At 50.7% G+C, this 143,577-nt stretch overlaps 4 protein-coding genes across 5 annotated transcripts in view; 2 read left to right on the forward strand and 2 right to left on the reverse strand.

The window, feature by feature from the left end:
- Positions 1-12,406, forward strand: part of LOC132836856 (calsenilin-like) — a 17,412-nt gene extending 5,006 nt beyond the window's left edge. For both annotated transcript variants that reach the window (XM_060856396.1, XM_060856397.1), the window contains 7 exons: positions 3,926-4,050; positions 6,203-6,272; positions 7,640-7,710; positions 8,528-8,635; positions 9,777-9,881; positions 11,601-11,663; positions 12,359-12,406. In XM_060856396.1, coding sequence (XP_060712379.1) covers positions 3,926-4,050; positions 6,203-6,272; positions 7,640-7,710; positions 8,528-8,635; positions 9,777-9,881; positions 11,601-11,663; positions 12,359-12,406 — 590 coding nt within the window. The remainder of the gene's footprint in view (positions 1-3,925; positions 4,051-6,202; positions 6,273-7,639; positions 7,711-8,527; positions 8,636-9,776; positions 9,882-11,600; positions 11,664-12,358) is intronic.
- Positions 12,407-17,874: 5,468 nt separating this feature from the next.
- sb:cb288 (uncharacterized) lies at positions 17,875-33,051 on the forward strand. Its single transcript, XM_060856632.1, has 5 exons — positions 17,875-18,050; positions 27,972-28,020; positions 28,769-28,858; positions 31,088-31,172; positions 32,718-33,051. The coding sequence occupies exons 1-5, from the start codon at positions 17,985-17,987 to the stop codon at positions 32,803-32,805; spliced, it is 378 nt and encodes a 125-aa protein (XP_060712615.1). The 5' UTR covers positions 17,875-17,984; the 3' UTR covers positions 32,806-33,051.
- Positions 33,052-48,732: 15,681 nt separating this feature from the next.
- LOC132837055 (rab11 family-interacting protein 1-like) lies at positions 48,733-83,331 on the reverse strand. The gene is made up of 7 exons (XM_060856730.1): positions 83,258-83,331; positions 80,338-80,713; positions 65,098-65,528; positions 62,459-63,125; positions 59,768-61,417; positions 55,756-55,915; positions 48,733-52,669 (listed from the first exon to the last, which is right to left on the reverse strand). Exons 2-7 carry the CDS (start codon positions 80,685-80,687, stop codon positions 52,451-52,453), a joined length of 3,477 nt encoding a protein of 1,158 aa, XP_060712713.1. The 5' UTR covers positions 80,688-80,713; positions 83,258-83,331; the 3' UTR covers positions 48,733-52,450.
- A 22,168-nt stretch (positions 83,332-105,499) lies between these two features.
- On the reverse strand, positions 105,500-111,836 carry LOC132836898 (prolactin-releasing peptide receptor-like). The gene is made up of 2 exons (XM_060856465.1): positions 111,412-111,836; positions 105,500-106,133 (listed from the first exon to the last, which is right to left on the reverse strand). Exons 1-2 carry the CDS (start codon positions 111,834-111,836, stop codon positions 105,500-105,502), a joined length of 1,059 nt encoding a protein of 352 aa, XP_060712448.1.
- Between the last annotated feature and the right edge of the window lie 31,741 nt (positions 111,837-143,577).

The following is a 143,577-nucleotide window of genomic DNA, read 5'->3' on the forward strand; positions in this document are numbered from 1 at the left end:
CTCTGTCTCTCTCTCTCTCTATCTCTATTTCTATCTCTCTCCCTCCTGTCTCTCTCTCTCTCTCTTTCTATCTCTGTCTCTCTATCTCTCCCTCCCTCTCTCTATCTCTATTTCTCTCTCTCCCTCTCTCTCCTGTCTCTCTCTCTCTCTCTCTCTTTCTATCTCTCTGTCTCTCTATCTCTCCCTCCCTCTCTCTATCTCTATTTCTCTCTCTCCCTCCCTCTCTCTCTCTCTCTCTCTCTCTCTCTCTCTCTCTCTCTATATGCTGTCAGGCTCTTAACCCCATCACACTCTTCCTGATCTGTCCTGAGCAGGGTCAGAGACTGGGAATCCTGAGGTGAGGAACCCTGCCCCTCCTGACCCCCCCCCAAATCCCGTCCCACCATCGGTAAGTCAGGCATGCGGGATGGAATTTTGGGGGTAGGTGGGGGCTGCTCCAACAACACTCAAGAAGCTCGATGCCATCAGGGGCAAAAAAGCTGCCCACTGTGACTGGCATAGATGCCCCGCCCCAGCAGTGTTCTGCAGAAATTCACCAAAAATCCTCCGACAGCACCTTCTGCACTCAGAGGAGTGAATTCCTTTTGCAATCCAATCCTGCGAGTGAGTGCCGACGAGAGATCTGTATCAGTTATTATTTCCCATGAGGATCTCCCTTCTGATTTTAAAACCTCACTCGACTGGTTATATCAACGCTGAAGAAAAACGGGGATTCTGCTCTCTCTCAATCTCTCTCATTCTCACTCTCATTCCCACTCTCACTCTCACTCTCCCTCTCACTCTAATTCCCACTCCCACACTCTCTCTCACTCTCTCTCACACTCTCCCTCTCACTCTCGCTCCCTCTCTCTCTCTCTCACACTGTCTCTCACTCTCATTCCCACTCTCATTCCCACTCTCACTCCCACTCTCTCAATCTCTCTCTCTCAATCTCCCTCAATCTCTGTCACTCCCACTCTCACTCTCTCTCTCACTCTCTCACACTCTATCTCTCACCCTCACTCCCACTCTCTCTCTCTCATTCTCACTCTCTCTCTCACTCTCATTCCCACTCTCACTCTCACTCTCACTCCCACTCTCACTCCCACTCTCACTCCCACTCTCACTCCCACTCTCTCACTCCCACTCTCTCACTCCCACTCTCTCACTCCCACTCTCTCACTCCCACTCTCTCACTTCCACTCTCTCACTCTCACTCTCTCTCTCACTCTCATTCCCACTCTCACTCCCACTCTCTCAATCTCTCTCTCAATCTCTCTCACTCTCTCTCTCTCACTCTCTCACACTCTATCTCTCACTCTATCTCTCACTCTCTCACTCCCACTCTCTCACTCCCACTCTCTCACTCTCTCTCTCTCTCACTCTCTCTCACTCTCATTCCCACTCTCATTCCCACTCTCTCAATCTCTCACTCTCTCTCTCTTCCTCTCACTCTCACTCTCTCACACACTGTCTCACACTCTGTCTCTCACACACTCTCTCACACTCTCACTCCCACTCCCATTCTCTCTCCCACTCCCACTCCCACTCTCTCTCTCTCACTCTCAATCCCACACTCTCACTCTCACTCTCACTCTCTCTCACTCTCTCTCTCACTCTCTCTCTCACTCTCTCACTCTCTCTCTCACACTCTCACTTACACACTCACTCTCTCTCTCACTCTCTCTCACTCTCTCTCACTCTCTCTCTCACACTCTCTCACACTCTCTCACACTCTCTCACTCTCTCACACTCTCACTCACTCTCACTCTCTCACTCTCTTTCTCACTGTCACTCTCTCACACTCTCTCACAATCTCTCTCCCTCTCTCCCTCTCTCTCTCTCTCACTCGCTCTCACACTCTCACTCTTTCTCACTCTCACTCCCACTCTCTCTCTCACTCTCACTCTCTCTCTCACACTCTCACACACACTCTCACACTCTCTCGCACACTCTCTCTCTCACTCTATCTCTCACTCTCACTCTCTCACTCCCACTCTCTCACTCACTCTCCTTCTCTCTCACTCTCGCCCCCTCTCTCCACTAAAACTGCCTGACATGCTGTGTTTTGATTTCCCCTTGTCCTGTCCCCCTTTTCCAGAGGTTTGTGTGGAGATTCCTGGTCCTGTCAGTCCAGGAGATCAAGCCACAGTGCTCCCCATGGAAAGGGATAACATCTCCAGCAAGGGATTGGGCTCACCACAGATCCAAGGAAAAGTACAGAGTGCTGGAGAAACTCAGTCAGGTCTGGAGAAAGAGAGAGAGAGAGAGACGCACTGGAGAGAGAGAGAGAGAGAGAGAGAGAGAGAGAGACAGGAGAGAGGGGGAGAGACAGACAGACTGACAGACATGAGAGAGAGAGAGGGAGATGCACTGGAAAGAGAGGGATAGGAGGGGGGGAGAGAGAGGCAGGAGAGAGAGAGAGAAAGAGACAGGACAGAGGGAGGGAGGGAGAGAGAGAGAAGAGAGAGAGAGAGAGAGGTCGACCAATTCTGCAATTGCCCATCAGTTTGCAGACGACACCAAAATTGGAGGTGTAGTGGACAGCGAAGAGGGTTACCTCAGATTCCAACAGGATCTGGACCAGATGGGCCAATGGGCTGAGAAGTGGCAGATGGAGTTTAATTCAGATAAATGCGAGGCGCTGCATTTTGGGAAAGCAAATCTTAGCAGGACTTATACACTTAATGGTAAGGTCCTAGGGAGTGTTGCTGAACAAAGAGACCTTGGAGTGCAGGTTCATAGCTCCTTGAAAGTGGAGTCGCAGGTAGATAGGATAGTGAAGAAGGCGTTTGGTATGCTTTCCTTTATTGGTCAGAGTATTGAGTACAGGGGTTGGGAGGTCATGTTGCGGCTGTACAGGACATTGGTTAGGCCGCTGTTGGAATACTGCGTGCAATTCTGGTCTCCTTCCTATCGGAAAGATGTTGTGAAACTTGAAAGGGTTCAGAAAAGATTTACAAGGCTGTTGCCAGGGTTGGAGGATTTGAGCTGCAGGGAGAGGCTGAACAGGCTGGGGCTGTTTTCCCTGGAGCTTCGGAGGCTGAGGGGTGACCTTATAGAGGTTTACAAAATCATGAGGGACATGGATAGGATAAATAGACAAGGTCTTTTCCCTGGGTTGGGGGAGTCCAGAACTAGAGGGTATAGGTTAAGGGTGAGAGGGGAAAGATATAAAAGAGACCTAAGGGGCCACTTTTTCACACAGAGGATGGTACGTGTAAGGAACGAGCTGCCAGAGGAAGTGGTGGAGGCTGGTACAATTGCAACATTTAAAAGGCATCTGGATGGGTATATGAATAGGAAGGGTTTGGAGGGATATGGGCCGGGTGCTGGCAGGTGGGACTAGATTGGGTTGGGATATCTGGGTCGGCATGGACGGGTTGGACCGAAGGGTCTGTTTCCGTGCTGTACATCTCTATGACTCTAAATGGGATCTCTGGGTCAGCATGGAGGAGTTGGACCAAATGGTTTCTGTGCTGTACATCTCTTCGACTGTAAATGAGACCAGTTCAATTTAGGTATATCTGGTTGGGGTGGAGGAGTTGATGCCATGCTGTGTGACTGGAAATGATGGGATTGTGGGCAGAAGAGTGGGCAGAGAGGTGGAAGATGAGGTTTGGCACAAATCCCACACACTTGAGAGGGAGGGACATGAGGAGACAAAATATCATGAAGCACATCTCTCTCTCTCTCTCTCTCTCTCTCTCTCTCTCTCTCCTCGGTCCCTTACTACGCACTTGGAATTTCTCCAGCACTTTCAGTCAGGTGGGAAAAGAGCTGGGATGAGCTGGAACGTCGCCCTAATTGGAATTGGGAAGGAGTGGGGAGCGGTGGTCCCGGATTGAACCGCTGGCTGGTTGGGGGTGGCTGGGGGGGGCGAAAGCAGCGACCCGGGGCGTGTGGGCGTTGGCAGAGCGAGACTCACCCCTCTGTCCCCCCACAGACAGCACCGAACTGGACGATGAGCTCTCCTCAGGGAGACACCAGCCGGAAGGACTCGCCGCGCTCCAGGCCCAGACCAGGTTCTCCAAGAAGGAACTCCAGTTTCTCTACCGGGGATTCAAGAATGTACGAGAGATGGCCGTAGGATCGATCTGAGCTGTGTGTGTGTGTGTGTAAGATAGGGTCCCCGGGGGACGGGCAGGGAAGGCGTTATAATGAGAGAAGGTCCATCGATGCGAGGTGCGGCATTTTGGGAAAGCAAATCTTAGCGGGACTTATCCACTTAACGGTCAGGTCCTAGCTGAACAAAGAGACCTTGGAGTGCAGGGTCATAGCTCCTTGAAAGTGGAGTCGCAGGTAGATAGGATAGTGAAGGCAGCGTTCGGTATGCTTTTCTTTTATTGGTCAGAGTATTGAGTACAGGAGTTCAGAGGTCATGTTATGGCTATACAGGGCATTGGTTAGGCCACTTAGAGTCATACACGAGGGAAAAAAACCTTATCTATTTACCCTCTGCATGCCACCTCGTGATTTTATAAATCTCTACGGGAATATTGCGTGCAATTCTGGTCTCCTTCCTATCGGAAAGATGTTGCGAAACCTGAAAAGGTTCAGAAAAGATTTACAAGGATGTTGCCAGGGTTGGAGGATCTGAGCTACAGGGAGAGGCTGAACAGGCTGGGGCTGTTTTCCCTGGAGCGTCGGAGGCTGAGGGGTGACCTTATAGAGGTTTATAAAATTATGAGGGGGCATGGATAGGGTAAATAGGCAAAGTCTTTTCTCTGGGGTGGGGGAGTCCAGAACTAGAGGGACATAGGTTTGGGGTGAGAGGGGAAAGATATAAAAGGGACCTAAGGGGCCACTTTTTCACACAGAGGGTGGTATGGGTGTGGAATGAGCTGCCAGAGGATGTGGTGGAGGCTGGTACAATTGCAACATTTAAGAGGCATTTGGACGGGTATGAATAGGAAGGGTTTGGAGGGATATGGGCCAGGTGCTGGCAGGTGGGACTAGATTGGGTTGGGATATCTGGGTCGGCATGGACGAGTTGGATCGAAGGGTCTGTTTCCGTGCTGTACATCTCTATGACTCTATAATGACAGAGATTAGGAACAAATTTGAGAGGGTCATTCAACATTCTCCCCACCACTCTAGCAGAGAGCAATCATTTTTGATCACTGGCACTGTATTGCCTGTCCCTAATTGCCCCCAAGAGAGGGCACCTTAAGAGTTAACCGCACATGGGTGTTATGACATGGGGAAAACCTCATCTGCTTAATTTAAACTAGCAACACAGAAAAGATTTATCCCGTGTGGAAAATTCAAGAGGCCTAAAAACTTGCTGAGGTAAAAAGTAACAATTTTTTTTCTGAAAGTATAACAGAGAATAACTAACTAACAGCAATTTACAACTCCTTCCTCCAACCTATCTTTTAGTTTCCCTTCTATAAAACTAGTCCGATAAATCCCACCCCCCCCAAGTAAAATTTATGAAAAATGCAAATTTCAAAACCGAGCAGCTGTCAAATATCCCCTTTGTATCATCCTCTGTTGTTTTTTTTCTTCTTAGGCATTTCTGTTTCTCAGGTGATTGACTGATAAAGGTACCTTTTAAGAGAACCATGTTTCGGGCAGTGTGTACATGCTGGTGGCTTGGCAGTTCTCCCTCAACTGTTCACCCTTTCCCAGTCTTGTACCTCTAAAGCATCGGAGTGTGCGATTGGTTTTTAATGTTGTTAATATACTAAATTCAACCTTGATTGGTACCTTCTGGGGTATAATTTAAACTGATTGGCCGAATTTGAATTTGTTTTTGTCTCTGGGCAACCAGCTACACTAGTTGCTGGACCAGAAGGTTCAATTGGATCTTGCTCAGAACTCTTGGTGAGGTCAGGTGGTTCTGCTAGCTTTTGACTCTCTTGAAGGTACCATCCACCCACATCTTCATTACATGGGTCTGGAGTCACATGTAGGCCAGACTGGAACCAGCTGGATGTTTTGTGTCAATGGCCGTCATTGGACACTTCTTTCCAGAGTTTTAAATAAAATTTCAGCCCCAAATGCAAGATTCAAACCCCGAGAACACAATCTGGGTTTCTGGATTAACACTACCGGGCCTGCCGTCAGAGGCCGGTGCAGATAGATTGTGGTTTTCTTTTGGTGGTTGAGGGTTCGAGGCGAGAGTCTGGTTTGCTGGCAGGGTGCTCACATCACCTCACACCGCAGCTGCGTTTCCGGAAGGTTCCGCGAATCTAACCCCGACTTCTGCCCCCTGCAGGAGTGTCCCAGCGGGATGGTGGACGAGGAAACCTTCAAGACCATTTACTCCCAGTTCTTTCCGCAGGGAGGTAAGAGGTCACACCGACGGTGGTAGCAACATGGCCGACTGGTCTGCCCGTCCCTGGGCCCCATCGCTCAGCCGGCTCTCCGGCCTGTTCTCGGGGAAAGGCTTTATGTCACAGCAGCCAATCCCATCTGCTTTGGTCCTCTTAACGTTTCCAGGATAGGGCCCGATCTCCAGCCTTCCCCCCCCACCCCCACCATCATTCAGTCCCCTTCTACACTCTCTCTCTGGGGTATTCCCATCTCTCCTGTCGTTTGCCGCCCCCACCACACTCCAGCTGGGGGCGCTAACAAGCGGGTCAACGTCACCTCCCTGCTCTTGTACTCTCATCATGGACCCTCCTGCATTGCTTTCTGAAGAGCTGTCCCTCTCTGTCCTCTGCTCCTGGAGAAAAGGCAACCCCCCCCCCTATTTTATGCTATCTCTCTGCACCACACGTCATCTTCAGTCATCTCAGCTCCAGGACATCTCCGCAGGAATCCCCCGGGGTAGGGTCCTCGGCCCAACCATCTTCAGCTGCTTTCTCAATGACCTTCCCTCCGTCCCAAGGTCAGGAATGGGGACGGTCGCTGATGATTGCACGGTGTTCAGCACCATTCGCGACTGCTCAGGTACGGAGGCATTCCGTGCTCAAAACCGACAAGGTCTGGGCAATATCCAGGCTTGGGCTGACCAGTGACAATCACGTTCATGCCACGCAGATGCCAGGTTATGACCATCTCCAACAAGAGAGAATCTAACCATCGCCCGCTTGACGTTCAATGGCGTTACCATCACTGAATCCCACCCCCACTATCAACATCCTGGGGGTTACCACCTCCAACAAGAGAGAATCTAACCATCGCCCCCTTGACTTTCAATGGTGTTACCATCACTGAATCCCCGTCCCACCCGACTATCAACATCCTGGGAGTTACCATTGACCAGAAACTGAACTGGACCAGCCCCTCCCCTCCTGACTCCCCCCAAAGCCTGTCCCCACCATCGACAAGGCCCAAGTCAGGAGGGTGTGTGAGGGAATACTCCCCACTTGCCCTGGATGGGGGGCAGCTCCAACAACACTCGAGAATCATCCAGGGACAAAGCAGCCCCTGCTCGATTGTCCCCACCCCTCAAACCCCCCACTTCCTCCACCCCCCCGACGCTCAGTAGCAGCAGTGGGTACCATCTACAAGACGCACTGCAGCAACTCCCCCAGGCTCCTCAGACAGCACCTTCCAAACCCCATGGCCACTTCCATCGGGAAGGACAAGGGGCAGCAGGTACATGGGAACACCACCCCTCCCCTGCAAGATCCCCTCCGAGCCCCTCACCGTCCGTGACTCGGGTAATCTTTGGCGGGAAGGTAATGGTTTCTATTCTTTGCCATAGATGCTACAATGTACGCGCACTTCCTGTTCAACGCCTTCGATTCTGACAGACACGGGGCGATCCGTTTCGAGGTGAGGAGCTAGGGTGGGGTTGTGGGGGTGGGGGAGGGGTGGGGAAGGAGGGCCAACACCCACAAACCTTTGCGCCCATCTCTAGCGGGCTCAGTCCCTCTCCAGGACTTGTCTAATCCAATCCCATGCCTTGGAACCTCAATGCTCTATCAACGAACCCAATCCGACTGATCCCTGATGGATGGGGAGAGAGAGAGAGAGAGAGAGAGAGAGAGACCAGATTGGGGTGAGGATATCATTCGCCAGGAAGAATTGGGAAGGGTGGGGGGGGTCTCATTGGAATTCCAACAGGGAGCAGACAGGGTAAAGGATGTTCCCCTTCACCCGAGGTTGGGGGGGGAGAGTCCAGAACTGGGAGGGGGGCAGGGGTCACGGTGAAAGGATCGGACTGAGATGAGGAGAAATGTCTTCACCCAGAGAGTGGGAAGTCGGAGGGTGGGAAGGAGCCTGTGGAATTCTCCGCGGCTGAAACCTCGGATGGTTTCGAGCAGAAGGGCGGAAAAGCGGAGCTGGGAGCCGGAGTTGGACGCCGATGTTCAACCCCCGATGGACGGAAAATCGACATTTCTAAGTCCTCGTGTTCGGCTTGCACCCCACCCCGAACCCAGTCCCCTCCGCCATTTTCTCAGTCGGCCATCTTTCTCTCTCTCTCTCTCTCTCTCCTCGGCGAATGGGAACTGGGCGAGGTGGTGCAGGGGGAGAGTCAGAGAAGAATCCGGAATGACGCGCTGACGGGAACTTCGAGCGTGCGTGTTTTTTTTGGGATTTCCCTCCCCCACCTCTCCTCCCTCTGCTCATGCGGTGCTCTCCTCCTCAGGACTTCGTGGTGGGGCTATCGGTGCTGTTGCGGGGCTCCATTCATGAGAAACTCAACTGGGCGTTCAACCTGTACGACATCAACAAAGATGGCTACATCACCAAGGAGGTATCCTTGAGCAGTGAAGAGCTCCTCTCAGCCGTCAGGCTTCTGAGCGAAACTAGGCCCGGGTCGGGAGCTCCGCACTTGTGGCGGGGACGTTCCGCAAATAAACAGTTCCACGCGAGAAAAGACCAGTTTCCCGGCCCGATTCCAGATTGGGACGGCAGGAACTGAGCAAAGAGACCTTGGAGGGCAGGCTCATAGTTCCTTGAGAGTGGAGTCACAGGGAGATAGGATAGTGAAGAAGGCGTTCGGTATGGGCAGAGTATTGATGTCAGGTTGCAGCTATACAGGAGACTGGTTTCGGGGAATACCGTCTTCAGTTCTGGTCTCCCTGCTGTGGGAAGGATATTGTGAAAGGTACCAGAAAAGATTGACAAGGATGTTGCCGGGGTTGGAGGGTTTGAGCTGTAGGGAGAAGTTGAACAGGTTGGGGCTGTTTTCCTTGGAGCTGGTTATAGAGGCTTATAAAACCATGAGGGGGCATGGATAGGATAAATAGATACAGTCTTTCCCCTGGGGTGGGGGGGAGTCCAGAACTAGAGGAGCATAGGTTTAGGGTGAGAGGGGAAAGATATAAAAGAGACCTAAGGGGCAACTTTTTCACACAGAGGGTGGTGCGTGTATGGAATGAGTTGCCAGAGGAAGTGGTGGAGGCTGGTACAATGACAGCATTTAAAAGGCATTTGGATGGGTATATGAATAGGAAGGGTTTGGAGGGATAAGGGTCAACTAGAGTTGGACATAGTTCTTAGGACTAGCGTCATGTTTCAAAAGGGTGAGATGGTCTAATTGAAACATTTAAGATACTGAGGGGAGGGAGGGGGTCTGTGACAAGCTGGGAAGATTAACGGTGTTCCCCCCTCCCCCACCCCATCGAGGTAAGAATTCGGGAGCACAATTTCACATAGGGTCTGCGCACTGATCTTGGTGATGGGTGCTCGATCGCTGGCTAATGTCCGACGGGTAACCCGCATGGATAGCCAATCCAGCAGGTTCTCGGGCACTGGGATGACTGCGAGCCGTGGTAGTTAAGCGAGTAAAACCGAGTTAACCGATATTCTAAACAGACTGTGTGTGAATTCCAATGCTTTGCGACATGCCAACTCCGGGGATGACGTCACTAGAATAACAGTTCTCCCGACAGGATATGCTGGCGATCGTTCGGTCCATCTACGACATGATGGGAAGGTACACGTACCCCATTCTCCACCAAGACGTACCCATGGAACATGTAGAAAGGTTCTTTCAGGTATCAGAGGTTTGGAAAAACTTGCCCCGCTGTTTATTAGGGCCACACTCCGTTGAGAAGTGCTAAAGGGTTTTATAGATTCGTTCAGGAGATAGTGGGTGTCGCTGGCTTGGCCCCAGCATTTACTGCTCCCTGTTCCCGCCTAATCACTCCCTTGTGAAGGTGGGCGGGCGAGCGGCCATCTTGAACCGCTGCAGTCCCGTGTGGTGTAGGGACCGCCCCCACACACACACAGCACCCTCAGAGAGGGGGTCCCAGGATTCTGACCCTGAAGGAACAGCCGATATATTTCCGACGGTGAGGGGCTCGGAGGGGAACTTGCCAGGGGGTGGTGGTGTTCCCATGTATCTGCTGCCCCTGATGGAAGTGGCCGTGGGGTTTGGAAGGTGCTGTCTGAGGAGCCTGGGGGAGTTGCTGCAGTGCGTCTTGTAGATGGTACCCACTGCTGCTACTGAGCGTCAGGGGGGATGGGGAAGTGGGGGGTTTGTGGGTGTGGGGACAATCGAGCGGGGACTCCTCTGTCCCTGGATGGTGTCGAGCTTCTCGAGTGTTGTTGGAGCTGCCCCCCATCCAGGGCAAGTGGGGAGTATTCCCTCACACACCCTCCTGACTTGGGCCTTGTCGATGGTGGGGACAGGCTTTGGGGGGAGTCAGGAGGGGAGTTACTCACTGCAGGATTCCCAGCCTCTGAGCTGCTCTTGTAGCCGCTGTGTTTATATGGGGCTGGTCCAGTTCAGTTTCTGGTCAATGGTAACCCCCAGGATGTTGATAGTGGGAGGGATTCAGTGATGGTAACACCATTGAATGTCAAGGGGGTGATGGTTAGATTCTCTCTCGCTGGAGACGGTACCCCCCCAAGATGTTGATAGTGTCTGTGCATGTGTGAGTGTGTGTGTGCCTGAGTGTGGATGTGAGAAAATGAGTATGTGTCTGTGAGTGTGTGTGATTGTGTGTGTGTGTGTGTGTGTGTGTGTGTGTATGTGTGTGAGAGAGAGTGTGAATGTGTGTGTCTGTGAATGCGATTGTGTGTGAGAGTGAGAGTATACGTGTGTGTGGGGGGGTGGGGGAACAGTGTGAGTGTGTATATGTGTATGTCTGTGAGTGTGTGTGAGTGTGAGAGTGTGTGGGGGGGTGGGGGAATGGTGTGAGCGTGTGTGTGTGAGTGAGTGTGTGTGAGGGGGAGTGTGAATGTGTGTGAAAGTGTGAGACTGCATGTGTGTGGGGGGTGAGGGAATGGCGTGAGTGTGTGTGTGTATGTGTATGTCTGAGTGTGTGAATTTGTGTGAGTGAGTGTGTATGAGTGTGAGAGTGTATGTGTGAGGGGTGGGGGAACGGTGTGAGTGTGTGTGTGTGAGTGTATGTGAAGGAGAGAGTGTGTGTGTGTGTGAGAGAGAGTGTATGTGTGTGGGGGGTGGGGAACGGTGTGAGTGTCTGTGTGTATGAGTGAGTGTGTATGAGGGAGAGTGTGTGTGTGTGTGTGTGTGTGTGTGAAAGTATGATGAAGTGGGAAACATTGCTCAGTAATAATTCTGAGAACCTGTTCAGTGGTCGCACTCTGGCACCATTCTGGGTAGACTCCCTCTGCTGGTACATGAGCACGTTGCATTCTGAAGGGAACAAGACGCTGTGGGCTTTTCCGAAATGCTGCATGCCATGTGGAGACTGACTGTCACTTCCCTCCTCTTCCCCCCGCTCCCCTCCCCCCACCCCCACCCCCAGAAGATGGACGAGAATCAAGACGGCATTGTGACAATTGACGAATTCCTGCGGAACTGCATGAAGGTTGGTGACATTTCCCACTCGGGATGAGGCCATTCTGTCCGCGTTTTGCTTCCGGTAATCCTGAGGTGGTGCTGGAGGAGGCCATTCAGCCCTCTGCATCCGTGCTCACTCCTTTAAAGCCTCCAGCAAATCCCCAACTGCCCATTCCTGCAAAGGCCAACGTTTGTTGCCCTCAGTTGCGAACGTTTATCCAAGTGCGGTTTTCCAATGATCGCTCAATGGTTCCCTGATATCCCACCCTCCCTGCTCGAAGGTTGGCATGGCCTCCTCGCCCAGCCCACTAGACCCCTTCCCGATTTGGGAACACATCGGCCCGATCTTGCTCTCGCCGAGAAGGAGAGAGACGCGGGATTCCCGGATCCCTAACACCTTCCCTCCCTCTGCCGTCTGCCTGCCCACTTCCGTCGTGCCCACTGGGGGTGAATTCCTCTCGCTCGTTAGTCAACCCTGGCACCGCCATCCACTGAGCCTGCGCCAACCTTTCAGTTTAGATTTGTTAGGTCTGGTGTGTGACTTGTTGTGATGCCCCCTTGGGGGGAAGGTCAACAAAAGTGCCAATTAAAATTGGCACAAAGGCTTGTGGGGGGGGGCAACACTCAAGAGGGTGGGCGCTGAAGGCAGACGGATGTGCCAACCTCTCCCCCGCCAGTTCCCAGTACTCCGTGCTGTTAACCCATCTGCCTTTTGCCTTTCAGGACGAGAACATTATGCACTCGATGCAGCTCTTTGAGAACGTCATCTAGCGCACAGTCCGATCCCACGCCGGAGAGGGAGGAAGCTGGTGGTGGTGGTGGGGGGGGGGGGGGCGGGGGGAGGCGGCGGAGACTGAACGCAGGATTCGATCGCTCTGCCACCTCTCCCTGCGACCAAAAAATGCCAAATTCACCGGGTTGATCCTGACCAAGGGAAGGTCCGAGATGGCAGGACCGGGGCAATCCTAGGGTTTTCCTCATGGACTGGCAACGCTTGACCCATTCCGGAACGAGGGTACACGGGCCAATCAGCAGCACTGATTTGGGGGGCCAAAATAAGGGGAGGGCCAGGGAAGATGGGATGTATGCGTGTGTGAGAGAAGGTCCCTGGTAAAACAATTGACAGTTAACTGCCACCACCCGGACCTTCATCTTTTAGCCTGATTAAAGTCTCCCCTCTCTCAACGTGGACGTCTGACCTCCCCACCCCGGTACCCTGCACTCTCCCCTCCCCCACCAACCAGCATTGGGATCGTGAAATGATGCCTCCTCTCCGGCTAAACATAGGGATTGGACTCAGCTCCGTTATTAAACATTGTGAACTCCCTCTGAAGTTTGCTGGCAGCAAAACATTCGCAGGCTTTTCTGAGTTCGGACGCCTTCCAAACCTCGGACTCACTCGGTTTCGGCGACCGTGTGTGAGGCCTGGAAATTCAGGAGGGGAAAGCGATGAAGATTTCCGTGTTTCTGGGGATTGACGGGAGCGGTCAAAAATGAATAGCTCCCCTCTCTCCTCCTGTTCTGAGACAGTCGCCGCTGGATTGTAATGGCTTTTCAAACAAATTCACTCTGGAACTCAATGTTCCTCAAGCAGCGGCTCCCCCTCCCGCTACACGCTCCTAGAGGATTCACTGTTAGGGGACGGGACGAGGTAAGACAGACCCAGTATTTTACAGGAGAGAGAGAGACACACACACACATTGCTCAGTGCTGACTACGCCAGCAGGGTCAGATCCTGATATCTATTTGACATGGGGGTTTTACTCTGTACCTAACCCCGTGCTGTCCCTGTCCTGGGAGTGTTTGATGGGGGGACAGTGTAGAGGGAGCTTTACTCTGCATCTAACCCCGTCCTGGGAGTGTTTGATGGGGGGACAGTGTCGAGGGAGCTTTACTCTATATCTAACCCCGTGCTGTCCCTATCCTGGGGAGTGTTTGATGGGGGGACAGTGTAGAGAGAGCTTTACTCTGTATCTAACCCCGTGCAGTCCCTGTCCTGGGAATGTTTGATGGGGGGACAGCGTAGAGGGGGCTTTACTCTGCATCTAACCCCGTCCTGTCCCTGTCCTGGGAGTGTTTGATGGGGGGACAGTGTAGAGGGAGCTTTACTCTATATCTAACCCTGTGCTGTCCCTGTCTTGGGTGTGTTTGATGGGGGACAGTGTAGAGAGAGCTTTACTCTGTATCTAACCCCGTGCTGTCCCTGTCCTGGGAGTGTTTGATGGGGGGACAGTGTAGAGGGAGCTTTACTCTGTATCTAAGCCCGTGCTGTTCCTGTCCTGGGAGTGTTTGATGGGGGACAGTGTAGAGAGAGCTTTACTCTGTATCTAACCCTGTGATGTCCCTGTCCTGGGTAGTGTTTGATGGGGGATAGTGTAGAGAGAGCTTTACTCTGTTTCTAACCCCGTGCTGTCCCTGTCCTGGGAGTGTTTGATGGGGGAACAGTGTAGAGAGAGCTTTATTTTTAGTTTCAGAGTGTAGAAGGAGCCCTACATGTGTTGGAATCTGTCTCTCTCTGCCTCAACAACCCTCACTGTCAACTCTCTGTGTCTGATGATAAAAAAACAAACAGAACAGTATTCCCGGTGCCTGTGTGGGATTCCTGTATTTGGGATCATCCCAAGATGTATCCATCAGTTAGCCTGACGCTGAGGAATCCAGTTTCATTCACTGGCCCTTTGCATTTTTCCCGAGAAGTCGGTTCTGAAAGCAACTTCCACGGATTGCGGACAGCTTTCCCCCCTCCCCGGATCTAAGTCAGCATGTGATCAGAAAGGAACTGGCTCTCCCGGGTTTCTGTGTGAATGAATAAACTCAAGTGTCATTAAGAACACTGCGCCTGCTCAGATGGTTACGTTCGCTGTCGAACTTAGCAGGAGAATCGGCGCTGGTCGTTGAACAGCCAACTTCACGAGTGTTTGCTTCTCCAGATCTCTCGTTCTGAATCTTTTTGGCAGCATCACAACTCCTGTCGTCAAGATGTGAGAGATAGACCTGTTCCCTTGTCTCTGATTTACTGACCAGCTCAGACTTAGAGTCATGAGTTGTTATCACCTGCAGTGCAGGGGTGTCGAGGAGATGATTGTTCGTCTGTGCACATAGACACCCACATACACATACCCACACACTCTCTCTCTCTCACACACACACACACACACACACATACACACACACATACTCTCTCACACACACATACACACACACATACACACACATACTCTCACACATAGACACACACACATACGCTTACACACAGACACACACATACTCTCACACACAAACACACATACTCTCACACACATACACACACACACACATACACTTACTTGTGCCTTCAGTCCCACTGGGGCCCTCCAGTAGAGCTGAAAGTGACTTTGAGGATTGCAGTGCAGGTGTGTTGAGGGGATGATTGTTCGACTGTGCACATAGACACCCACATACACATACCCACACACTCTCTCTCTCTCACACACACACACACACACACACACACACTCACACACACATACACACACATACTCTCATACACACACATACACACACACATACTCTCTCACACACACATACACACACACACACATACACACACATACTCTCACACATAGACACACACACATACGCTTACACACAGACACACACATACTCTCACACACAAACACACATACTCTCACACACATACACACACACACACACATACACTTACTTGTGCCTTCAGTCCCACTGGGGCCCTCCAGTAGAGCTGAAAGTGACTTTGAGGATTGCAGTGCAGGTGTGTTGAGGGGATGATTGTTCAACTGTGCACACACACAGCTACAGAGACAGACACACACACACACACATGCAATACCCCAGGGTGTGGTCTCCCCTGTCCATTCCTGCTCCTGCATTCCAATCCTCTCACCATGGAGGGCCCAACACCCCATTGGACCCCCTCACCCCCCTGCTGCTCCGAATGCCTCACTGGGTTACAAATCCACCATGACTCCCCGTGATAACTTCCCAAAAGCACCTCGACCTCATCCACTCCATGAAACAGAAAGCTGTGTCCCTTCGAATCTGCTGTTGATAATCACTGTGCGGCAAAGTTTATTTTCTTTGGAAATAAAAAGAGGATGTTGTGAAATACTCAGCTGCTCTGGGACTGTTTTGGGGCCCGCGGGGGGAGTGTGAGGAGTGAGGGAGCGAAACGACTCTCTGACAAAACTCCGGGACATGGCAGGTGTTATGCAAATGCAAAGGCTGGAGGAAAGGGAAGGAGGAAGAGCGAACGAGCATTGTAAGCTGGAAGGAGAGATTCATACAGAAACCAGGAGTTACTGTGGGCCATTCGGCCCATCAACACAGGGTGGAAGGAGAGATTCATATAGACACCAGGAGTTACGGTAGGCCATTCGGCCCATCGAACACAGGGTGGAAGGAGAGATTCATATAGAAACCAGGAGTTACGGTAGGCCATTCGGCCCATCAAACACAGGGTGGAAGGAGAGATTCATATAGAAACCAGGAGTTACTGTAGGCCATTCGGCCCATCAAACATAGGGTGGAAGGAGAGATTCATATAGAAACCAGGAGTTACTGTGGGCCATTCAGCCCATCAAACACAGGGTGGAAGAAGAGGTTCATATAGAAACCAGGAGTTACTGTAGGCCATTCGGCCCATCGAACACAGGGTGGAAGGAGAGATTCATATTGATACCAGGAGATACTGTGGGCCATTCGGCCCATCGAACACAGGGTGGAAGGAGAGATTCACATAGAAACCAGGAGTTACTGTGGGCCATTCGGCCCATCGAACACAGGGTGGAAGGAGAGATTCATATAGAAACCAGGAGTTACTGTGGGCCATTCGGCCCATCAAACACAGGGTGGAAGGAGAGATTCATATAGAAACCAGGAGTTACTGTAGGCCATTCGGAAGCTCTCTGCCCTGGTAAGAGGGGAGAGAGAGATGGAAATACACCTCACCTTCTTGAAAAGACACAAGGCTACAGTATCCCACCCTCTTCAGGCTCGGGGGTGGGTGGGGCTCATACCGGTGAAGGACCACACAACACCAGGTTACGGTCCGACAGGTTTATTTGGAAGCACTAGCTTTCGAAGCGACGCTCCGTCATCAGGGAACAAGTGGGACAGGATTATCAGACTTATATCCGCGAGGAATCACCCAAAACCAGATGATGGTCCCGAGGAAGGAACAGCACTCCGAAAGCTGGGACTTTTTTTAAAAATTTCAAAAATATACTTTATTCATAAAATTATTTGGATCTCCATACAATTGTTCATGCCAACATCACGCTGCTTTACATATAGATATCGAAATTTATTTTTCCTACGTACAAGTCTGTACATTGACTATCCAGCCCTTTTGCTGAGGGGTCACTGAAACCCAAATGACTACATGGGCCCCCTGTTCTTCTTAGGCGGGCAGACGTTACATGGCGGTCTTTCCCCACCGTGCCCGGGCGGCAGCTGCCCCCAAGCTTCAGCGCGTCCCTCAGCACGTCGTCCTAGACCTTGGAATGTGCCAGTCTGCAACACTCAGTCGGGGTCGACTCCTTCAGCTGGATGGTCAACAGGTCTCGGACCGCCCAGAGAGCACCCGTCACCGGCTTGATGGTCCTCCAGGCCCAGTTGACGTTCGTCTCGGTGTGCGTCCCGGAGGAACAGGCCGTAGGGCACGGCGCCGCTCGGGACGAACCCCGACAAACGCCCACTGCGTTCCTCTCCAGACTTCCTCTGCACATTTCCAGAAGGAGGTGTGTGACCGTCTCGTTTCCCCCCCCCCCGCCTCACCTCGAGGGCAGCGTGCGGCGCGGCTGAGCTGAGAATCCGGGCGTGCATAGAAGATCTCCCTTCTCACCACCAGCCAAGCCGCCTACCCGAAACTGGTAGCCCCCCGGACCCCCAGAGTGACTTTGTAACCCTCCCCTCCACATCATCCCAAATCTCAATGGGCGACACATGGGGGAAAGGGGGCTAGGAGATGGGCTGAAGGGTCACACACTGTGAGCTTGTGTGGGGTGGGGGTGGAGGGTGTCCCCCCCCTCCCCTGAGCTCATGAGGCTTTTGCAAAAGAAACATCTTATTAGAAATAAAACCAACTCCTGCATCCACCAACTCAATGGATGGAGATGGAGAGGGATGGAGGTGGATTCCTCCGCCCCCGTGCTGCGCCCCTCGGGAGGGAGCGGCCACTCCTCCTCGTCCCGCGGAGCGGCGTCTCCCGGCGCGGCAGGGAGCTAGTCCCCTCCCTTGAACTGCAAAGTCAGGTTGAGGAGGAGGGCAAAGTTTGTGGGGGGGGGAAAGGGATTGTCAAGCCCCGGGTTGCATTGCATTGCATTGCATTGCAATGAAGCGGTCTGCAGGCAGCCTGAGCCCAGACAGGGGCATTTTCCCTGTGAACAGCAACATGCAGGTAAGTTGCTGAATTTGTGCCACATTTCATTGACCTGTGCTGAGTTGTGTTGAGCAGAGAGTCCTGGTTGGACAGAGTTCGGGTGTTCCTGAATTGTCAGAGCTCAACTTGCAACTTGCATCCTCCCCTGAAGTCAAGACTTTGTCCCTCTGAAAGATAGATTGAGTTCAATGAGCTTGGCTGTTCTTGTTAATTTTCTAGAATAAACCTGGCCTCACAAAACCTGTTTTGGTTCTGTGATTGCCAGAAACTAAATTGCTGTTGCTGTTTGGTTGTATTTTAATCAGTTAGTGAGATTAGTCTGTTGACCCATTTTTAAAAAAAACTGCCCTGAGACTGCTTGGGGGTGAGGGGGGGTGTTGAGGCAAATAATTGGATCTAGTCTCCTTCCTATCGTAAAGATGTTGTGAAACTTGAAAGGGTTGAGGAAAGATTGACAAAGACGTTGCCAGGGTTGGAGGGTTTGAGCTACAGGGAGAGGCTGAACAGGCTGGGGCTGTTTTCCCTGGAGTGTCGGAGGCTGAGGGGGTGACCTTATAGAGGTTTACAAAGTTATGAGGGGTAAATGGAATAAAATTTTTTCGATGAGATTACTTACGGTGTGGAAACAGGCCCTTCGGCCCAACAAGTCCACACCGACCCTCCGAAGAGTAACCCACCCAGACCCATTCCCCTACATTTACCCCTTCACCTAACACTATGGGGTAATTTAGCATGGCCAATCCACCCTAACCTGCACATCCCTGAGCACTATGGGTAATTTAGCACGACCAATCCACCCTGACCTGCACATTTTTGGACTGTGGGAGGAAACCGGAGCACCTGGAGGAAATCCACGCAGACACTGGGAAGAATGTGCAAACTCCACACAGACAGTTGCCTGGGGTGGGCAGTTGAACCCGGGTCTCTGGCACTGTGAGGCAGCAGTGCTAACCACCGTGCCAATTGAAATCCTTTCCCTGGGGTGGGGGAGTCCAGAACTAGAGAGGCATAGGTTTAGGGTGAGAGGGGAAAGATATAAAAGAGACCGCAGGGGCAACTTTTTCACACAGAGGGTGGTACGTGTGTGGAATGAGCTGCCAGAGGAAGTGGTGGAGGCTGGTACAATTGCAACATTTAAAAGGCATTTGGATGGGTATATGAATAGGAAGGGTTTGGAGGGATATGGGTTGGGTGCTGGCAGGTGGGACAGGATTAGGTTGGGATATCTGGTCGGCATGGACCGAAGGGTCTGTTTTCGTGCTGTCCATCTCTATGAGGACTCTAATTCAGATGTAATTCAGAGGGGACAGGTTCATGAGAGAATAGGAAATGGAAACATTCAAGCTGGGCGGAGCTTGTAGGCTTGATGTGGTTCCATAGATGTAAGGATTTATTCATGCCGGGGGGAGACAGGTCAGGGAAAGTCCACTCTGACCGGTACATTATTTGACAAGGCTAGGTTGGGAGTGTACCCACTGAGATTTAGAAGAACCGGTGGTGATGGGATTGGGGAGGCTTGACCAAGGCCAATGATGGGGTAGCTCAGTGGTTAGCACTGCTGCCTCACAACGCCAGGGGCCTGGGTTCGATTCCAGCCTCGGGCAGGTCTGTGTGTGTGTGTGTGTGGAGTTTGTACGTCCTCCCGGCGGGTTACCTCCGGGTGCTCTGGTCTCCTCCCACAGCGCGCAACGATGTGCCGGTTTGGGTGGGAATCACAAGGATAGGGGTAAGTCTGGGAGGGATGCTGTTCGGAGGGTCAGTGTGGACTTGATGGACCGAATGGCCTGCTTCTACAGTGTTGGGATTGCATGATGTTTCCCCCTCATGGGATAGTCTACAATTAAAATGGGGGTGGTGCCACATTTCAGGGGAAAGAATGTGTGCCATTTTGGATAAACAGAATTCACACCACACCAGGTTAGAGTCCAACAGGTTTATTTGGAAGCACTAGCTTTCGGAGCGCTGCCCCTTCATCAAGTGCCTGCAGGATCATAAGACACAGAATTTATAGCAAAAGATCGCAGTGTCAGGCAACTGAAACGATAGATTGAACAAACCTAGCTTGCTGTGAAATCTTTCATCTTTCAGAATGGATTGCAGGTTTCAGTTCATTTAACCTCTTTCAAGTCACATTCTCGAGAGAACTTGCGGTTTGATTTAAAAACAAAGTGACATCTTAGCTCAGACAATGCGTTAAAGGTGTGAGGTTAGAGTCTGTCTGTATCCCAGTCTTGAGGCAGACTCGTTCCACTTCCAAAGACGGGATTTATCAAAATGTTCCACGGACTGGTTGCTTGTGCTTTTTTGAACAAAATAAAATGTAGAGTTGAATTACAAACGCAAATTCAGCCCCTAGATTCATGTGTGTGTCCATGTGTGTGTGAGGAGGAGAAAGAGAGTGTGGGTGTTTGTGTCTGAGAGAGAGAGTGTGTGGATGAGATCGTGTCTGCATTAGTGTGAGTATGCAAAAGTGTGTGTGTGTGTGCGCGCTCGCACGAGAGAGAGAACGTGTACAGGGGCAGTGGGGGTCACCTGTAGTGTGACATGACCCCAAGGTCCCGTTTGAGGCCATCTCCATGGTTACCAAACTTGACCATCAGCCTCTGCTCGGCCACTCTACGTTGTTGCCTGTCACGAAGTCCGCCTTGGAGGGTGGTCACCCGGACATCCGAGACTGCGGAAGCATTCCCCCGACCGGGAGGGAAACACTACTGTTTGGCGATTATTTTTCCAAACGCACACGACCTTGCAGGCACTCAGTGGTGGGCAGTCAGTCCGTGGAACGTTTTGATAAGTCCCGTCTTTGGAAGGGGAACCAGTCTGCCTCAAGACTGGGATACAGACAGACTCTAACCTCACACCTTTAACGCATTGTCTGAGCTGAGATGTCACTTTTTGTTTTAAATCAAACCGCAAGTTCTCTCGAGAATGTGACTTGAACGAGGTTAAATGAACCGAAACCTGCAACCCATTCTGAAAGATGAAAGATTTCACAGCAAGCTAGGTTTGTTCAATCTATCGTTTCAGTTGCCTGACACTGCGATCTTTTGCTATAAATTCTGTGTCTTATGATCCTGCAGGCACCTGATGAAGGGGCAGCGCTCCGAAAGCTAGTGCTTCCAAATAAACCTGTTGGACTCTAACCTGGTGTTGCGTGATTTTTAACTTTGTCCGCCCCAGTCCAACACTGGCATCTCCAAATCATATTTTTGGACTAAGACCATTTTGTTCTCTGAGAGGCTTTTTTGGTTCATGGGAAGTTTTGAGCTGGGGCCATGGAGTATTTTTAAGGTGGGATGGATTCTGATTGACAAGGTATTGGGAGGGGAAGGGATTAGACAGACTTAAGGCTGTTATCAGATCAGCTGTGATCTTAGTGAATGACTGGTGTTAGACTAGAGGGGCCAAATGGCCTGCTCTTGTGCCTACTTAAGATTAACGCTCTTCTGTGTGGACAGGGCGGTTAAGTAGGCATTTAGCATGCTTTCCTTCATCGCTCAGACCTTTTGAGTTGGGGTGTCACGTTGGGGTTGTACAGGACATAGGTGAGGCCTTGTCTGGTGCGCTGTGTCCAGTTCTGGTCTCCTTGTTATAGGAAGGATATTATTAAACTGGAGGGGGCTCAGAAATGATGTTGCTGGGACTGGAGGGTAGGAGTTATAGTCCATGCTCACTAACATTTCTCTGTGTTTCCCCCGGAACATGAGCAGCTCTCTAACCTCCCCCCCCCCCCCCCCCCCCTCCACTTTCACTCAGGAATCTGTAAACCAGTCGCTTTCTGCTGTAAACACATCAGGTTGGCAGGGGGCGACGGTAAAAAGAACAATTCTCCCAATCTCTCCACTAAAACCCTTGTGTTTAACCATGCAGTGTCGATCCCCAGCCTGGACTTTGCAGGGAGTCCAACGCTGCTCCCGAATCTTTCACCGTCTCCTGGGTCCCACCGAGGTCACTGCCAATTCCCCCATCGTTCCTACTCAGGCCTGAACAGTCACCTCCAGCTCTGCTTTCCTGCATCGCCTTCCCCTCCCCAAAATACCCAGCCTGTCACAACCACGGAGTCAGACAGCAGGGAAACAGACCCTTCGGCCCCACCGGCCCGTGCTGACCCTAATCCCAAACTAAACTGGTGCCACCTGCCTGCTCCTGACCCACATCCCTCTGAATCTTTCCTGTTCATTCACTTATCTTTTCAACCTTGTCCCCTCCCCCATCCTCAGGGAGTTCGGCCCACCCTGTGTGGAAAACAAGTTGCCCCTCGTGTCTTTTTTTTAAATCTCTCTTCTCTCACCTTAAAAATCTCGTCTTGAAACCCCTCTCCCCCAATCCAAGGGAAGCGATACCTGCCATTAACCCTATCTTTGCCCCTCGTGGTTTTATAAACTTCTACCACGTCACCTCTCAACCTCCTACCCTCCAGAGTGAAAAGTCCCAGACTCTCCCTCTGACGCGAACCCTCCATTCCCAACAACATCCAGGTAAATCCCTTCTGAACCCCCCCTCCCCAGTTTAATAATATCCTTCTGATAACCAGAAGGGGACGCAGTCCTTTGGAAGGGGACTCATCCCCCAAGGTCCTGTACAACCTCAACATGGCGTCCCAACTCGAAGGTCTGAGCGGTGAAGGCAAGCCGTGCCGAACCACCCTGTCTAGGCATAACGCGAAGGTGAAACAATGAGGTCAAAGATGGGGGTGAGTGAGCTAGCAGAGGCACCGCTGACTGAATGGCCTCCTGCCTTGCTGTGACTCTTGCCTGGCCCCTCTGGAAGAACTCCAGGCCTTCCCTCTTATCTTCCTTGGTGTGAATTCCCTTCCCTTGGTCAAATCGGTTAACAATCGATGCCCGAGGGTCAGAAACCTTCCAGGGCGCTCCGGTCTCTGCTGCCGTCCGGTGCCCAGGGAGGGTCCGGAAGGTCAGGAGCAGAAGGAGGCCATTTTGGCTCCTAGTCCACCATCGGCCTAAGCGAGGAGCGTCCTCCACCTTGTCTCCCTGACATTGTTCACATTCCTTCACCTCTTCCCCACCTCATTCCATTCCCATCCCCCTCCGCCCTGCCATCGCATACCGAGAAGGGTCACGGTAGAGTCGACCTTAAGGCCAGTCGTGTCTGGTTTAATTTTCTGGGGCCTGTGGTGTAGGCCTCTCTGATTCGCTGAGGAGCTCTGGCAAGGCCAACACCCATCGTACCTTTGGGGGAATCAGGAAGAGTGCCCCCTTCCCAGAGTTTACGACACCCCACACCACCTCCTCCCCCACTTTCCCGGTAAGGCCATTGGGTCCATCACAGCCGTACTGGCCGAGAGAGAGCCTCTCGGTGCCGTATTCCTGTCCCCCTCAGCGAGTCCCCTCCAGGCAAAGTCGGACTCCACACGGCACGGGGAATGGGCGCTGTCTGGTCCTGGCAGCTGGCATCCGGGTTAGGGGGAGAGGTGGGGGCTCCAGGGGGTGAGGTGGCCTGCTAGCTCAGGGGGTTAGGATGGTCACACAGGGCTGAATGGCCTCCTTCAACCCGACAGGAGGTCTCTGACTCTGTGAACCAGTACTGTGTCTATATCTGTCTCTGTGTGTGAGACTGTGTGTGAGTGTGTCTCTGTGTTAGACTGTGGGTCTCTGTTTGTGTGCATCTGTGTCTGTTTTTATGTGTGGGCGTCTCTTTGTCTGTGTGTCTGTGTGTGTGAGAGAGAGACTGTGTGTCTGTTTGTCTGTGTGATTCTGTCTGTGTGTGAGTCTCTGTGCGTCTCTGTGTCTGTGTGTGTGTGAGAGAGAGACTGTGTCTGTGTGTGAGAGACTGTGTCTGTGTGTGTGTCTCTCTGTGTCTGTGTGTGTGTGTCTGTGTGTGCACGTGTCTCTGTGTGTGTACGTCTGTGTGTGTGTGTGTGTGTGTGTGTGTGTGTGCGCGTCTCGGTTTTTGTGTCTGTGTGTGCGTGCATGCTCATCTTTGCGTGTGTCTATGTGTGTCTGTGTGTGTGAGTGTCTGTGTGTGTGACTTTCTTGTGTCTGTGTGTGTGTGCCTCTCTGTGTCTGTGTGTGTGTGAGTCTCTGTGTCTGTGTGTGTGTGAGTCTCTGTGTCTGTGTGTGTGTGTGTCTGTGTCTGTGTGTATGTGAGTCTCTGTGTCTGTGTGTGTGTGTGTCTGTGTCTGTGTCTCTGTGTGCGCGCGTCTCTGTGTCTGTGTATGAATCTCTGTCTCTGTGTCTGTGCGTCTGTGTGTGCGTCTCTGTGTCTGTGTCTGTGCCTCTCTGTGTCTGTGTGTCTGTGTAAACTTTACCCTGCTGCGGGTTCACTGACCCTGTCCATATTGATCTGTCTATCTATCGGGAGTGGGAGGGGAGGGGAGGGGGGAGTGGGAGTCAGGGGGCTGGGTGCTTGTTCAATGTTGCCCGAGGGAGCGGTGAGGCTAACATTCAGTCTCCCTCACAAACAAGGAAACCTGGTGTCCCATGGCCACTCCCTGTTTTTGGAGTCCACTAAAACTAGCCCCCTGGATTCAGAAACAGCAAACTGCATTGACATAGCGCCTTTTAGCACCCCGCCCTCCCCCAACCCCTCCAAAGAACCATTGGTGCAAAGGTGTCCCAGTGGAAGGGCCCGAAGATAAGACGGAGGTGCAGGATGAGGCCATTCGGCCCGTCGAGTCCGTTCCGCCATTTGGGAATAGAGTCAGGCCGCCCGGACACAAACCCTTCCAGTCCATTCTGAGGATATTCCTGAACGACACGGGCCCCACCCACCCGCGTTTGGCCCACATCCCCGCGTTTGTTTGGAAAATCGGCTCACAGCGTGACGTTCCTCCTCCCCACTGTCACCAGTGAGGTGCGGGAGATCCCTAACGAGAAACTGGGATAGACCGGGAGATTCCCCTCCCAAGTTCGCCCTAGTGCCAAAGGGAATACCTCCTCCTCTCTCCTGCCTGGAAACCCCAGGACCCCTAGTCTGAGCTGTCCCCCCTCCCTCAGTGACTGGGTCCCCTCCTCCCTGACCACAGTCAGTCAGGATGGACATCGCCCACCTCCCCCACCATAACCCTGAAAACGGGGACACCACCAAACTGGGTGCTCAGCCCCTCCCTGCACTCGCGGCTGGGTGGCGAAAATCCGGCCGGACTCCAGCTCCACCCTCACTGACAACACCACGGGCCGTGTGTCCGATCGGGAATGACAATCACATGGAATCCAGCCCACACATTCTCAGCCAGTTTCCCTCTCCCTGGCATCCCCCAATCCATCCTTTTGTCACTCACACTCTCACACACTCACACTCAGTCTCACACACTCACTCTCACACACACACACTCACACACACACACACACTCTCACACACTCACTCTCACACACTCACTCTCACACACACACACACACACATTCTCACACACACACACACACTCACACTCACACTCACACTCACACTCACACTCTCTCACTCACACACACACACTCTCTCACTAACACACACTCTCTCACACACTCTCTCACACACTCACACACACATTCTCTCACACACTCACACACACTCACACACTCTCACACACTCTCACACACTCTCACACACTCGCACTCACTCGCACTCACTCTCTCTAACACTTGCGCTCTCGCACTCTCGCACTCACACTCTTGCGCACACACACACTCTCACACTCACACACTCTTGCACTCACTCTCCCTCACGCTCACTCTCCCTCACGCACACATTCCCTCACGCACACACTCCCTCACGTACAAACTCACTCACACACGCACTCTCTCGCATTCTCTCACACTCTCACACTCTCACTCTCTCTCACACTTACACGCTCTCTCGCACTCACACACTCTCACACGCACTCTCACACTCTCGCACTCACACGCGCCCTCTTGCGCTCTCTCATGCTCTCACACTCACACACTCTCTCACACACACACACACTCTCTCTCACACACACACACTCTCGCATTCACACACTCTCGCATTCACACTCCCTCGCACTCACACACTCTCTCGCACTCTCACACTCACATTCCCTCACACACACACTCTCACACACACTCTTGCACTCGCACTCACACACTCTCTCGCACTCACACACACTCTCGCTCTCACACTCTCACACTCTCTCACACTCACATTCCCTCACACTCACACACACACTCTTGCACTCGCACTCATACACTCTCTCGCACTCTCACCTCTCACACACTCACGCTCTCTCTCACACACACACTCTCACACATGCACTCTCGCACTCTCACTCTCTCTCTCTCTCATTGACACTCTCTCTCATTGACACTCTCTCTCACTGACACTCTCACACTGACACTGTCTCACATTCACACTCTCTCACACTCACACTCACTCTTACACTCACACACACTCTCACACACACTCTCACACACACTCTCACACACACTCACACTCTCACACTCACACTCTCTCACACACACTCTCTCACACTCTCTCTCTCACACACACACACACACACTCTCTCTCTCACGCTCTCTCTCTCACACGCTCTCTCTCTCTCACGCTCTCTCTCTCACGCTCTCTCTCTCTCTCTCTCTCACGCTCTCTCTCTCACACACACACTCTCTCTCACACGCTCTCTCTCTCTCACACTCTCTCTCTCTCTCACACACACACTCGCTCTCTCACGCACTCTCTCTCTCTCACGCACTCTCTCTCTCACGCACTCTCTCTCTCACGCACTCTCTCTCACACACACTCTCTCTCTCTCACACACACTCATACACACTCTCTCTCAGACACACTCACACACATTCTCTCGCACATATACATTCGCACACACACACACACACACACACACACACACACATACACACTCTCTCGCACTCACCCTCTCTCGCACACACTCTCACATACACCCTATCTCATTCTCGCACACACACTCACTCGCACTCACACACACACACACGCTCTCTCTCTCGCGCACACTCTCTCTCGCGCACACTCTCTCTCGCGCGCACTCTCTCTCGCGCACACGCTCTCTCGCACACACATCTGTCACACACACACTCTCTCACACACTCGCTATCACTCTCTTGCCCTCGCACACACACTCTCGCACTCGCGCACACTCTCTCGCACTCGCGCACACTCTCTCGCACTCGCGCACTCTCTCTCGCGCGCACTGTCTCGCACACACACACTCTGTCTCACACACACACACACTCTGTCTCTCACACACACACACTCTGTCTCACACACACACACACTCTGTCTCACACACACACACACTCTGTCTCACACACACACACTGTCTTACACACACACACACTCTGTCTCACTCTCTGTGTCACTCTCTCTCTCATATATCCATCGAGCAATCACTTACTCCCGACCTGAGCACATATGCCACTTCTTCCTAACCCCGATCAGTTCTGATGAAGGGTCACTGGCTTAATCCTGCTTTCTCTCCACAGACGCTGCTGAGTTTCTCCTGCCAGTTCTGTCTCAGATCTGCCATCCTTCATTTTATTTGTAGGATCTTGTAGATGGTATATATTGCTGCTATTGAGCGTCGGGGGTGGTGGAGGGAGTGGGGTGTTTGTGGGTGTGGGGACAATCGAGCGGGGGCTGCTTTGTCCCTGGATGGTGTCGAGCTTCTCGAGTGTTGTTGGAGCTGCTCCCCCATCCAGGGCAAGTGGGGAGTATTCCCTCACACACCCTCCTGACTTGGGCCTTGTCGATGGTGGGGACAGGCTTTGGGGGGAGTCAGGAGGGGAGTTACTCGCTGCAGGATTCCCAGCCTCTGAGCTGCTCTTGTAGCCGCTGTGTTGAGATGGGGCTGGTCCAGTTCAGTTTCTGGTCAATGGTAAGCCCACGCGACTGGAAGGACATGAATATTACTCGGACCGTTGTGAGAGTGAGAGTTCAGGCTGATGGAGATGGGTGTTATGAATGTATCTGAAGTCTTTCCAATGTTGTATTTTGATCTGCCTTCCTTAGAATGTCACAGTGCTGACAGAATTGTCCAGGATGGGCGATGACCGCGACAGTAAGTATCCAACTGGGGAAACCTCCATCGAAAACAGCCCCATTTCCCCCCCTGACCTTACCGCCTCTCCCGAGGGGTCACAGCGTCAGAGGGAGGCAATTCAGCCCACCTGCAGAGGGGATAGCAGCCTTCCCAACTTGCTCGTCCGGGAGAATGCGGTCTGGAGTCTCCTGCCTTGCAGAGTGACATTGTAGATCAGGGCGAGGGAGGTGGCTCTAGGATGCTGCTTGTTGTTGTGGGCGGGGGGGGGAGGGGGTGCAGGGAGTGTGAATCTGTACGGTTCCCATCACTCCTTTTAAACAGTCCCTTGCCCAGCAACGGTCTCTGGTGCAGTGTCCCACAACTCTCCGAGATGCCCTTCCTTACTACAATCCTTGAATGGCTTCCTAGACTGTGACCCCTAGCTCAGGACTTCCCCTTCCCTCCCACAACATCGGGGAACGATGTCCAGTCCTGTCAGGATTTTACATGTTTCGGTGAGATCCACGCTCCTCACTGTAAACCCCAGCGAGGAGAAGCCCAGTCGATCCGGTCTGTCCTCCTGTGTCAGTGGCGTTACCCCTCAGGAGCTAGAATGTCCTTCCACTCGAAGTGTGGTCTTAGCGTGGGTCTGGATGAAGCAGGTCCGTTTGACCTGAGTGCGAGTGTGAGGCGTCGACCCCCGTGATCGGGGAATCTGTCTCTACCGAAATAATCCCATTCCTCACTGGATACACAATCTCACCTCCTGCTCTCCCGTCTCTTTGAGTGGTGACCCTCCCGGAAGACCACAGGCTGCCTCCGATCCAGCGTTCCGCCAACGAATCGTCACCGGCGAGACAAGGCGGGGTGGCTCCAGGTGAGAAATTTGTCACTGTGACCTTGCCTTGACCTAAGAAAAAACCCCGCAGTGAGGCATCCATTGTCGGGCGTGTGACCGTACTGAAGAAAAAAACCTAGGAATCTTGGTTCTGAAAGAGCTGGCAACACCCAGCCAGGCTGCATCTATTGTTTCAACTTTTGCTAAAAGACCCCCCCCCCCCCCCGCCGAGCTGCTTACTCTATGGGAGTTCCATCCTGGCTTTGAAAAGAGTTTAAGACCCGGCTGCCTAGTGAACTCCCATAAAGTAAGCAGCTCGGGGGGGGTTCTTTTAACAAAAGTTGAAACAATAGATGCAGCCTGGCTAGGTGTTGCCAGCTCTCTCAGAACCAAGATTTCTAGTTTTTTTCTTCTTCAGTTTTTAAGTTCAGATTTAAGCAATTGCTGTTGGAGTCTTAAGTGGCCAGAAGTTATCTTTTTTCCATCTCTGAGCTACAACTGGGATTCCTCTCTGCTGTTATTAGAAAAATCTATTTCTCTGAATTTGCCTCGAGGTTTGTGGACGTGATGTTGCTGTACTGGAACAGTTAATTCGTAATAGTTCCTGTTTGCATAAGGTTTCCAATTGAGTTAAATTTTCTAAGTTCAGCTTTCTTTTGTTGTGTTTTAACTGCAACGTTTAAAGACGTTGTTCTGAACGTCAAGTCGTGTGACCAGTCACTGTCGCATCTGGGTCTGCCCTCAAAATGAGTCAAGGCCTAGACTGGGGTGGCACAGTGGTTGGCACTGCTGCCTCACAGCGCCAGGTTCGATTCCCACTTCGGGCAACTGTCTGTGTGTGTGGAGTTTGCACGTTCTCTCCCTTGTGTCTGCGTGGGGGTGCTGCGGTTTCCTCCCACAATCCAAAGATGTGCAGGTTAGCGCGAATTGGCCGTGCTAAATTGTCTGTAGTTGCTCGGTGCATTAGTCGGGGGGGGTGGGTTACTCTTGGGAGGGTCGGTGTAGACTTGTTCGGCCTGTTTCCAAACTGTAGGGAATCGAATCTCAATTATTTTGAGGAGGGGGTTCAGATGTGGACCATAACAAACGCTCCACAATTCTGTGCCAGCCCTTTTGGAAGAGTTGTCTGTGATGTGGAGACGCTGGGGTTGGACCAAGTTAAAACTCACACAACACCAGGTTATAGTCCAACAGGTTTATTTGGAAGCCCGAACTGCTCCTTCATCAGGTACGTGTGGAGCAGGATCATAAGACACAGAATTTACAGCAGAAGATCGCAACATCACGCAACTGAAATGATAGATCGAACAAACCGAGGTTGCTCTTAAACCTTTTAGAAGGGGTTACAAGTTTCCGTTCATGAGTATTTCAATCCCGGAACTTCTTTTAAGTCACATTCTCGAGACACCTGAAGGTCTTGTTTAAAAAAACAAATAAGGTGACATCTCAGCTCAGACGTGAATGCATTAAAGGTGTGAGGCTGTCTGTATCCCAGTCTTGAGTCAGACTGGAATTTACAAACTATTGACTGTCTGCACTTTTGAGCGAAATAGAATGTCTCTGCAAATACAATTTCACACCCATATATATGTTTGTGCGCATTCATGAGAGAGTGAGTGTGTGTGTGTGTGTGTGTGTGTGTGTACATGAGAGAGTGTGTGTTTGCGTGTGTGTAGGGTTGGTCAAGCCTGTGTGTGTGTGTGTGCAAGAGATGTGGTGTGCTTGGGTGTGACTGTGGGTGGTATATATGAGAGAGAGTGTGTGTGTATGAGGGTCTGCGTGAGTGTGTGAGTATGTAAGAGTGTGTGTGAGAGTGTAGAGTGGGGTCACCTGCAGTCTGACATGAACGCCAAGTCCTGGTTGTATCCAGTTAGTCCCAGTACCCCACTCTGAGACCAACAGTTGTATGTCCTTTGAATACCTACCAACTCCACCTTGCGGGTGAGAATTGCACCTGTTTCTGTCTCTATCAGAGTTGAATCCCAGTTGTTTTGCCAGTCCCCTTTCTCATGTGCGTACAGATTGTATTCAATGCAGCAATTTGTCCCCCGATCACTGCACAGTGGTCATGCGTGGCCAGTTCTCAGGAGAGAATTTCCCATTGGTGCTGTAAGCTCTGTGAGGAGGGAAGTGAGGGTGGAGAGGTATTGAGATAGTGAGGGAGGATCAGGCTGTGCAAGGGTTTGAAGATCAGAATAGGACACCTCCGGTCGAGATGTCACTCGCGTGTTGATCGGTCTGAGGTTTTTTTTCGCCAATTCCTTCCAGGTTTTGCAGCTGCAGCGATCTTCATCAGCTTTCTCCTGGTGCTGTACGCTGTTCTGTGGAAATGCATGAGCTGCAAAGTGAGGAGGTGAGCAAATCAGTGTGTGCACACACATGCAGGCAAACTTGCACACACACTCTCACACACACACTTGCACACGTGCACATGCTCACTCACACTCACTCACACTCACCCACTCACCCACTCACACTCACTCTCTCTCACACTCACTCTCACTCACTCACTCACACACATGCACATGGACACACACTTGCACACATGCACATGCTGTCTCACTCTCTCTCACACTCACTCACTCTCACACTCTCACACACACACACACTCTCACTCACTCTCACTCTCACTCACTCACTCTCACTCACTCACTCTCACTCACTCACTCACTCACTCTCACTCTCACTCTCACTCATTTACTCTCTCTCACTCTCACACACATGCACATGGACACACACTTGCACACATGCACATGCTGTCTCACTCACTCTCCCTCTCACTCCCTCTCACACACTCACTCTCTCACTCTCTCTCCCTCTCACACACTCACTCTCTCTCACTCTCTCTCACTCTCTCTCACTCTCTCTCACTCACTCTCTCTTTCTCTCTGACAGACACACACATAGTAATAGAGATGTACAGCATGGAAACAGACCCTTCGGTCCAACACATCCATGCTGACCCAGATATCCCAACCCAATCTAGTCCCACCTGCCAGCACCCGGCCCATATCCCTCCAAACCCTTCCTATTCATATACCCATCCAAATGCCTCTTAAATGTTGTAATTGTACCAGCCTCCACCACTCCCTCTGGCAGCTCATTCCATACCCGTACCACCCTCTGTGTGAAAGCGTTGCCCCTTAGGTCTCTTTTATATCTTTCCCCTCTCACCCTAAACCTATGCCCCTCTAGTTCTGGACTCCCCGACCCCAGGGAAAAGACTTTGCCTATTTACCCTATCCATGCCCCCTCATGATTTTGTAAACCTCTATAAGGTCACCCCTCAGCCTCCAGGGAAAACAGCCCCAGCCTGTTCAGCCTGTCCCTGTAGCTCAAACCCTCCAACCCTGGCAACACTCTTGCTCACTGCTACATACTCACGTGCGTACACTCTCTCACACTGACACACTCACAGGTGTGAACACTCTCATGCACAGGGACACACATTCTCTCGTGTTATACTCTTCACGAGACACCTTCTGCATGATGAGGTTTGAGTTTTTCAGAAGAAACGGAGTCTGACTCAACGACATCTCCGTCCAACGTTCCAGCTGGTGACTATGTGCACAGCTCAATCCCAAAAGCAGCAACAAACTGAGGTTGGTTTATTGTCTGCTTCTTGACATGACATTGGGAATCCACCCCAAGGGGAAACAGGACCCCCGCACTCCCCCCTCCCCCTGCAATGGCCTAGAATGGAATTCAAACCCGTGACCTTGTGGTCTCAGACCTGCGGCCAACAATGTGAATCCGCCTGTTCCTGTCACTCTGCATCCTGCCTGTACAGTGACCACATGCCACTACTTCCAGAAGCCAATTGTGTTGATGTCTTTTTTTTTGAAGGAGGACTGTTACTCAAGGTCTCTCTCCTCTTCTTCCCCCCCCACCCTCCTAGCAGAGGCAAGGACAATGGAAGATCGAGGCAGAAAGATGACCACTTGGAAGTGGATTCCTGCTGTGACACAGGGTTCAGAGCACCTTAATTAAGCAGCGTCTCTCTCTCTCTCTCTTGTGGACTGTGAGGTGGCAGGGGGTGACCCGGGAGCGAGCGAGAACAAAGAGTGTTTGCATGGCCACAGACACCGCAAGTGGGAGCACAGTTACGTACCAGCTGCCTCTGCTCAGAGTACACCCTGACTGTGTTTACTGGTTCAGTCTAACGCCAGTGTCCTCCGCGAGCAGGATGTGGCTTTCTGTGCTCAATAAAATGGAGGATGGGAACGGCAAAAGTGCGGTGTGTTTCTCTTTGGGTGCCATCTCTCCCCGGTAGACCGGGACGACACTCAATGGAATTTAGCAGAATGGGGAGGAGTGGGGGATAGATCTTACAGAAACACAATAAATGGTATTGGGCGTAGAGTTAGGGAGGTTGTTTCCATTGTGTGGGGGGGCATTGCCTGAAAATAAGGTTAAGGACTAAGTCGAGGAGAGACGTCTTGACTCAAAGGCTTGTGAATAATTGGAATTCTCTGTCCCCAGTTGACGTGGGCTTGTCAAGTGTTGGCAGGGGGGAGGTTGATGGTTCAGGAATTAAGGGGTATTGGTGAGCAGAGGGGTTAGTGGAGTCGAGTCCACCAGAAAGTCAGTCAGCCAAGGGAACGCACACCACACACGACCACTGGCAAAACCGTGAGGATACGGTTCCGTGACTGGTGAACTGTACTGAGCGTGCTAATCGGTGGTCAACGATTCTCTCCGAGGCAAAAGAATCCCCCAGGAATTGTGGGAGGCCGGAGCTTGCTTCGGCTTTCGCCATGGCGACACGTGAGCCAATCGAAACCGATCTGCCCTTTCCTTCCATTCTCACGGCTGTGTGAGATTTGGCATTCTTGTGTGTGTGTCCAGGTGAGGCCACATTTCAGCGAGTTTCCTTTTCTTCGTCAATAAACGTGGCGTCACGTTTTTTTTTCGCAAAAGGTTTGCTTTTGGTGGAGAAGGAAGGTGTCAAGGTTGGCTAAACCAGCTGTGGGTTGGACTGGCGTTGGGGCAAGGGTGGTTTTCTATCTCCTGCCCACTATCGGCCTGGCATCTCTCCATCGAGCAGTGGGAGCACTGGGTGGGCAAGGTGCCTGAAGGAGCGGTGTGGCCAAATGAGCTGGCTTCGTTGGCACAGTGAAGCAGGGGCACTGCCTGAGATGATGGGGGGGGGGGGCGGGGGTGGCATTGCCGTGTCTGATGGGAGTTTCAGGCAAGAGTTAGATGTGGAAGTGAGGGGGTTGCAAGTCTGATTATTTTTCCGAACGGAGGGAAATGACGAAGAGGTGGGAATGAAAAGAGCACAGATATTCTTCACTGGATATCCTCCAGGATGTGACAGGAGCAGCAGGCGGGACTTGAAACCCCCTAGCCTCCTAGGAAGGTACGTTACCACCATGCCATAAGAAAGCGATTTGCTCCGAAGCGGGGTTAAAAAAAATCATTTGGCTGAGGGATTCAGGGAATTCTAGCCTTTTCGTTTCCAACACTTGGGGATTATAGAAATGGTAACACGGGATTTGGTTGTGGTTGGGGGAAAATGGCCTTCAGTTCTGCTGGCTGCAGAACTCTACAGAGATCACCAAAGTAATACCAGATCTTTCTCTCTCTCCTCCCTTTTTCCAAATAAGAAACACTTCGGCCCACTCTGATCCGTACGGACTGTGGTGCTCACTCAGCTCGTTCCAATTCCCTACATTTGGTCCATTATCCCGCTAAACCCTTCCCATCCACGTACCTATCCAAGTGTTTTTTTAAAATGTTGTACCTGCCCTCACCACTTTCTCAGGCAGCCCAGCCCATATCCACACCACTCTCTGCGAGAGGAACCTCTTCCTCAGGCCCTTTGTAAATCTCTCCCCCCTCAGCTTAAACCTGTACCCCTCTAGTTTTCAATTCCACGTCCCTGGGGGAAAAGCCGACCTGCATTTATCCTGTCTATGCCCCTCGTGATTTTATACACCTCCAAGGTCGTCCCCTCATTCTCCGAAGTTCCAAGGAAATGAAGTTCTGTACCGGCCAACCGCTCCCTGGAACTCAGGCCTAGTCATCCCGGCAACAGCCTCGTAAAGTATCTTTGCACCCTTTCCAGTCTAACTAGGCCTCTGCTTAACCCTGTAAACACTGTTGTTCTGTCCTCCCTGATCAGAGGGACAATCCCTCCTCCCTTCCTTTACTTTGGTCACGCCTGGAGCTTCTGCATCTTGGAACACTGCGCAGCCCAGTCCTGCCCCTTCTCCCAGCCCTGTTTCTGTTCTGGCTGGAACATTCCCGGTCCCCGGAGCTGATCCACGCTCTGAGTTCATCTGCCTTTCCAGTCAGGCCTTGGTGTTTGAAATAAATGCACTTCCAACCGTTTCTGTCCTTTTCCCTGTGGCCCTGACCACCCTGAACAGTTAACGTGCTCTCGATGGGCTAACGTATTTTCCCCTGCCTAACTAGTTTAAACCCTCCCGGATAACTCGAGCAAATCTCCCTGCAAGGATACTAATGCCCCGTTCAGGTCAGGTGTCCCTCTTGTACAGGTCATGTCTACTCCAGACCTGAGGAGGCAGCCTTCTGCAGCCAGAGGCTCTGATACCTGTTATCGAGGGGAATGGTGCAGGGTTTGCCCCCCTGTCACTGTCTCCACCCCACCCCACCTCACCTGGCGGGCACCCAGCTCCCTGCAGCTCCAGAGTTGACCACTTCACTCCAGCTCTTCTCAATGATGTTCTCTGCACCTCGCGTGATCCTGAGGGCATCCAGCGCCAGTTCCCGGGCACAGTCTGTCAAGAGTTGGCAGTTGTCACAGGTGTAGTCACCAGGGATGCTGGAAATCTCCCTGATCTCCTACATCCTGCATAGAGGAGCATACCCCTGCCCTATAACTGGCATCCCTCGGGACTTCAGTCCAGACAAACAGTTGAGTTAAAGAGCCTTGCACATCTGATCAGCTCGCTCACGTCAAAACCTCTTGAGTAAAGGCCTCAGCACCTCCAATCTTCACACTAGCCCCCTACCCTTCACAGGCTGCTCCCTTCATAGGTCTCCTGTTCCTCAAGCCATCTTTTTGCAGGTGGTGTGAGGAGGAAGGGGGGGTGGGAAACACCAATGCTAGTGTTTCGGGTTTAGCAACACGCTAACACCAGGTTTTCAGTGACCTGCTGTACAGTTGTGATGACTGTACTGCCATCACAGCTGTCTATTATATTAATGTCACCAAGTGAAAAGGAATATCTTGTATACAGTTTGCAGTGAGAGAGATGGATCAAAACAGGACATTCCTTGTGGAAAAATAAAACCTCCACTCTCGTTTTCTGTCTATGCAGATTTGGGTGGGTGAGGGTGTGAGGGTAAATTCAAGATTATTCATAAACTATCAAAGGTGGCTCAGGGAAATAAGTCAGTTGTGTGTAGATCTGGCTTTTAAATTTATGGAATTCATCTCCTTAGTCAGGATTTTTCTGGGGATGTTTTGAACTCAGACAACAAATGTTCATTTTTTAAAAAAGTTTCGATAATATTTTTCAAACTTTTGCTTTGATCGAGGGAGTTAAAATTTTAATACAACTTTTTTTTTAATTTCAAAAATATACTTCGTTCATAAAATACTTTGATGGTCTGTACAGTTGGACTTTTTTTTAAAGATTAGATTAGACTTACAGTGAGGAAACAGGCCCTTCGGCCCAACAAGTCCACACTGACCCGCCGAAGCGAAACCCACCCATACCCCTACATTTACCCCTTACCTAACACTACGGGCAATTTAGCATGGCCAATTCGCCTGACCCGCACATCTTTTGGACTGTGGGAGGAAACCGGAGCACCCGGAGGAAACCCACGCAGACACGGGGAGAACGTGCAAACTCCACACAGTCAGTCGCCTGAGTCGGGAATTGAACCCGGGTCTCAGGCGCTGTGAGGCAGCAGTGCTAACCACTGTGCCACCGTGCTGCCCACTACATGCCGTACGTAGGTGAACATTTCATTTGTTTGCATACTGAAACATTACAGGTCTGGACGATTACATTTTTAGCTGAGGCGTCACTGAAGCCCAAATGACTTCACGGGCCCCCTGTCCTTAGGCAGGCAGATGTTACACGGTGGTCTTTCCCCACCGCGCCTTGGCGGCAGCTGCCCCAGACTTCGGCGTGTCCCTCAACACGTAGTCCTGGACCTTGGAATGTGCCAGTCTGCAACACTCAGTCGGGGTCAACTCCTTCAGCTGGAAGATCAACAGGTTTCGGACCACCCAGAGAGCGTCCTTCACCGAGTTGATGATCCTCCAGGCGCAGTTGATGTTTGTCTCGGTGTGCGTCCCAGGGAACAGGCCGTAGAGCACGGAGTCCCGCGTCACGGCGCTGCTCGGGACGAACCTCGACAAACACCACTGCATTCCCCTCCAGACTTCCTCTGCGTAGTGACATTCCAGAAGGAGGTGTGTGACAGTCTCGTCCCCCCCGCAGACACTTCGAGGGCAGCGTGCGGTGCGGCTGAGAGTCCGGGCATGCATAAAGGATCTCACAGGCAGAGCCCTTCTCACCACCAGCCAAGCCATGTCTTGGTGCTTGTTGGAAAGTTCTGGCGATGAGGCATTCTGCCAAATTGCTTTGACAGTCTGCTCAGGGAACCACTCAACAGGATCCGCCCTCTCCTTTTCCCGAAGGTTCTCAAGGACGCTATGTGCTGACCACTTCCTGATGGACTTGTGGTCAAAGGTGTTTTTTTCCATAAACTTCTCCACGAAGGACAGGTGGTACGGAATGGTCCAACTACTCGGAGCGTTCCGCGGCCCATCCTTCACAACACCGGGGACAGGTAGAACCTCAGTACGTAGTGACACTTGGTGTTTGCGTACCGGGGATCCACACACAGCTTGATGCAGCCACACACAAAGGTGGCCATCAGGGTGAGGGTGGCATTGGGTGTATTTTTTCCCCCGTTGTCCAGATCTTTGTACAGCGAGTCCCTTCGGACCCGGTCCATCTTTGACCACCATATAAACTGGAAGATGGCCCGGGTGACTGCAGCGGCACAGGTTCTGGGAATAGGCCAGACCTGTGCCACGTACAACAGCAATGACAGTGCCTCACACCTGATGACCAGGTTTTTTCCTGTGATGGAGAGCGACCGTAGCCTCCATCTGCCCAGTTTCTGCCTCACTTTACTGATACGCTCCTCCCAAGACTTGGCGCACGCCCCAGCCCCCCCGAACCAAATACCCAGCACCTTCAGGTGGTCGGTCCTGACGGTGAAGGGGATCTAGGATTCCCTGGTCGGCCCAGTTCCCGAAGAGCATGGCCTCGCTCTTGCCTCGGTTTACCTTGGCCCCCGAGGCCCGCTCGAACTGGTCACAGATGTACACGAGTCTGCGCGCGGACAGCGGATCCGAGCAGAAAACGGCGACGTCATCCATGTACAGGGAGGCCTTAACCTGTAGGCCCCCGCTGCCCGGAATAGTCACCCCTCTCAGGCTCGCATCCTTCCTGATGGACTCGGCAAATGGCTCTATGCAGCACACAAACAAGGTGGGTGAGAGGGAGCAGCCCTGCCTGACTCCAGATCTGACTGGGAAGCTATCTGATTCCCACCCATTGATTGAGACTGCACTGACAATGTTGGGGTAGAGCAGTCTGATCCAATTGCAGATTCCCTCTCTAAAGCCCATTTTGGAGAGAACATCTCTCATATACCTGTGTGATATCCTGTCAAAGGCTTTCTCCTGGTCCAGGCTGGTCAGGCAGGCGTCCAACCCTCTGTCCTGCACGTAGGCGATCGTATCCCTGAGGAGTGCGAGACTCTCAGCGATCTTCCTGCCTGGCACAGCACAGGTTTGGTCAGGGTGAATCACCGACCCCAGAGCAGACCTGACCCGGTTGGCAATTACCTTTGACAGGATTTTGTAAGCTGCATTCAACAGTGTGATCGGTCTCCAATTTTTGAGTTCCTCCCTCTCCCCCTTCCGCTTGTAGATGAGGGTGATGATGCCTTTCCTCATGGATTCGCTCATGGTACCTGCCCGAAGCATACTGACATACACCTCCAGCAGGTCCTGGCCAATCAAGTCCCACAGAGCGGAATAGAGCTCGACCGGTAAGCCATCGCTTCCGGGAGTTTTATTCTTTTCGAAGGACTCGAGGGCCCTGGTCAGCTCATCCAGAGACAGCGGCTGGTCCAGCCTCTCGCGTGTTCTGTCGTCTAAGACCTCCGTGATAGACGACAGGAACGACTGGGAGGCCGCGCTGTCGGTTGGCTTCGCATCATACAGACTGGCATAGAAGGATTTACTGATCCTCATGACGTCAGCCTGAGATGACGTTACCGAGCCGTCTTCTTCCTTCAGGCTGCTGAGCACAGAGCTCTCTTTGTGCACCTTCTGGAAGAAGAAACGTGAGCACGTCTCGTCCTGCTCCGCCGAGCGGACCCTGGACCGGAAGATTATCTTGGAGGCCTCCGAGGCAAAGAGCGAGGCTTGCTGGCCCTTCACCTCCTTGGGGTCCTCCGTGACATCGACCCCCATCGTCTGCAGCAGGAGCAGGTTCTGCATACTTTCCTGGAGCTGGGACAGTTTTCCCCGCCTCTCTCTCTTGTCTCCTGAACCCCTTTGAGGATGAAGAACCTCTTGATGTTCCCTTTAACTGTTTCCCACCAGTCCACTGGAGACTCAAAGAGGGGCTTCACGGTTCTCCAACCTGCGTAGTCCCTCTTGAGCTCCTCAATGTTCCCCGGGGTCAACAGCTTTGTGTTCAGCTTCCACGTTCCCTTACCCGCCCGCTGCTCGTCCTGTAGGTGACAGTCGGCCAGCAGGAGGCAGTGGTCAGAGATGAACACCGGCTTGACGTCGGTGGATCTGACCGAGAGCGTTTGGGACACAAACAGGTAATCTATCTTTGAGCGGATAGACCCGTCTGCCCGTGACCAGGGTGTATCTACGCTGTGCTCCGTCTGCAGGGGCGCTGAAGACGTCGTGCAGCTTGGCATCTTTTACCGTGTCCAAGAGGGCTCTGGACGTAGCGTCCAGTTTACTGTCCCACCTCACCGGATCGTCCATCTGCATCAATGATACAGTTGAAGTCTCCGGCCGGAATGACCGGCCTGGACGTAGCCAGCAACAGTGGAAGCTGCTGCAGGACGGCCAACCGTTCACTCTTACCCACTGGGGCGTACACATTGATCAGTCTCAGGGGAGCATTCCTATACATAACGTCGGCAACGAGAAGGCGCCCGCCCACCACCTCCTTAACCTCGGAGATGGTGAAGTTGCCTCCTCGCAACAGGATACCCAGGCCGGAGGCGCGGCTATCGTTGCCCCCCGACCGAACTGATGGCCCATGGGCTCGACCCTCTCCTGTAGCTGCTGAGGTGCGGTATCCCACACTCCTGCAGAAACAGGAGGTCGGCTTTAACGCTGGCCAGGAAGGCCATCGTAGAAACCGATTTGATACTACACACATTGATGCTGGCAATTTTAAACCCCATTTTAACAGTTTACAAGGTTTACCGGTGTCCATTTGCTGCTGGTCTTGCCCCTCTGGGGTAGCTGCGTGCATCCCCGTGGTGACGGCGAACTGCTGGACCTTCCCAGGGCTGAGGTAGCTGTCCGGCTCCACGCTGGAGCCATTTCCCCGCTCTGGTGTCTTCAGGTCGGGCCCAGGGTCTGCACCATCCAGTTCTCTATCTGACAGCGGGGCTGTCACAGGACTGCTGCTCCCAGTTACCTGGAGCTGTGGGCCGGTGGGTAACTCTTGGTTCTCACCGGGTAGGGGGAGGCCTTTACCCATCCCAACAGAGGGATCGTCTTTCCCTTCCTGGGCGGTGCTGCCCTCCTTTCTCCCCACGGCGCTCTGTCTCTTCCTCTGGAGAGGACCCTTCTTGCGCCCGTCCTCACCGTCGGAAGAGCTGCCTGTATCCTCGTCGTGGGTGGCTTTGGGGGCCTGGCGAGGTTTCCTCTTCCTGCTTTTGACAGTAATCCAATCCTCTGCCTCCTTTGTTCCCTCCTCTTCCCTTTCCTCTGCCGGTCTTGAAGGAGCTTGGATCGGCTGCTGCACCTCCCCGCTGTCTGCTCTGCTACAGCCTTCTGGGAGCCTCCAGACACCGTTCCCTTGCTGTTTTGTGGTACCTTGCTGGTCTTAGTTGGTCCACGGCTCGTGTTGCCACCTCCGGCCATCTGTGCGTAGGTGGCGGCTCCTCGTCTTGACCAGGCCTTGTACATGTGGCCTGCCTCTCCGCACAGGTTACAGTTCTTGGCCTCCTTACATTCCTTGGTCGGGTGACCTTCCTGCTTGCAGTTTCGACAGATGGTCACCTTACAATCTGCCGCCACGTGGCCTGACCTCCCGCGGGTTTGGCACACTTTCGGCTGCCCTGCCTACGTCAGGTAACCTCTGCTTCCTCCGATGGCGGAGCTGGAGGGTGGGTGGAGGATGTTCCCGCTGGCGTCGACCCTCAGGGTTACCCGGACCTGTCGTTTGCTGGTCCAGATCCCAAAAGGATCGACTACATCGGTACTCTTTCCTTCGACCTGGACGTATCTTCTCAGGAAGGTCAGGACATCTGCCGCTGGGACGTGAGGGTTGTACATCTGGATTGTAACAACCCGCCTCCTCTGCGCAGGAAGCGCACACAACGGGACCGCCGACAAGATGGAGAACAGAGGTTCCCCTTCCTTCTCCTTGAAAGACCTTCAGGAGCTGCTCGCAATTCTTCAGACTCGTGAAGGTCACGGCGAAATAGCCTGCCGCAGGGAAATCCTGCAGGCAGTACACGTCTACTGCTTCAAACCCGCAGCACTCCAGCAAAACTTTCTTCACAAACACCGTCTGATCGACTGGTGTGCGCTCCTCCACATTCTTCACAGTCACCCTGACTGTGTTGCGAATGCCCTGGCCAGGGCTGCAAGCGGCTATACCTGAATTGGCGTTAGGCCGAAGCCAGCATGAAGATCCACCAAGAGCAGGTCAGCACAACCAAACGATCCTCCGACGTCCAATCACGATCCAGCAATGGTCTCCAACAGCTCGCAACACGATCCCTGTGGTTTCCTCCCCCAGCCAGCACACGTCCACAGCGTCAAACACGCGGCACTCGAGCAGAACCTCTTCCTCTAGTCCTCAGGGAACTACACATATTCTAAGCCAAAAGCAACTCCTAAAAGGAGTAACAGGGCAGGATAGACCTCAAGCCACTTCAAGGGCAACATGCAATACAGCTGAGAATCCAAGCAGATATAACAGATCTCACACTAACACCAGGTTTTCAGTGACCTGCTGTACTGTTATGATGACTGTACTGCCATCACAGCTGTCTATTATATTAATGTCACCAAGTGAAAAGGAATATCTTGTATACAGTTTGCAGTGAGGGAGATGGATCAAAACAGGACATTCCTTGTGGAATAATAAAACCTCGACTCTCATTTTCTGTCTATGCAGATTTGGGTGGGTGAGGGTGTGAGAGGAAATTCAAGATTATTCATAAACTATCAAAGGCGGCTCAGGGAAATAAGTCAGTTGTGTGTAGATCTGGCTTTTAAATTTATGGAATTCATCTCCTTAGTCAGGATTTTTCTGGGGATGTTTTGAACTCAGACAACAAATGTTCATTTTTTAAAAAAGTTTCGATAATATTTTTCAAACTTTTGCTTTGATCGAGGGAGTTAAAATTTTAATACAACAATCCAGGATATTAAGAATTGAATTGTTGATTTTTAAATAGAATACACAATACATACAACAAATAAATGAGATGTAGAATAAATGTACAGTGGGGAACCAAGTACAGGAGGACCCTGATTATCTGGCATTCAATTATCCGAGTTTCAGGTTATCCGACGGGATTATAACATCCTGATGTTTGGCTAAACTGTGTTCTCCAGCAATTGATTATCCCACAATATACTTCCTGCCCGTGTCATTCGGATAATCGAGGGTCCTCTGTACCTGAAAAAAAATGTCAGATTGCCGTTTGGATGGAACTCCTGAACAAAACTGACCCCCTCCATGGCTCTGACCAAAACATAACGGACAATTTCCATAAAGGTTTAACAAATGAGTTTTAACAGCAAGAGGCCGTTCATAACTTGTAAGGGCCAGGCTAAAGGAATGGAATATCTCTGAACAGGGGAGAGAGCAATGAAATGTAAATAAAAGTTAACAGCACGGGGGACCAGGACAGTAGGTTCCAGTTGAAGTAAAGAACTGTTGTTATTGCTGTTTAAGGGATCATCTGTTGTGCTGAGAGGGAAGAGATGCTGTCCAGAGGGGTAGAGAGTGATGAAGACAGCACATTGTTCTAAGGGTCAGGTTTTGTGTTTCTTAATTCTCCCGTGTTTACTTTTAATGAACTGAGCACCATTTCCTGAACAAAGGGTCAAGCAGGCAGCTGACCCCGAGACTGCCTTGTTGTCACGAAGTGCTGAAGGGTTGTGGATCTGAGTTTACCTCCCTCAGTTTCTGCTGGTGCTTTCTGTGCACTCCCCTTATTCCTCAGCCAGTATATTCTTTTTGAGGTACTGTAAAAAGGTTAAATTGTCATTGTCTTATCACACCACAGGAGTGCTCTCTCTCTCTCTCTCAGAAACAGAGAGAACTGTTGGTGGCTTCTTAACTTGAAGGTGGCCACACATCAGGCAAGGGGGAAGACGTTGACATGAGTCCTTTGTGGAAACTTGAATCTAGAACTGAAAGAGAGACTCTGAATGGGAAGGTGATCAGGTTCCTTCTCCAAATTGCCTCATCACATTGTGCTGAAAGTATCCAAGTTTGCCCCTAACTCAAACCATGCAAGGTAGGTCACGCAGTACCAATACTAAGGCCAGCTTTATCTGTATCAGCTTGAGGACTCTGCACTGGACAGCATTGGTCTGAAGCTTCTTACTCCCCACACTAGTAAGGACCAGTGTTGGTGCAGTGGTAATATCACTGGACCAGAGGCCCAGGGTAATGCTTTGGGAGCTCACATACATATACACTCACACATACACACACTCTCACACACATACACACTCACATACACACACACACACTCACACACAATTTATACACACACACGCACTCACACGTATATACACTGATGGAATTTTATTTCAGCTGAAGTTGATCTTTTTAAATCAGTAATAGTGACCACAAAACTAGAATTAATTTTGAGAAAGGATCGGGTCCACTCGGGTCCTTTCAGGGAAGGATATCATTTGCCCTGACCCAGTCTGGTCGACCCACGTTTCCAGATCCACAGTAATTTGGCTGATTTTTAACTGCCCTGTGAAAACCGAGTTCAGTTCACGGGCAATGAGGAAAGGGCACCACATACAGGCTTGCCAGGAATGCCCACAATCACAGGAAAGAATTGACCCAAAGCTCAATTTAACTTGCAAATGGGTCTGTTCAAATAATCCTCAGGAATCTCCGATCCATACGAACCTAACAAGTTACGATTTCAGCACCACCTTGTAGTTCCCCATATGTGCTCGTGTTCATACATCTGCTTCTGTGTGCACGTTTATCACAGTGCTGCACCTAATAACATGGGAAATTAACAGTAGTCGCATGACTCATGGGTGTGTGTGTGTGTGTGTGTGTGTGTATATGTGTGTGAGAGTGTGTGCATATATGTGTGTGTGTATATGTCGGTGTGTGTGTATATGTGTGTGAGAGTGTGTGCATATATGTGTGTGAGTGTGTATATGTCGGTGTGTGTGTATATGTGTATATGTGTGTGAGAGTGTGTGCATATATGTGTGTGAGTGTGTGTATATGTCTGTCTGTGTGTGTGTGTGAGAGAGTGTGTGTGCTCGTGTGTGTATATGTGTATGTGTGTGTATGTATGTGTGAGTGTGTGTATATATATATATGTGAGAGTGTGTATGTGTGTTTGTGTGTATATGTGTGCATGAAAGTGTGTGTGTGTGTGTGTGTGTATATGTGAGAATGTGTGTGTGTGTATATATGTGAGAGTGTGTGTGTATGTGTGTGTGTGTGTGAGAGAGAGTGTGCACACACAAGTAAAAGTCTTTGTTTCAGGTCATGTATGTTATTCTATCGCACAGTGACAGAACCCACAACCACATCCACACTGCTCACATATGCCCCAAGAAGTGGTTTAACCTCCGTTCTGTTTGTATGGAGCAGGATTGCTCCAGACCAAGATATTAAAATAAAAACCACTGGTGGTTCAGGAGAATTCGGAGAATCCTCACCTCATCGTTCAAACGGCCCAGCGGTTTCCTCATCCGGATTCTGGCTCCCAACAGTTCATCCGCACCATGGAACACAGAACAGTACAGTCCAGTCGGCCCTCCATGTTGTACCGGCCTTTTATCCTCCTCTAAGATCAGACTAGCCGACACACCCTTCATTACACTATCAGCCACGGGGCTATCCAGGAGTGTCTTCAATGTATCTGACTCTGCTACCACTGCTGGCAGTGCATTCCCACCACACTCTGTAAAGAACCGACCTTTGACATCTCCCCGAAACCTTCCTCCAATCACCTTAACATTATGCCCCCTTGTGATAGCCATTTCCACCCTGGGAAAAAGTCTCTGGCTATTCACTCTAACTAGGCCTCTCATCATCTTGTACACCTCTATCAAGTCCACCTCTCATCCCTCTTCATTCCAATGAGAAAAGCCCTAGCTCCCTCAACCTTTCTTCCTAAAACCTGCCCTCCAGTCCCAGCAGCATCCTGGGAAATCCCCCCCACCTCCGCACCCTCTCTAAAACTTCCACATCCTCCCTGTAATGAGGCGACCAGAACCAAACACAATATCCCAAGTGTGGTCTAACCAGGGGCTCTACTGAGCTGCAGCATAACCTCACGGCTCTTAAACTCAATCCCCCTGCTAATGAAAGGCCAACGCACCGTACACCTTCTTATCAAACCTATCAACTCAGGTGGCAACTTTGAGGGATCGATGGACACAGAGCCCAAGATCGCTCTGTTTGGCCACACTGTCACGAATCCTGCCTTTAACCCTGGATTCTGCATTCACATTTGACCGTCCAAAGTGAATCACTTCACGCTTTTCCAGGTTGAACTCCATCTGCCACTTGTCAGCCCAGCTCTGCGTCCTGTCAAAGTTCCAGCCTACAACAGCCCGCCACATAACCCACCAAACTTACTGACCGACCCTTCCCCTTCCCCATCCAAGTCCCAGAACGGAATCCCTGTGGAACACTACTGGTCACCCAGCTCCATCGACCACCACCCTCTGTCTTCTATGGGCCAGCTAATTCTGTACCCAGACAGCCACATCTCCCTGTATCCCATGCCTCCTTACTTTCTGAATGAGCCTACCACGGGGAACCTGATCAAATGCCTTGCGAAAATCCATGCCTGGTAGCATCTGTGAACAGCAGAACAGGCTGAGTATTTTGGTCATGGTCATTTCTTTCGACTTACAAAATGAGGGGTTTGAAGTCAATGGGGTAAAGATGAGAGGAGAGGAACATATTCTACCGGTTTGGTGTCTATCTTTCAGTCACATCACAATCCAGCCGAATGACTTGCCCCTGAACAATGACCATTTCTGAACCGAGGAGAAAGTGAGGACTGCAGTTGCTGGAGGTGAGAGTTAAGAGTGTGGTGCTGGAAAAGCACAGCAGGTCAGGCAGTATCCGAGGAGCAGGAGAATCATTTCGGCTCCTGACCGGCTGTGCTTTTCCAGCACGACACTTTTGGACACTTCTGAATCTGTTTGTAACATGTTGCGTTCTCGAATACCTTCCTCAAGTTGAGATAAATAGCATCCACTGGTCTTGCTGTTGCCCATAACCACTACTGCTTCCTCACACACACACAAAAAAAATCAGTAAATTGGTCATTCTTGAAGTTGTAAGATTTGGCTTTTATGAAGGAGAGAGTGAGGACTGCCGATGCTGGAGATTAGAGTCAAGACGGTGGTGCTGGAAAAGCACAGCAGGTCAGGCAGCATTCGAGGAGCAGGAGAATCATTTTGCCCTAGGATGCTGCCTGACCTGCTGCGCTTTTCCAGCACCACCCTCTCAACTGAGGGCTTTTATCAAGGTTTGAACTGGAATGGTATAAACGCAAGGTTCATTTTGGAACTGGCCATTGTCGACTGTTACCATTGAGGGTGACATTTTAATTGAGGCTTTATTATAACTGGCAGAAGTCTTAAATGAATTTCAAATGGAAATCCCTGTACAGTACATGAGCCTCAAGCACAGCACATGCTCAGCAAAATCTCCTCGTTTCAAATCATTTCTTTTCCCGTAGCTTGCTCTTTGCAGACGTTCTCAATTTGAGTTGGAAGCACAGACCGACTTCCAACCCATTGCTTGGTAATTGGGGAAAGGTCCAACTGGGATGGGGTGGTTAGCCAGATCTAGCACTGGTCACGGGTTCAGGGTTATAATTTACATGTGTATCTCACACAGAAAGCAGTTGAGGCCAAAGCATAAAATGTTTTCAGCAGGGAGTTCGATCGAGCTCATATGGCCAAAAGCATCAAACGTTAGGGGGGAAAGCCAGAACAGGGTGCTGATCAACCCTGATTGTACTGAATACTAGAGCAGGCTCGAAGGGCTGAATGGCCTCCACGTGCTTCTATTTTCTATCCAAATGTGAGGAAAGCAGAAAAAAACGCCCAGAAAGGACGGCTGGAACTTGAAATGGTGTGTTCTGGGTGTAGCCCGTTAGCACATTACTCCAGTGCACAAACAGACCCTTACCTCAAATCTCCTCTCCGAAGTTAGAGGCGCAGAGTTCAGAGGCAGCTGGAGAGAGTGGAAGGGCAGGCGGGAAGCCTAGCCTTCCCAATTTCATACATCCACTATTCCGAGTTCTCAAATATGTCACAAATTTGGAGACCCGTTTGCTCACCCTCGAACTCCAGAAACTGTGTGTGTTATGGAAGGCCACCATCTCAATTAATCAAACCAGAAGATAATACATACATTTGCAAGGTCTCTACCATTCCTCCAGGTATGCGATATTTATAAAGGAGCCAGCAATAGACAAATACCACTTCTCCTTGACAATATTGCTATTAGAAATTAATTTGCTCTGCTCTCTCTTTGAACTGATTCTGTCCTGACACCACACGATTGGAAATCCTCACCTCCCTCGGTCACTCCTTCTTGGAAAACTCTCCAGCATTTCTCCCAGTCGCCTTTTATATGTTTGGCTATCCTCTGGCCCTTGGCTCTTTCACCCTTTCTTCAATAAAAGGTTCAGGATTTTTTTTGACAACAATTTTTTTAAAAAGTCAAGTAACATTGTTCCTGATCTCCAGATACTGTTAAATGTTCTTTCAGTTAAAAAACAGACAATACTGTCAATTTTTGCGTATTTATTGCATTGATATTTGATGCAAGGACACTTGGGTAATGGCCAACACAGTCTATCTCACGTGGTGAGCAGTTTCTCACCAAAATAGGAGACGATCAAACAGTAATGTTGAAGATATTAATCTCGGCTCAGTGATAAGCAAGATGAGAAGATAACATTTAGTCATTTCATGTAGTTTCATAAACATTTTAAATCTTTCTTGACTGGTTCCTGTGTATTGACACTGTACCAGTTGCAGTAAAACATGTACTGTCCCAATAATGCACTGCAGTATTGTGCTGGACTGTTGTTTTCATGGTTGTGAAATTATATTGACATAACTAGATACTTTGATTAAACTTTAACTGCACTTTAATAGGACATTCTAACAAACTTTATTCCTGGTAAATCTTTTCGGTACTCTTTCTGGTTTAAATGATATCCTTTCGATAGGAGGGCTACCAGAACAGCACACAGGACTCCAAATGTGGCCTCACCAATGAATGTATGTCCTGGAACAAGACCGCCCCCCTCCCCCCCCCACCCCCACCCCCTGTGAGGGCTAACAGCAGAGAGAGGGAGGAAGAGACAGGGATCTAAAAACTCTTGGAGGGGAGAGGATGAGCATCAGCATTGTTGGGAACTCAAACATCAGAGACGGCAGGTATAAAAATGAAGTTTATTTTGACCAAGAGTTGAGTTATCAAACATGCCCCAAGCAGCTGACGATGACAGTTCATTTGGTTTTTACATTGATTCAATGCACAGATCAGAATGAGGAAGAGAGCACAAGGAATTAAAATCAAAATTGGAGAGAGATGATATTGCTAGTTTTACACATTTTTACACAAGCAAACCGCATACTCAACGGGTGAGACAGAAACCGGCACCAGACTCCCTGGCAATGCCATCCCCACCATCCACCAGAGACTTGCAAAAAGGAAAATAACATACTTGTGAAAAGGTTTCTCATTGCTGAAAGCCACCTTCTGCAGCACTGTTCCTCAGAAAGGCAGCTCTGAGGCCTTGATCTAAATTGGGGGCCAGCAGGACATATCATGACTGAATGAGCTAACCTCCAGAGACGGTGGGGGTGGGAAGAGGGGACAGGCTCAACGGTAGCAGTCTGAGCCAGGGTTTGGCTGCATTGCGGCACCGAGGTGGGAGGGGAGGTTAACCATACCCAGACCGGACACGACATGAATTATCAACATGGAAAGGCAGCTTCTCTAACCCAACATTATAGTGTTCTAGCAAGTGAGGTGAGGAATGAGACTTGGGCGTTACCTTGGTCTCAGTCACATGAGGAAAGCATGTGAAAGGAAGGGCCAAACTCATCATCAGGCTGATCCCTTGCAGAGGCAACATGAGCCTAAGACTAGGTCACCCATTCCCTTTCTTTCTCCCCCATCCCCAACCTTTTCACAGTGTGGCTGGAAAGACACATTTTTAGCAAAGCTTTTCAACTCGCACAGTCCCGAGGCCCACTTGATAAACTGAAACCGAGGCCTGGCAGTTAACTGCCGGTACGTTCTCTGGGGTTGACACCTCTACCCCAGCTCACTTGGCAAGCAGTCAGTGCACTTCCTTCTCAAACAGTATTAAAGAGAGCAGTTACCAACTTGCTCCACTGCCCTTCAAATTGCCAGGTGTCCTGATGGCATACAAGACGTACACGTCTTGACAAAGGGGAGGCTTCAAGCAGCACGAGGTTCTGAACACTTCTGGGAAAGTTAGCTTTAACCCTCGGCCGATCGATAAGCCGATCTCAGTCGGACCCGGAACCCAAGGTAACCTCCCTGATTGTGCAAACCTGCAACCCCCCCCAACTAAAAATACCACCATCATCTGAGAGAAACATTGGTGATTATCGGCAGTTGTGTATAGCAGCACAGACATTTGGAAGCCTTCCTAACCAAATACTCGGATGGTAAAGTCAACCTGCAAAGCGTGTCTCAGGGATAAAGGGGTCAGTCACGGTGCTTTCCAGTGGAGCTCTCCCAGATTGGATCGTTGCCTTCTCTGGGCTGCTCACATAATACCCAAGAGACCCTTGAACAAATCTGCAACGAGAACGAGAGCAATTCAAACATCAACTTTTCACGCAATGATCCCAGGAAACTTTTTCCTTCTCTCTGCCGTCCCTTGGAACACACAAACTCGATTCCATTGCGTTGCTCACACGAGGGCTCCATGCGTTCGATGACGGGACAGCTCCTTCTTTGGGGTCCGTTTCCAGAAAAGGGGCGCCCCCTCGGATCGAAAGCGGGAACGTGGTGAAAACCGACCATTTCCAAAAAGAGGATGGGGGGGGGGTGGGGGGGGGGAGTCGGGAGTCACGAACATTCCAAACTGGCCATCCAAGCCAAGGTGATGGAGAGTGTTGCAGTGAGTCACAGCGTCACTTGGAGCAGAGTCGGTTCTATACACAGGGTTGGCCAGATGTTGCCTCGCCTCTGTCAGTCTCGAGCCCACAGTCGCTCGCCTGGAATAAAGTCCAGAGGTGGCACACATCATGTTTGCGCTGTTAGGTTCAGTGCAGGGGGACGTGGGTGGAGTGCGGGTTGGGTGCCAGGATCCCAACTTCAAGTTGACAAACCATTGGAGGTATCGGAATCTCTCGGTCCGTGTCCAACAAACGTTTGGAAAACAAACCTCGTTGCTTCTCAAAAGTCAAAACCGTTGCACCGTGCCACATCAGGTAATGGGGGGATTCTGTACCTACTTGTAAATCTCTCTCTATATAGATATATATATATATATATATATATATATATATATATATATAATATATTTATTAAATTATATAAAATAATCTGCAGTAATTTTAATATACAACACCAGCCCTAAAACGCTGGTGAATAACTGTCGCCTATTCACCAAAAATAACTTGGCCCAGAGAAGACAAAGGGTGGAGGAGTCAGGTATCCAGCTGAAGGCTGGAAGTCCCAACATTTTGTTTGTGATTTCAGTACCTTTTACAAAGACAATCCAACATTTTTCTCCATCCCCCAACCCTCCAAACCAGAGCCTCAAATCCATTATATTACAGTGCCACGCTCCAAACTGGTCACCAGAACAGCGAGGTTCAAAGGTCAATTTGCTCACATGACCACTTCATAGCCACCATCCCAAGCTGGGCATACTTTCAAGTACTGTTCATTTTTCTCCCCCCAAAAAATTATTTCACAAGATCTCCATTTATTGCCCCTTCATCCGCTGCAGTCTGTGGGGGGTAGGGACCCCCCCCCCACACACACACAGCATTCTGACCCAGCGACACTGAAGGAACGGCTAATATATTCCCAAGTCAGGACGGTGAGGGGCTCGGAGGGGAACTTGCAGGGGGGTGGTGTTCCCATGTACCTGCTGCCCCCTTGTCCTTCCCGATGGAAGTGGCCGTGGGGTTTGGAAGGTGCTGTCTGAGGAGCCTGGGGGAGTTGCTGCAGTGCGTCTTGTAGATGGTACCCACTGCTGCTACTGAGCGTCAGTTACAGTAACGTGGCTGTTACAGCAAGTCAACTCTCTTTTGGACAGACAGTACACCCAGAGACCCCTTTCAGATGGCTGGTCAGCGATGATTAACCATTAGTCAGTGAAGTCTTAAAAATCACGCATCCTCAAAAAAAGAAAACAAAATCACGGCAAACTATGATTAAACGCCAAACGTTGTCCATTTGTGTTCATTTGGAGAGAAAGGCACTGGATTTGGCAAAGATAATAACGGGAGGTATAGAGACAAGAGGATCATTTTGGAGTGGTGCAGAAGCTAAAATCGGCTCCAAGACAACCCATCACCACACACCCCTTCTAAAAAAACTAGATTGTTAAGACACACACCTCTAAAACAAAACAAAAATAATCATTTGCTTCTGCACTGACTCACCCCTCAGTCCGAAAGCCCCAGAGTACCTCTGAGATTCAGATGTCTATAAGCTTTGGTGGGTCGCAGGAGTTAAAGGTAACAGACCAAGGAAGAATGGGCGGGGGGGAAGGAGATGATGCTTGTTTGGAGTTGCCCCCAACCCCGAATTTGAGTGTTTTTAACTCGGGTACGATTGTGCTCTGACCAAACCCCTCCGCTCCCTGATCGCAGACTGCATTGGGTCAGGTGGAGGGACTCGGAGCGAGACTTCCTTCTTTTTTGAGGGGGAGGGGAGGGCTAGCGGCGCTGTCGGAAGGGGGCTCCGGTCGCCACTTGGAACGGGGGAGGGGAAGCGACCAAACACACTCAACACAGGACAGGCTGCAATCCGTCAACAGCAGTCATGATAAAAATCAAACCACGCTCCAGGCTGGGACCAGTTGTAAAGCAGGACGTGTAATGGCTCAGGTCGCAGCACGGTGGTGGTGGGGGGAGATCAGATTCCCCCACCCCCTCGGTCACACCCGCTCGGCCTTCCTCGCGGGCTGGTACGAGACCCTCAGGATGTTCGGCGTCTCCTCCATCACCCGCACCAACAGGTTGTCGATGTAGCTCTCCAGCTCCTGCACGTGAGAGTCCTTCCTGGAGATGGTCTCCTTCTGCTTAAGCACCAGCTGGATCAGCTCATCATGGGTCAGCTGGGCATAGGCAGCTGCTGGGTCCGATGGGTCATAGTCCTGCAGCCCGGCCGGGGGAAGAGGGGAAAACAGGGAGGGGGGGAGTGAACAGGGTGGGGGGGGCGATGGGGGAGAGAGAGCGGGGGGCGATGGGGGAGAGAGAGCGGGGGGGCGATGGGGGAGAGGGAGCGGGGGGGCGATGGGGGAGAAGAAGCGGGGGGGCGATGGGGGAGAGAGAGCGGGGGGGCGATGGGGGAGAGAGAGCAGGGGGGCGATGGGGGAGAGAGAGCAGGGGGGCGATGGGGGAGAGAGAGCAGGGGGGCGATGGGGGAGAGAGAGCGGGGGGGCGATGGGGGAGAGAGAGCGGGGGGGCGATGGGGGAGAGAGAGCGGGGGGGCGATGGGGGAGAGAGAGCGGGGGGGCGATGGGGGAGAGAGAGCGGGGGCGATGGGGGGGGAGAGACAGAGCGGGGGGAGACAGAGCGGGGAGCGATGGGGGGGGAGACAGAGCGGGGGGCGATGGGGGGGGGAGACAGAGCGGGGGGCGATGGGGTAGAGGGAGCAGAGGCGATGGGGGGGAGAGACAGAGCGAGGGCGATGGGGGGGGAGACAGAGCGGGGGGCGATGGGGGGGAGACAGAGCGGGGGGCGATGGGGGGGGGGAGACAGAGCGGGGGGCGATGGGGGGGGAGACAGAGCGGGGGGCGATGGGGGGGGGGGGGAGACAGAGCGGGGGGCGATGGGGGGGGGAGACAGAGCGGGGGGCGATGGGGGGGGGAGACAGAGCGGGGGGCGATGGGGGGGGAGACAGAGCGGGGGGCGATGGGGGGGGGAGACAGAGCGGGGGGCGATGGGGTAGAGGGAGCAGAGGCGATGGGGGGGAGAGACAGAGCGAGGGCGATGGGGGGGGAGACAGAGCGGGGGGCGATGGGGGGGAGACAGAGCGGGGGGCGATGGGGGGGGGAGACAGAGCGGGGGGCGATGGGGGGGGAGACAGAGCGGGGGGCGATGGGGGGGGGGGGAGACAGAGCGGGGGGCGATGGGGGGGGGAGACAGAGCGGGGGGCGATGGGGGGGAGACAGAGCGGGGGGCGATGGGGGGGGAGACAGAGCGGGGGGCGATGGGGGGGGGGAGACAGAGCGGGGGGCGATGGGGGGGGAGACAGAGCGGGGGGCGATGGGGGGGGAGACAGAGCGGGGGGCGATGGGGGGGGAGACAGAGCGGGGGGCGATGGGGGGGGAGACAGAGCGGGGGGCGATGGGGGGGGAGACAGAGCGGGGGGCGATGGGGGGGGAGACAGAGCGGGGGGCGATGGGGAGGAGAGACAGAGCGGGGGCGATGGGGGGGGAGAGACAGAGCGGGGGCGATGGGGGGGGGAGCAGAGGCGATGGGGGGGGGGAGAGACAGAGCGGGGGCGATGGGGGGGGAGACAGAGCGGGGGGCGATGGGGGGGAGACAGAGCGGGGGCGATGGGGGGGGGAGCAGAGGCGATGGGGGGGAGAGACAGAGCGGGGGCGATGGGGGGGGGAGACAGAGCGGGGGGCGATGGGGGGGGAGACAGAGCGGGGGGCGATGGGGGGGGGAGACAGAGCGGGGGGCGATGGGGGGGGGGGGAGACAGAGCGGGGGGCGATGGGGGGGGGGGGGGAGACAGAGCGGGGGCCATGGGGGGGGGGGGGGGGAGACACAGCGGGGGCAATGGGGGGGGGGGAAGAGAGACAGAGCGGGGGCCATGGGGGGGGGGGGGGGAAGAGAGACAGAGCGGGGGCCATGGGGAGGGAGACAGAGCGGGGGCCATGGGGTGGGGGGGGGGGGGGGAGAAACAGAGCGGGGGGGCAATGGGGGGGGGAAAGAGACAGAGCGGGGGCGATGGGGAGACAGAGCGGGGAAGGTGGGGGTGATGGGGGGAGAGTGAGGAAGGTGGGGGAGGGGGGGGGGAAAGAGAGAGAGGAGGAAAAAGAGGAGAGGGGAAGGAAAGAAAGATAGATGTCAAGTTTAAAAACCGTTGGAGCAAAAGCCTGATCGGTGTCTGGTTTCAGATACACCACCAGGAATATTAACACATGAAAAATGAAGGTTTTTGAAGAAGTCCTGACTGGGAATTCAGATGAGAATCTTCTGCAACATTCTGCAGTATGCCTGACTGCGCCTCTTACCTACCCCTGTCCACTGCCAGGTCCGGAGAAGATGGGATTAGGCCATTCGGCCCCTCCATCCTCTTCGGTTCAATGGGGTGTGATTGCAACCTCAAAACCAATTCCCCTCACCCTCCTCAATAATCAGAATGAACTCGGGGTTGGACTTGGCAACGACCCAGCCCCCGCAGCTTTCTGGGAGTGGGAGAAGAACATTTGGCATGCCTTTGGGGGAATTTGTTCCCAGCTCCGTCTCTGATCGAACATCGCTCATTCAGAGACCAGAGGGAACAGCCCTCCCGCCAGCCTCCCCATCAAGGTCCCCCCTCAGCTGCTTTTGGCAGCCTTGCAGATGGAGTCATAGAGATGGACAGCACAGAAACAGACCCTTCGGTCCAATCCGTCCATGCTGACCCAGATATCCCAACCCAATCTAGTCCCACCTGCCAGCACCCGGCCCATATCCCTCCAAACCCTTCCTATTCATATACCCATCCAGATGCCTCTTAAATTGTAATTGTACCAGCCTCCACCACTTCCTCTGGCAGCTCATTCCATACCCGTACCACCCTCTGTGTGAAAAAAGTTGCCCCTTAGGTCTCTTTTATATCTTTCTCCTCTCACCCTAAACCTTTGTCCCTCTAGTTCTGGACTCCCCCACCCCAGGGGGAAAAGACTTTGTCTACTTACCCTATCCATGCCCCCTCATGATTTTATAAACCTCTAAGGTCACCCCCTCAGCCTCCGATGCTCCAGGGAAAACAGCCCCAGCCTGTTCAGCCTCTCCCTGTAGCTCAAACCCTCCAACCCTGGCAACATCCTTGTCAATCTTTTCTGAACCCGTTCAAGTTTCCCAACATCTTTCCGATAGGAAGGAGACCAGAATTGCACACAATATTCCAACAGTGGCCTAACCAATGTCCTGTACAGCCGCCTCAAACAAAACTTTTGTTTTAATCCACAGAGACAGACAGAAACGTGCCCTGATTATCCGAACAAGTCAGCCAGCCTCACCTTCGGACAGGTCAGTCTCTCACTCAGGGTCACCGCCGCCCGTCCCGAAGGTTTGGTCATGATGGCGTCCACCACCTTGAAGCGGGTCTTCAGGGTCTCCTCGGAGCTCACGTTGTGCAGCTTGGGCTCGGCATTGGTCATGGGCTTGACGGGATGAGGCCTACGGGATGAGAGATCATTCAAACCGCCTGCTGGTTGAGAAACCTGCATGGCATTCAGCGACTCGGCCAATTCGCCAGTCGCTCACCCACCCACCCATCGTGCCAGGGCATATTTCGGGGTTTTTTTTTTGTTTGGAGGGAGGGAGGGTGGGGGGAGATGGTCAGAAACGGCAGGCAGACCTGCCCAGCGCAGTACTGACAGAATGCTACACTGCCTGAGGCGCGCTCTGTGTTTCAGCCGTGATGTTCAAACCTGACCTCGGCTCACTCAACCAGACATAGAGTCACAGAGTCATAGAGATGTACAGCGTGGAAACGGACCCTTCGGTCCAACCCGTCCATGCCGACCCAGATATCCCAACCCAATCTAGTCCCACCTACCAGCACCCGGCCCATATCCCTCCAAACCCTTCCTATTCTTATACCCATCGAGATGCCTCTTAAATGTTGCAATTGTACCAGCCTCCACCACTTCCTCTGGCAGCTCATTCCATACACGTACCACCCTCTGTGTGAAAGATTGCCCCTTAGGTCTCTTTTATATCTTTCTCCCTCTCACCCTAAACCTATGCCCCTCTAGTTCTGGACTCCCTGACCCCAGGGAAAAGACCTTGTCTGTTTACCCTATCCATGCCCCCTCATAATTTTATAAACCTCTATACGGTCACTCCTCAGCCTCCGACTCTCCAGGGAAAACAGCCCCAGTCTGTTCAGCCTCTCCCTGTAGCTCAAACCCTCCAACCCTGACAACGTCCTTGTAAACCTTTTCTGAATCCTTTCAAGTTTCACAACATCTTTCTGATAGGAATGAGACCAGAATTACATGCAATATTCCAACAGTGGCCTAACCAATGTCCTGTACAGCCGCAACATGACCTCCCAACTCCTGTACTCAATACTCTGACCAATAAAAGAAAGCATGAAAGGTTTTTAAAGGGAGAGGCACTCAACACACTTGCAAACCCAGCCCAGCCTGACATTCAGCCCTGATTCCTCACCGCTATGCCACGTGTCCTGCTACACTCGGAGAGGGCTTCCTGTGGGCAAACTGGGCGCCAAGCTTCCTGCATCGAAGGGTCTAACAAAATGTTTCAGGGCGTCGTGGCGCTGAGCGAGGCGCTAGTAAAATGCAGCTGTGAAACAAAAAAAAACACGGAAGGGGGACTTCGGCAGGGAGCTCGCAAAGTGTTCCCCAACTGGAGTTGGAAACAATACTTTTCACTGTATTGTTGTACAGGGTCGAATGAATCTAAATCAGTTCTGTGGTCCACAAGGGCTCATCTTCGCTGTCCCATCCCCGTTCTGAGATTGAACGTCACCACGAACAAACAGCATTTAAAACGGGAAACATACGTGACTTTCCCCACCCTCGGATTCAGAATTTGAACTTAGATCGAAAAGTGCAAGGGACCATTCTTGGGGGGGGAAGCAGGATAAAGGGGTTCAGCCCATGAGGTTAGTAATTGCCCGTTGGCTGGTGGGGGGGGGGGGGGGTAACTAAGGCCTTGAAAGCTGCTGAGACAATAACCCCCTGTTTCATCGACAGCTTGGGCCCTCTTTTGGTGCAGAGGTAGTGTCCCAATCCTTGGACTGGGAGGCTCAACTCCCATCTGCTGCAGAAGTGCACAATAACATCCCTGAACAAGTGGATTAGAAACAGCGGTTGAAGTTTTTAGAAAAATTTAAGCAGTGCAATAACTCAGTGGCTAGCACTGGTGCCTCACAGCGCCAGGGACATGGGTTCGATTCCTGCCTTGGGTGACTATGTGGAGTTTGCACATTCTCCCCTTGTCTGCGTGGGTTTCCTCCCACAGTCCAAAGATATGCACATTGGGATGAATTGGCCATGCTAAGCTGCCCCTTCGTGTCCAGGGATGTGCAGGTTAGACGGGTTAGCCGGTGGTGGGGGTGGGGGGTGGGGGGGGGGGGGGGGTGCGGAATGCAGGATTACAAGGAGAGGGTGAGGGGGGTTTGCACTATGGAGAGTCAGGATGGACTCAACTGGGCTGAATGGCCTACTTTGTACACTGTAGGGATTCTACGATTGACTGAAGACAAGTACCAACACAGTTGAGTACAGACTACGACAAGTTTGGACATGGCTGGCAAGGCGATCATTTACTGTCCACCCACAGTGCACTCCACAAGGTACCCAGCTCAGCGCTGGCTATACCACTGAACACCAAAGGAAGATGGTTAGATTCTCCCACCCTTCACAGAGATGGCCAGGCACTGGTCATAATTTTATCATCAGCCACTGCTCAGCCCAAGCCTGGATAGTGTCCAGATCTTGTTGCATTGGAACATGGACTGCTTCAGGATCTGAATGGTGCTGAACATTGCACGTTCCCACTTCTGACCTTATGATGGAGCAACGGGCAATGTTCAAGCAACTGAAGATGGTGGGCTGAGGACACATCCCTGCGGAACTCTTGCAGGACAGAGGCAGTGTCCCACCCTGTGAACCAGGAGCTTGGGGTTGAGTTGCACCCGCTCCAGAGGTTCCAGTTTTGCTCTTGCTCCTCGATGCCTCAAGTCTGCCCGGTGCAGCCTCTCTCCTCTGGAATTCAGCCCCTTTTGTCCGTGTTTGAACCAAGGTTGTAATGAGGAGCTGAGTGACCCTGGCAGAACCCAAACTGGGACATCACTGAGCAGTTTATTGCTGAGTGAGTGCTGCTTGATAGCCCGGTTGGTGACACCTTCCAGCACTTGACAGAGTGTAGACGGAGGCAGTCGTTGGCTCGGCTGAATTGGTCTTGGTTTTTATGTACAGGACACATCTTCGCAGAGTTTTGCAAGTATGGTTTTGATGAATGTTTGATGGGGGGGGGGGGGGGGGGGGGGACAGTGTAGAGAGAGCTTTACTCTGTATCTAACCCCGTGCTGTCCCTGTCCTGGGAGTGTTTGATGGGGGGGGGGGAAAAGTGTAAAGAGAGCTTTACTCTGTATCTAACCCCGTGCTGTCCCTGTCCTGGGAGTGTTTGATGGGGACAGTGTAGAGGGAGCTTTACTCTGTATCTAACCCCGTGCTGTCCCTGTCCTGGGGAGTGTTTGATGGGGGGGACAGTGTAGATGAGCATCAGCAGCCCCGCTGCCCTGAAATTATGACAAAGTCTGACATTTCTGGATGCTGCCTCTGGAGAAGCCCTCAGGGTAGGGGAAAGAGTCCTGGCTCACTTCCCAAACCAGACATCCAGGGATGTGCGGGCGAGGTGGGTAAGAAAATGCTGTGGTCACGGGCATAGGGTGGGATGCTCTTCATAGGGGAGGGGGGAGGGGGAAGAGGGTCAGTGCAAACTCAACAGGCCAAATGGCCTCAGCCTGTACTACAGTGATTCTACATGCTACAGTCATCGCTTTCCATCATAACCATGACTTTGGATAATGAAATAAAAACAAATTTCAACCCAATGCAAGATTCGGATGCAGTCACAGAGTCATATAGCAGAGAAACGGACCCTTCGGTCCTGCCAATCCGTGTTGACCCTAATCTCAAACTAAACTCATCCCACCTGCCTGCTCCTGGCCCATATCCCTCCAAAACATTTCTGACTCATGGACTTATCCAAATGTTTTTCATACCCACACTCACCACTTCCTCTCCCAAGTTCATTCCACACACACATCACTGTGTAGAAAGCATAGACCTTCATGTCTTGAATGAATCTCTCTCCTCTGACCTTAAAGATATGGACCCCGAGTCTTGAAATTCCCACACGCTGTCTCCTCCTCCTCCCTGTCCTTCACCTTATCTACACCCCTCATGGTTTTGTAAACCTCTGCAAGGTCACGGTCACCCCAAAGGAGAGACGGAGCTCTGGGGGAAGTTTGATACAATACTTGGACCTCACCTGCGGCTGGAAGGTACAGCTGACTCGCTGTTCAGGGAATCGATTGGCTGTGTCTCCGTGGGCAAAACTTTAGCCTGAGGCAGCCTCTTCCGGTCAGAAAGTCCCGGTTCAGGAGGATTCGCTGAGCGAGCGGCACTGATCGTGGGCGAGGACGAGGGGGACAGCAGCGGGGGGGACGGGGAGAGGAGGAGCGACAGGGCCGGAGGTGAAGGAGCATGAGGGGCCGGGAGGAGGGAGGGGGCGAGGGCGACCGGGCTCGGGGACTGCTCCCAGCGAGGGTCCGCGGGGGTCGGCTGGGTCAAAGGCTGCTCCGGGGCCGCTGCTCCCTCGGCCAGGCCGCCCTGCCACCCCACCACCCCAGCCGGCCCGGCGGCCATCTTGTCCGTGTGGGAAGGGTCACCATTCCGAGCCAGGGGCTCCTCCGGGAGAGCGGGCGGTGCGCGAGGAAGCTCAGGGGTGTCCGGAGGGACCTCCTCGTTCTCCTTCCATCCCGTGGTCTCCGGGATGGGGTGCTCGGCATTCTCACAGCCAGGCGCCCTTCCCCGAGGGGGAGGGGCCGAGCCGGGCTGGCCTTCTGGGGAAGGGGGTGGGTCCACCCGGGCTGCGCCCCTGGGCACCGGGACAGGGAGCCCTGGTGTGGGTGTCCCGCCCCTCGGAGGGACTGCAGGGGGCTCCCGGAGGGCGGAGGAGACAGCGCCCCCTGGGGACGGGAGTGAGGGGGAGACAGCGCTCACCAGGGACGGGAGTGAGGGGGAGACAGCGCCCCCTGGGGACGGGAGTGAGGGGGAGACAGCGCCCCCTGGGGACGGGGAGGTGGTGACGACAGAACCTCCCAGGGACGGGGGTGATGAGGAGACAGCGCCCCCTGGGGATGAGAGTGAGGGGGAGACAGTGTCCCCTGGGGACTGGGGTGAGGGGAACAGGGAAGTGGTGGAGACAGGGCTCCCTGGGGATGGGGAGGAGGGGCTGACAGCACCTCCCAGGGACGGGGGTGAGGAGGAGACAACGCCCCCCAGGGATGGCAGTGAGGGGGAGACAGTGTCCCCTGGGGACTGGGGTGAGGGGAACAGGGAAGTGGTGGAGACAGGGCTCCCTGGGGACGAGGAGGTGGTGGTGACAGCGCCCCCTGGGGACAGGGGTGAGGAGTCTGGGCGAAGAGAGGCCCATGGCTCTGGGGTGCCAGTCAGCCTGGGATCCTGGGATGGGGGCCGTGTCTCCCCGCCCTCCGACCCCTCTCCCATCATCCTCGGGCTCCCAGGCGACCCCTGGCCCCCACCCGCCCCTGTGCTCCCATGGGTCAACTCCCAAAAGAGGTCTTCGGCGGGCATCCTGTTGCCCTCCCTGTATGGCGCCCTCTGCCTTTTGAGGTTGATGGAGGCCTCCGAGGTATGAGGAGAGGAGGACGAGGATGAGGAGGAAGAGTTGGGAAGAGGGGGCAGCGGGGAGGCCCACACTGTTGTCCTGGAGTCTGAGGAGGGGGAGCGCAGAGACGGGACGTCCTGGAGGACCAGGGGCCCGAGGCCGGGGGAGCTGGGGATCCTTGATCCCATGGGAGGGGTCGGGTCAAAGGGGTGGGCCTGAGCTGAGAGGGGCGGGGGAGAGGGTGACCAGGTTCCGGCTCCGGTTTCAGCCTTCGGAGACACCTCCAATCTGCGGAGAGAGGACAGAAGACTCGTCAGAGGGCCCCCTGCTTCTCCCAGGAACGTCACTGCCTTGAGAACAATAAGAAATGGACAGGATCTGAACTAAGGAAAATGGAAACGGGGATTGGGGGGGGGGGGGGGGGGGGGGGGGGACCTCTCATCTAGCCTCACACTGTCCTCAGAACAATACCCTGATGGAAGAAACAACCCATTCCCCAGGGGGTATTAGAAATCAGAGAGAGAGGGAGGGAGATTAGAATGAGAGAGAGAGAGGGGGAGATTTGAAACCGGGGGGGGGGTGAGAGAGAGCGAGAGATTGGAAACCAGAGGGAAGGGGGGAGGGGAGAGAGAGAGAGAGCCTGAGAGCCTGAGAGTGAGAGAGAGAGAGAGAGAGAGAGAGAGAGAGAGAGTGAGAGTGTGAGAGAGAGAGTGTGAGTGAGAGAGAGAGAGAGAGAGAGAGAGAGAGAGAGAGAGAGAGAGAGAGAAAACCAGAGAGAGAGAGAGATATTAGAAATCAGATCTCTCTCTGATTTCCAATATCTCTATCAGAAATCAGAGAGAGAGACAGAGCGAGTGCTGTAGAGGGATCTGGGTGACCCGGTATGTGAACCTCAACAATTTAGTGTGCAGCTGAAACAAATGATTGGGAACGCTAACAGAGTATTGGTCTTGACCAAGACGGAGCGGGAAGGGGTTTTGTACAATGTACAAGTCAGTCAGGATCCCGTCACATCCTCATGGAAGCTCAGAACGCATCAGGATTGCAGGGAGAAGCTCGTGTCTCCTACTGACATAAAGGATGGGAGAGCGCGCCCCGGGAGCTCCTTCAGCCCACTCATCCACCTCCCCAACCCAGGGAGGAGTGATGTGGTCAGAGCTCGAATTGGGAGGGGAAAAAAATAATGAGGTGTCCCGTCAAGGAGTCCAGGGGTTAAACCCAGACTAAACCTGGGTCCCTGGTGAGGAAACCAAGAGAAGGTTGGGCAGGAGAGGCGCGTTGGGTGTGTGATGGGCATCGAGATTACGCCCCCGGATTGGCGCAGCTTACTTGGGTTTGACGGCCGCCGTCCTGCTTGCCCACACCGAGGTGCTCGTCGGTTTCTTGACCTCCCCCCGGCCCTCCTCGGACAGCCCGTGGGGGTCCTTCCCCTCGGGGGCTCTGGGGGCCTCTGCCTTCTTGGGGAAGAGGGACATCAGGCCCCCTCGCCGGGCCTCCTCCTTCTTGGCCTGGGGCTTGGGCTCCTCGGGCGCCAGCTCCTGTCCGCCCTCCTGCTCCGCCGTCTGACCCCTTTTTTCCTCCTCCTCCTCCTCAGCCTCGAAGGGGTTCAACGAGCGGGCCCGCCCCTCGTCGCCGGCGTCCGGTGCCCCCTTGCCCGAGCCGGGAGCCGGGGGGTCAGCCGCCCCACGGGGGGAGGGGCTGTCCGGTCTCGAGCCCTCTTCGGGGGAGGGGGCGTAGAAGTGGCTCCTGGGCTCGGGCCTGGGTCTGGATGGGGTCACGGCCGGGGCTGGCTCCTCCGTGTAGACATGGCTGCCGTTGATGCAAAGGTTGGACTGGGACACCGGGTCACTCTTGGGCCTCAGGCCCCCAAACAATGAGAGAGGCTCCTTCCTGGCGTTCCCTGGCAGCACCAGGTCCAGCTGCTTGTTGTCAGCGCTGGCCGCCCGCTTGTGGCTCAGAATCTTGGGGACGTGCAGGCCCTTTGGGGAGGTCTCCTCTGAAAACAACAACAAAGTTCAGCGAGATTAAAAACTAAACAGCCTCGCGAGAAACGGAAGCGGCCTTCCCAACTCTGGTAGCGGGAGGTGGTGAGAGACTCTGACTCCATCGACAGAGAGCTCCCACTCACCCAGGGGTCACTCTGCCTTCGAGGAGGGGAGAGGTTGAGAAGCAGAGTGTCGTGGACCAGACCAGGACCCCCCCCCCCCCCCCACCACAATCGAGAATATTTTAAGGAGGTGCCCCAGATCCTATGTGACATTTACTGGAACACATGAAGATCCAGAGGGAGAAAAATCGCCCACCTCTCTGACCCCCCCAAGCTCAATGTCTCCGCGAGCTCCACCCTGACCTCCTGCTATCCTCCCGCCCTCCGTCACACAGCATTGAAGCAGAGGCTTCGGCCCAACCAGTCTGTGCCAACCATAATCCCAAACTCAACTCGTCCCACCTGCCTGGGCCTGGCTCATACCGTCCGAGCCTCGCCACTTCACGGACTTATCCAAACGTCTTTTTAACATTGTAACTGTACGCACGTCCACCACTTCCTCAGGAAGTGCATTCCACACACAAACCACTCCGTAAAAAGTGTTTTCCTCGTGTCTTTTCTTATATTTCTCCTCTCAGCTGAAAAATATGCCCCCAAGTCTTCAAATCCCCGTAGGGAAAAGGCACCTTCCATTATTTTATAAACTTCCAGTAGGTTGTCTCTCAACCTCCTATGCTCCAGTAAAGACACAGCCTCAGTCTATCCTGTCTGTCGTTACTCAAACCTTCCATATCCAATAATGTCATCCTGGTAAATCTCTTCTGAACCCTCGCCAACTGAATAACATCCTTCCGAAAACTGGTCAACCAGAAGAGGCCTCCCTAATGTCCTGAACAACCTCAGCATGATGTCCCAACTCAAAGGACTGACAAACGAAGACAATGCTTTCTTAACCACCCTGTCTGTGTGTGACGCAAACTTCAAAGAAAGATGTATCTGGGCCACAGAGTCACACAGTACAAAAACAGGTCCGACTTGTCCATGCTAACCAGATAGCCGAAACTAATCCAGTCCCATTTACCAGCATTTGGACCAAACTCAAAACCCTTCCTAACCTGGTCATTGTACCAGCCTCCACCACATCCTCTGGCAGCTCATTCCACATGAGCCACCCTCTGTGTGAAGAAGTTGCCCCTCAGGTCCCTTTTAGAACTTTCCCCTCTCACCCCAAACCTATTTTTATGTAGTTATGGACGCCCTGGCCCTGGGGAAAAGACCTTGGGGATTTACCTTATCCATGCCCCTCATGATATTATAAAATTCTCCAAGTTCACGTGGCAACCTCCTATGCTCCAGGGCGGGGGAAGAGAGTCCCAGCCTCCCCTTCAAACTCAAATCCTCCAGACTCAGTAACATCCTTGTAAATCTTTCCTGCACCTTTTGCTCTTCAAGAGTACCCTTCCTGTAACAGGGCAACCAGAATTGGATGCAGTCCGCCAAATATGGCCTTACCAATGTCTTGGGAAGATGACGTCTCAACTCCTGCACTCAATGCCCTAACCAATGAAGGGGAGCGTACCAATCACCTTCGTCACTACCCTCTCTACATGTGACGCCACTTTCAAGGAACTGGGTCTCTGTTTGACAACAGCCCTTACCAAAAAGTGTACAACGCTTGCCCTGGTTTGCCTTATCAACATGTGACACCCCGCACTTATCTAAGTTAAATTCAATCTGCCATTCCTCAGCCTCTGCCCATCTGAAGCCCTGCTGTCCCTCACCAAACTCACACCGGGCCCTGTCCACCCGCCATACCCGCCCGACGACAACACGGTTCAGAAAGCAGGCAAGGCTTTGAAAAAAATAACTCCATCCTGTACACACAACCCACCGTGCCTTCTCCTACTCAGTAAACACCCGAAGCATTGGGCCACAGGAAACTCTTTTTTTTAAAAAAAGAAGAGGCGCCACACGAACGTACCTCCCGCCGAATCATGTAGCTTTATCTCCGTGAAGCCTTGGCTGTCCCTGATGCCCCCGGGTGGAGAGGAGGGGGCGGTGGGGATGACCGACATGGACTGGGAGAGCGAGCTGCGCTGCAGGTTGGACTTGGGGAAGAGCTTCTTGAGCCTGGAGGTGGTGGCTGCCTTGCTGGTGGGCAGCTCGTCCTCGCCATCGCTGTCGGCCACCATGCCCAGGCTGGGCACGATGGCGGACGCAGAGTCCGAGAAGCCGCCTCTCTTCTTGCCCTTGAGCCTGTCCTTTAGCTTCCCCAGCGTGGAGCGGGATTTGTCCGTGGCCGACAGGTCGAACATGCTGGCCGTCATGTTGTTGCGCACAAACTGGATGTCGGCCTCGATCTCGCCCCTCTCCTTATCCGCCTTCCCGGCTTTGGAATACAGTTTGTACCATCTGACAGGAGAGAGAGACCGAGAGAAACCCGTTAGAACAAACCAGCCCCTGTTATAGAGACGTACAGCATTGAAACAGACCCTTCGGCCCCACACCTCCATGCTGACCAGACATCTCAAACTAAACTAGTCCCAGATGCCTGCGTTTGGGCCCAGGTCTGTCTAAACCTTTTCCACCTGTGTACTTGTTGAAATGCCTTTTGAACATGGTAATTGTACCAGCATCTTGTGCTAACCTTCCCATCGTTCACCCCCACCCACCACTCTCTTCATACTTCCAAGAAGGTTCTGCTCTGACCTGTATCCCTGGGAATTCGGAAAAACCAGTGGTGACATCACAAACACAAGACCCGGAGGGAGCTTCACCGGGCCGGTGTGGAAAGGACGCTCCCTCTTACAGGAGAGAGCAGTACAGCACAGGAACCGGCCCTTCGGCCCCACGCGTCTGTGCTGACCATGATACTATTCTAACTAATCCATCTGCTGCACGTGATCTGTATCCCTTTACTCCCTTGTCTGTTCCCGTTTGTCTAAATGCTTCTTAGATGTTGCGCCCTTACCTGCTTCTAACACTCCCCTGGCAACTGGTTCCAATTAACTACCACCCTGCGCAGAGAAAACTGGCCTCACACATCTCCTTTAAACACTTTCCCCCTTCCCACCTGACACCTGTGCCCCCAACCCCCCCAAATATGTGACATTTTTACCCTGGCAAAGAGACTGAGAGTACACACCCTATCCACACCTCTCATAATTTTATAATCTTGTCTCGGGTCATCCCTCAGCCTCCAATGCTGTGGTGAAAACAAGCCAAGTTTGTCCAGCCTCAGCTTACAGCTAATCCACTCCAATCCTGGCAACATCCAGGTCAACCACCTCTGCCTCCCTCTCCGAAGCCTCCAAACCCGTCCTGGACTGAGTTGGCCACAACATGGCCTGGACTGCGAATCCCAACGTGGCCTGGTCAAAGTCTAATGCAGCTTGGCAACTTGCGCACTCCATGCCCCGACCGCCGAAGGTAAACGTGCCAAACCTTCTGCCCCACCTCGCCCATTCCCTCCACTTGCGGGGAGCTACGGACTAGCACCTCAAGACTCCTCAGTGAATCAAAGCTCCTGAGGGTCCCACCTTTAATGGTAGGCTCTACACTGGAATTTGACCTCTTAGGAGTCAACAGTTTACAAATAAGGAGGTGCCCATTTATTAACCGACAAGGGGGAACCATTTGCTATCTCTCCAAGGATTGAGTGCCTTTGGAGTCCCCATCGTTCAACAGCAATCAATGTAGAATCTGTAAATGTTTGAGGTGGGGGGGGTGAGATTATCTTTGCGGGAAGGCAGAGCTGATGTTAAATGCCAGCGAGCTTAAATGGGAGAGCAGGCTTGAAGGACCCGAAAGGCCTGCCCAAGGGACAAATACCCAAGGGACAACTGTCAACAGTGCAGCACACCCTCAGCAATGGTCTGCCAGGGTCTGAACCAGGAACCTCTGGATTCAGGGGGCTCCAGTGCCAATGAACCACACACAACGCAAGAGTGCGCACCACATTGTGGAGACCACCTACAATACAGTAGGTCGATCAAGGAGTGAAGCCTCTGCATTCCTTTGTAGGCAGGAAGCTGGTGATCATGTCCAGAGACGCGCAAAAGGTCAGAGAGTGCGAGTTACCACAGAGGAATGGCTCCAGTTATCTGGCACAAGCAGAGATAACAAAGCTCCTTCCAAAAGGGAGAGCTGTTTGAAACCGATGAGAATTTGGAGAAGCTAAACAGGCCCAAAGCTATTGGCATTCTGGTCTCAGCAAATCAGTGGGAGAACAGCAATGTCAGGCTCTGACACCGCGGTTGGAAAGGAACTTCTCCAACACCATCTGTTCCCTCTCTCTCTCCAGTCGGGGGTGGGGAGGACTGAGCCTGGGTCCCCACAACATTACCCGGGTCTCTGGATTAGTCATCGAGTGAAAACAGCACTCGGCCATCGTCCCCACTAAGAGGCCAGTAGGCCAGGGCTGTCCCTCAGCAACGGTGGCCAAAGCTGACAGCATTCGACGTGACAGTCAGTATCAACTCCCGTTACCGAGAGGGGGGGAGAGAGAGAGAGAGAGAGAGAGAGAGTGGCTTAAACATGGAACTCACTACCGCAGAGGGCAAATACAGATACACATGCTTTTTTTTTTGGAAAAACAAAATTTGGAAGGGGGGGGGCGAAGAAATCGAATGATATGAAAGTGGCTGGTAAAGGAGGGGGAAGTGTTGCTGAAGTACGTTATAACGCAATTCTCAGGACAAACACCAGGGGGAACCATTGGCCCAGTGGTATTATTGTACGAGACCCAGTCATGTTCTGAGGTCCTGGGTTTGAATCCTGGCACAGGAGATGGTGGAATTTCCATTCAATAATAATCTGGAATTAATGATGATCGTGAACCCACTGTAAGGAGTCGGAAAGACCCATCTGCTTCATTAATACCCTTTAAAGGAAGGAAACTGGCATCCTTCTCCATGTGACTCTAGACCGACAGCAACATGACCGTCCTCTGGGTAATCAGGAATGGCATTAACTAGCCAATGAACCCCACATCCCGCGGATGACTGAAATTAAACAAGAAACTACAGGAGTCGGGGTGTACAGGTTGAGATTGTACAGGTTGTTGGTGAAGCCTCACCTGGAGAACGGTGTCCAGTTCTGGTCTGCCTGTTAGAGGAATGATATTATTAAACTGGAGAGGGTTCAGAAGAGATTTACTGGGAATGGAGGGTTTGAGTTATGACATGAGGCTGAACAGGCAGGGGTGTAGGAGGATGAGGGGTGACCTTATAGAGGTTTCTAAGACCATGAGGGGCATAGAGGAGGTGAATGGCAGACCAGGGTAGGGCATGTCAAGACTAAGAGGGCACATTTGCAAGGTGAGAGGAGATGGATTTCAAAAGGACTCGGGGAGGGGGGTGGCAATTTTTCTTTCTCTCTTGCACAGAGTGGTTCGTGTGTGAAATGACCTTCCCGAGGAAGTGGTGAGAGTGTGTGGACAGTTACACCATTTACCAGATATTTGAGAACATACATGAACAGGAAGGGTTTGGAGGATGATGAGTCAAAGCGCTGTCAAGTGGGGCGCTAGTTTAGTTTGGGATCACTGTTGGCATAGATAGGTTGGACCGATGGGCTTGTTTCCGTGCTGTTGGACCCTATCTCTCTTAATTCCGAACACACATTAATGAGTGAACAGTGTGCTGGATCAATTTAATACCTCAGTCAAGGTCAGTTTGCCAACTTATCGGCACCCTCTCCCCTTAGGAAAGGATCAATTACTCTGAGAGTCTGAAATGTGGATTTCTTGCATTTCGCCCTGATGAGCGTGAGACAAAAAGATTGAACGTGCTCTGTGCTACCCAGAGCCTGTCATTAATAAACAGACAGAGAGTGATGCAGCGCCCTAAACATCACTATGTTCCAGGCAACTTGCGCTCAGTTCCACTAAGGAGGCGTCCCCAGTTGAGGGCCCTGGTTTTCTCCAAGATGGCAGAATGGGCGTCACAATGGTGGAGGAAACAAATAGCCAAACACGGTCCAGAAATCTTCAAAATGCTACAAGTACGATAGTTTACAGGTGTCTCACTTTGACGGTGTGAAGCATCAGTCACGTCATCGAGACAAAGCCAACGACTGGAGAACTTGGCAGTCAAATCAACGTCCCTCCAAATGAAATACTAGCTCTCAGACAATCCCACTGCTACCTTATCTTCCACACTCAGCGATGGAGAGGAGAGAGTCTCATGTTACCAGGGTGCCAGGCACAAACATGCAGCAAATCTCCTCGTACTCTCTCTCTCTCTCTCTCCAACCCACACCCACCTCTTGAAAGGTGGTATTTTAATTGCAGAGCACAGCCAGAGGGCCAGGGTGTGGGGAACGGCATTCGCGACTGCACATTCCAAACACGTCTTGCATTTCAGACCAAGTTCACTCATCACCTGATCACAAATCCCTCTTTGTTCCCTTAGCTGCACAGAAACTGCAGCAGAGGTGGAGCAAAAACAAAACACCGTTCCATCATCCAGAGATGATAATCTCACAAACTATTCAGCTCACAACCTGGTCACAGGAATGAATAGAGGCCATTCAGGCTCTCCAACCTGTACCGACAATCAACAGAATTACGGCTGAGCTGTCCCTTAACCTCAAACTGTGACACTTTGACAGCTTGGTTAACTGCCTTCCTCTATTTCTTTCGGATACAATAAACTTTAGTTTAATCACCAAAACCAAATCTGTGGTCTTTAATAGTGTAACCATCACTAATTCCACACACGCCCTCCCCCACCACCCAAAACTATCAATCAGCATCCTGGAGATTACTGTCTCCAACAAGAGAGAATCTAACCATCGCCCCCTTGACATTCAATGGTGTTACCGTCACTGTATCCCCCCCCCACCCAGCTATCAACATCCTTGGGGTTACCGCCTCCAACAAGACAGAATCTAACCATCGCCCCCTTGACGTTCAATGGTGTTACCGTCACTGAATCCCACCACTATCAACACCCTGGGGGTTACCACCTCCAACAAGACAGAATCTAACCATCACCCCCTTGATGTTCAATGGTGTTACCGTCACTGAATCCCGCCACCCCCGCCCCACTATCAACATCCTGCGGGTTACCATCTCCAACAAGAGAGAATCTAACCATCGCCCTCTTGATGTTCAATGGTGTTACCATCACTGAATTCCCCCCACTATCAACGTCCTGGGGGTTACCATTGACCAGAAACTAAACTGGACCAGCCCCATATAAACACAGCGGCTACAAGAGCAGCTCAGAGGCTGGGAATCCTGCAGCGAGTAACTCACCGCCTGACTCCCCCCAAAGCCTGTCCCCACCATCAACAAGGCCCAAGTCAGGAGTGAAGCAGCTTGACACCTTCCATCAGTTAGTGCTGAGGAAGAACTTTAGTTAACCTGACTACAAAGGTGATTACAACACAATGTTATGTTGTTGCATTTGAAGGCAGTGCACCAGCCAGCGGTTTCTTTGGAACCAAAGGGAAGTTACTGCACACAAAGAGGTGGGTAACCCATTAGTTCTGAATGAGAAGAATTTTAAGTCCAATTTTAATCTATTAGCAAACACATTGACTTGGATCCCACCGATTTACCACCCCTGACGAAAACAAACAGGAAATTATGTCACCACCCCAAGGTACCTTAAACACAAATAGGAAGCCGTCACGCCACCAAGCGCTTCATCCGGAGATTCACTGATTATGGTGACGAAACGTCTGAAAACGAACCTTCCAGCTCAGTGAGCAAACCTACATCCAGAATTTTAAGCCCACTTTCCAGAGCCGGATTTTAAACTGTGCAGATCCAGATTCATCCTCTTTTAAAATAGTTGAGGATTTCCACTTCAATCACCAAACTGGACAATACATTCCAGATACCCACCAGACTTTGGGTGAGCAAGCATTTCCTCATGCCGTCTACCAATCACCATCCAGGACAAAGCAGCCCGCGCTCGATTGTCCCCACACTCACAGACACCCACTCCCTCCACCCCCTGACGCTCAGTAGCAGCAATGTATACCATCTACAAGCCGCACTGCAGCAACTCCCCAAGGCTCCTCAGACAGCACCTTCCAAACCCCACAAGTAGTTCTATCCAGGGCAGCAGATAATGGGAACACCATCCCCTGCAAGTTCCCCTCCGAGCCACTCACCATCCTGACTCAGAAATATATTGGCCATTCCTTCAGTGTCGCTGGGTCAGAATCCTAGGACCCAGAGTTTAGATCAGAGTGGTGCTGGAAAAGCACAGCAGGTCAGGTGGCATCCGAGGAGCAGGAAAACTCTGATCTCAACTCTGGTTTCCACCATCTGCAGTCCTCACTTTTGCCCAGAATCCTGGGACTTCCTCCCTCAGGGCGCTGTGTGGGGGTCCCAACACCACACGGACTGCAGCTGTTCAAGGAGGCAGCTCACCCCCACCCTCCCAAGGGGGGGGGGGGGCGATTGAGGGTGGGGGGAAGCGAGCAATAAATGCCATACTCATGATGCCCATGCCCTGAGTGAATTTGTGCATATGATTTCAAAATAATAAGTAGGTGAAATCAGGAATCCAAACCATGCACTTAAAACATACTGACTCCAGTATGTCCTTTCCAGTACCCAGGATGGTCCCAGACACACCTCAACAGCAAGAGTCATGGAAGGGAACTACTGTGGCCCCTGGTCCAGAGATGAGGCAGAGATGCAGAGAGAGACAGTGGTGCTGTGGGAGTGGAGAATGCCACTGACTTGCTCTCAGGAGGTGAGGGGAGCGTGAAATGCACATTGATCGTCATCACCATCTCTTTCACTGCTCGCAATTCGGTGTTTTGTCAGCAAACATGATGTTTACATGACAGACCCAGGGCGGGGAAACAGGAGCTGGTTCCGAAACAATGGAACATCACCCTGGCACCGCACCAGTCAGCGTCTTTCACCCACTCCCGCTCCTGCGACCAACAGCACCCACATCTTACAGGTGAACACCGTGTTGCAGAGGGTAAGGCAGAAACACCAGCTTGGGTGGGGTGGATGGATTCCATTTCAAAACCACCAAATGCTCCGGAATGTTTTCCAGCCCACACACCAGGATTCTGAACATCCACTTGGCGCTGGAGCCTGTGGTGATGGGAGCCATGTCGGGGGCGGGGAGAAACAGAGGACGTGTCTTTTGTAGAGACCTTCCACTGGCTGAACTAAAACAATAACAGCAGCAGCAGGGGTCCAGTCAGTTACAGAATAGAGCAATGATTTAAAACCAAAAATGTAGGGGTATGTCCTTCCAGGAGGCTAAGGACTCTCTGCAAACCTTGAACCCAGAAAGCTGCAGAGGCTACATCACTGGAAGTCTTGATAAATAATCTCTTTCAGCATTTAGTCTCTGTCCTTTGAGAGGGTGGGGGTGAGCTGCCTTCTCGAACCGCTGCAGTCTGTGTGGTGTAGGGACCCCCCTCCCCGGCACCACACAGAGCCCTCAGGGAGGGGGGCCCAGGATTCTGACCCAGCGACACTGAAGGAACAGCCGAGATACAGAGGAATAATCTCGATTATCCGAAGGCCTCGGGCGGGAAGGATTTTGTTCAGATAATCAAATGTTGGATAAAACAGTTTAGCCAAGCATCGGGACCTTGTGATCTTGTCCAGATAATCCGAAATTCGGATAATCAAGGCTCCTCTGTCAGGATGGTGAGGGGCACTTGCAGGGGGGTGGTGTTCCCATGTACCTGCTGCCCCCTTGTCCTTCCCGATGGAAGTGGCCGTGGGGTTTGGAAGGTGCTGTCTGAGGAGCCTGGGGGAGTTGCTGCAGTGCGTCTTGTAGATGGTACCCACTGCTGCTACTGAGCGTCGGGGGGTGGAGGGAGTGGGGGGTTTGTGGGGGTGGGGACAATCGAGTGGGGGCTGCTCTGTCCCTGGATGGTGTCGAGCTTCTCGAGTGTTGTTGGAGCTGCCCCCCCATCCAGGGTAAGTGGGGAGTATTCCCTCACACACCCTCCTGACTTGGGCCTGGTCAGTGGTGGGGGATAGGCTTTGGGGTGTGAAGGGTGAAGAGAAATCAGGAATGCGTGAGCCTCGGCTATGACGTTATCGAATGTCAGTGCAGGTTGGAGGGACAAAGTAGCTCGTTGCTGCTCTCATTTCGTAGATGCAATCACACATACTTTGAAAACAGGATCAGCAGCTCATGCTCAGGGACAATTGGCATTGACAAATTTCCGTGAGCATCCTTCAGTGGCACTCTCTCTCTCTCAACGACCCCCTCCAACACACAGATACGACCCTGCTGTCATCTCAAGGTATGCTTTAATCCCAAAGTGACCTGGATGTGAAACACTACGACAACGGGGGGGTTTATAAAACACCCTTAAACCAGCAGTGAAAAGACACGGAGATTAGACGCCGATCCAAAACAAGGGGAAACTTGAGAGCGTGAGGGGGAGGGGCTTGGGTTTTGAAGCAAGGTGTTAGAAAGGGGAGCTGAGACAGGTCAAGAGCGAAGGATTCAGAGAATCCCAGAATCCGAAAACCCCAGATACAGGACGATCACACTGATGGTATCAACGCAGCCTCATGCTGAAGGAGTGGGGTGGGGGGGCGAGTACAACTTGTAAGCTGGAGGGGGCTGCCAATTTCAGACACATCTGAAAGTCAGGAGAGCGCAACAGCCAACTGTCTGCTGCGGCATCGAGTGTGGGGTAAATATGGGGCAGGACATGAGCTGCAGGGGCAAACTCCCCTCCCCTTCTCGCATAGGCTACCCACAGGAGATGGTTATTGTGACAGGAGAGGATGATCGAGACAGGACCCACACCTTGTTTTAAGGGCAGTATCCTTGACAGCTGCCCCTTCCAGCACCCACTGCTTTTGATCCCCACCCTCAAACAGGCAGCGATATGAGGAGACCAGAACCGCCTCATTGCTCATTCTGGAAGCATTTTCGTTCCGCTTAGAGACCTTCACACAGTGCGCCAATGAACCCCGGTGTTTTAAAAAAGAAACCACACTTTCTTAATTAAAAAAAGTCAACTGTGCGTTCACAGGCCATCATTAATCACAGAGCGAGAGACAGCGTGAGCGACAGACGCAGAGAACGAGAGACAGACAGACACAGCAACAGAGAGAGGGACAGACAGACAGACACAGCGACAGAGAGAGAGAGAGACAGAGAGAGAGAGAGAGAGAGACAGAGAGAGAGACAAACAGACAGAGACAGAGAGACAAACAGACAGAGACAGAGACAGAGAGAGAGACAGAGACAGAGAGACAGAGACAGAGAGAGAGACAGAGACAGAGAGAGAGACAGACAGAGAGAGAGAGACAGAGACAGAGAGAGAGAAACAGACAGAGAGAGAGAGACAGACAGAGAGAGAGAGAGACAGACAGAGAGCGAGAGAGACAGACAGAGAGCGAGAGAGACAGAGACCCCATCTGTCCAGGGATGGTAGATTAAGCCCCAAACCCCTTTATTATCTTTCAGTTCCTTGGTATGCAGTATAAGATCAGTTCCCCTCCCCCACGTGCTGATCTGGATCAGTGAGCAGAACTGCAGAACAAAGTGAGCTGCCTTCATTGTGTGGTGTTGTTTGGTATGCGAGACTCCTGTGCAGGACGCTTGTGTTTGTTTACACAGCAGGAGGCTCGGCACAGTTTTCCACTGTGCAGGAAAGATAAAAACACACACAAACAGCAGACCACTGAGGCAGGGAGCCAGAACCTGGAGAGAACACACGCAACCCTTTTGTTATGCATGACACTACTCGGGAAAAATTCCTTGTTGGGGGGGGGGGGGGGGGGGTTGACAACTCCTCCCCTCCCCCCCCCCCCCCCCCCCCCCCCCCCCCCCCACTGACCCTGGAGTTGCCCTAGCCCCCTCTCTCTTCCAGCACACGCTGGCATCGTCGGCCAAGTGAGAGGCATGGAGAGACAGGTCTACCAGCGAAGGCAGGGAGTAAACAGTGCACGACAAAACCAAAACTACAGCTCATTCCTCAACCCATGACCTTTACCCTTTTCATGAAAAGATGAACCTCCTGATACGCCCCCTTCTTTTCGGTTTGACTATAGAGTGGGGGAATCACTCTGTGGAAGTCACTGCACCTGGAAACAGGCCACTTGGCCCATGATGCCGACGGGCAATCCGTCTCACCCCGGGGTACACCTCCCTTTCTCCCCTTCAGTGAGTTCCAAATCTCAGCGGCCTCTGCCTGAAGGCCTCTGTCTCACAAACGGCTGTTTGTTGCTCACAGGACGCTGTACAAGCCTCACCATTACACCCCTCCCCCCCCCCTCCGCATCCAGAAACAGGATCTCCGTTCTAAGGAGTTGGGGTAGGCCATTCAGGAGTGGGAAAGGAGGAGAAGCCTCTCGATTCACAGCGCGGCGAGCCGGCGGAATCGCCTGACACGGAAAATAGTGGAGGACGAAACATTGCACGGTTTTCAGTTCTGAGTGGGACACAGCGCTGAGGGTTAAAAGGGATGGAAGGACATTGAGGGGGGGAAAGTGGGAATAGACGATCGGGGCGGATGATCACCACACTCACATCCAACGCTGGAATGGATCTCAAAAACATTCATTCAGTCATACTCCCATTTCCCGCATTGACTAAGATCAGAAACCTCCAGCAGCTCACTTGATATGAGCTCATCCAAAAATGGTCATGGGCAGGAAAATCCAAACCTGTCGCTCCAATGGCTGACTTGTGACTGGTCTCACAGCAATGGCAACCTTGTCCTGTCCTTTTCCAGGATTTTGACCTGGGTGACACCGAAGGAACCTCGATCAAAGCTGGGAGGGGAACTTGCAGGGGGCGGGGAATGGTGTTTCTATGTACCCCTTGTCCTCCTCGATGGAAGTGGCCGTGGGGTTGGGATGGCGCTGTCTGAGGAGCCTGGGGGAGTTGCTGCACTGTGTCTTGTAGCTGCTACTGAGCGTCAGAGGGTGGAGGGAGTGGGGGACAATCAACCGGGGGCTGCTTTGACACTGGATGGTGTCAAAGTTTGAGTCTTGTTGGAACTGCTCCCCCCCACCACCCCCTATCCAGGGCAAGTGAGGAGTACTTCCTCACACAGTCCTGACTTGGGCCTTGTCGATGGTGGGGACAGGCTCTGGGGAGATCGAAGGCAGTGAGCACTGACTCAAGGTGTTGAAGCAGACATTCCAACATTGACTAGAACCGTTGGGAGGATGAGGCAAGTGGTTTCCAATTGACGATGGTGAATATCTTGAAAAGGGATGGGGTCCCATGGATTTGCTGCCCTTGGCCTGCTTGACAGAGACCGTGGGCTCGGAAGATACTGAAGGAGCTTTGATGGGTTTCTGAGGTGGCACATACTGTGCGACCAAGAGTCAGAGGTGAATTTATATCTCCTTATGAGACTCAAAGTCAAGTTTTATGACGTTCCTATCAAGAGCCTTGGAATGTACCTTAACAAAGCACAAACTATTCTTTCTGGCGCTGGTTAGCGTGTTGACGTGACCTTGAGGCGTGGTGTACGGAACACCGAAACCATGACTGCTTCAGGCGTGAGGTCATCACTCCTCAAGCACTGGGGAGACTACAACAGAAACGGAAAAGCCTCAGTAAAGAGCTCATTGCACAAGCCACAAAAGCAGCACAACGTCAGCCAAGTCCACAATGCTCGCTGTGATATCAGCACAAATTCCAGGGCTTGTTTGCCTTTCGGGGAGGTTCCTATTTACAAGTGAGCGGCAAACACACATTTCTACCCAGCATGCTACTCACCCACAACAAAAACAGAGAGCCTGAACCCCTGCAGCTGGGATTGCAGGAACTCTGTGGAACACACTGCTGATGAAACTGCCCAGGATGATCAGCACACACCCAACTGTTCCCCTTAAATGCTCTCAAGTTCCATCCACTTCATGGTTTGAACCAGTGCAAAACGCTGCCTGCTTCCTTCTGCCAGAAGTGTGGTGAAAATTCCTAGAAACATGGACAATGGATATTCACAGCTAGTTACCACATCCTCTCCCTTACACCCACTACGGTTGGGAGCGAGTTCTGTTGAGATGAAGATAGGAACTATAAGGGTAGGCCATTTGCACCTGTTCCAAAATTCGACGGGATCGTGGCTCTTTCCGCAGCAGTTTTCCCTTGACGCCTGTAAAATTTAGAAAGCAACCAATCTCTGCCTTGTGCTATCTGGGATGGAGCATGCCAAAGATTCCCAACCCTCAGAGTGAAGAGATTTCTCCTCATCACAGTCCGAAAGGGCCTCCACATATTCTTGGACTGTCACCCTCGGCTCTGGATCCACCTTTTTCCAGTGTCCCATAACTTTGATGCCCTTGACCAACTGTGCAGTCAAGGAGCCCGAGCTGAACTGCAGCCAATGGAAATCAGGAGATACTCTCTGCTGGTTGGAATCAGACCAGGCACAGATGATGATCAGTAGGGAGGTCAGCCATCTCAGCTCCAGGACATCTCTGCAGGAGTTCCTCAAGACACTGCCGTCAGGCCCAACCATCTCCAGCCACTTCAGAGACTCCCCCTCCATCGTGAGGACAGACTTCCGTCGATGATTGCACACAGTTCAGCATGGGCACACCAACCCCTCCACATTACCCTCAACATCCCGACTTGGAAACACACTGGCCGTTCCTTCAGTGTTGCTGGGCCAAACTCCTGGCACGCCCACTCTGTGGGTCCCGACACCACACGGACTGCAGTGGTTCAAGAAAGTGGCTCACCCCCCACCTTCTCGATCATGTGGTGGCAGAGGGAGATGAAAGATATAGACTGGGAAAAGATGAGCCACACAGTCACATGACACCTGATGGCTCAGGAGGCTCCAAATTTAACTGGAACATCAAAATTTAATTTCATCTCACAGCAAACACAGCATGGAACGCTCCAAAAATCTTCAGGGAGTGCATCTCCTACCCCAGTCAGTTCAACATCATTTGGGTGTCTCTCTCTTATTACTGGCTTGAGCAAAAGGTTCCCCATTTCATCAACAATGCAATGTATGTAGGTCAAACAGTGTTGCAGCCCTTCTGCAAGACAAGAGACCAGAACTGACCAAAGCATTCCTAAAAATAGCCAGCAGGCAAATGCACACGCAATTTGTTGCAACATCCTGCATTCAGTGCACTTTTACTCCTTCTGAGACGGCAGTGGTGACCAGAAAGGGGCTTTTTCAGAGATGGAACTGAAGTGCTCCAAAGCTCAACGATCAGATCAAAGAGATGAAATACGTCCATTTCAAGAGATGAAAATTGCTCACGGCTGGCAGATTTCTTTTTCTTGATAGATACGTAAAACTGATCAGGATTGCATGGTGCAGTTGGGTTTTGTCCAGACAAGATCCAGTTGGTTCACCACGTTGAAACAAGGATGTGAGAAACATCTGACTGAACTTGTAAGACCCATGCTCTGCACGGGATATCTGACAAACCCCCAAGCAGCTCCATGTGCGTTTACTCACTACATGTCAATTCAGAACTTTTTTCAATGAGCTGACGGTTCACCAAAGATCCTCAGACTGCACCTCCCAAACCCCACAACCTGTTCCATCTGGAAGGGCAAGGGGCAGCAGATACACGGGAACACCAACCCCTGACAAGTTCCCCACGGAGCCACTCACCATCCCCACTCAGAAATGTATCGGCCGTTCCTTTAGTGTCGCTGGGTCAGAATCCTGGAACTCCCTCCCTTACAGCTCTGTCCGGGGTTCCCGACACCGCACGGGACTGCAGCGGTTCAAGAAGGCAGCTCACACCCACCTTCTCAAGGGAGAAACAGGGCAGTAAATCCTGGGCCCAGTCAATGATGCCCACATTTCATGAACAAACAGAAAAAGAGAATGCTACATGGAGCGTACAGAGTTGGCACATGACTAACATCATACCTACTATCTCAAAACTGAGGTGTGGTCCAGTTGGAGGATGGAATAATTCATACTTCAGGCAACTAAGGTGGCAAACGTGAGGGAATCTTGCTCCCATGGAGAGTTCACAAGCAAATTCAAACATTATTGTGACTTCCTATCCACTTAAAAATCAGAACACAGCAAACAGGAGGAGGAGGATACCATAAAACCCCTCAAACCTGTGCCATTATTCAACTAGAACAACTGGGGCTGATGTTAACTCTCTATCTTCTTCCACATTTCCCCATAGGAGAGTAACGTTGCTTGGAAACAAACCCTTTGGCCCAAATTGCCCAGGCCAACCCCATTCCCTAAACTGAACTTGTCTCATTTGCCAGCATTTGACCTCGTATCTCTGAATCGCTCCTATCCACGTACCTGCCCAAACAGCTTTTTAACAAGTTATAACTCTACCTGCCACTTCCTCTGGTGGCTCATTCCATACATGCACGACCCTCCACGTGAAAAGGTTCCATTCCAGATATTAAAGATATCAAATCTCCATCTTGAACATACTCCATTACCGAGCCTCCAAAATAAGATTGCCCAGAATCAGAGTGAACAAACTCCTCCTCATATTGTGACTGACACCTCAACCTGAGGCCGCGTCCCGTTGCGGGGGCATTTACCTCACTGAAACATCGAGAAGTCCGACCTGCTTCAGGAGGATCACTTAGAGTCATAGAGATGTACAACACGGAAACAGACCTTCGGTCCAACCCGTCCATGCCGACCAGATATCCCAACCCAATCTAGTCCCACCTGCCAGCACCCGGCCCATATCCCTCCAAACCCTTCCTATTCATATACCCATCCAAATGCCTCTTCAATGTTGCAATTGTACCAGCCTCCACCACTTCCTCTGGCAGCTCATTCAATACACGTACCACCCTCTGTGTGAAAAAGTTACCCCTTGGGTCTCTTTTATATCTTTCCCCTCTCACCCGAAACGTATGCCCCTCCAGTTCTGGACTCCCAAACCCCAGGGAAAAAAAATTTGCCTATTTACCCCATCCATGCCCCTCAATTTCTCTCACCCTTCTCAATGCTGGAGAACACCAGTCCCATCTCCACCCGCTTCCCCACCTGCCACCCCAACCAAACCTCTCCAATGCAGAGGCCGCAGCTCGATATGCATTCTGCCCATCTGTGCCCCTCCCTGAGATATTTTTGAACCAAACGCTGGCAGAGTTGCAGCACCCATGCCCACCAGTGCCACCCACAGCCCCCACACCACCACAGCGAAAACCAGAGCTGGGTGAGACTACTTGCACCCAAAACATGGCTAGCTCGGGTCTCCCAATCTTGGCACAGCCTGGCACAGCATTCACGTCTGAGGCCCAGGGTAAGGACGGAGAGATGTTCAGCCACTCACCCGACTTTGCTCCGGGTCTTGTTGCCGTACAGCTCGCTCAGGCTGATGGCCGCCTGGCCCAGGAACTTGTCCAGCCCCACCAGCGCCCGGTGCATGACGGTCAGGCGCAGAGTGCTCTTCTCGCCCCGGCCCGACTGCAGCGGGGGCAGCTCGAACTCCGCCTCCTCCCGCCACTGGGGGGCGGCGGTCTTCTCCGCCACCGAGCTGGAGTACTGCTCCTTGCCCAGCTGCATGATGGCGTAGGCGTCGTTGGTGCCATCCTTGCCCTTGCTCCTCAGGCCCCGAGCCCGGATCACCACCACCTTGACGTGCGTCGGGTACCACTGCTGGCTCTGCGCCAACAAAGACATGCTGGCACTGCCCTGAGCAACGAACCCTGCCAAACCCAGAGAAAATGAAATGTCAGAATCACAATTAAAAAAAACCTCTCTTTCAAACCTCAGGGAGGTTTATAAAATCGTGGGGGGGGGGTTTAGATAAGGTAAACAGCAAGTCTCTTTTCCCCCAAGGTGGTGGAGTTCAGAACTAACAGGCGTATTTCGTTACAGGAAAGACCAGCAGGTCTGGCATCATCCGCAAAGAGAGATCAGAGCTAACCTCTGAGGCAAAGACTGATAGATGTTTGAACAGTTAATGAATTGAGGGTTGTGGTGAGCAGTCGGGTAAGTGGAGCCGAGTCCATGAAAACATCGACCACGATCAGACTGAATGGTCAGTGGGGCCAGATAGCCTACTCCTGCTCCGAGTTGTTATGAAACGTTAACTCTTGATTTCTCTCCGCAGATGTGCCAGGTCTGCCGAGCTTTTCCAGCAATTTCGGCTCCTGAGCTTCATCGCCCACAGTTCTTTCAGATTTCATTTGGCGTTCTTTTTAAGGTGAGGGGAGAAAGTTTTACAAAGGGCATGAGGGGCAACTTTGTTTTTAAAAAAAAAACACAGTGGATCACGTACGGAACACACTGCTCGAGGAAGTGACGGGTACAAGATTTAAAGGACATTTGGATAAGAATATGAACAGGAAAGGTTTGTAGGGATGTGGGCCATACACACGCAAGTGGAACTGGTTCAGTTTGGAAACATGGTCAACTTTGACAAGTTGGATCGAAGGGTCTGTTTCCACGTTCTCTGACTCGATGACTAATTATCTGAGATTCCCCTCCACCCCGAGACAATTCAGAACCACGAGACACTCGTTTTAGTATTTTATTTTCGGCACTCATAAGGGGGAAAAAAAAAATGTGGCATTCAGGCCAAAACGAAAACAGTATTAAAGACAAAAGTTTAGAATTAGTTGATAAAAAACAATTTTTTTTTTTAAAATAAGACACGGATGCTGGAAATCTGAAATACAAACGGAATGTGGAGGAACACAGCAGGGACAATTGCTGGGAAACACTATCAGAATACTGTAGTCAGGTGGCTGGTTTCAACTTGATGGGCTGAAAGGCCTTTTTCAATACTGCAGGTCTCAATGTCTCTGGGGAAGCGGGAAACAGAGTTAATGTTTTGAGTCCACCTTCAAAGGGTACTAGACTCAAAACTCTAACTGTCTCCCCTCCACAGTGCTGCCAGAGATTCTCCAACATTTTCCACTAAGACTAAATTAAAGATGATCAAAAAAGAATAGAGACAAAAATAATAATGAGCCAAAACAAATCAGATTTTATAAAGCACAAAATTAATAATGAGTTCAGACAAAACCACAGGCTATGAAGTAGAGACAAAAAAAAATTGAATGTTTGATACAAAAACATGTATAAAATCCAAACATAAAAATTTTGAAAACAAAATTGATTGGGGTGCCACACGAAGTAATTTTAAAAACTGAGGAGCATAATTAGGGTAAACAAAAATAAACTTTACCCAACAGTAGATACAGGTGACCAGGTTACTTAGAATGTAATTTTAAAAATTAACGATGGGGCGTTAACAGGAATAACATTCTCCCTTGATGGAGGGATCAATGACCAGGGAAGGGGAAGGGGAAGGGGGGGGGGCAGAATTAAGAGAAGGAGCAGCAGGTTTAGACGGGGATGAGAGGAAAATTGTTTCCTGCTAGAGTCTGGCGGGGAATCCAGAACTCGCTGCCAGCAAGGAGGGGAGAGGCAGAAACCCTCACAACACTGGAGGAGGATTTAGATGGCCACTCGCCATGCCAAGGCTATGGAGCACGAGTACCTGGCAAACAGGGATTGGAGTCGTTGAACAAAGCCAGAAGTAGTTTTCTGTTTTGAAACGGCTGTCTGGGCTTTGCCCTATGTTCCAACCCAGGGGTTTTTCCCAGTCCAGGGAGGGTCAGTTTGGGGAAGGGAAAGAGAACAGTGTCAGGGATTGTGTGTGTCTGTGTGTGTGTCTGTGTGTGTGTCTGTCTGTGTGTCTGTGTGTGTGTCTGTCTGTCTGTGTGTGTGTCTGTCTGTCTGTGTGTCTGTCTGTCTGTCTGTGTGTGTGTCTGTCTGTGTGTGTCTCTGTGTGTGTGTTGGTGGGGGGGGGGGGGGGAAAGAGATAGAAAAAAATAGTGGCCGTTTTATTCCTGTTTAAAACAATGGAACAGTTCAGGTGCTGGCTATCGACTGGCAACGACTCGACGGGCCGAAGGGCCTTCATGCGCCCCTGTCGGAAATCCCGAGGGAGTCCAAAACCCAAAATAAACCAGATGCAAAAGACGCATGGGTCGGAGCGGGAGGGGTGGAAAATCAAATGTGTTTTTAAAAAAGAATTGCGGGGATGACGTGAGGGAGTTTTTTGTCAATCCGATTTGAACTGGAGACTTTCCAAGTTCTGCGGTGGGGCTCGACTTTTCGGCTCGACGATGTTAAAAATTTAATTTTCATAAAGAACTTTTTTTCTTCAAAAAAAAATCACCAAACTGCAGTGTTTTTGTATGGGTGTGGGGAGTGGGGTGCGGGAGTTAGAGACTCACCTGGGCACCGCTCCTGCAGGTTGTCACTCTCCAGCTGCTTCGCTACTTCTGGCCGGCACTCGCTACATTGAATCCACCTGACTTCACAAGGAGGCGGGGCATCCCGCCCGGCCCCGCCCACCGCTCCCCCACTCCCAGCCAATCGCCAGCCGGATCGCCCGGGAACGCCCGCCTCCCCCTCCGTTTCCATTGGTCCGCCCTGTCTGCCACTCATCGCGCGGCGCCCCTTCCCTCCTTCAATGGCTCTTCCGCCTGCCACTCAGCGCGCGCGCGCGGGTGGGTGTTACCCCGCCCTTTTCATTGGCCCTTGCGGCCTGTCATTCACAACCCCTCCTCCCTCCCCCACCACATCAAGGCGGCGCCTGCCACCAGCCGCGTCTTGGTGTCCCTCCTTCCCTTCCTCACTGGCCTTTCCACCTGCCACTCACGGCGCGGTGACTCGCTTATCCCGCCTCACCCAGCCCTTCTGCCTGCCACTCACGGGTGTGGGCGGGGAAGGTCCCTCCTTCCTGCTGCCTCACTGGCTGGCGCGCCCGCCACTCATCGCGTGGTGTCTCCCTTTCTCCGCCCACCTCCACAACCCGTCGTCAACTGCCACTCACCCGCGCACGGACTCCCAGCCTCTCATTGGCTGGCCCGCCCCGCGGTAACCAATCAGCGGTGGCTCTTCGCTCCACGCCCCTCAGCTCACCTGTTTTGTCAGGTGAAGTGGGGGGCGGGGATGTCATCTCCATAGCAACCAGATTGAAGTCACTTGAGATGGGGGGGGGGATGGGAGGTGACGGTTTGGCTCCCTCAAGCGGGAATGGGCCATTCGGCCCGTCGAGTGCATGTTCCACTGGCAATGTATTCGATGGAAACGCTTTGAAGAAGGCTGAGGACCTTGAGTCTGTTCCCCACAAGAGTCTAGAAGGATGAGGGGGTGGACCTGATTGAAACCTTGAGGCCACCCAAGGGTCTGGATGAGGAGAAGATGGCAGGACCTGAGGGCACATCCTCCAAGGAAAAGGAGGACTTTAGAACTGAGACGAGGAGGAACTTCTTCACCTGCAGGCGCATAAGATCAAGGATTACGGGGAGAAGGCAGAAGAATTGGGGTTCAGAAACATACCAGCCATGATCGAATGGCGAGGCAGATTGTCGATTAAAATGGACCTTTCACAGATTCCCTACAATGGCCCATTGGCCCCATCGACCTGGCCAGACCCCTTCGAAACATTTCATGAATGTAGCCCAGACCTTAACATTGCCAATTGTTTTAAGCAGGTGTGTCACGTGGACAAGCCAGGAGTGGTGCAGCTGGCCCAACCACTTACGCGGAACTTATGTGCAAGATTACCGAATGAAACTCAAACAAAAGGGAACGCAATACAGAAATACTTAACCTATCGGATAAACCCAACAGATTATCCCAGCTCAATGATGCCATCGCAAATACTTGCAACAATCCCCATAAAAACCTCTTGGCAAAAAAAAAGTAAAATCATACACCGGGTCTAACAGGAGAGAAAAGATCGCAGGGAGATTCAGCATGGAACACCCTCTTCCATGCAGCTGTTCCTTTGACCAGCTGAAACTGACCAGCAGTGCTAAACAGCCAGACCCCTTTCATTGTACAAGTATATTTTTCTAAAACTTAAAAACTGTAAGTAGATCAACCCCACACATTTTGGAGCCTGTGTCTTTACGACCTCCTAAAACAAAACTAAGTACAACCTTACCTTGTTAAACAAGTGGGATCCACGCCAAACCTCTGAAGGGCACCCCACCACCACCCCCCCCATGCATTTCCCATGGCCAACCAACGTGTCCCTGGACATTACGGAACAATTTAGCATGGCCAACCTGCACACCGTGAACCGGAGGAAACCCAGACAGACAAGGAGAATGTGCAAACTCCACACAGGCAATTGCCCGAGGGTAGAATCGAACCCAGGTCCGTGGTGCTGTTATGCAGCAGTGCTCGCCACTGAGCCACCATGCTGCCCTCTGACAGGCCAAATGGCCCAATTCTCCTCCTGTGGTCTTACGGAGATATAGACTACATCAGTTGGATGTAATTTGAGGCTCCCGTTCTGAATGAAGTATGACGCCAATATTTATACTGGAAGCAAAAAATACTGGAAATCCCAGCAGATCAGGCAGTAGAGAAAGTGCATGCTAACGCTCTGAGTCTCGATGGCTCTTTTCATCAGAGCAATATATCTAAATTGGCTGCTAACTTTCCTCTGTTACACCAATGGTCACCTTTCCAGACTGCTTGGTGGACTTTGAAGTGGCTGTGGAAGGTGCTACATCATCGCAGAACCTCCTGACATGACATTTGTACCATCCAGAACCCACTGACCTAGCAATGATACTGGTGGCAACCACATTCAGCTGATTCTGAGAGCAACGCTGTGAATGCCAGTGATTCATGCTGCAGAAGTAATGAGTTTGTTTTGTTACATGGAGATGCAAAAAGAACTGACACGCGTAAATACAACACATGACTTCTGAATGATAAGCTACAGCAGAGATGGGGCAGTCCGAAAGTCGGCAATGAATTAGGCAATGATGTTGTTTGAAAACAAAAACAACTTTCGATCCACTTTTTCCCAGCTCTCAAATCAACAATTATTATTGAATGATCCAGTGCAATAATTAAGAACAACACGAGAAAGCGGTATAACTGCATGTTCAGGAAGGCATGTGCACCAGCAGCAGTTAGGGTCAGGACTTGGAATGTGCTTCAGCCTCGGGGAATGATTAAGTTAGCAGGAAGGCTCCGATTAAGGAGTTTTGAAAGAAGGAACTGGCTTTTCAGAGATGGTGAGTAAGCTCCAGGAACTATTAAGTGTCTGATTATGTTGATGGTTCCTCTAGATTCGTCCTCGTTTGTGTGGTCACATTTTGAAATCCTGCTGCCTTTTACACACCATCAAGACTGCAGCAAACCAAACATTATTTCCAGACCATCAGATTAATCACTCACGCCCTGGGTAGGAATGCACAGAGCAGCTGCGAGCTGTCCAGCGGTCTCTGTGCCACACCTATAATAATCTGACTGTGAACCCTCCACCTGGGCCTCAAGCCTAAATCCCTCACATGCCTTTTTCTGAGGGAGGACAATCAGGGCGGGCTGCCAATGTACTCGATGACGTTTTGCTGACTCACTTTGTCAGATGTTTACCAAAGAACTCGGGCTGATTGTTGCTAAATTCAGACCGGCGTCCTGAGTTACAGGATCTCTACAGTGTGGCAGCAGGCCATTCGGCCCATCAATCTGCACTGACCCTCCGAAGAACATCCCATCCAGCTCCGCGCCCCCCCCCCACACCCCATCCCTGTAGCCCTGCGTTTCCCACAGCTAAACCACCTAACCTGCGCATCCCTGAATACTGTGGGCAATTTAGCATGGTCAATCCACCCTAACCTGCACATCCGTGATGCACTATGGGTAATGTAGCATGGCAAATCCACCCTACACTGCAAATCCCTGAGCACTATGTGTAATTTAGCATGGCCACTCCACCCTAACCTGCAAATCCCTGAACACTATGGGTAATTTAGCATGGCCAATCCACCCTAACCTGCACATCCCTGAGCACTATGGGTAATTTAGCACGGACAATCCACCCTAACCTGCACATCCCTGAGCACTATGGGTAATTTAGCACGGCCAATCCACCCTAACCTGAACATCCCTGAACACTATGGGTAATTTAGCATGGCCAATCCACCCTAACCTGCACATTCCTGAGCACTATGGGTAATTTAGCATGACCAATCCACCCTAACCTGCACATCCCTGAGCACTATGGGTAATTTAGCATGGCCAATCCACCCTAACCTGCACATCCCTGAACACTCTGGGTAATTTAGCGTGGCCAATCCACCCTAACCTACACATCCCTGAACACTGTGGGGTAATTTAGCATGGCCAATCCACCCTCACCTGCACATCCCTGAGCACTATGGGACAATTTAGCATGACCAATCCACACTAACCTACACATCCCTGAACACTATGGGTAATTTAGCACGGCCAATCTACCCTAACCTGCACATCCCTGAACACTGTGGGGTAATTTAGCATGGCCAATCCACCCTCACCTGCACATCCCTGAGCACTATGGGACAATTTAGCATGACCAATCCACCCGAACCTGCACATCCCTGAGCACTCTGGGTAATTTAGCATGGCCAATCTACCCTAACCTGCACATCCCTGAACACTATGGGTAATTTAGCATGGCCAATCCACCCTAACCTGAACATCCCTGAACACTATGGGGCAATTTCCCTTGGCCAATCCATCCTGACCTGCACATCTTTGGCTTGTGGGAGGAAACCGGAGCCCCCAGAGGAAATCCACAGGCAAAATGTGCAAACTCCACACAGACAGCCACCCGAGGGTGCAATTGAACCCTGGCGCTGTGAGGCAGCAATGCTAACCACTGAGCCACCGTGCCGTTTCAGGTCTTTCAAGTTAAACCTCAGAGAGAAAGAGAGTGACCGATTCTGTATCCACGTCAGGTCCTTGGCACCTACATTCTCAGCGCCGGGGCCTGAGGTTTACGTTGCCAAGCCTGACGTCAATATGGAAAAGCTTGACATTTGTTTTTAGCACTTGTTCCTGAACTCATCGTGGCAGGTGTCATGTCACTGTGCAGGTCAATCCTGAGCCCCAGGCTAAGCATTGTGAGTGGAGTGTGGGCTCAAGCCTTCAGCGCCGGCACTGGTGGAATTTGAGTCCAGTGGGGTTGTGAGCCAGTCTTCGTGATGGTGTCCGTGTCAACAATCATTAGTCAGTCGCCAAAAACCCTCATGTCTTTTTAAGGAAGGTGGCACAGGTTTCAGGTGAGGTTTTGGGGTGAAGCGGTGGTGGAGAAGTTTACAGGACTTGGAAGAGGAACATCTTTTTTAAAATACTGAGAGTGTTAGGTGCCTGAAACACACTGCCAGGGGAAGTGATAGAGGCTGATACAAGAGGATGAAGAGAGACTCATGAACCAGCAGGGAATAGAGGGATGAAGACCATGTACAGACAATGGGATTAGAATATTCTGGCATCAGACCTGGGGCTTATTCCTGTGCTGCATTGTTCAATACTTTATGCTAAGTCTGTCAACCTTATCTTGATCAGGCCTATGTGATTCTAGACAGGCAGACACACACAACACACACACACTTCTCCTCCAACACAGTCTACAGGTCTACTATCAAGTGTTCTCTGAAATGGCCTTTGTGAGCCCTTCAAGAGACAGAGGCTTGAACACAAGCACCAACAGGTTCAAGAGCAGCTGCTACCCTGCTGCTATTAGGCTGCTGCATGGACCCCTCTAACTTCAGATAATGTCGATCTTAATTTGTGCACCTCCTGTGCGGCTGTAATCTTGCATTCCTCACTCTGTCTGAGCATCCTACCATCAGTCTGTCCTTTTTCTCACTACGATCTGCCTGCATTGCTCGCAAAACAAAGCTTTTCACTGTACTTAAGTACATGTGACTGCAATAAATCAAATTAAGGAAGCAACTTAGAAGGGGAAAGTTTTTTTATTACTGAGGGTGGTAGGTGCCTAGAGTGCACTGCCATTGGGATATGATAGAAGCTGAAACTGGGGGGGAGTGGGCAGTAAATGAAGACATCTGCAGCGGCTCAGCCAATTGGAAGCCAGGCTCAAAGTTGCAAGCCAAAATGGGCAATTGGATCCTGATTTGGCTCTTGTTTAAAGGGTGGGGGAGGAGTGGGGGGGGGGATTCCGATTCACCATTTGCTTTGGGCCATGACGATGAGGTGGTGGATTCTACGTATTTGCCCGCACGTATCCGTCAGTGACGGGAGGGGAAGTTGCACTTCCTATAAGTGAGCCCCATTTGAGGAGGCGGTGAGGGCATAGGCAGTAAAATCTGTGCTATTATTGTCACAGCCTGACCTGGTATCACTTCCTCCTTCAACCTCAATAGCAGCTGAGTCACTGTGCAGTGTCCAAAACCAGTTTCTCCAGAAACCCGAGTTTCACAAAGCCAGCGGGAGATTGATGGTACCCTTTGAATGCTGGATAGCAAGAGGCTGTCCCATTCATAGGATCCCTCCAGTGTGGAAAGATGCCAATCAGCCCATTGAATCCACACTGACCCTCTGAAGAGCATCCCAATCCGACCCACCTCCCTTTCCTACCCCGGTAACTCTGCATTTCCCATGGCTAATCCACATGAGCTGCACATTATGGGCAATTTAGCACGGTCAATCCACCCAACCTGCACATGTTTGGACATTGGGTGCAACCCAGAGAATCAGGAGGAAACCTGCATAGACATGGGGACCCCGTACCCAGCCCAAGGCACCTCGCAAGTGTGTTGGCAATCACAGTTAGCCAACAAGCTGAAGGCAACAGGAAAATCAAAGGTTTTGCTTTTGTATGGCGTCTCTCGCAACCTCGAGGTGACCCGAAGGCCAGTTAAATACTTGTGGTGTGTAATGTGGTAGCACAGAACATGCAGCGCCTAATCTGCCCACGGCAGTACGATAATAGCAGAGCACCTACTTGTGACAGAGTCATTTGAGGATGAATGTTCGTCAGGTCACCCTGCTCTTCTTAGAATTGACGTCATGGGATCTTCGACACTGGTAGAGAGCACAGTTGCAGTCTTGGTGTGATGTCTCCTCTCGGAGGTACTGCCTAAATCTAACCCGCTCCCATCGCTCCCAAACTAGGCTGAGTGTTATCCTTGACAGAGCAGACTCTTTCAGTGGGTGGTTTGTCATCAGTGACATGGCTGAAGGCCCTGCGGTTGGCTGCAGGATCAGAGCAGCAAGGTGACAAATCATCACACGCCCGGGAGCCGAAGCAGCTTGGGGGGAGGGAGGCTGGTGGCTGGGGAAAGTCCCAGGAGAAATCTGATTGCAAAGCCAACAACTTTAAGTCTCATTTCACTGTTGAAAGATTGATGGAGGAAGGATTCACTGCAAGCGTTCTGAATATTGTATTCCCACCCATTTGGAATCGGATCGGGATGTGCCCACTAAAACTTACAAGTTGAAACTAACGTGATACAGCAAAGGAGGTTGAGAGTCATTGTGGGGATGACAGTGACACTGATGGTGACAGTGACTCTGGGAGTGACAGTGATCCTGGGGGTGACAGTCACACTGGGAGTGACAGTGACCCTGGCATTGACAGTGACTCTGGGGTGACAATGACCCTGGGACTGATGGTGACCCTTTGGGGGTGACAGGTACTCTGAGAATGATAGTGACTGAAGGGTGACAGTAACACTGTGGGGGTGACTGTGACAGTGAGAGTCACTGTGACTCTGGGGGTAACTGTGACTCTGATGGTGACCGTGACTCTGTGGGAGTGACAGTGACCCTGGGCGTTACGGTGATCCTCAGGGGTGACAGTGACTCTTGTGGGGGTGATACTGACTCTGAGAGTGGCAGTGACCCTAGGGTGATAGTGACCCTGGGGGTGACAGTGACACTGGGAGTGACGGTGACCCTGGGGAGTGACAGTGACTTTGGGTGTGACAGTGGCCCTGGGAGTGATGGCGATCCTCAGGAATGACAGTTACATTGCGGCTAACAGTGAGTCTCGGGGGTGACAGTGACCCTGGGGGTAACAGTGACTCTGGGGGGGGGGGGGGGGTGACAGTGATCCTTGGGGGTGACAGTAACCCTGGGGGTGACAGTAATTCTGGGAGTGACGGTTATCCTCGGGGGTGATAGTGACTCTGGGCTGACAGTGACCCTGGGGGTGACAGTGACTCTAGGAGCGACGGTGATCATCGAGGGTTGATAGTGACCCTGGGAGTGACAGTGACCCTGGGGAGGGGTGACAGTGACCCGGGGGGGGGGAGGTGACAGTGATCCTTGGGGGTGACAGTGACCCTGGGGGTGACAGTAATTCTGGGAGTGACGGTTATCCTCAGGTTGATAGTGACTCTGGGCTGACAGTGACCCTGGGGGTGACAGTGACTCTAGGAGCGACGGTGATCATCGAGGGTTGATAGTGACCCTGGGAGTGACAGTGACCCTGGGGAGGGGTGACAGTGACCCGGGGGGGGGGGGAGGTGACAGTGATCCTTGGGGGTGACAGTGACCCTGGGGGTGACAGTAATTCTGGGAGTGACGGTTATCCTCGGGTTGATAGTGACTCTGGGCTGACAGTGACTCTGGGGGTGACAGTGCCCCTGGGAGTGACGGTGACCCTGGGGGTGACGGTGACCCTGGGGGGAGTGACAGTGATCCTTGGGGGTGACAGTGACCCTGGGGTGACAGTAATTCTGGGAGAGACGGTTATCCTCGGGAGTGATAGTAACTCTGGGCTGACAGTGACCCTGGGGGTGACAGTGACCCTGGGGGTGACAGTGACCCTAGGGGTGACGGTGACCCTGGGAGTGACAGTGACCCTGGGGGGAGTGACAGTGACCCTGGGGGTGACAGTAATTCTGGGAGAGACGGTTATCCTCGGGGGCGATAGTGACTCCTGGGGGTGACAGTGACCCTGGGAGTGACGGTGACCCTGGGAGTGACAATGACCCTGGGGGGAGTGACAGTGATCCTTGGGAGTGACAGTGACCTGGGGGTGACAGTAATTCTGGGAGAGACGGTTATTCTCGGGGGTGATAGTGACTCTGGGCTGACAGTGACCCTGGGGGTGACAATGACTCTATGAGCGATGGTGATCAATGAGGGTTGATAGTGACCCCGGGAGTGACAGTGACTCTGGGAGTGACGGTGACCCTGGGAGTGACAGTGACCCTGGGGGGAGTGACAGTAATTCTGGGAGAGACGGTTATCCTCGGGGGTGATAGTGACTCTGGGCTGACAGTGACCCTGGGGGTGACAGTGACTCTAGGAGCGACGGTGATCATCGAGGGTTGATAGTGACCCTGGGAGTGACAGTGACTCTGGGAGTGACGGTGACCCTGGGAGTGACAGTGATCCTTGGGAGTGACAGTGACCCTGGTGGTGACAGTAATTCTGGGAGAGACGGCTATCCTCGGGGGTGATAGTGACTCTGGGCTGACAATGACCCTGGGGGTGACAGTGACTCTGGGAGTGACGGTGACCCTGGGAGTGACAGTGACCCTGGGGGGAGTGACAGTGATCCTTGGCAGTGACAGTGACCCTGGGGGTGACAGTAATTCTGGGAGAGACGGTTATCCTCGGGGGTGATAGTGACTCTGGGCTGACAGTGACCCTGGGGGTGACAGTGACTCTAGGAGCGACGGTGATCATCGAGGGTTGATAGTGACCCTGGGAGTGACAGTGACTCTGGGAGTGATGGTGATCCTCGAGGTGATAGTGACTCTGGGGTGACAGTGACTCTGGGGGTGATTGTGACTCTGGGGTATGACGATGATCCTCAGGGATGACAATGACTATGAGAGTGACGATGATTCTCAGGGGTGACAGTGACGATGATCCTCGGGGTGACAGTGACTATGAGAGTGACGGTGATCCTCGAGGGTGATAGTGACTGTGGGGGTGATGGTGACTCTGGGGTGACAGTGACTCTGAGAGTGACATTGGCCCTGAGAGTGACAGTGATTCTCAGGGTGACAGTGCCTCTGGGGGAGGGGGTGACAGTGACTCTGAGAGTCTCGGTGATCCTCGCGATAATAGTGACTCTGGGGTGACAGTGACTCTCAGGGTGACAGTGAATCTTGGCGGGGGTGATAGTGACTGTGGGAGTGACAGTGATCCTCAGGGTGATAGTGACTCTGGGGTGGGATTGACGGTGCTCCTCGGGGTGATATTGACTCTAGGGTGACAGTGACGCTGGGAGTGACGGTGATCTTCGGGGTGATAGTGACTCTGGGAGTGACATTGACCCTGGGGGTGACAGTGACTCTAGGAGCGACGGTGATCATCGAAGGTTGATAGTGACCCTGGGAGTGACAGTGACTCCTGGGGGTGACAGTGACTCTTGGGGATGACAGTGACTCTGGAAGTGATGGTGATCCTCGAGGTGATAGTGACTCTGAGGTGACAGTGACTCTGGGGGTGATAGTGACTCTGGGGCATGATGATGATCCTCAGGGATGACAATGACTGTGAGAGTGACGATGATCCTCAGGGGTGACATTGACGATGATCCTCAGGGTAACAGTGACTATGAGAGTGAGGGTGATCCTTGAGGGTGATAGTGTCTGTGGGGGTGATGGTGACTCTGGGGTGACAGTGACTCTGAGAGTGACAGTGGCCCTGAGAATGACAGTGATTCTCAGGGTGACAGTGCCTCTGGTTGGGGGGGGTGGGTGACAGTGACTCTGAGAGTCTCGGTGATCCTTGGGGCGATAGTGACTCTGGGTGTGACAGTGATCCTCAGGGTGATAGTGACTCTGGGGTGGGATTGACGGTGATCCTCGAGGGGATAGTGACTCTGGGAATGACGGTGATCCTCGAGGTGATATTGACTCTGGGAGTGACAGTGATCCTCGGGGTGATATTGACTCTGTGGTGACAGTGACTCTGGGAGTGACAGTGATCCTCGGGGTAGTGTTGACTCTGGGGTGACAGTGACTCTGGGAGTGACGGTGATCCTCGGGGTGATATTGACTTTGGGGTGATAGTGACTCTGGGAGTGACAGTGATCCTCGGGGTGATGTTGACTCTGGGGTGATAGTGACTCTGGGAGTGACAGTGATCCTCGGGGTGATATTGACTCTGGGGTGGGAGTGACGGTGATCCTCGGGGTGATATTGACTCTGGGATGATAGTGACTCCGGGAGTGATGGTGATCCTCGGGGGTGATATTGACTCTGGGGTGGGAGTGACGGTGATCCTCGGGGTGATATTGACTCTGGGGTGACAGTGACTCTGGAAGTGACGGTGATCCTCGGGTAATATTGACTCTGGGGTGATAGTGACTCTGGGAGTGATGGTGATCCTCGGGTAATATTGACTCTGGGGTGGGAGTGACGGTGATCCTCGGGGTGATATTGACTCTGGGGTGACAGTGACTCTGGAAGTGACGGTGATCCTCGGGTAATATTGACTCTGGGGTGATAGTGACTCTGGGAGTGACAGTGATCCTCGGGTAATATTGACTCTGTGGTGGGAGTGACGGTGATCCTCGGGGTGACAGTGACTCTGGAAGTGACGGTGATCCTCGGGTAATATTGACTCTGGGGTGGGAGTGACGGTGATCCTCGGGGTGACAGTGACTCTGGGAGTGACGGTGATCCTCGGGGTGATATTGACTCTGGGGTGATAGTGACTGTGGAAGTGATGGTGATCCAAGGGGTGATATTGACTCAGGGGTGGGAGTGACGGTGATCCTCGGGGTGATATTGACTCTGGGCTGACAGTGACTCTGGAAGTGACGGTGATCCTCGGGTAATATTGACTCTGGGGTGATAGTGACTCTGGGAGTGATGGTGATCCTCGGGTAATATTGACTCTGGGGTGGGAGTGACGGTGATCCTCGGGGTGATATTGACTCTGGGGTGACAGTGACTCTGGAAGTGACGGTGATCCTCGGGTAATATTGACTCTGGGGTGATAGTGACTCTGGGAGTGACAGTGATCCTCGGGTAATATTGACTCTGTGGTGGGAGTGACGGTGATCCTCGGGGTGACAGTGACTCTGGAAGTGACGGTGATCCTCGGGTAATATTGACTCTGGGGTGGGAGTGACGGTGATCCTCGGGGTGACAGTGACTCTGGGAGTGACGGTGATCCTCGGGGTGATATTGACTCTGGGGTGATAGTGACTGTGGAAGTGATGGTGATCCAAGGGGTGATATTGACTCAGGGGTGGGAGTGACGGTGATCCTCGGGGTGATATTGACTCTGGGCTGACAGTGACTCTGGAAGTGACGGTGATCCTTGGGTAATATTGACTCTGGGGTGATAGTGACTCTGGGAGTGATGGTGATCCTCGGGGTGATATTGACTCTGGGGTGACAGTGACTCTGGAAGTGACGGTGATCCTCGGGGTGATATTGACTCTGGGGTGGGAGTGACGGTGATCCTCGCGGTGATATTGACTCTGGGGTGACAGTGACTCTGGAAGTGACGGTGATCCTCGGGGTGATATTGACTCTGGGGTGGGAGTGACGGTGATCCTCGCGGTGATATTGATTCTGGGGTGACAGTGACTCTAGGAGTGATGGTGATCCTCGGGGTGATATTGACTCTGGGGTGGGAGTGACAGTGATCCTCGGGGTGATATTGTCTCTGGGATGACAGTGACTCTGGAAGTGACGGTGATCCTCGGGGTGACAGTGACTCTGGAAGTGACGGTGATCCTCGGGGTGATATTGACTCTGGGGTGGGAGTGACGGTGATCCTCGGGGTGATATTGACTCTGGGGTGGGAGTGACAGTGATCCTCGGGGTGATATTGTCTCTGGGATGACAGTGACTCTGGAAGTGACGGTGATCCTCGGGGTGACAGTGACTCTGGGAGTGACGGTGATCCTCGGGGTGATATTGACTCTGGGGTGGGAGTGACGGTGATCCTCGGGGTGATATTGACTCTGGGATGACAGTGACTCTGGAAGTGACGGTGATCCTCAGGGTGACAGTGACTCTGGAAGTGACGGTGATCCTCGGGGTGATATTGACTCTGGGGTGGGAGTGACGGTGATCCTCGGGGTGATATTGACTCCAGAGTGGGAGTGACGGTGATCCTCGGGGTGATAGTGACTCTGTGGTGACAGTGACTCTGGGAGTGACAGTGATCCTCGGGGTAGTGTTGACTCTGGGGTGACAGTGACTCTGGGAGTGACGGTGATCCTCGGGGTGATATTGACTTTGGGGTGATAGTGACTCTGGGAGTGACAGTGATCCTCGGGGTGATGTTGACTCTGGGGTGATAGTGACTCTGGGAGTGACAGTGATCCTCGGGGTGATATTGACTCTGGGGTGGGAGTGACGGTGATCCTCGGGGTGATATTGACTCTGGGATGATAGTGACTCCGGGAGTGATGGTGATCCTCGGGGGTGATATTGACTCTGGGGTGGGAGTGACGGTGATCCTCGGGGTGATATTGACTCTGGGGTGACAGTGACTCTGGGAGTGACAGTGATCCTCGGGGTAGTGTTGACTCTGGGGTGACAGTGACTCTGGGAGTGACGGTGATCCTCGGGGTGATATTGACTTTGGGGTGATAGTGACTCTGGGAGTGACAGTGATCCTCGGGGTGATGTTGACTCTGGGGTGATAGTGACTCCGGGAGTGATGGTGATCCTCGGGGGTGATATTGACTCTGGGGTGGGAGTGACGGTGATCCTCGGGGTGATATTGACTCTGGGGTGACAGTGACTCTGGAAGTGACGGTGATCCTCGGGTAATATTGACTCTGGGGTGATAGTGACTCTGGGAGTGATGGTGATCCTCGGGTAATATTGACTCTGGGGTGGGAGTGACGGTGATCCTCGGGGTGATATTGACTCTGGGGTGACAGTGACTCTGGAAGTGACGGTGATCCTCGGGTAATATTGACTCTGGGGTGATAGTGACTCTGGGAGTGACAGTGATCCTCGGGTAATATTGACTCTGTGGTGGGAGTGACGGTGATCCTCGGGGTGACAGTGACTCTGGAAGTGACGGTGATCCTCGGGTAATATTGACTCTGGGGTGGGAGTGACGGTGATCCTCGGGGTGACAGTGACTCTGGGAGTGACGGTGATCCTCGGGGTGATATTGACTCTGGGGTGATAGTGACTGTGGAAGTGATGGTGATCCAAGGGGTGATATTGACTCAGGGGTGGGAGTGACGGTGATCCTCGGGGTGATATTGACTCTGGGCTGACAGTGACTCTGGAAGTGACGGTGATCCTTGGGTAATATTGACTCTGGGGTGATAGTGACTCTGGGAGTGATGCTGATCCTCGGGGTGATATTGACTCTGGGGTGACAGTGACTCTGGAAGTGACGGTGATCCTCGGGGTGATATTGACTCTGGGGTGGGAGTGACGGTGATCCTCGCGGTGATATTGACTCTGGGGTGACAGTGACTCTGGAAGTGACGGTGATCCTCGGGGTGATATTGACTCTGGGGTGGGAGTGACGGTGATCCTCGCGGTGATATTGATTCTGGGGTGACAGTGACTCTAGGAGTGATGGTGATCCTCGGGGTGATATTGACTCTGGGGTGGGAGTGACAGTGATCCTCGGGGTGATATTGTCTCTGGGATGACAGTGACTCTGGAAGTGACGGTGATCCTCGGGGTGACAGTGACTCTGGAAGTGACGGTGATCCTCGGGGTGATATTGACTCTGGGGTGGGAGTGACGGTGATCCTCGGGGTGATATTGACTCTGGGGTGGGAGTGACAGTGATCCTCGGGGTGATATTGTCTCTGGGATGACAGTGACTCTGGAAGTGACGGTGATCCTCGGGGTGACAGTGACTCTGGAAGTGACGGTGATCCTCGGGGTGATATTGACTCTGGGGTGGGAGTGACGGTGATCCTCGGGGTGATATTGACTCTGGGATGACAGTGACTCTGGAAGTGACGGTGATCCTCAGGGTGACAGTGACTCTGGAAGTGACGGTGATCCTCGGGGTGATATTGACTCTGGGGTGGGAGTGACGGTGATCCTCGGGGTGATATTGACTCCAGAGTGGGAGTGACGGTGATCCTCGGGGTGATAGTGACTCTGGAGTGACAGTGATTCTCATGGTGACAGTGAATCTTGCAGGGGGCGGGGTGACAGTGACTCTGGGAGTGACGGTGATCCTCGGGGTGATAGTGACTCTGGGGTGACAGTGATTCTCAGGGTGACAGTGAATCTTGCGGGAGGCGGGGTGACAGTGTCTCTGGGAGTGACGGTGATCCTCGGGGTGATAGTGATCCTTGGGTGATGGTGATCCTCGGGGGTGACAGTGACTCCTGGAGGTGACAGTGAATCTGGGAGTGACGGTGATCCTCGGAGCTGATAGTGTCTCTGGGAGTGACAATGACTCTGGGTGTGATAGTTACTCTGTGGGGTTGGGGAGGGAGGGGGTGGGGTGGAGTTGGTTGGTGATAGTGACCCTGGGGGTGACAGCGACTCTGACAGGTGACAGTAACTCTGGGGTGATAGTGACCCTGGGAGTGATGGTGATCCCTGGGGGTGACAGTGTCTCTGGGAGTGACAGAGACGCTGTGGGCTGAGGGTAGGGGGCAGGTGACTGAACTAGGGAATGACAGTGTGCCCAAGTCTGGGATACCTGACTGTGATGAAAGCTTTTCCAAGCCTGTTTCTCCTTAAGCAGCTCCCTCTCTGACCGCTTTGTGTCTGTGTCTACACTGAATGGATTGCAGGTCATCATCAGCCTCACTAAGGGCAATTAGGAATGGGCAATAAATGCTTCCCTCCCCGTCCTGTGCTGTGACTGAATGCCTGTAAAATGTCTGGAACCATCACTGGTTGATGAGGAACAGTGAAAAACTCTGATTTTCGGTGCTAGCAATCTGATGGGGGTTGGGGAGTTGACTGAGACGAGTTTTCTCCAGCCCGTCTCTTCACGACAAGGTGTTCAGCAGGTACCTTGGGCCTCCGAGTGCCGGAGATGACTCTGGGACCGAAGCTGGAGCTCATTCCCAACTTCAGGAAGGTTAGGACGGTTGGGGCATGAGTGAGTGGGGTGGGAAAGGGGCATGGGCAGAGTTAGAGAGAAAGAGCAACACCCCCCCCCCATCTCACCCCCTCGCCCCACCAAGAAGTAGGGGTTACATCCCAAGGAGGTGGAGAGAGCAGGACAGTAACCCCTCATGTTTCAGGAGTGAATTTATTAATCCCTGTCACATGCACCACTCACACAGAATGAGATATTGTGCCTGGCCCTGTTTTATCTCACACGCAGGCTTTTACTCAGTGTACTCCGCTGGCACAACGCCACACTCTGATAAACACTTACAATTTGTGGAGTGGTCTGGGCAATTGTTGCATTATTAAAAGTTAGGGCTCGTCTTGAAGTCATCGCAATACGATCATTCAGATGTACAAGCCACCAGCAACAAAGACCTTTCTCCTCTTCTCAAAGCTGGAATGGAGCTGGAACTGTCTGACTGCATTTGCAGGTTCTGTCTTACACACAGTACATCTGCACTCGGTCTGTCTGACTGACAGCATCTTATTCTCTGTCTGTTTCACTGACAGCACTTTGACACTATATCTGTGATGAAGAGCTCATACCCAAAGCATGGACTCTCCTGCTCCTCGGGTGCTGCCTGAGCTGCTGTGCTTTTCCAGCATCCACGCCTTTCAACTCTCCAGCACCTGCAGTCCTCAGTTTCTTCATACTGTGTCTGTCTGTCAGCACTTCCACGCTGTCTGTCGGACTAACAGCACCTCCACACTGTGTCTGTCTGTCTGACTGATAGCACCTCAATACTGTGTCTGTTTGAGTGACTGACAGCCTCTCAGTACTGTGCCTGACTGACAGCACCTCTACTCTGCATCTGTCTGACTCGTAGCACCTCCACATGGTGTCTGTGTGTCAGCACTTCCACATTGTGTCTGCCTGACAGCACCTCCAGTCTGTGTCTGTCTGACTGACAGCACCTTTGTACTGTGCCTAACTGACAGCACCTCCGTTCTGTGTCTGTCTGACAGCACCTCAGGACTGTCTGTCTGACTGACTGACAGCACCTCCAGTCTGTGTGATGAAGGACTTTTGCCCGAAACGTCGATTTCGCTGCTCGTTGGATGCTGCCTGAACTGCTGTGCTCTTCCAGCACCACTGATCCAGCACCTCCAGTCTGTGTCAGTCTGCCTGACAGCACCTCCGTTCTGTGTCTATCTTACTGATAGCACCTCAGTACTGTCTGTCTGACTGACTGACAGCACCTCTGTACTGGGCCTAACTGACAGCACCTCCACACTGTGTCTGTCTGACTGATAGCACCTCAATACTGTCTTTCTGACTGACTGACAGCACCTCTGTACTGGGCCTAACTGACAGCACCTCCACTCTGTGTCTGTCTGACTGATAGCACATCTGCACTGTATCTATCTGTCTGACTGACAGCACATGCACACTGTATCTATCTGACTGACTGACAGCACCTCTGTACTGTGTCAGTCTGACTGATAGTTGTTCCACACTATCTCACTGACATACCTCCACACACTGTCTGACCAAAAGCACCATCATTCTCTGTGTTTCTGATTGAAAGTACTTTCATGCTCTGCCGATCTGACTGACATCACCTCCATGTCCTGAACGACTTTCAGCACCTCTGTCTGTCTGACTGACAGCGCCCCATCATGCTCTATCTGTCTCACTGTCCTTGTCCTTCCAGATGGAAGAGGTCATGGGTTGGAAGGTGCTATCTAAGGAACTTCAGTGAACTGCTGCAGTGCATCTTGTAGATGGTACTCACTACTGCTACTGAGCATCAGTGGTGGAGGGTGTGGATATGGTGCCAGTCAAGCGGACTGGTTTGTCCTGGATGGCATTGAGCTTCTTGGGTGTTGTTGGAGCTGCCCCCATCCAGGGTAAGTGGGGAATATTCCGTCACAGTCCTGACTTGTGCCTTGTCAATGGTGGGGACAGGTTTTGGGGAGTCAGGTGAAGAGTGACTCACTGCAGGATTCCCAGCCTCTAACCTGCTCAGGCCCCTCTTGACGTAATGCAACAGATGGTGCAAAAGACAAAAAAGACACCCATTAAAAAAAAATCTGTTTTCGACTTTATTTAGAATCATGGAGATGTACAGCATGGAAACAGACCCTTCGGTCCAACCCATCCATGCCGACCAGATATCCCAATGCAACAAAAAAATTAAGTTTGTTCTGGTGTGCTGGATGTATCATCTTGCTATTGGCGAAAGGACTGAAAATCGACAATATTCCCTCCTTCAGTACAACATCCAAGATCATTAAATTTGCAAGGTCCCATAATCTCAGGTTAGGCCACATTAAGTTTTTAAAAAATAACTTTGACATTGAGGTTGCTTCGACCATTAACTGAACTGTCTCCAGCGTCATGTTATCTTTACTCAGAAATGCTGTATATTTGAAATGACGTGAGATCCAGCTGGGAGAGGCAAGGTGAGTCACATCTCAGATTGCATTGAGACTCATTGTCTAATACACCGAGAGAGAGAGAAAGAGCAGGCATACTTCTAAAGTAACTTGGAAACACTCAAAGATTTCACCTCACAGTTTGACAGCAGTTCTGATTGGCAATTCGATACTACACATAGCTACTCAATTACAATACAATTCAATTCAGCACAGGAACAGGCCCTTTGGCCCACCAAGCCCACGCCGATTCTAATCCTTATTTAGATCCATTATTTATTGTCCATGCACCATTTGTATCCCTCTGTTCACATCCTACGCACGTCTCTATTGAGATATGCCTTAACCGTTGCTAATGTGTCTGCTTCCACCACCAGGCACCCACCACCTCCTGAGTGATTTTTTTTTCCCTGCACGTCTCCCCTAAACATTTCACCTTGAACCTGTGCCCTCTTGTGAAATAGCTTATTTTAGCCTCTCATAATTTTGTAGACCTCATTCAGATAGCCCCTCAGCCTGTGTCTTTGCAATGAAAACAATCTGAGTTAGTACTAGCTAATATATAGCCACGAAGGATGAGTTACATCAGATGTCATTCAAGCTCTGTTTCAGTACTCCTAGTGTCTGGAGGCATTGGGATCCCACAGCACAATAACTCCACAGAGATCAGTATCCTGTCACCAAGTCACCCTTTATATACACATGAACAGTCCTTGACTTTAGTAATGCCTCCTTCAGAATCAGTTATCGGAGTATTCCTGATATTCCTGGTTTTATTTCGTCCAGTTTGTCCCATCCCCTCGTAATCATGTTCAGTGTCACCATCGCTACGCACTCCCACCGGAGGACCACCTGGAGCACACCGTGGGACAACTCGGGCCAGCTCAATGCACAGGGAGATCCCACAAACAGGAGAATGGCGGTTGGGGGTGAGGGTAGGTTGGGAGATGCTGGAAGGGTGAGGTAGAGTGGAAGATTCAGAAGACAAACTGGCGTCTATCTATTTTCCTCTGACACAACCTTGTGAGTTGAGTGTCATTGGCAGGACAAGGATCTAGCCCCCATCCATCCACCATGCGAATAGGCTCTTGAGATCATCAAAAGCAGTCAAGATTCAACCATTGCTGCCATGTGAACCTGGAGTCACATTTAGACCAGACCAGGAAAAGGACAGCAGATTCCCTCTTCGGAAGTAGACGAGGGTGAGCCAGATGGGTTTTTGTACCAATTCGGTCCTTCCTTGATCATTATGGGGTGTGGGCAGTATAAGAATTGTATTCCTCCAGAATCTCTCTGCTCCTTCCAAATCTAAGCATTGCCAACTTTATCTGCTCTGCTTTTGGAAGACAAATCTTCAGCTGCTTGAACACTAAGCTCTGGAACTGTCTTCCACAACCTCTTCCCCACCATTGTCTCCACTTTAAAAGCATTTCTTGACACCTTAAGCAAATCGTAGGTCATTTGTCCTTCTACCCGCTGAAGTGGTGGTTTATTCATAGAATCACAGAATTCCTACAGTGAAGGGATATTCAGCCCATTGAGTCCACACTGACCCTCCAACATGTATCCCCCCTAGACTCACTCCCCCTATCCTACCCCTGTAACTCTGCATGTCATGGGAATGGTTCCAGGCAACAGCTGACAATGGTGGCACAGTGGCTCAGTGGTTAGCATTGGGTTCAGTTCCACCCTTGGACGACTGTCTGTATGTCGCTTATACATTCTCCCCCTGTGTCTGCATGGGTTTTCACCAGGTGCTCAGGTTTCCTTCCACAGTCCAAAGATGTGTAGGTTAGGTGGATTGGGCATGCTAAATTGCCTCATAGTTTCCAGGGACGTGCAGGCACGGTGAATGGGGAGGTGGGTCTAGATGGGATGTTCTGTGGAGCGTTGGTGTGGATTTGATGGGCTGAATGGCCTATCCCTACACTGTGGGGGTTCTAGGATCAGTGCTGGGGTCTCAACTCTTTAGAATTTGCATTGAAGAATTGGCTGTAATTACAGTAACTAAATTTGCTGGCAACACAAAGATAGGTGGGAAGGAATGTTTTAAAGAGGACATCCTACCAATAATCGTTTGTCACCTCTTGCCCCCCTTACTGACCAAGAATCAATCCACCTCAGCCTTAGTAAGACTGAAAGGCTCCACTTGCACTGCCTTTTGAGAGTTTCATAGTCTTGTCACCCCCTCAGAGAGAGAAACAAAAATTGTCCGAAACGGGAGCCCCTACATTTTTAAAAAGCGACCCCTTGTTCGAGATTCTCCCACAAGCGGGGACACCCTGTCCACATCCAGCCAGTCATGTCAACCTCAGCATCTTACATGTTTCCATCTCTTCCAGCAGATACTGGCCCGACCTTTCCCCACAACGCAACCGACCCATTCCAGGAGCGAGTCCGGTAAACTTTCCCTGATTTATTTCCAAAGCTTAAATATGGAGACCAGTAAGTACAGAGTACTCCACGATGTGGTCTGTCCAATGCTGTGTAAATGAATTGGAATCTCCCTTTTGTATTTAATTCCCCTGGTGATAAGTGATAACATTCTGTTAGCTTTCCTGATTACTTGTTGTACCTGCACACTGGCCTTCTGTGTGATTCATGCTGTAGGACACAGAGATCCCTGTGTATCTCAGAGCTCTGTCACCTCTCACCATTTCAATAACATGCTTCATTTTTTTTATTCTTCTCCCACATTGTACTCCACTTGCCATATCTTTACCCTCTCGGAGTACAATGTGGGAGAATATGAAATTGCCGATTTTGGCAGGGAGAATAAAAAATGAAGCGTATTATCGAAATGGTGAGAGGTGACAGAGCTCTGAGATACACAAGGATCTCTGTGTCCTACAGCATGAATCACACAGAAGGCCAGTGTGCAGGTACAACAAGTAATCAGGAAAGCGAATAGAATGTTATCACTTATCGCCAGGGGAATTAAATATAAAAGGGAGATTCCGATTCATTTACACAGCATTGGAGAGGTCACATCTGGCTTACCGTATACTGTCCTGGTCTCCGTATTTAATCTTTGGAAATAATTCAGGGAAAGTTTACCGGACTCGCTCCTGGAATGGGTCGGTTGCGTTGTGGGGAAAGTTCGGGCTAGTATCTGCTGGAAGAGATGGAAACATGTAAGATGCTGAGGTTGACATGACTGGCTGGATGTGGACAGGGTGTCCCCGCTTGTGGGAGAATCTCGAACAAGGGGTCGCTTTTTTAAAATGTAGGGGCTCCCGTTTCGGACAATTTTTGTTTCTCTCTCTGAGGGGGTCACAAGACTTTGAAACTCTCCAAAGGCAGCGCAAGTGGAGTTTTTCAATCTTGCTAAGGCCGAGGTGGATTGATTCTTGGTCAGTAAGGGTGGGGGGGGAGGTGACAAAAGGTTATCAGCAGGATGCGGGAATATGGGTGGCTCTGATCAGCTACAGTCTTACTGATCAGCCTAGCAGGCTTGAGGGGCTGAATGGCCTACTCTTTCTCCCAGTTTGTATGTCTGTGTGTTCTCCACCTGCCGTAGACACGGAAACAGAACATTTCACAGAGTTGGCCTCAGTACCCTTGCACCCTCTAGAGGCGAGCAACTGATCTGATGCAATGAAAAAGACGACTGGAATGTTGTTTCAGGCTTCACAAACTGAGCTGTTTCATGGAAAAGCCATGCGCATTCCTGCCCCCTGCCGACAGTGCACTGCAGTTCACTGATTGTGTGTAGTATTTACAACACAGGCAGGCCATTCAGCCTCCTGGCTGCCGTGCTATACCTCTCCATCTAACCCTGTCCCGTGAATCCTCCTCTTGCTCTCTCTCGCTCGCTCGCTCATCTTCTTTGGCTTTCCCCCACCTCCCCGACATAAAAGCGGCACCATCCCCGTCCCACACTGTGCACTTAAATTCCCGAATCCCTCCCCCCAATCCCGACCCTGAGGATAAAGGCAACGTGTGATACCGAGCGACACAGACTGAGACACGGGTGACGCCAAATGTTCTGCAGCTTCGGGAGGTGGGCTGGTGGGTGTGGGTGCTCTCGACCGTTAGTATTTCTCTGCGCCCCCAACGCTAAATTGGCAACCTCCCTCCCACCCACCCCTTTATTGTCAGCCTGGAGTCTAGAGAGCTTACTCCCCACCCAAACCGCCCACCCCTCCTCTCCCTCCCTCCAACCTCAACCCTTACACGTTCTGGAAGAGGATCGACCATTCTGCTGACGGCAGAACCCCCCCCCCTTCCTGACCTTCCCCCCCACCCCCAACCGAACCCATCCAGGCCAAAGGAGGCCTGACGGGCCTACAGCACGACGCTGACGGCGATGCAGTTGTTGGCAGGTGCGATCTTCCTCCTGCAGGCGAACATCCTCTTCAGCTCGGCCCGGAAGCGGTCGTGAAGCCAGGCGTAGAGGAAAGGGTTGCAGCAGGCCGACGTCATGGCGATGCAGTGGCACAGCAGCTGGATCAGGTTGAAGTAGTCCTTGTCGATCAGGCTGATGTCGATGTCGCGGATGATGTTGAAGACATGCAGCGGCAGCCAGCAGGCCCCAAACGCCGCCACCACGAGCACCAGGAGCCGGAAGATCTTCTTGCGCCGCACCTTCTCCCACCGTTCCTGGCCGTGTGTGGCGTTGCCGGGCACCACTCTCTTCCTCAGCTTGAGGGTGATGCGCAGGTAGGACAGGGAGACGGCGGACAGTGGCAGGATGTAGGTGATGATCAGGGTGCTGTAGGCGTACGCCAGGTGCTGCCTCTCCAGCCCCATCCAGAACTCCTCACAGATGGTCAGGTCCTGGTCTCGGAACCGGATGTGGAAGGTGTGGGCGAGAGCCGGAGCCGCCAGTGCGCACGACACGAGCCAGACCCCGGCCAGGATGTAGGTGCAGGTGCCGATGGAGATGCGCTTCCTCAGCGGGTGCACCGTGGCGTAATACCTGACGGATCAAAGGCAGGCACTGAGTATCAGCAAAGACTCACGTGGAGGGAGAACACACAGAACAAGGGGACACTGTTGTCCGACTCAGTGCTTCTGAACTTTTGGAGGGACAGATTGGGCCTCTGAAGTTCAGGAGAATGAGAGGCTACCTTATCAAAACACAAACTATTCCCAGGGGACTTGATGGGATCTGGTTTCCCCATGTGGGAGACTCCAGGACCAGAGGGTGTAACACCAGAGAAAGACAGATGACTGAATCTATGGAAGGCTGAGTCGTGAGGTATACTCAAAGCCAAGACAGATTGAAATCAAGAAGGAGAGCTGAGGGTTATGGGCGGAGGAAAGAAGGAGAGTAAGAGTTGAGGATGATCAGATCGGCCATCGAATGGTGGAGCAGACACCCAGGTTTATGGTCTCACCTTCGCAATTGGAGCAGCTCAGAGGTTTCGGGTGAAAGGAGGTTTCCAACTGCGATAGGTTGAGCAGATCGGACTGCAGTTTTTGAACAAACAATGAGAGGTGACCTGCTGAGGGATAGGATTCCCAAGGGTGGAGGCTGACAGAATTTCTGGTGGGATCCAGTGCAAGGGGATGCAGATTCAAAAGCATTTAAGACAGGGATGAGAAATTCACCAAAGATCCTCAGACTGCACCTTTCAAACCCACAATCACTTCCAGCTAGAAGGACAAGCAAGGGAACACCATCCCCTGCAAGATCCCCTCCAAGCCACTCACCATCCCAACCTGGAAATATACCGCTGTTCCATCAGTGTCGTTGAGTTGGAATCCTGGTATTCCCTCCCTAAGGGCATTGTGGGTCAACCCACAGCAGGTGGACTGCAGTGATTCAAGAAGGCAGCTCACCCCCACCTTCTCAAGGAGAAACTAGGAAGGGGGCAATAAATGCTGGCCACATCCCTCAAACAAATAAATCATGGAAAAGAATGAGGAGGCTTTCTTTGTCCCACTCTGAGGTTCTCTCTCTCTCAGTAGAGCCCTAGTTCCCTGACTGAGACTGATGGTCATGTTCGGGCTGGTCTTTTATCTAAGAGGGAGTCAGCGCACAGCTTGGGGAAGTGAGGGGTGTTTCAGGTCACTGTCAGGCAGGCCAACCATCTTATGGGAACATTAAGATGAGGGGGCCTTTGAACGGGGTCTCCTCTCGCTCCTTAAATCACACACTCTGACATGACCGCCAGCCAAAACCACCCGCTCAGAAAGAGGGCCCGTAGCACCCCCGCCCAACCCCCACCCCCCACACCCCAGCCTCACCACTTCACTCCCTGGACACAGGGCTAGGCGTGACCTTCCGGAACGTTCCCGGCCGCCGGGGAAACGTTTGGTGGCGTACGGCCCCGCGGAAATTTGCCCCATTCGGCTACAGCATCCCCCCCCGCTGAGGGGGAGGGAAGACCCTCAACCCTTAGAGAGAGGGCTGATGTTTGGATGTTTGGATATTTTACCAGGCCACAGGGATGTGTGGGGCAGACTGCAAACTGACCTCTTCACTCGGTGGTTACCGGCGTGGCCGAAAGGGTGTCACGTTGCTTACGTCACCGGATTGGTGATGCAGCAGACGCGGGTTCAAATCCCAGCGTCAGCGAAATTCTTCATTCAATTTTATTTTTTTAAAAAAAAAACCACATCTGCATTAAGAGGTGACCATTAAAGAAAAAACTCCACACCATTCAGTCTCAGTCTTCAAGGGAGAGAGATCTACCCTCCATATCTTTATGGTCTCGGGCTAAATGTGACTCCAGGTCCGCAGTGATGTGGCCAATATTCACCATCCCTGCCTCCCCCACTCAGTTCAAGGGAAGTCAGGGACAGGCAGCTCATTGCCAGCCTTATCTGCATGGCTCCCATGCAAGAATAAATAAAAGGAGGGGGAAGTAAAATGCGGGTACCTTTATTGGTGATAATACTGAGTACAGGAGTTGGGAGATCAGGACGATGGTTAGGCCACTTTTGGAAGACTGTGTGCAATTCTGGTCTCCCTGCTGTAGGAAAGATGTTGTGAAACTTGAAAGAGTTCAGAAAAGGATGCTGCTGGTGTTCGAGGCTTTGAACTATAGGGAGAGGCTGAATAGGCTGGGACTGTTTACCCAGGAGTGTCGGGGCTGAGGGGTGACCTTATAGAGGCTTATAAAATCATGAGGGGGCATGGATAGGGTAAATAGACAAGATCCTTTCACTGGGGTGGTCGAGTCCAGAACTAGAGGTCATGAGTTTAATGTGAGAGGAGAAAGATTTAAAAGGGACCTAAGGGGTAACTTTTTCACACAGAGGATGATGCAAGTATGGAATGATCGACCGGAGGAAGTGGTGGAGGCTGGTAAAATGACAACATTTAAAAGGCATATGGATGGGTATATGAACAGAAATGGTTTAGAAGGATATGGGCCAAATGAGGACAATTGAGATTGGATTAATTTCGGATATCTGGTCAGCATGGATAATTTGGACCAAAGGTTCTGTTTCCATGCTGGAAGATAGAATGGCATACTCTTACTCCAGTCACCCACAGTCTTACTTTCTCTTGTCCCTGGAACCAGTAGCATTCAGTCTGTTTCTGTCACCCACACCCCCCGACCCCAACAAGGTCTACACACCTTTCCCAAACAGCAGATCCCAGAATTGGCCTCAATACTCAAATTAAGGTGAAGCCGGTGACTTATAATTTCCAAGGAAAGGTCTGACCTGCTCTGTCCAGCTCTTGGGAGCTGTCCAGTTCTCTGCCTGCCCTCCTCCCAGACCCCTGTATCTGTTTTCAGTAAATAGGTGAAGCTTTTGACCCTGACTGGATCAATGGCAATCTGACAGGGCGACGATAACCTCGTTATCATTGAATCTCATGTTGTCACAGCAGAAAGGAAAAATTACTGAGTCACTGGCAACATAATTACACACCAAGCCATCATTAGTGCATAGAGATGGCATGTTCAACACTTTAAAACAAGTCTCTGCTGTGATTTTCACTTTCAGGCATTAGTCTGCCTCTGCATCTTGTTTGAAGATGAAACCTGCTCCAATTTAAATGCATTTGTCAGATTCGTCCAAATTGAAAGGGTTCAGAAAAGATTTACAAGGATGTTGCCAGGGTTGGAGGGTTTGAGCTAGAGGGAGGGGCTGTTTTCCCTGGAGCGTCAGAAGCTGAGAGGTGACCTTAGAGAGGTTTATAAAGTTATGAAGGGCATGGATAGGGTTAATAGACAAGGTCTTTTCCCTGGGGTCGGGGAGTCCAGAACTAGAGGGGCATAGGTTTAGGGTGAGAAGGGAAAGAGACCTAAGGGGCAACTTTTTCACGCAGAGGGTGATACGTGTATGGAATGAGCTGCCAGAGGCAGTGGTGGAGGCTGGTACAATTGCAACATTTAAGAAGCATTTGGATGGGTATATGCTGGCAAATGGGACTAGATTAGGTTAGGATATCTGGTCAGCATGAATAAGTTGGATAGGAGGGTCTGTTTCCGTGCTGTGCAACTCTGGGACTCCATGACTTTACGTCAACAATTAAAATTCCAGCGTAAAGACTCATGAATACGTTTGCGAGCAGTAACTGCCCATTCCTGACCACGAACAGGAAAAATGGAATCAGGAAGAGGGGCCAGTCAGCCGACTCCACAATTTGACGAGATCATGGCTAACCTTCTGTCTCACTGTCCCCTTATAGAATTATTCAGAAATCCATCAATCTCTGCCTTGAATAATCTCAGTGACAGAATCTCCACCGTCCACTGGGTTTTAGAATTGCAATGGTCCACACCATAAGTGAGGAAATTCCTTCTCGTTTCATTCCTAAATGGCCTCTGTCTCTCTTATTTCTGTCACTTTGCCCCTAGTTCTAGCTTTCCCCTCTCTCTGCCCAGTAGAAAATTCCTTCTTGCACCTACCCTGTAGGATCTTGAGAAAGTGATGATGAGATACCTTCTTGGACCATGTGGTGCAGTGTAGATACGGTTGCGGTGGTGTTGGCAGGGGGCAGGGTTCCGGGATTTTGAAGGAGCAACAGTCAAGGAAAGAAGGGTGATGTAGTTCATCCTATATGAAGTAGAGGACAAAGGAACAGTGTAGCTTGGAGGGAACTTGCAGGAGGTGCTCTCTGCTGTCCCTTGTCCTTCTAGATGGAAGTGGTTGTAGGTTTGGAAGGTTCTGCCTCAGGTGAATTCCAGCAGTGCATCTTGTAGATGGTACCTGTTGTTGCTCCTGAACATCGGTGGTGACGGTTGATGAAGAGGCATTAAGGGAAGATGATTGGCATTCCCAAAGCTAGCCTGCCAAGTTCGGTGGGTAACAGGGAAGCCCAATGGAAAGTGCCATTATGATTTCAAAGGGAATGGAGTGTGAAAGTAGGGAGGTCCTGCTAAAACTATACAAGGCACTATTCAGACGTCAGCTTGAATAACCAGGAACAGTTTTGGTTCCTTTATCGAAGGAAAGGTGGACTGGCATTGGAGGCAGATCAGAGAAGATTCACTAAATTGATCCCAGGTATGGAAGGACTATCTTATGAGGAGTGACTTAGTAGGACGAGTGGGGTCTTTACCCATTGCTTGGGACATTGATCCAAAGTTGTAGGATTGATTTTTACATTGAGTGGGGAATGATGGTAGTTAACTTTTCATTGGTCTAATCAATGGAGTGACCAGTTTGGTATATCACATTCGCCTCTGGAAAACCCCAGTAAAATCCTGTAATCCTGCACTGAATGGGTTTTGCTTTCCCTTCATATGGAGGATTCTGAATTTTAATCAGACTGACCTTCTCATGGCAATCACTTTTGTACATCACACGCGCACACCACATCCTTTTGTATCAAATGAAAAGAGACCTTCTTGAAACTGTATAAGATTCTTAAAAGGACTTAATGGGGCAGATGTGGAGAGGTTGTTTCCCCTCATGATAGGGTCTCGGACCAGAGGGTGTCATCTCAGAGTGAAGGGTCGAACATTGAAGACAGAGATGAGGAGGAATTTCTTCTCTCTGTGGGGAGTGAATCTGTGGAAATCGTTACCACAGCTGTAGGGACTGGGTCATGCAGTGTATTCAAGGCCAAGGTAGGTTTTTAATCTGGAAGGAGAACCGAGGAATATGGAGAAAAGCCAGGAAAAGACAGGAAAGGGAAGCCCTTGGGCCCATGATCCAGAGACCCAGACTCGATGGGCTGAATGGTCCACTACTGCTCCATGGTCTGAGGGCCGTCTGTCCAGCCATCTCACGTGACATGGTGCCAAGGGGGTGGGGGGGTCAATCTCAATGTTAAAACCTGCTGTTACCTGTCCACGGCGATGGCGGTGAGCGTGAACACGGACACGTAGACTGTCACCGGCTGCATCAGGAAGACAAAGTAGCACATGAACTTGCCGAAGATCCAGCCGCGTGGGTGGAAGGCATACGCCAGGGTGAAGGGCACGCAGGTGGCACACATCAGCATGTCGGAGAAGGCCAGGTTGCCGATGAAGAAGTTGGTGACGTTGTGCATCTTCTTGGTCTTACAGATGACATAGAGAAGCAGGTAGTTCCCGACGATACCGACAAACACCACCAGCACGTAGCAGGGGATGATGAGGGGCTTGAACGACTGCAGCAGCTCGACGCCAGTGAACTGTGAGGAACTGTTAGCACCGTCCGCCAATGCAATCTGATAACTGGTAGTGTTTGCAGGGTACAAGCTCCAGCTCTCTGTCGATATGGACAACATGACCGCAGCCACCCACCTGTCCGTGTGGGCAGTTGCCACAGGCTTATTAAATACTTAGGACTGACCAGTCTGAATATTTCAATTTCTGGCTGCTTTGCGACAGCTGGGACTTAATATTTTCTGGTCCCCTTTGCTTTTTCCCCAACCTGAGAGCAAGCTTCAACAATCTCAGTTCTCGCCTGTCCCAATCAGTTGTTCCTGAAGACTTCTTCCTGTTTTCTCTCCTCTGTGTTGTGACAGATCTTCTCCTTTGCAGCTCACTCTCTCGATCTCTCGCTCTCTTTCTCTCAATCTCTCTCTCCCCGGCTCTAATTTGGATGAAATATTACAACTTCATTCAGTCTCCTGCAGAAACACAAGAAAAGGAAGAGATTGCTCTTTGGAAGTTAGAGGAAGAGGCATTTTCTGAAGGTTTTAAATATTAACAGTGGGGTCGGGGAACTGGGCTCTGGAATTAACACCGAAATCCGTTAGCTTTGAGCTAACCTGCAATTCATCTTCATGTGATAAAAGCCCTTTTTTTGTTCAGCTGAATCCAGGTCTCCTGTTCAATGAGATGATCGATGTATCAGTCCCACTCAATATTTAAACCCTGCTGCTTTCATAACTATTCATAATCTCTGCTTTCTTTTATTAAATTTCAACCTACATCTGCAGCTTCCAAGAAAGCTGATTTCAACAGGCAATCACTTTTAATTTGAGCAGATGAGAAAAGCCTTTATGAATCATTGACAAACCGTCTAACCAACACGTTAATATTCATTGCAAACGCAATTTTGAAACTTGTCCCAAAATAGCAGGCTCAAATAATAACGGATATTCAGTGACTGAACGTTCATGAGTTAATGTGAGCACTCAGGGTTTTTATTTGGGGGGTTTCTCATTTCCAGAATCAATCACTGACTTCAAATTATTCTGCAGCTTAAACAGAAATCGGACAGACAAAGGTGCATTTGCGTGGTACCCATGCCCTGGTGATGTATTCTCAGAACACGGATACATATTTGCCTCTTTATTGGGAAGAGTGTATGCAACCTGCCGTTCGCTTTCCCCCTGGAATATTTCAGTACGATGGAATAAATGCAGAAGTCAATTAACTTACGAACTGAGCTCTTTCCCTCTCCTCTCAGATCAGACTCAGCGATGCCAGGATTCTGCTCTCTCCCTCTGAGGCTGGCTGGAGAAGCTCTTACCCCTGTGTTCGGCACTGCCTCTGCCTTCTTCTGAAGCTGAGGAATCCTGCTCATCATAAATAGCGAGTGACTAGCCCCCTCTGTTGGTCACGAATACCTCTCCCCCCCCAATCCCACATGCCATTGGATTGCTGTTCGCAAATCCTCCCCGCCTCACATGAATACAAAGCCCAGGAAGGATTTTGCAAGCTGCCCACCTCTAAGGGTTCTTCCCCAGCACTACCCCACTACAACACCATCTCCTACCACTCTCCCACCTCCACCCCTCGCCCTTTCTTGCATCCCTCTCAGTTTCATAAAGTCTGACCGCATGGAAACAGACCCTTCAGTCCATGCCAACCATAATCCCAAACTAAACTAATCCCAGCTGCCTGCCTGTCCCTCCAAATATTTCTTATTTGTGTACTTATCCAAATGGCTTTTAAATATTGTATTGTGCCCAATTTCTCCAGTAGGTTTATTCCACACACAAACCACCATCAATGGAAAAAATCTGCTCCCATGCCTTGTTAAAATCTCTCTCCTTCAGTTAAAAATGTGCCCCCTAGTCTTGAAATCCCCCAGCCTAAGGAGAAGCTACCTACTACGAACCCTATTGATATCCCTCATGATTTTATAAACATCAATAAGGTCACCTTTGAATATCCTCCACGCCAGTGAAAAAGTCCCAGCTTATCCAACCTCCCCTTGTAACTCAAACCCTCCATTCCTGGCAACATCCTGGGAAAACTGGGTGACTAGAAGTGGCCTTACCAATGTCCTGCACAATCTCAACATGACTCCCCAACTCCTATATTCAAAGGTCTGAGCCGCTCTTGCTGCCTGAGTTCGGAAACCCGATATCCTTCGCCCGCACTGAGACATCAGGGAGAAGGCTTCACCATTGTTTCTGGTGTGGCTGGATGACAATCCTGGAACTTCCTCCTTAAACAGCACTACGTGGGTGTCCCTACACCACACCGACAGGATGGTGGCTCAGAGGTTAGCACTGCTGCCTCACAGTGTCAGGGACCCAGGTTCAATTCCACCCTCAGACAACTGTCTGTGTGGAGTTTGTCTGTTCTCCCTGGTTTGCTCCGGGTACTCCAGTTTCCTCTCACAGCCCAAAGAAGTGCAGGTTGACCATGCAAAATTGCTCATTGTGTCCAGGGATGTGCAGGCTGGATGGATTGGCCATGGGAAATGCATGGTTACGGGGATAGGGTAAGGGGCCTTAAGTCAGAGTGGGATTCTATTCAGAGGATCAGGTGATGACTTGATGAGTTAAATGGTCTCTTGCCACACTGTAGGGATTTTAAGACTGGCGGTTCAAGAAGGTCTTTGAGTCATAGCGATGTACAGCATGAAAACAGACCCTTTGGTCCAACCTGTCCATGCCGACCAGATATCCCAACTCAATCTAGTCCCTCCTGCCAGCACCCGGCCCATATCCCTCCAAACCCTTCCTATTTATATACCCATCCAAATGTCTCTTAAATATTGCAATTGTAACAGCCTCCACCACATCCTCTGGCAGCTCATTCCATACGCGTACCACCCTCTGCATGAAAAAGTTGTCCCCTAGGTCTCTTTTATATCTTTCCCCTCTCACCCTAAACCTATGGCCTCTAGTTCTGGACTCCCTGACCCCAGGGAAAACACCTTGCCTATTGATCTTATCCGTGCCCCTCATAATTTTGTAAACCTTGATAAGGTCACCTCTCAGCCTCCAACGCTCCAGGGAAAACAGCCCCAGCCTGTTCAGCCTCTCCCTGTATATCAAATCCTCCAACCCTGGCAACATCCTTGTAAATCTTTTCTGAGCCCTTTCAAGTTTCACAACATCTTTCTGATAGGAAGGAGACCAGAATTGCACACAATATTCCAACAGTGGCCTAACCAATGTCCTGTACAGCCGCAACATGACCTCCCAACTCCTGTACTCAATACTCTGACCAATAAAGGGAAGCATACCAAATGCCGCCTTCACTATCCTATCTACCTGCGATTCCACTTTCAAGGAGCAATGAACCTGCACTCCAAGGTCTCTTTGTTCAGCAACACTCCCTAGGACCTTACTATTAAGTGTATAACTCCTGCTAAAATTTGTTTTCCCAAAATGCAGCGCCTCGCATTTATCTGAATGAAACTCTATCTGCCACTTCTCAGCCCATTGGCCCATCTGGTCCAGATCCTGCTGTAATCTGAGGTAACCCTCTTCGCTGTCCACTACACTTCCAATTTTGGTGTCATCTGCAAACTTACTAACTGTACCTCTTATGCTCGCATCCAAATCATTTATGTAAATGACAAAAAGTAGAGGGCCCAGCACCCATCCTTTTGACACTCCACTGGTCACAGGCCTCCAGTCTGAAGAACAACACTCCACCACCACCCTCTGTCTTCTACCTTTGAACCAGTTCTGTATCCAAATGGCTCGTTCTCCCTGTATTCCATGAGATCTAACTTTGCTATTCAGTGTGTCATGTTGAACATTGTCGAACGCCTTACTGAAGTCCGTATGGATCACATCTTCTGCTCTGCCCTCATCAATCTTCTTTGTTACTTCTTCAACAAACTCAATCAAGTTTGTGAGGCATGATTTCCCACACACAAAGCCATGTTGACTATCCCTAATCAGTGCTTACCTTTCCAAATACATGGGCATCCTGTCCCTCAGGATTGCCTCCAACAACTTGCCCACCACTGAGGTCAGGCTCACTGGTCTATAGTCCCCTGGCTTGTCTTTACCGCCCTTCTTAAACAGTGGCACCACGTTAGCTAACCTCCAGTCTTCCGGCACCTCACCTGTGACCATCGATGATACAAATATCTCAGCAAGATGCCCTGCAATCATTTCTCTAGCTTCCCACAGAGTTCTTGGGTACACCTGATCAGGTCCTGGGGATTTATGCGTTTCAAGACATCCAGCACTTCCTCCTCTGTAATCTGGACATTTTGCAAGATGTCACCATCTATTTCCCTGCAGTCTATATCTTCCATATCCTTCTCCACAGTAAATACTGATGCAAAATATTCATTTAGGACCTCCCCCATTTTCTGTGGCTCCACACAAAGGCCGTCTTGCTGATCTTTGAGGTGCCCTATTCTCTCCCTAGTTACCCTTTTGTCTTTAATATATTTGTAAAAACCCTTTGGATTCTCCTTAATTCTATTTGCCAAAGCTATCTCAGGTGGCTCACTATTGCCTGTCAAGGCTAGGAGGATAATTATGGATGACAAATGCAGGCCGACACCCTACAGATAAGTTGCAAAGCACCATCTCCAGCCCTGCAAGGTGCTGTGTGAAGATCCACTAGGAATGCCTTTGCGAGTCAACTATTCCCGCAAACGATTGATTTAAAGGGCTGGTTAGCTCAGTTGGCTGGATGGCCGGTCTGAAATGCAGAGTAACGCCAACAGCATGGGTTCAATTCCCAACCCAGCTAAGGTCACTACAAAGGTTCCCTCGTTCTTGACCTCACTTGACCGTCAGGTTAAACCACCACCAGTTATCTCAACCTCACGGGACAGTAGCCTTACAACTGCATTACTGAATGGGAAGGCAAATGACGCCAGAAAGGCTAGAGGAGGCAACCAAAACGGGGAAAATGGAAAGAAAACCCAGCAGAAGGGGAGAGTGGTGTCCCTGTAATGTCTCATGGTCTAGCGGAGGTTGCAGCTTCAAATCTCACGACAGCAACACATAGAATTTAAATTTGGACTTCTTTCGGAAAGATCTAGAATTAGAAGGAGTTACTTGTGTCAGCGACCATGTCAGCTAAGATCAAGTGTCATCCAAACCCATCTCAGGAAAGAAATCTGCCGTCCTTAGCTGGTCCGATTTATACGCATGGCAGTTCTGATTGGCTGTTTGGTTCCCTCCCAAAACGATTGGGTCAGCTGCTCAGCTTGAGGTTGGGGGGGGGGTGGTGAGGGTGTGGAGTGGGCATGAGCGGAAGGAGGCAGTGAAGGATGGGTCACAAGTGTTGGTCTCGCCAGATGGGACAGCCATGTCCCCTGAGAGAACAGACGGAGCTCAACGCAACAGGGAACGTGAAGGTGTGTGTGTGTGTGTGTGGGGGGGCGGTTCGCTCCCAGAAGGCAAATGGGAAAAAGAGTCAGCTGCAGGAACGGCTCAGTTCCTGAACAGGGCTGACAGTTAAGAGACACACGTCCTCGAAGGTGACCGTGTGGGCGGCACGGTGACACAGTGGTTAGCACTGCTGCCTCACGGCGCCAGAGACCCGGGTTCAATTCCCGCCTCAGGCGACTGACTGTGTGGAGTTTGCACATTCTCCCCGTGTCTGCGTGGGGGTGCTCCAGTTTCCTCCCACAGTCACAAACATGTGCAGGTCAGGTGAATTGGCCGTGCTAAACTGCCCGTAGTGTTAGGTAAAAGGGGTAAATGTAGGGGTATGGGTGGGTTGCGCTTTGGCGGGGCAGTGTGGACTTGTTGGGCGGAAGGGCCTGTTTCCACACTGTAAATAATCTAAAAAACTGATCGTTTGTAAAGAAGAAAAGCATCCGATCTGCAAACAAGAGAGAATTGCAAACAAGTCAGAAGTTTGCAAATGACTAACCGGTTAGGCCTTGGTTGGAGTGTTGTGAACAATCCTGGGTGGGGGGTGCACCCTTCAGGGAAAATCTTACAGAGCAGGGTTTCTCAGAATATGGGAGCCTCGATTCTGAGGAGAGTCTGGACCACATTTCTGGTTTTGAATGGAAGGGGAGTCAAGTGGATGTGAGGCTTCAATCAAAGGGGGAGAAAAACTCTTTCCTCTGGCTCAATAAGCGGAGGTTATGGATTTGCAATCCGCCAGTAAAGGGGAGAGCTAAGGAGAGAGATTTCTACTCAAAGCTATGAGGTTTTGGAATTCTCGGCCCGAAAAGGTGATAGACGCTGCCAATCATAACCATTGCCTGATCCCTTCTCTCAGTCAAATCATCAACCTCAACGGAGGGTGGGCAAAGAAGCCACAGGTTGTGAATTCACCTCCAGCAACAGCAGGAGGATAAAAAGCTACTGTTTCTCCCTCGAGCTGCCTGACACAGGCATGTTTTATGCAGGAGTACACCAGCTGCATACCAACAGCAAGTTAACAAGCCCCAGCAACAGCGGGGGGGATGCTTGAGTTATCGCTCAGAGCTTGCACTGGCCTTGAAGGTGGCCGAATTTACAATTCACACAGTCTGCAGAATGCATTCTCGGAACAGTGGGTTCAAGTAAATTGTGAATGCCAGTGTTGGGAGGGATGCTTAAATGCCAGCCACCTGACACACATCTGCCTATTAGGTCTGGAAACGCTGTCAAACTTGCAGAGGTTGGTTTAACACAAAGGACGTGTGCAAGCGCAGCAGGAGAGGGGGTCATCTTTCCGGTCGGGCCTGTTTCATTCTTCAGTGGTGGCAGAGTCACTGCAAATGAATAGCTCCGGGAATGTGGATTTTCAAGGTCATAGAGCTGTATAACTCAGAAACTGACTCTTTGGTCCAAATCATCCATGCTGACCAGATATCCGAAATAAATCTCGTCCCATTGCCAGCATATGGCCCACATCACACTGAACCCTTTCTATACATATACCCATTTTAAATGTTGTAATTGTACCAGCCTCCACCACTTCATCTGGCAGCTCATTCCACACGCACACCACCCTCTGCATGACAATGTTGCCCCTCAGTTCCCTTTTTAACTCTTTCCCTTCTCTCTTAAACTTTTGCCGTGTAGTTTTGGACTCCCCTGTTCTGGGAAAAAGGTCTTGGCTATTCACCCTCTCCATGCCCCTCATGATTTTATAAACCTCGAAAAGGTCACTCTGACATTCGAGGGAAAGTAACCCCAGCCCACCAAATTCCCCGCAGCTCAAGCTCTGCAATTCTAGCAACATTTTTTTTGCACCCTGTCACATTTAGCAACTTCTTTCCGACAGCAGGAAGACCAGAAATGAACACAGTATTCCAAAAATGGCCAAACCAATGTCCTGAACAGCCACAACATGGCCTCCCGACTCCTATAATCAATGCACTGACCAATGAAGGCAAGATGTGGAGGAGCCGGTGTTGGGCTGGGGTGGACAAAGTTCAAAATCACACAACATCAGGTTCCACTATGCTACTGTGGAATTTCACCCCAGGTCCCCAGAACATTATCTGGATTAATTGTCTGGCGATGGTACCACTAAGCCATCGCTTATTCCATCAAATCCCATCATGGCCACTGATGAAGTTTTAATATTCAGTCAGTCTGTCTGCAATATTAAGCTGGTCGACCTCACTAACACCCTTCAAGGAAGAAAATTTGTCATCCTCACCTGGTCTGGACCGACACGTGATTCCAGACCCATGCCGGTGTGATCCAATCTTGCCCATTCTCTGAAATGGCCTTCATGAGCCTCCCAATTCATGGGCAATTAGGGATACACAGCAAATGCAGGTCTTGCCATGAAAGAATAAATGAAAGTGTCACAGCGAATCTTTCGCCTTGACCCCACACTCTCCCCTTACCCTTTCCAAATATTTATCCACCTCTGTCTTAAATATTCTCGATAACTGAGCAGAACACAATTCTTTGAATTCAGGCTTTTCTTCTTAATCTTCATCCGAAACCAGTGATGTTACCGATGTTGGTGTATGTTATACTGTCCCATCAAGAGGTGAGTTGTCAGCCAGGTCCATGAGTTTGTTCAGACATGTGTCTTGAACAAGTGTTTTGCCTCGCAATGTCAACTCTCTTGTTCCTCGGAAGCGGCCTGACCTGGTGTGCTTTTTCCAGCGCTTTATCAACTCTGACTCTCCAGCATCTGCAGTCCTCACATCCTCCCAGAGTTGTGTTTTTATATTGATGCAATAAATCTCTATGTTGGGTTGCACAGCGACAAGTTCTTTAATTCTGACTGGAGCCAAAAACTGCCCAGTCTAGAAAAAGTGACTGAAATAATTCTAACTGCAGGGACCTGAAAAATCAGAGGAGGTCGTATCGCCCATCAAGCCTATTCCACCCCATTCTTTGAAAAAAAATGGTCTATCCTTAAGTGAAGCTGAAAATGTGTTGCTGGAAAAACGCAGTAGGTCAGGCAGCATCCAAGGAACAGGAGATTTGGCGTTTCGGGCATTCCTGAATTCCTGAAGAAGGGCTTATGCCCGAAACATCGAATCTCCTGTTCCTTGGATGCTGCCTGACCTGTTGCGCTTTTCCAGCAACACATTTTCAGCTCTGATCTCCAGCATCTGCAGTCCTCACTTTCTCCTTAAGTGAACCCCGTTTATCCACTTTGGTTCCATATCTCTGAACAGGATTGTCCAACGTTCAATCTTCAGTTGGTTGGAATTTCAATTTACCATGCCATCCCTGTCCGGCTCCATGCCGTTTTGGTGGAATAAGCTCCATAAGGCTTCCATTCCTGCTTTGGGTGCCATCATCTGTGAATAGCCTGGCTACCATTTGAAGATCAGGTCCCCCTTGTCCTGGAACTCACCCCACACTTCCTACCAGCCCCACTGAAGAAAATAGCCTCACTCCATCCCCCACATAATTAGTCTCCTTCAGTACTTTAATAATCCCGTGTCAGTCACAGTCACCTCAACACTCCACCCCACAACCCTGACTCAAGACAGCGCTGACCTAGGGCCACGGGACTAAACCCTTTGAGCTCAGTTGTCATTCTGGTGAATCTTTTCCTTACCTCCTCACCTAGGACAGCACATCTTTCCTGCGACGGGATACGACTTAATACTGGGGAAGCAATAGCCCATTGTGTATTATTACTGGGCTGTTAATCCAGAATGCCAAACACAGCAGATGGTGGAATTTGAATTCGCTAAATATCTGGAATTAACAGTTGAATAGTGACCACAAAACCATTGCCTCTTGTCAGGGAAGAAACTGAATGGTTCATGGCTGCCGTCGAGGGAAGGGCACTGTTATCCTACTGCTTATATGTGACTCCAGACCCAGATGTCGACTCTTAGCTGCCCTCTGGGCAATTCAGGATGGGCAATAAATGCTGGCCTCCCCAGCGGCGCCCACATCCTATGAATGAATTTTAAAAATCATTGAAGTTTGGAGAGAGGTGGAAGGGAATAGGGCTGAGCCTGTCTGCGCCGTTGCTCAGAGTCCCTCTGACACCTTACCCAGGCTGCACCACTGAGTGCTCAGGCCCTATCCTGAAACTGAAGACAGGAGGAGGTCCCAGAAACCAACAATGACAGAACACATGATCATCTCGACAGCTCCCTTCCTCATCTCTGAGCCGCGATCTTGAATTAAATTCTACTCCGTGAAATTCTCTCCAGTGTTTCATGTGTTAGGCTTATCAAGCAAGGACCAATTTCTTTCAAGGTCAGAGATTGGCTCGTGATGCTAACAACGCCCACATTCTCCACTGTTTCGTGGGTGGCACGGCAGTGAGCACTGCTGCCTCACAGCGCCAGAGTCCAAAAATGTGCAGGTTAGGTGAATTGGCCATGCTAAATTACCTGTAGCGTTAGGTGAAGGCGTAAATGTATGGGAATGGATCTGGATGGGTTGCGCTTCAGCGGGTCGGTGTGGACTTGTTGGGCCGAAGGGCCTGTTTCCACACTGTAAGTAATCTAACCAAAAAAAAATGGCGGTCAATTTCAGAGAGGAGTGGCCTGTGCAGAGTGATTTCTCGGCTGTAAGTGATCATTAGATCCATTGGGGGGTTAAATGAGAAAAGAATAAGCTGGAGAGGGTTCAGAAGAGATTTTTTGGCTATAGAAAGTTTGAGTTATGGGGAGAGGCTGGATAGGCTGGGACTTTTATCACTGGAGCACAGGAGGTTGAGGGGGTGACCTGATAGAGGTTGACAAAATCATGAGGGACATAGATAGGGTTAATGGTGATGTCTTTTCTCTAAGATGGGGGATTTCAAGACGAGGAGGCACTTTTTAAGGTGGGAGGAGAGAGATTTAAAAAAGACTGGCAAATTGTTTTACACAGAGACTGGTTCGTGTGCGGAATAAACTTCCAGAGGAAGTGGTGGATGTGGATACAGTTACAACGTTTAAAAGACATTTGGGTAAGTCCAGGAATAGGAAGTGTTTGGAGGAATATGGGCCAGGAGCAGACATGTGGGACTAGTTTAGTTTGGAATTATGTTTGGCACGGACTGATTGGACTGAGAGTCTGTTTCCGTGCTGTAGGACTCTGTGCCTCGACTCTAATCAGCATTTTGGGTGGGAATGTGTGGCACAAATGGATGGTGTCTTGCAGTCAGCAAAGTATCCTAGAGCAAGCAATTACTGGTCCCTCTTCTTCATTCAAACAGACAGAGAAGTCAAAGGGAATTCTGGATGGAGAAATATCTATCAGCCTCTCAATGGATGTTTGCAAGTTAAGAATATAGCCTAAGGCAGGGGAAACCAGAAGGAAAAGTAATGAGTCCACATCAAATCGGTTTTAGGAGGGAGTGATCAGCTTAAGAGAGAGAGAGAGAGAGAGAAAAATACAAAGAGAAAAGGTAACATGGTTTTATTTTTCAAAGTCTCTCGCAATAATGAGCCGATCCCACACTTGTAAAAGCAGCTTCCGAACCCACAACCACTTCCATCCAGAAGGATACACGGGAACACCACCCTGCGGGCATTGCAGGTCTACCCTGCAGCACATGGAGCGCAGCGGTTCGAGAAGGCACTCTCACCACCACCTTCTCAAGGGGCAGCGAGGAAAGGGCAATAAATTCACAAGTGAGTGAAAAAAGCGTTCATTTCCATTGCAAACAAGGCTGTTTGTCAGTGACATAAGGGGCTTTTGCTGATGTTGTTCGTTGTTTTGTTTTAACTTTTGCAGTTCGGGGGTTAGTGAGAGAGGGGATGAAGGAGCCAACCTTTTCTAATGGGGTTAATTCCTCTCTGTCAGAGAGCCCAGCTACCTGCTGGGTGTACAGATGAGTCAATGCCACCCTGCAAGCAGGATCTGAATTACCCCACATGTAGGATATTAAGGCACATGGTTTTCCAAAAAAATTCAATATTACCTCTCACTTCAAACCATGTTTTCACAGTGGTATGAGCATATTTGCAGATAAGGTGCAGAAATAACAGACACATGATACTTATTTAACTCAGTCCTCATATTGACGCACACAGTATTCTACATAATTCACCTTAATTAACACTTAATGCTCTGTGTACATTTGCACCAATCAGTGCACTTGTACTAAACTCCTGCAGCACAATTTCATCACAGACATCAACCCCTGAGGTTATGATTTCATTAAAATGAAACATTCTGGAATAGAATGAACACCCTCGCATTAATATCCTGACACCTCCAGGAAGCAGAGCAATATCTGCCCAATGATAATGAGGTTTAACACTGCAGTTTGCCGAGAAATGAGAACGGGACCTGACAACTGCAAAGGTTAATGCACAAATGCTTAGCGACCATGTAAGAGAAACATAGGATGGCGTGACAGAGCTTCATGAAAGTTTTCAGATCTGAGCTGCGCCAATTCGACTTGACTCGATGTTTTGTGAGTGGGAGAAGGCAAAAGCTCACTTTTGCCGAAAGCAATTGTCTCTGATTAGTTCTTCTGTACAAGCCGGCTGCATCCCATAGGCTTTAGAAGCCACAAGTGTCTAGACGATGGTACATTCAACGAGGCATGCAACGAGCCTTGAGATACTTTGAATGGTGGATTCTAGCTGAGGAAAGAACTCTTCCTGGCACAATCTGATCATGTCTAAAACACGGGCCTGGTATCAGTGTGCCATGATCATATTTGTGCAAGTGATCGGTTGCTGAGAGGGAATCAAGTGATGGACCGATTAACTCTCTTTTGCTTTTTTTCAAGTGACTGCTAATTTGGTGGTGCTGGGTGTTGGACAGGGACGTCCAAAGTTTAAAATCATGCAACCCCAGGTCATAGTTGAGTTGGAAGCACGAGCTTTCGAAGCGCAGCCCCTTCATCAGGTGGTTGTGGAGTATAAGATCGTAAGACACAGAATTTATCGAAAACCTTCACAGTATGATGCAACTGAAATTATATATTGAAAAAGACCAGGATTGCTTGTTAAGTCTCTCATCTTTTAGTTTGGTCATCATGGTTTCAGTTCTTTCATATGTAAATCCCAGAAAGTTTTCAAAAGTTACATTCTCAAGTGAACTTTAACAATAGGTATCATGTCAGCTCAGATAATGCATTGAAGGTGTGAGGTGCCCTGTGTGAGGCTGTCTGTGCCCCAATGTTCAGACTGATTCTACTTCTAAAAAAGGGATTTACAGAATCTTAGGTGGACTCAAGCAGTTTTTGAGCAAAATAAAATGTAATTCTGCAAGTACAAATTCACTCCATAAACTTATATGTATGTGCATGCATGTGGGTGTGTGTTTGGGGAGGGGGTATGAGTGTCTGTAAGAGATAGTGTATATGTGTATGTGTGTGAGTGTGAGTGTTAAGGGATACAAGTCTGTGAGAGGGTGCGTGTGTGGGTGTGAGTTAGGGGCTGTATGTGTGAGTGTATGAAAAAGAGCTCCTGTATGAGACAGGGTCCACGTGAGTGTATGCATCTGTAGGAGTGTGTGCGTGGGGTGGGATGGTTCTGAGTGTGTGTGTGTGTGTGTGTGTGTGTGTATGCGTGTGTGTGTGTGTGTGTGAGAGAGAGAGAAACAGTCGTGCAGTGGGGTCACCTGTAGTGTGCAAGAACCCAAGGTCCCAGTTGAGGCCATCCGCATGAGTAACGAGCACTATACACACACACTCCGACAGACCCATACACTCATGCAGACCCTCTCTCATAAGCTCACACTTACACATCCACACTTGCACCCACACACGCACCCTCTCACAGACTTGTACCCCTTAACACTCATACTCACACACATACACAATCTCTTACAGACACTCATACCCCCTCCCCAAACACACACCCACATGCACGCACATACATATAAGTTTGTGGGGTGAATTTGTACTTGCAGAATTACATTTTATTTTGCTCAAAAACTGCTTGAGTCCACCTAAGATTCTGTAAATCCCTTTTTTAGAAGTAGAATCAGTCTGAACATTGGGGCACAGACAGCCTCACACAGGGCACCTCACACCTTCAATGCATTATCTGAGCTGACATGATACCTATTGTTAAAGTTCACTTGAGAATGTAACTTTTAAAAACTTTCTGGGATTTACATATGAAAGAACTGAAACCAACATGGTCATTCTACAAGACGAGAGACTTAACAAGCAATCCAGGTCTTTTTCAAGATATAATTTCAGTCGCATCACACTGTAAAGATTTTCAATAAATTCTGTGTCTTATGATCTTTTACTTCACAACCACCTGATGAAGGAGCAGCGCTCCGAAAGTTAGTGCTTCAAAATAAACCTGTTGGACTGTAACCTAGTGTTGCGTGATTTTTAGCTTTCTTATAAGCTAGAGGTCAGTAGAAGATGAATGATTTTAATTAGAATCAGCCACATTTCTCTGTATTGGTTTTATTGCACAGCAAAAGGGAAGAAGGGCTTATGCCCGAAACGTCGATTCTCCTGCTCTTCGGACGCTGCCTGGCCTGCTGTGTTTTTCCAGCACCGCATTTTTCAACTCTGGCACTCCAGCATCTGCAGTCTTCACTTTCTCCCCCTTTATTGCACAGCACCTCTACATACAGACCAAGCAGTCAATAGTTTTGCAAATGTTCAACCATAGAAACTGCTGTTTTAAGTTGCTGAAATGCTGTTGTTTGACCTGTGAAAATGCAAGCAGCAGTTTAAGCTCAGAAAGTACAGAAAAACATTTTTGATATGGCATTTCACATGTGAAAATGTGTTTTGTTGGCTGGAAAGTACTTTGGGGTTGTTAAAGGTACAACAGAAATACTAACCTATCTGTCTTGGAAGCTGATTGAGTACTTTGTGGAGTGCAGTCACTGCTGTAATGTGGAAAAGGTGGTGCTGACTAATTCTAGTAATGCATCTCACTTCATTTCCCCTCTGTCACTCAGCACATTGACTATCGGTCCTACAGGGAGAAGAAAGAAAATCAGACATTGAAAGAAAATGCTCATTTCATGGACATCACTCATGGAGACCAGACGTGGAAACAAGAACACTCATGATTGCATTGATCTCCTGTCCCCTCTCTCTCATCGTTACAGCTGACCCTTGCAACATACAACATGCTGACCTTATTTCCACCGACGTTGAATATTTTTCTTCACATCAGTCTTCATTCTCCAGTGCGTTTTGGGAATGAGATATGAGACTCAGGCCCCATGTGCCCTCTGACAGAGATGCCTCTCTTCTGAAGGAGTTTGCTCAATATTGACTACTCCAACAACATCGCAAAAGTACCGATCGTCATCTGAAAGCATGACCTTGCTGGTTTATTTTGGGGTAGTGGGGTCTATGCCGTGCACTAAATTGTCCACCTCACTAAAACAGCAGCTGTGTACAGGATGCCATTGGCTGCAATGCTCTTTGAGACACCCTGTCATTGTGAAAGGCGAGATATAAATGCAGTCTTTTCTTTAGAACAGAACAAGTGTTTTCTGGGGGTGCATTTTTTTTATGAAGGGTGTGGGTTCTGTTCACCGACAAGGTGAAGAGCTCCCCCTCCCACATTCCCTTCCTTGTACAGTACATGCCAAGGGCTCAATCTTCACAATAATACATTCCAGGAAACAGAGATACAACACTAAATGTGTAATTGCATCAGCTCTGACAAACTCGACATCAATGATGGAGCGCCTGTACAGGAGCTGGCTTCTGAGCTGAACACCTCCTCCTGTGTTGAAAACTCTCAGGATTGAAACCGTTGCTAAAATTTGGAGACCTTTTTGTTGTTAATTGGGAATTCCATGACTGTAACAGAACTAATTGGCAAAGTCTGTTGGCTTTCAAAGCATTCTTTCACAGGGACATCACTGGTGAGGCTAATGTTTGTTGAGTATCCCCTTTTTATTAAATTCATTCCTGGGATGTGGTCATCACTGGCTGGGCCGGCATTGATTGCCCATTCCGAGTTGCCCAGAGGTCAGTTAAGAATCAGCCACATTGCTGTGAGTCTATGCTTGTGTCCTAGATATTGAAATGTAATATCTTGGTTGTTTGGATTTCTGGGGCTTGGTTTAGCTCCGTTGGCTGCACAGTTGGTTGACGAAACAATATAATGCCAACAGCATGAGTTCAAATCCCATTGTTCGTTGAGGTTACCATGAAGGACTCTTCTTCCCAATCTCTCCCCTTGCCTGAGGTGTAGTGACCCTCGGGTTAAACCACCACCAATTGTGTTTTTCTCTAATGGTCTGGCAAGACTATGGTCACAAATGTACATACACGTTCAGATTTCGAAATCACTAACATCATCTTGTGCACTGATTTCTAACTTCAATCTCGGTAGACACTCTTTGACACTTCCCTCCTTTTTTTGCCTTCAGATCTCCACCTTCCTTTCGCCACAAGAATTGGAACGGATCTTGTTTCTGCCTGTCCTGGTCAACAACAGCTTTGGAGGCCAAGGCTAACTGAAAGAAGGCTTTCTGAACGCGGAGAATTGCTGGCATTAAGAGATTTGAACTTGATGGATGTGTGAACAGGCCGAGAATGGTAGGATACAGGCCGCGTAGAGGCAAGGGGCTTTTGTTATGGAGAGGTGTCATGTGTCAGCACAGGGCTATGGGTCGAAGAGCCTGTTCCTGTGTTGTGTTGTTCTTTGCTTTTCTTTGTTTCCATCTGTTTGTTGGTTGAGAGAAGGGTGGGTGAGGGAAGGATGACGGAAAGCAGTCATCGATTGGCTCAATGGTTGCCAGGGTGCCATGGCAGGAGGACCCAGAACACTTCGGGCCTACTGTCTTCAGCAGGTACGCCGTCACAGTTGCCTGATCCAGGCAGTCAATGTTTCATAGCAATTTTCTGATTGTTTTTCAAGAGGCAGCAGTTTAGTTACTGGCTCGTCAGTTCATGAGGAAGAGAAAGGAAGTAAAGCAAAATGGAAATTCGCCACAGTTCCTGCTCTCATTAGAAAGATGACTGGGAATAGCTTAGCCTGAGAGTCACTACACCTCAGACAAGGGGAGAGGTTGAAAAGGTGAGTCCTCTCATGGTGACCTCAGCTGGGCTGAGAACGGAACCCATGCCGTTGGAGTTACTCTATATCAAACCAGCTGTTCAGTCAACTGAGCTAACTGATGACCCACGACAGATGAGAACCGATCCCAGGGCGGTTCTGTGGAACTGAAGAGTTGAGGGAGTGTGCTCCTGCATCCTCCCAGTGATCCTATACCCTTTTTGTGGTGGACTCTGGTAGATTTCGGTGGTCTTGGGACCAACAGTCTTTGTTGTCTCCTTCGGGCTAATGTTGCGGATTTCCCAAGGAAATGGTGTGGATCCTCTCTCTGGATCTTCTTGCCTCTTTCGCCTCTCCTGGCCTTGTTGATTTTCCTTTTATTTTGAGGGAGTGCATTGGCCATTGACTGTCTAAACCCATCTGACCAATAGCCATAGAGCAGCTTTGATTGGTAACTGTTGTTCCCTTACTCACTTCCATCTGAGGGTGAATTCATCATTCTTTCCAAGAACAGATCTTCCTTCTTTTCGAAAACAGCATTTTGAGATCAGGGTGTATTTGGTGTCAGATAGTTTAGCAGGCACCGTGACCTCTGTGTATCTCCTAATTTTTCCTGTTTGTTGTCCCATGCTCAAATTTTGGAAAGGTAATTACTGCCAGGCTCTGGTTTCGGCAGGATGTGGGGAGCAGTGGCAGAGAGTAGCGGGTGTTGACAAAGGCCCAGGCTTTGGCGAGCTAGAAAAGGCTACTTCAGTTGAATCAAATTGGATTAGAATTCGTCAAAGGATAAGCAAGAAATTGAGAAAGAAACACATGAAGCACAATTAAGCAAATGAGACATATGAAGGTTAGGTTTTACATCTATTGAAAAAGGGAAGACATTATCAGAAATAAGTATGGTTCACATCAGAGTCTGAGACAGGAGAAATGGTAATGGGTAACAAGGGAATGACAAGGACAGTAATCCAATGATTGATACTTGGCTTCACCACAGAAAACGTGTGGAGTTTGCACATTCTCCCCGTGTCTGCGTGGGTTTCCTCCGGGTGCTCCGGTTTCCTCCCACAATCCAAAAATGTACAGGTTAGGTGAATTGGCCATGCTAAATTGCCCACAGTGTTAGTGGTAAATGTAGGAGAATGGGTCTGGGTGGGTTGCGCTTCAGCGGGTCGGTGTGGACTTGTTGGGCCGAAGGGTCTGTTTCCACACTGTAAGTAATCTTAAAAAAAACACAATGAATACATTTGAAATTGCAGAGAACGAAGGAGAATGTGAAAGTTAAAATTGCCTCTAAGGAGGACCGTTCCTAATCAGAGAATTCATAAAGCGGGAACCAATTGTAATTTGGGTCTGTTATGATATTTAAAAATCTATAACTAACCTGAAAGGGTTAAATTTGTTGGAAAAGATTGCAGCTCATTTCACTCATTTAATGTGTGATTAGCCAAGAACCACTTGTCACATGGTTTTAAAATCTGTTTTAATGGTACTTAAACCTATCAAAGGCTTTTTACATATTCCCTCTAATGTATTCACTGCTTTGTGCACGGTTTAAGAGCTAGTCTGAGGCAAATCACAGGAAAATGGATATCGAGACTTTAGAAGTTCTTGTTCCTGTGACGACCAGCAGAATCAGGGGGCTACATCTTCCACATTGATTTTCTTTTTGTAATCACTGCCTTTGTTTTTTAACTTTCTAGCTCACTTGTCCTCCCCTCTCATCCCACCAGCCCCTGGAATTTTTCTCTGAAGGTCTAAATTCAATTTCTCAATCCTGTACACTGCCTCCTATTTGACCTTCCCCTCTGCTGCTCAGGCAGTGAGTGTAAGGTGGTGTTTATTCCCTCAAGAATGAGGGACTGCCATCTCTGTCTTTCTCACCTGAAGTGATGTGCTCCACCTCAACGAAAGAATCCCAGACGGTGCAGCCATTATTGTGTGACGGCCTCTTTGATCTTGCTAGGTGCATCGCAGCGGCGACGTTTTCCACATCGTAACGGTGACCCCCAGGTCACCTCAGGATTGTGGTACATAGCGTCACATCACACCAACAAGGAACAGGAGTAGGCCATTCAGCCCTTCAAGCCTACACCACCATTCAATATGAACGTGGCTTTTACCCTCCATTTTACCCTTGACTGTAGTTTCCTGCATATCCCCTCCATAATTAATCATCACCTCTTGGTCATCAATCATCTATCTCCCTCTGCCTTAAAAATATTTAAAGACTCTGCATCCACTGACTTTTGAGGAAGGGAATTCCAAAGACTCACAACACTCTGAGAGAAAGAAAAAAATTGCCTCATCAACAAGGTGACCCCATACCTTTCAAACGATGATCTCTCGTTCGAGATTCTCTCAGAGAGAGGAAACATCCTTTTGACATTCATCCAGTCAAGTACAGGACATTGGTGAGGCCACCTTTGGAACACTGTGTTCAATTCTGGTCTCTCTGCTCTAGGAAGGATGTTGTGAAACTTGAAAGGGTACAGAAAAGATTGACAAGGATGTTGCCAGGGGTGGAGGGTTTGATCTATAAGGAGAGGCTGAATAGGCTGGGGCTGTTTTCCCTGGAGCATCAGAGGCTGAGGGGTGACCTGATAGAGGTTTATAAAATTGTAAGGGGCATGGATAGCGTGTATAGACAGCGTCTTTTCCTCAGGGAGGGGGAGTCTAAAACTGGAGGACATAGGTTTAAGGTGAGAAGGGAAAGACACTGAAAGGGCGACGTTTTCATGCAGAAGGTGGTGCATGTATGCAATGCGCTGCCAGAAGAAGCGGTGGAGGCTGGGTGGGCACATGAAAAGAAAGGGTGTAGAGGGATATGGGCCAAATGCTGGATATGGGACTAGATTAATTGAAGGATAACTGGCCAGCATGGACGAGTTGGACCAAAGGGTCTGTTTCCATACTGTACAACTCTATGACTCTAAGTCCACTTAGGATCTTATATGTTCCAATTGAATCCCACCTCAGACTCCACTCGCCAACAGTGAGAGGTTCATTGAGGTGTACATAGCACAGAATCAGCCCACTCAAACCACCTAACTCATATGTATGCCCCAGTCAAACCTCCTACCATCCTAAACCCATCCAATTCTACCCACCTTCTCTCATATCCATTTGGGGTTGGGGATCTGTTGTCCTTACCCAATACTCCAGACCCAGGGCAGTATGGTTCTCTTCTTAACTGCCCTCTGAAGTGGCCTGGCAAGCCACTCAGTCCAAGGACAGTCAGGGACGGACAACAAATTCTGGTCTTGCCAGGGGCATCACACCTTAATTGCACAGACCTTTGAGAATAGGAGTTGGGATGTTGTGTTTGAGGTTGTACAGGACATTGGTGAGGCCTCTTCTGGATTACTGTGTTCAGTTCTGGTCGTCCTATTATAAGTCGAATATTATTAAGCTGGAGGAGGTTTCGACGATGTTGCCAGCACTGCAGGGCTTGAGTTACAAAGAGAGTCTGGATAGGCTGGGACTTTTCCCACTGGCACATAGGAGGTTGAGGGGTGACCTTATCGAGATTTATAAAATCATGAAGGGTTTGGATAAGATGGCTAACGAAGGTCTTTTCCCTAAGGTGAGGGATTTCAAGACTATAAGCATGTTTTTGAGGTGAGAGGAGAAAGATTTTAAAAAGGCATGGAGCAATTTTTTTACACAGAGAGCGGTTCGTGTGTGGAATGAGCTTCCAGAGGATACAACATTTAAAAGACATTTGAAAAAGTACGTGAACAGGAAAGGTTTGGAGGGATGTGAGCCAGGAGCAGGGAGGTGGGACTAGTTTAGTTTGGGATTAGATTCAGCACGGACTGGTCAGACCTAAGGATCTGTTCTCGTGCTGTATGACTATATGACTCTATCCCATGAAAGAATAAAGGTAAGTCACTCTATGATTGTCACCTTCCTCGCGCTGAATTGCCCACTCTGTCTTGTTAACTAATCTACTGTGCCATGAATCATTCATAATTAGGAGTGACGTGAACGTGAGCTGTCAAGTAGCCTTTCAACTCCGATTAGAATATTTCAGTAAGAAATGGATACTTAGCTAAGCAGTACTTGAATATCGCTGAGAAGAAAAATGATGTTATCAAAGCATTTCATCTGGTACTCGCCAGGACACATGCAAAAATGCCAAATTTCAGGGGAATTAATAATTTAATATGAGATGAGGAAGTGGTGCTAATTAATGGCAATATATGACTGGCTGAGATATTGTAATGGAGAATGCTCCGGTAGGGTTCTGTTGTTCTCCTGCACTTTCATTTATTTAATAAAAAATGCAATGCCCAGGCGTATTTCAGTATAATTGTTTCATCATTTCTTAGAACCTGAATTAATGATTTTTATTATCACCATATATCTTGAAGATGCAGTGAAGGAGAGCCTGTACTATGCTGTAATGTTCTATGTTCTTTGTTCTAAGGTGTTTTGTTGCTATGTCCCGGTGCCATTTTGAGCTACAAAAAGAAAAAAACATTACTGAAGTAAGAATTCACCTGCTGTTCAAATTGGGTCTTAAACATGGCTTCAGAGTTAGTGGGAAGTGTTGTGGGCCTCAAGGCGTTCCACTCCAGGAACACCAACAATGATGTCATGCCCCAGGATACACCGCCAAGACTCTAGACCCTGGGCCCATTGCTATCAGGAGTCCCCGCTCTGGGCACCACCACTGCCAAGAGTCCAGGCTCTGGGCCTGTTGCCATCAGGAGTCCCGGCTCTGGGCTTATTTCCACCAGGGTTCCCCGCTTTGGGCACCACCAGTGCCAAACGTCCAGGCTCTGGGCCTATTGCCATCAGGAGTCCAGGCTCTGGGCCTATTGCCACCAGGGGTCCCCGCATTGGGCACTGCCACTGCCAAGAGTCCAGGCTCTGGGCCTATTGCCACCAGGGGTCCCCGCATTGGGCACTGCCACTGCCAAGAGTCCAGGCTCTGCGCCTATTGCCACCAGGAGTCCCCGCTCTGGGCACCGCCAGTGCCAAGCGTCCCTGCTCTGGGCCTGTTGCCATCAGGAGTCCAGGCTCTGAGCCTATTGCCACCAGGGGTCCCCACACTGGGCACTGCCACTGCCAAGAGTCCAGGCTCTGGGCCTATTGTCATCAGGAGTTCAGGCTGTGTGCCTACTGACGCTAAAAGTCCCCACTGCAGACACCACCATTGTCAAGATTACAGGCTGTGGGCCTAATGCCACCAAGAATCCAGTCTTTGGCCCTTCCACTGCCAGGGGTCACTGCTGTGAGCACCACTTCTGCAAAGAGTCCAGGCTTCAGGCCCACCACAACCAGAAGCCTCAATCCACGGCAGCGACAGCGCTCTGGCTTCAAAGGTGAAGAAAGAAAATGAGAAGAAAAATAAGATGAAGAGTTACATAGAGCGAAAGAATGCCACTGCTCTGGAGCGGGCGGGCTCCAACAAGCCGGAATACTATTTCCTGTGCCAGCAGCTGCCATCTTGATGCTCATTCTCGCATCGGACCTGACAAGTGCTTTTGTTTCTGTCTACTCCAATCATTAAGATTAAAATTTCAATAATTTTTTTTCTCTGTTGTCTCATTGCTTCCAACCAAGCCAAGCTCAATGTTTTGTCATTTTGGTTAACAGAAGGTGATACAAGAAGGTCAAGTTGAGAAGTATCAGTGCCGTTGGGTGACCACCAGAAAGTTGACACAGGAAAAAGAGGAGGAAACTGGCATTTAAATGCCAGCCAGAAATCTGCAGTGTACCTTTACTGAGAGGCATCATATGCAGGGCCATCAGTGACACCTTCCTTTAGCAGTTTCGATACCTGCAATTTGAGCGACTGAATTGCCAATTATACCACTCGCAAAAAAACCTTTTATCTGCATTCCTGTCACTGGCCTGCTCAGTCCTTGACCGAAAAACATGCTTTCCTCACTTGCACCCTGCTCCTCCGATAAAGAAGGGACCTTTTAAAAGCTCCAAATTCCTGACAATCATCATCCATTAGCTTTGAGAATAATTACTGCTGGCCACAAAACGTAATACCTTGCCAGCACTGCTGCTGAAAATCAATTGGGGGGGGGAAGAAAAACGTTTTGTGAAGATGAATGTCCTGATGAAAAATGTAGAGTGCTCTCAGGGGTGCTTTGAAATGACAGTAATTCTGCCTGACGCAAGTACTAATCGTAATTAGGGTGACAAGGACAAAGGTAGGGATGTGCATAATCAGTTGTTACCGAGACAAGCTCTCTCCAAAAGTACGCAGCGATCTGGATGACAGGAAATTACTTTTCTGTTATTTTTAACAATTCTGGTGTGATGTTCTTCCCCATTCAAATGTCCTCATCCAGAAGGAAAGGCGAGTGCTGGAGGTTGACAGGTCTTGCTTTGGGATCCATTCAGATCTGTCCCTGAGCTGGAGGGTTAGTCCCCTGTGCGATCTCTGTCTGGGAACTGAAGCGATTGATCCTTGATCCCTGCCGTTAGCAGGACAGATTACCTGAAGGTGTTCGGAATGTAGTTCAGAGGGGCCGAGGTGTGCGCACATCACCAAGGTGAGGCAGAAACTGGCACTCCTCCCTCTCCATTACAGGTAAAACCCTGGTCATCAAGTGTGAGGCACTCTCCCTCTGTTCTGTAGGTGGCGCAGGTCTAGCCCGTTGCCCGAAACTGCACCACTGTCGTCACCTGAGCCGTCTTCCACTTGGTCTGGAGGTCCAAGATGGATCATATCTGCAGGGACTCCATGTTCAAAATTATGGAGGGTGGAGGGGCGGCTGGAGGGGGTGTGTGGAATGAACATACCCAACGTCACCCCATCCTCATGGCCACCTTTGTGTGCGGCTGCATCAAACTGTGTGTAACCTTCGATAGGCAAACACCATGTGTCACTACATACTGAGGTTCTATCTGTCTTTGGTGTTGCAGAGGATGGGACTTGCTGCTGTGGAATGCTCCAAGTGCTGAACAAAGAGACCGTGGAGTGCAGGTTCATAGCTCCTTGAAAGTGGTGTCTCAAGTAGATAGGATAGTGAAGAAGGCATTTGGTATGCTTTCCTTTATTGGTCAGAGTATTGAGTACAGGAGTTGGGAGGTCATGTTGCGGCTGTACAGGACATTGGTTAGGCCACTGTTGGAATATTGCGTGCAATTCTGGTCTCCTTCCTGTCGGAAAGACGTTGTGAAACTTGAAAGGGTTCAGAAAAGATTTACAAGGATGTTGCCAGGATTGGAGGGTTTGAGCTACAGGGAGAGGCTGAACAGGCTGGGGCTGTTTTCCCTGGAGCATCGGAGGCTGAGGGGTGACCTTATACAGGTTTATAAAATCATGAGGAGCATGGATAGGATAAATAGACAAAGTTTTTTTTTCCCTGGGATGGGGGAGTCCAGAACTAGAGGGACATAGGTTTAGGGTGAGAGGGGAAAGATATAAAAGGGACCTAAGGGGCAACTTTTTCACACAGAGGGTGGTACGTGTATGGAATGAGCTGCCAGAGGAAGTGGTGGAGGCTGGTACAATTGCAACATTTAAGAGGTATTTGGATGGGTATATGAATAGGAAGGGTTTGGAGGGATATGGACCGGGTGTTGGCAGGTGGGACTAGATTGGGTTGGGATATCTGGTCGGCATGGACGGGTTGGGCCGAAGGATCTGTTTCCGTGCTGTACACCTCTATAACTCTAAGTATTTAGACCATTACATGCCACTTTCCCTTCATTGAGAAATTTGCTGGAATGTGCCTTTGCAAAGGAAGTCTGGAGAGAATTGCAGTAGTTTTTATCGAGGTTCATCCTGAGCAGTTTCATGATGCCAGGAGTCTGTGCTCGACGGTCTGTTCCCAGGGATACACACTGGTTCAAACATCAACTGCACCTGGAGGACCATCAAGGCGGTGAAAGATGCTCTTTGATCTGCTCAAAACTTATCGGTCTTCCAGAACAAGGCGTTGACCTTGACCGAGTGTTGCAGACTGGCACATTTCAAGGTCCAGGACTACGTGCTGAGGGATGCACTAAAGCTTGGGGCAGCTGTTGCCAAGGCACAGTGGGGAAGTTACATTTCTTTTTGATTTGATTGGATTTATTATTGTCACATAGACTGAGGTTTGTTTTGTTTCAGAGCCATACAAAGTGCATGCGGGTAATCGAACAGAGCGAGGAATGCAATGTTACTGCTGCAGAGAGGGTGCACACAGCGTGAGATCGACATGAGATTTGAAATTTGAGAGATCCATTCAGAAGTCTACTAACAGCAGGGAGGAAGCTGTTCTTGAATCTGTCGGCATGTATGTTGAAGCGTTTGTATCTACTTCCCCATGGAAGAGGTTGGAAGATGTTATGTGAGTTGTTTGTGATGATGTTGGCTGCCTTTCTGAGGCTGTGGGAAGTGTAGAAGGAGACAATGGTTGGAAGGTTGGCTTGTGTGATGGACTGGGCTGTAGTTACAACGCTCTCTTATTTCTTACAGTCCTGAATAGAGTACAGAGGAACCTCAATTACCCAAAGGACACAGGCAGGGAGTATTTCGTTTGGTTAATCGAATTCCGGATAACTGAATGCCAGATAATATAGTTTAGCCAAGCGTCAGGACCTGGCGATCTTTCCGGATAATCCGATTTTCGGATAATCAAATGCTGGATAATCGAGGTTCCTCTGCAGTTGCCATACAAGCTGTGATGCATCCTGGTAGAATGCCTTCTATGATGCATCTGTATGGTAAGAGTCCTAATGGACATGCTGAATTCCCTTAGCCTGAGCTAAAGCCACGTGAGGAGAGGCGAGAGCTGTGCGGAGAAGGCTAATTCAGTTGAGTCTTTCGAAACGGGATTGGGTGAAGGGGAAAGATTTTCACAGCTATTGGGGAAAAGGGCAGGCGAGTGGGGTAGGAGCTCTTGGAGGGAGCAAGCACAGACACAGGAGGCTGAATGGCTCCCTTCTGTGCTGTACCCATTGTATAATCCTGCACCATCACTCCAAGTTACAATCTGGTCAATATTCCTCAGAAATGGGCTGGGTTGGGGGAGCAGAAAATTGATCTAATTATTGCCGAAATCCCTTAAAATACTTCCTCCCAGAGTGATATTCCTACCGATTCATTCACAGATGTGATCATCACAGGCCACCATTGATTACCCATCTCTAATTATCCCTTAAGGACATCAGAATAAGGTGCAGGAGGAGGCCATTCAGCCCCGCCATCCTGCTCCACCACTCCATACAATCATGGCTGATCTCATCTCAGCCTCAAATCCACCTTCCCGCCTGCTCCCCATAACCTTTCAAACCATTGCTAATTAAAACTCTGCCTGCGCCCCCCCCCCTCCTTAAACTCACTCAGTGTCCCAGCCTTGAGAGGGTGGGGGTGAGCTGCCTTCTTGAACTGCTGCAGTCTGTGTGGTGTAGGGACCCCCACACACACAGCACCCTGAGGGAGGGAGCCCCAGGATTCTGGCCCAGCGACACTGAAGGAACGGCCGAGATAGTTCCGAGTCGGGATGGTGAGGGGCTCGGAGGGGAAGTTGTGGGGGGGGGGCAGTGTTCCCATGTACCTGCTGCCCCTTGTCCTTCTAGATGTGAATTTGGAAGGTGCTGTCTAAGGGGCATTGGTGATTATTAAGAAGAACCTGAGACTTGTGACCTGACTTGATTCCCATGTGGAGGTGTTAGTTTTGGACTGGGGTTGATGAAGTCAGAAGTCACGCCAGACCAGGTTCTCATCTAACAAGTTTATTTAAAATCACAAACTTTTGGAGCTGTCGGGTGAAGTGACAAGGGAGCAGAACTCCAAAAGCTTGTGATTTCAAATACGTCTGTTGGACTGTGACCTGGCATCGCGTGACCTCTGATTTGATTCTGAGAACTGGCAACGATCATGGTCAAATACAGAACAACCTCCACTGAATCCCAGATCAGCTCGCCAACGTCAACACTCAAGAACACTTAAAACTCTTAAGTTGCTTTTGCAAGTCATGTCAATTTAGCAGTGACATTTCGTGGGAGGGGGGGAGAAAGTGAAATGATCTCATTCTGAACAATAGATTTGTTACTCTGCTGCTGGTGGTGATTCAGAGATCAGCGAGGGCTGGCAGTAAAGGCAACCACCCAGGTCGCTATTTCATTTTCTATTTGAGGCGATATGTTTAGTCTCATGTGCGGAGCAAATCTCTCTCAGGTTTGTCTCTCCGAGTGCCACAGAAGCAACCGGGGGACTGTGAGACATGCACGTCATCAGCCACCGTAAATATCACAAGTCGCTTCTTTCTGTTGGCTTTTCAATTCCCTTCAGAAAAAACACTTCCATACATTGTGACTCAACACTGTTTATGACAACGCTGAATCATCCCCGGGAATTGTTGGGCCCTCCCGATGGACACGACAGGACCCACAAGGCTTGGCCAAACACGTGGCGTGTCTCTGGATGGGTCCACTGGAAGCGTGTACCAATCGGCGATTCGACTGTGAGGTGAATCACCCACTGGCTGCAGGCTTGCGCCTGATGACTACATCTCTACCCACAACATTGCACCTCTCCCCCTCCCATCGCTGTCAAGTGAACCACGGCACTGCACTCCCTCCCCCAACTTTTCGTTTTCCCGAGTGGAGGCCTAGGATCCCGATGGCTGCCATTTTGAAAACAAGCAGTTGGGGGGGGGGGATGGGCACCAAGACCGGTCCCTCTCCCCACATTGCTGTCCTGTTTTTAACTGCATCGCTGACTGAGGGAGCCGAGGTGCACAAGTTGGCTGTGCCATTTCCCGAACTGCAGCAAATTCCCAAAAAGCTATGCAGTGGGCTACAGAGAGACACAGGGATTTGGGAGCTTTGGCAACGCAAGTCTTTGGTTCCTTTCTTACCCTTGTTCTGAAATGCCAGTGCCACATTAGGAAGCCATCCCTCTTACTTCGGCTTCTCTTGGCAGCAAGAGTGCCTCTGCCAGAGAATCATCGAGCATGGAAACAGACTCCAGTCCAACTGGTCCATGCCAACCAGGTTTCCCAAACTGAATTAGTCCCATTTGCCAGTAATTGGCCCATCTCCCTCTAAACCCTTCTCATTCATGTAAGCATCCAACTGCCTTTCAGATGTTATCATTGTACCAGCTTCCACCACTTCCTCTGGCAGCTCATTCCATACACGCACCATCCTCTGTGTGAAAATGTTACCCCTTACTAGAGGACATAGGTTTCAGGTGAGAGGGGAAAGATACAGACAGGTCTAGAGGGGCAGTCACTTCACACAGAAGATGGTGAGTGTCCAGAACTGGCTGCCAGAAATAGTGGTGGAAGTGAGTACAATTTTGTCATTGAGAAAACATTTGGACAGACACATGGATGGGATGGGTATGGAGTGGTGAGGACCAAATGCAGGCAAATGGGACTAGATTAATTGTGAAAACTGGGCAGCATGGACAAGTTGGGCCGAAGGATCTGTTTCCATACTGCAGACCTCCATGACTCTGTAAGTTACAAGATGATTCAGTAAGGAAGGAGGATATTTTTGTTCTAAAAATGATAATCCCCCTGCAATGGTACACGGAATATTTAGGATATTCCTTGAGCTGACTGTGCATATCGAGGATGTGACAGGCTAATGATAGGCTCAGTGCATCTTCCGACAGCAATCTTTTGCTCAGTTCAGCAACAGATGTCGAACTTTTCCACTTGCAGAATTGTAGCAGTACAGAAGGACGTTCCACATGTCAATCTGTCCAGGGCCCGCTGTGATGATGCTGTTCCTTGAACAAGATTATGTTGACCTTGGTTCGTTTTCCAGAGGGGTCGTAAACACAGAGACTCCGGGAAGTTTGGTTTTTATGGATTTTAGGGCCAGTTTGATTATAACTCACAGATACTGCCTCAGAGAGGAAAGGCTTTCAAGTTAAATGAAAAACACTTGTACTGTGAAAAGGGAGTGGCCAGTTCTCCCAGCTCAGCTTTTCTCCAGTTTGATTTGATTTGGTTTGGTTTGGTTTTAGCAGTCTGGCTGTTCCGAACAAGCAATCAGTCAGTTTTGAAGCTCCTGTCAAACAAACAGCGACATGGAAGAAGGTGTTCCATGATGAATCTCTTTGCCATCTCTCCCTCTCCTGTCAGACCCTGTGTTTGATTTTACCTTTTTTGCCACAGGGTGTTTACGGGGATTGTTGGAACAGCATCATTAAGTTGGGATAATCTGTTGGGTTTTCAGGTCGGTTGTTATTCTGTTTTCTGTTCTCTTCTGTTTGTGTTTTATGTGGTAATCTTGCAAATAAATTCTGTTTTATTTAAAACTAAGTGGTCAGGCCAACTGCATCACTCCTGGAATATCCACTGTTCACCTGCTTAAAACAAGGAGAAAAGTTAGGGTCCTTGCTACTTGCTTGAATTGTTTTGACGTGGGGAGGGGGTCTGGCTTGGTCCATAACACTGCTCTCTGCCACTTTGCAGAGGAGCCCCTGCAGGCTGTGCCAACTGTTGTCCCTGCTACTGCCCTCAGAATGAGTTCATCAGTTCAAATTAGGCCATTTGGCCCATCGAGTCTGCTCCGCCATTCGAACATGGCTGGTATGCTCCTCACCCCCATTTTCCTGCCTTCTTCCCCATATCCCTTTCACCCATTACCGATGTAAAAAAATCTAACTCCTCAAATGTACTCACTGTCCCAGCATCCACCATACTTTGGGCTGAGCCAATTCCACAGATTCACGACCCTTAGGGAGAAGTAGGTTCTCCTCAACTGGGTTTTAAATTTGCCACCTCTTATCCTCAGTCTCTGACCTCTCACCCTCAAATGCCCCACAAGAGGAAGCACCCACTCCACATCTATTTTATCCACACCTTTTACCATCTTGAATACCTCAATTTCAATCTCACCTAATTTTTCTAAATTCCAGAAAGGGGAATCTCTTTGCATACGACAAACCCCTCATCTCTGGGGTCAATCTAGTGTACTTCCTCTGAACTGCCTCCAATACCACTGCATCTTTCCTCAAATAAGGGGACCAAAACTGTGCACAATACTCCAGGTGCGGTCTCACCAATGCCTTCTATAATTGCAAGAGTACATCCTTCCCTTTACGCTCCATTCCTTTCACTAGAAAAGCCAACATTCCATTCACTTTCCGACTAACCTGCATGTTAGTTTTCTGTGATTCTTCTGACCCTTTACTGTTCCTGGCCGACTGAAGAATGCAAGCATTCAGAGCGGAACAGGACCGCTTTCGGCCTGTCAATCTGACCACATCATTCCATGCCATCCTGGCTGATCAACTCCACTTCGCTGCCCACTCCCCGTGTCGCCGTCGTTCCCTGAGAGAACAAAGTTCTCCTCAACTTCAGTCCACGATAATCGGACCCCTTACCCCGAGACCCCAGTGCTCTCAGAACTGCGCTCTCAGTCCAGCACCATAAAAAGCTGACAAATCCAAATTATCCTTGCAGGCCTATGACGTCGAGCGGGCAGGCAGTGCACCTATCAGACAGTTACATGATAACATGGCGTGGGAAGTTCTGGTGTAGAGGTGCCCACCTTGCCTTCAGTCACCCTCTCAGTGCGTTGGGATCAGGGTGGTGTATTCAGTCAGTCAGTCATGTGTATGTGATATAAAGTAGCATCAGTGTAGAATGCAGATCATGGATTAGTCTCGATACAGGGACGCAGGTTCGATTCCAACCTCAGGCAAGTGTCTGGGTGGAGTTGGCACATTCTCCCTGTGTCTGCATGGGTTTCCTTTGGACGCTTCAGTTTCTTTCCACAGTCCAAAGATGTGCAATTTCAGTGGATTGGCCATGTTAAATTGCCCATGCTGTGCAGGAACCTGCAGGCTAGGTGGATTGGCCATGCTAAATTTCCTAGTAGTGTCCAGGGATGTGCAGACTAGGTTGATCAGCCATGGGAAATGCGGAGTTATAGGGATAGGGTGGGTCTGGATGGGATGCTGTTCAGAGGGTCAGTGTGGACTGGATGGGCCTACTGGTCTGCTTCCACACTATAGAAGACTCTGTGATTCAGTGGAATGCTGCTGCTTTGTGTACGCAAAGGGGTCACATTAGACTGGTGATATTTGCTTGACTTGTCAGGGCTGCCTTTCATGTTTTTTAGCAGTGATCAGTCAAGGGATGAAGATATTGCTGTATGTCGCCGTGCTATTGCTACAGTCTCCCATCACCATCACTGTGTGCAAGCAGCCTTCACACCAAACACTCTGCATGGACTTTGACCGCATGGCCAGGTTTCCAAGCCCACAGGAAATGGCCCTCAGTCAGGCCCCAGCCTTCAGTCAGGGGCTTCCGGCACAGTAGGGCAAGAGCAGTCTCCACTGTCAGTGCCAGGGGCTTGAGCACGGTCAGTTGGCGATCAGTGTCAGCGGTCCATACCTGTACAATTCAAGATGGCGGAACGGTAGGTCGCATTCAGGCTCCAGGCCAGTCACACTTTTCACTGCATCCCCTGGATATATGTAACAACAAAATTATTCTTTCAATTCGGGGAGTGTGCCACAGACAGCCCTGGGACCTGTCAGTCGGAATATTGGATGGATATCAGAAAGGCATCCTGTCAATCATCTTTTAGGCCGAACGTTTCTGTCAATCAAAAGGGTGGGCCACAATCAGTCCCAGTCATTAAAAGTCAAGCAGGGGTTATGAGGAGGCAAGAAGGAAGCTGGGAGGCATGGTCTTCATTGTGGGGATTGGAGGCAGTATGCTTTCGTAATGTTCTGGTCTGAAGGTATTTTCCTCACCATCAGTCACTCTCTCAGTGAATGGAGTCAGTGTAGTGTGTTCACACAGACAGTTACATGGATGTAATGTTGAGTAACATTGAAAAATATGGGAACCCGGCCTACGTGGAAGTCTGGGGGGTGTTATAGTGAAATAAATGGTTGAGTATCATTAATAAATTTCAAGAAATCTGTCTCAACACGATCCCCAATCTTTGTGGTATACAGATGATATAGAAATATGGGAACCCAACCTGTAGTAGTCTGGGGGGGTTGTTATAGTGATGTAAATGGTTTAGTGTCATTAGTAAATTTCAAGAAATCTGTCTCAGTTCGATCCCCAATCTTTGTGTTATATAGATGTATATATAGGGACAGCTCTGTAGACCATATCATATTGGCAGTAATGCCTGAGGTAGCAGAGGTGTGTGAGAGTGCATATATGTATATGTGCATATAGAGTCAAAGTTTGATTTGATGATTTGATTTATGACAGTCACATGTGCCTAAATACAGTGAAAGGTCTTGTTTTGTGAGCAGTACAGGCAGATCATAGCAAACAAGAACATACAGATCATCGGGTTCTTAGACAGAGCCAGGCACATGAGGTTCCAGCTGCACAGGAGTTGCACTAAGCAGGATCAACATTATTTGAAGTTGGAGAGGTCCATTCAGCAGTCGAACAACAGCAGAGAAGAAGCTGTTCTTCAATCAGCTGGTGCCTGAGGAAAGAGATTGGAAGAGAGCATTACGGGGAGGGAAGGGCCGTTGATGATGTTGGCAGTCTTTCCGCAGTAATGAACAGTGTAGATGGAGTCCACGGGTAGAAGGCTAGCTTGCACGATGGTCCGCAACTCTGTAGTTTCTTACAATCCTGGGC

The sequence above is a fragment of the Hemiscyllium ocellatum genome, chromosome 48, assembly GCF_020745735.1.
Source record: "Hemiscyllium ocellatum isolate sHemOce1 chromosome 48, sHemOce1.pat.X.cur, whole genome shotgun sequence".
Classification (NCBI taxonomy): domain Eukaryota; kingdom Metazoa; phylum Chordata; class Chondrichthyes; order Orectolobiformes; family Hemiscylliidae; genus Hemiscyllium; species Hemiscyllium ocellatum.

What these genes read in the sequence shown, in the direction of transcription:
- LOC132837055 (XM_060856730.1), bottom strand. Translation starts at nt 80,687, where the DNA reads ATGTCTTTGTTGGCGCAGAGCCAGCAGTGGTACCCGACGCACGTCAAG. An exon ending in GCTACATGATTCGGCGGGAG is followed by an intron (nt 63,126 to 65,097) that starts GTACGTTCGTGT and finishes TGTTGTTTTCAG; the next exon opens with AGGAGACCTCCCCAAAGGGC. An exon ending in ACGGCGGCCGTCAAACCCAA is followed by an intron (nt 61,418 to 62,458) that starts GTAAGCTGCGCC and finishes CTCTCTCCGCAG; the next exon opens with ATTGGAGGTGTCTCCGAAGG.
- LOC132836898 (XM_060856465.1), bottom strand. Translation starts at nt 111,836, where the DNA reads ATGTTGTCCATATCGACAGAGAGCTGGAGCTTGTACCCTGCAAACACT. An exon ending in ACCGCCATCGCCGTGGACAG is followed by an intron (nt 106,134 to 111,411) that starts GTAACAGCAGGT and finishes TTGATCCGTCAG; the next exon opens with GTATTACGCCACGGTGCACC.
- sb:cb288 (XM_060856632.1), top strand. Translation starts at nt 17,985, where the DNA reads ATGAAGCGGTCTGCAGGCAGCCTGAGCCCAGACAGGGGCATTTTCCCT. An exon ending in GATGGGCGATGACCGCGACA is followed by an intron (nt 28,021 to 28,768) that starts GTAAGTATCCAA and finishes CGTCTCTTTGAG; the next exon opens with TGGTGACCCTCCCGGAAGAC. An exon ending in ACAAGGCGGGGTGGCTCCAG is followed by an intron (nt 28,859 to 31,087) that starts GTGAGAAATTTG and finishes AATTCCTTCCAG; the next exon opens with GTTTTGCAGCTGCAGCGATC.